We start from the raw sequence: 144,179 nt of genomic DNA on the forward strand, positions 1-144,179 counted from the left end.
CCTCCACTAACACCCTAACTACGGTCAATAAACAGATATACACAGAAACACACACAAAACTCTAAACCACCTGTCATGAAACAAATATAACAGAAACACACACACAAAACACTCCATGTCCACCTTGTCTCCTGTGATTAAACAGACATACACAGAAACACTCACACACAATCATCCACGACCACACTGTCTCCTGCCATTAAATAGATATAAATAGAAACACACACATACAATCCTCTACGACCATCCTGTCTCCTGCCATAATACAGATCTTCACAGAAACACACAAACACACTTACACACAAATGGTCCACCATCACACACTCTCCAGCAATTAAACAGGTATAAACAGAAACACACACACATCTCGACATCATCCCCCGTCTCCTGCCATTAAACTGACATACACAGAAACACACACACACAACCCTTCACCACCACATTGTTTTCTGCCATTAAACAGATATACACGGAAACACACACACACGCACACACAACCCTTGACACCCAACTTGTTACCTGCCATGAAACAGACATACACAGAAACACACACACACAACCCTCCATCACTGCCCTGACTCCCACCATTAAACAGGGATATGCAGAAACACATACACACCAACCTGCACCAATACCTGTCTCCTGTTATTAAACAGATATAGACAGAAACACAAGCACACACCCTTCCACTACCACCCTGTCTCCTGCCATTAAGCAGATATATGCAGAAACACACACACACAACCCTACACCATCACGCTGTCTCCTGCCATTAAACAAATATATGCAGAAACACACACACACAATCCTCCACCATCACGCTGTCACCTTCCATTAAACTGACATACACAGAAACACACAACACAACCCTCCACCACCACATTGTTTTCTGCCATTAAGCAGATATACACAGAAACACACACACACAACCCTCCACTAACACCCTACCACCTGTCAATAAACAGATATACACAGAAACACACACAAAACTAAACCACCTCCGTCTCCGTCCATTAAACATATATACACAGAAACACGCACACACAAGCCTCCATGAACTGCCTGCTGCCATAACACAGATATACACAGAATCCCCCCCCCCACACACACACACACTCCAGCGATTAAGCAGTTATAAATAGAAACACACACACATCTTGACACCATCACCCTATCCCCTGCCATTAAATAGACATACACACACACGCACACACACACACACACAACCCTCCAGCACCACATTGTTTTCTGCGATTAAAGAGATACACACACACTCACACATACACACACAAGCCCCGACACCTAATTTGTTTCCTGTCATTAAGCAGATATACACAGAAACTCACACACACAACCCTCCACGACCACCCTGTCTCCTGCAATTAAGCAGATACAAAAGAAATACGCACACAAAACACCAGCACCACCCTGTCTCCGGCCATTAGACAGTTATACAAAGAAACACACACTCGCCATTCTCTACCAACACGCTGTCTCCTGCTATTAAACAGAAATTTACAGAAAGATACAGACAACCCACCACCACCACTCTGTCTCCTGTCATTAAACAGATATAGACAGGAACACAAACACATACAACCCATAATCCCCACACTGTTCCCTGTCTTTAAACAGATATGCAATGAAACTCACGCACACACATACCCAACCCTCCATCACCAACCTGTCTCCTGCAATTAAACAGATAGACACAGAAACACGCACATATTCCCTCCACCACCAACATGTCTCCTGCCATTAAACAAATATATGCAGAAACACACACAGACACAACCTTCCACCATCACGCTGTCACCTTCCATTAAACAGACATACACAGAAACACACACACAACCATCCATCACCACGCTGTCTCCTACCATTAAACAGATATACGCAGAAACACCGTACAACCTTCCACGAACACCCTGCCTACTGCCCTTAAACAGATATACACAGAAACGCTCATACATACACAACCCTCCACTACCACCCTGTTTCCTGCCAGTAAGTACACAGACACAGAAACACAGACACTCTACATTCCACTACCACACTGTCCCTTGCCATTAAATTGATTTACGCCAAAACACACACACACCAGCCTCCTCAACCACCGTGTCCTACAATTAAACTGATATATACAGAAACACACGCACACATATTTACAGTACCACCCTGTCTCCTGTCATTAAACAGTTATAGACAGAAACACACACACATCTCTCCTCCACCACACTATCGCCTGTCTTTAAGCAGTTAGACACAGAAACACGCACACACTATCCTTCACCACCACCCTGTCTCCAGCCCTTAAGTAGATGTATACAGAAACAGACGCACACAACAATCCACGAACACCCTGTCTCCTGCTATTAAACAAGTACACAGAGAAATACGCACACAACCCTCCATCACCACCCTGCCTCCTGCCATTAAACAGGTACATACAGTAATCCTCAATCACCAGTCTCTCCTGCCATGAATCAGATATACACATAAACACACACACACTCACACCTCCTCAATCACACAGTCTCCGGTGATTAAACAGATATAAACAGAAACACACACATCTCGACACCAACACCCTGACTCCTGCCATTAAACAGACATACACAGAAACACACACACAACCCTCCACCACCACATTGTTGTCTGCCATTAAACAGACACACACACACACACACACACACACACACACACACACACACACACACACACACACACACACACACACACACACACACCTTCAACAGGAATTTGTTTCCTGTCATTAAGCAAATAAACAGATATTTACAGAAACATATATACAACCCTCCACCACCATCCGGTATCCTGTCATTAAACAGGTATACACAGAAACTCGCACACCCATTCCTCCAACACCACCCTGTCTCCTGTCTTTAAACAAAAATGCACTGAAACACACACACACACATCCCTCCACCATCACCGTGTTTCCTGCCTTTAATCAGATATACTCAGGAACACACACTCAAGACGCTACACCACCACCAATCTGTCGCCAGCCCTTAAATAGATATTAACAGAAAGACACACTCACACAACCCTCCAAGACCACCCTGTCTCTTGCCATTGAGCAGATATACACAGAAATGCACACACACATTACCCTCGACCACCACCCTGTCTCCTGCCATTAAACAGATATACACAGAAACACACATACAACCTTCCACGAACATCCTGCCTACGCACAAACCTCCAACACCACCTTGTCCTCTTGCCATTGAGCAGGTATATGCAGAAATACACACACACAACCATCGGCCACCAGCCTTTCTCCTGCTATTATACAGATATACACAGAAACACACACACACCATCCTCCTCCACCACCCTGTCTCCTACAAATAAACAGATATAGACAGAAACATACACGCATATCTTCAGCACCCTGTCTCAAGTCATTAATCAGTTACACACAGAAACGCACACAACCCTCCAACACCATCCTGTTCTCCTGCCGTTGAGCAGATATAAACAGAAATACGTGCACACAACCCTCGACCTCTACCCTGTCTACTGCCCTTAAACAGATATACACCGAAACACAGACACATAACAGAACCCTCCACCACCACCCTGTCTCCTGCCATTAAACAGATATACACAGAAACACACACACAACCCTCCACGAACACCAGTCTGTTTCCTGTCATTAGGCAGATATATATACAGAAAACGCACACAACCCTGCATCACCACCCTATCACCTACCGTTAAACAGACTGGCACAGAGAAAAGAAAACACACAGACAACCCTCCACTAACACTCTGTCTCCCGCCATTACACAGATATACACAGAAACACACACACCCAACCCTCCACCACCACCCTGTTCTCGTGCCAATGAGTAGATATACACAGAAATACACACACAAAACCGTCGACCACCAGCCTGTCTCCTGCCATTAAACATATATACACAGAAATACACACACACACACAACCCTCCATCATCACGCTGTCTCCTTCAATTAAATAGATATACACAGAAACACACACACAACACTCCACCAAAACCCTGTTTCCTGCCAGTAATCAGATATACACTGAAACATATAACACAACCCTCCACCACCACGTTGTCTCCCGCTATTAAGCAGATACACACAGAAACACACACACACATACACACACACACACACACACCGTACGGTCAATAAACAGACATACACACAAGCACACAAAAAACTCGAAACCACCTTCCTGTCTCCTGCTATGAAACAAATATAACATAAACACACACACAAAACACTCCATGACCACCTTGTCTCCTGTGATTAAACAGACATACACAGAAACACTCACACACAATCATCCACGACCACACTGTCTCCTGCCATTAAACAGATATAAACAGAAACACACACATACAACCCTCACGACCACCCTGTCTCCTGCCATTACACAGATCTACACAGAAACACACACACACTCACACACACAATAGTCCACCATCAACACTCTACTGCAATTAAACAGGTATAAACAGAAACGCACACGCATCTCGACACCATCCCCCTGTCTCCTCCCATTAAACAGACAGACACAGAAACACACACACACACAGAGCCATCCTGTTTGCTGCCATTAATCATATATATACACACACACTCGCACACAGCTCCCAAATCACACACTCTACGGTGATTAAACAGATATAAACAGAAACACACACTTCTCGATACCAACACCCTGTCTCCTGCCATTAAACAGACATACGCAGAAATACAGACGCAACCCTCCACCACCACATTATTTTCTGCCATTAAACAGACACACACACACACACACACACACACACACACACACACACACCTTCAACAGCAATCTGTTTCCTGTGATTATGCTGTTAAACAGATATTTACAGAAACATATATACAACCCTCCACCACCACCCGGTCTCCTGTCATTAAACAGATATACACAAAAACACGCACACACATTCCTCCAACACCACTCTGTCTCCTTCATTTAAACATAAATACACACAAACGCACAGACCCACCACCCTCCTCCACCACCCTGTCTCCTACAATTAAACAGATATATACAGAAACATAAACGCATATCTTCAGCACCACCCTGTCTCCTGCCATTAAACATACATGCACAGAAACACACACGCACACACGCGCACACACAACCATTGACCACCAATTTGTTTCATGTCATGAAGCAGATATACACAGAAACACACATACAACCCTCCACGACCATCCTGTCTACATTCATTACACAGTTATATACAGAAACACACACTCACCAACCTCCAAAACCACGCTGTCTCTTGCAATTAAACGGATATTTAGAGAAACATCCAGGCAATCCTTCACACACTGTCTCCTGTCATTAAACAGATATACACAGAAACACACACACTCACACGTGCGTGCGCACACACACACACACCTTCAACAGCAATTTGTTTCCTGTTATTATGCAGTTAAACAGATATTTACAGAAACATATATACAACCCTCCACCACCACCCTGTTTGCTTCCATAAATCAATTATACACAGAAAGACACAGACACAACTTTCCACTACCATCCTGTCTCCTGCAATTAAACAAATATACACAGAAACACACTCACACGACATTACACCACCAAGTTGTTTTCTGCCATCGATCAGATGTACACAGAAACACACACACAACGCTCCACTACCACCCTGTCGCCTGCAATTCAATAGATATATACAGAAACACAAACACACAACCTTCCATTGCCTCCCTGTCTCCTGTGATTCAATAGATATATAAATAAATACGCACACACAACCCTCAACTACCACCCTGTCTCCTACAATTCAACAGTTATGTACATAAACACACACACACTCAACCCTCCACTTCCACCCTATCACCCGCCATTAAAACGATGTATGCAGAAACACACACACACACAACCCTCCACCACCACCTTATTTCCTGCCATTAAGTAGATATACACACAAACACGCATTCTACACTCCATCACCACCCTGTCTCCTGCCACTAAACAGATATACACAGAAATACACTCACAAACAGAACCCTCCACCCCCACCCTGTTTGCTGCCATTAATCAAATATACATATAAACACACACACAACCCTCCACCACCACATACTTTCCGGCGATTAAACAGATATAAACAGAAACACAAACACATCTCAACACCATCACCCTGTCTCCTGCCATTAAACAGATATACGTAGAAATACACAAACACACAACTGTTAACCATCAAATTATTTTCTGCCATTAAACAGATGGACACAGAAATGCACACACAGACACAATACCCCCTGACCAACATCTTGTTGCCTGCCATTAAGCAGATATACACAGAAACACAAGCACAACCCTCAACCGCCACCATGTCTCCTGCCATGAAACAGATATAATCAGAAACAAATGCATACTACCCTCCACCACTACCCTGTCTCCTGCAATTAAACAGGTATACATAGAAACACGCACACACCACCCTCGAGCACCACCCTGTCTCCTGCCAGTAAACAGATATACACAGAAACACACATACAACCTTCCACGAACACCCTGCCTACTGACCTTAAACAGATATACACAGAAAACACATACATACACAACCCTCCACCGCCACCCTGACTCCTGCCAGTAAGCATAGTCACAGAAACAAATACACTCTACCATCCAACACCACTCTGTCTCCTGCCATTGAATAGATATACACAGAAACACACACACACTACCATGTCTCCTGCCACTAAGCACAAATACACAGAAACAACCCTCCACCACCAACTTGCCATCTGCCTGTAAACAGTTATACTCATAAACACACACAGCACCCTCCACCACCACTCTGTCTCTAGCCCTTAAATAGATAGACACAGAAACACACACGCACACAACCCACCACAACCACGCTGCCTCCTGACATTAAACAGATAGACACAGAAACCAACACACGCATCCCTCGACCACGACTCTGTTTCCTGCCGTTAATCAAATATACACAGAACCACACACGTACAACCCTCCACAACCACTCTGTCTCCAGCCCTTAAACAGATATACACAGAAACACACACACACACACACAACCCTACACGACCACCCTGCCTCCTGCCATTAAACAGGTATACAGAGAAACACATGCACAACCCTCCACCACTGCCCTGTTTCCTGAAATTAATCGAATATACACAGAAACACACACGCGCACAACCCTCCACCGCCATCAGTCTGTCTTCTGTCATTAAACAGATATATATACAGAAAAACACACACAACCCTGCACTACCACCCTGTCACCTACCATTAAACAGACTTACACAAAAACTAAAACACACACACAGACACCCCACCTACCAACACTCTGTCTCCTCGCATTAAACAGATATGCACAGACACACACACACACACACACACACACACACAAAAACCCTCCATCACCGCCCTGTCTCCTACCAGTAGGCACATAGACACGGAAACACAGACACTACCCTCCACCACCACCGTCTGCTACGAGTAAGCACATAGACACAGAAACTCAGACAACCTACTCTCCACCACCACCCTGTCCCCTGCCGTGAAACAAATATACGCAGACCCCCCCCCCCCCCCCCCCCCGACACACACAAACACACGCAAAACTCCATGAATACCTGCCTCCTGTCATTGGTCAGATATGCACAAACACACACACACACCACACTGTCTCGTGCCATAAGCCACATATGCACAGAAACACACTCACACACACACTCACTCAGTCAAATCTCCGTGACCACCCTGTCTCCTGTCATCAAACAGCTGTACACGGAAATACACATACAACCTTCCACGAAATTTACAGCTGGGGAACGGCAGTCACGATGCAATTAGGCAAGATTTCGGAAGCGTAGGATGGGGAAGGAACCTACAGGGGATGGACATATTAGGAATGTGGAGCTTATTCAAGGAAAACCTCCTGAGTGTCCGAGAAAAGTATGTACCTGTCAGCAGCAGGACCCTGTAGAGCGCGGGAGCCGTGGTTTACGAAGAATGTGGAATCTCTGGTCAAGCGGAAGAGGGAGGCTTATGTTAGGATGAGATGTGAAGACTCAGTTAGGGCGCTTGATCGTTATAAGGTCGCCAGAAAAGACCGAAAGAGAGCGCTCAGAAGAGCCAGGAGAAGACATGAGAAGTTGTTGGCGGATAGGATCAGGGTAAACCCTAAGGCTTTCTATAGGTATTTAAGGAATAAAAGAATGACAAGAGTAAGATTAGGTCCAATCAATGATATTAATGGGAAGTTGTGTGAGAAGTCAGAGGAAATAGGGAAAGCACTAAATGAATATTTTTCGACAGTATTCACTCTAGAAAACGACAGGGTTACCGAGGAGAATACTGAGATCCAGGCAACTAGACTAGGTGGGACTGAGGTTCACAAAGAATACGTGGTAGAAATCCTGCAGAGTGTGAAAGTAGATAAGTCCCCTGGACCGGATGAGGTTTATCCTAGGAATCTCTGGGAAGCCAAGGAGGAGATTGCGAGCTTTGGCATTGATCTTTAAATCGTTATTGTCTACAGGAATAGTGCTAGGAGACTGCAGGATAGCAAATGTGGTTCCCCGTTCAAGAATGGGAGTAGAGACAGCCCTGGTATTTGTAGACCAGGGAGCCTTTCTTCAGTAGTTTGTAAAGTGTTGGAAAAGGTTATAAGAGATAGGATTTATAATCACCTGGAAAATAATAATTTGATTACGGATCGTCCGCACAGTTTTGTGAAGGTTAGGTTGTGCCTCACAAACCATGTTGAGTTATTTGAGAAGGTGACCAAACAGGTCGATGACAGTAAACCGGTTGATGTGGTGTATATGGATTTCAGCAACGCGTTTGATAAGGTTCCCCACAGTAGGCTATTGTACAAAATGCGGAGGAATGGGACTGTGGAAGTTATAGCAGTTTGGATCAGTAATTGGCTTGCTGAAAGGAAACAGAGTGGTGGTTGATGGGAAATGTTCATCCTGGAGTCCAGGTACACGTGGTGTGCCGCAAGGGTCAGTGTTGTATAAACGACCTGGACCATTGAGTAGAAGGGTGGGCTAGTAAATTTGCAGAGGACACTAAGGTCAGTACAGTTGTGGATAGTGGCGAAAGATGTTGTAGGTTACAGAGAGGCATAGATAAGCTGCAGAGCTGGGCTGAGAGGTGGCAAATGGAGTTTAATGCAGACAAGTGTCAGGTGATTCACTTTGGTCGGAGTAACCGGAATGCAAAGTATTGGGGTAATGGTACGATTCTTGGTAGTGTAGATGAGCAGAGAGATCTCGGTGTGCAGGTACACAGATCCTTGAAAGTTGCCACCCAGCTTGACTGTATTGTTAAGTAGGCATACAGTGATTTAGCTTTTTTTTAAATATAGGGACAGAGTTCAGGAATCATTAGGTTATGCTACAGTTGTACAAAACTCTGGTGCGGCCGCACTTGGAGTATTGTGTACAGTTCTGGTCACCGCATGAAAAGAAGGATGTAGAAGCTTTGGAAAGGGTGCAGAGGAGATTTACTAGGATGTTGCCTGGTATGGAGGGAGGGTCTTCCGAGGAAAGTCTGAGGGACTTGAGGCTGTTTTCGTTGGAGAAAAGAAGGTTGAGTGGTGAATTAGAGAGACATATAAGGTAATCAGAGGGTTAGATAGGATGGACAGGGAAACCCTTTTTCCAAGTATGGTGACGGCTAGCACAAGGGGGCATAGCTTTAAATTGAGGGTTGACAGATATAGGACAGGTGTCAGAGGTAGTTTCTTTACTCAGAGAATAGTAAGGGTATGGAATGCTTTGCCTGTAACAGTAGTAGCTTCGCCAACTTTAAATACATTTAAATCGTCATTGGACAAGCATATGGATGTACATGGAATAGTATAGGTTAGATGGGGTTCAGATTGGTATGACAGGTCGGCGCAACATCGAGGGCTGAAGGGCCTGTACAGCGCTGTAATGATCTATGTTCTATGTTCTATGAACATCCTGCCTACTGACCTTATACAGATATACGCAGAAACGCACATGCATGCACAACCTTCCACCACCATCCTGTCTCCTACCAGTAAGCACATAGGCACAGAAACACAGACACTACACCCTCCATCACCACCCTGTCACCTGCCATTAAGCAGATATATACACAAACACACACATCCCTCGACCACCACCCTGTTTTCTACCGTTAATCAGATATACACAGAAACACACACGCACAACCCTCCGCCAGCACACTGTCTCCAGACTTTAAAACAGATATACACAGAAACATGCACACAACCTTCTGCCACCACCCTGTCTCTTGTCCTTAAACAGATATACACAGAAACACACATACATATAGAACGCTCCACAGCGAGCCTGTTTCCTGCAATTAATCAGACATACACAGAAACACACACGCAAAACCCTCCACCACCACCAGTCTGTCTCCTGCCATTAAGCAGATACATACAGAAAAACATACACATGCTTTCACCACCACGCTAACACCAACATTAAACAGACAAACACAAAAAACCACACACAGACAACCCTCCACCAACACTCTGTCTCCTGCTATTTAACAGATATACACAGAAACACACACACACGACCCTCCACCACCACCCTGTCTCCTACCAGTAAGCACTTAGACACACAGACATCTACCCTCCACCACCACCCTTTCTCCTGCCATTAAAAGGATATACACAGAAACACCCACACACACAACACTCCATGAATACACTGCTCCTGCCATTGGACAGATATACACAATAACATACACACACCAAACTGTCTCGTGCCATTCAGCACATACACACAGAAACACACACATATACTCACTCAAACCTCCTTCATCACCCTGTCTCCTGTCATCAAACAGTTATACACGGAAATACACACACAAAATTCCACGAACACACTGCCTACTGCCCTTAAGCAGGTATACACAAAAACGCACATACATACAAAACCCTCCACCACCACCCTGTCTCTGGCCATTAAATAGATATACACAGAAACACACACACACGCACAACATCCCATGAACAACGTGCCTCCTGCCATTAAGCAGATATATGCAGGAACACACACACCACCACCCTGTCTCCTGCCATTAAGCACATATACAGAGAAACACACGCACAAACCTCCACAACAACCCTGTCTCCTGCCATCAAACAGATATATACAGAAATAGACACACAATCCTCCACCACCACCCTGTTCTCGTGCCATTAAGCACATTTACACAGAAACACACACACACAAGTCTCTACCACCAGCCTGTCTCCAGCCCTTAAATAGATATACACAGAATCAGACACACTCCTCTACAACAACCCTATCTCCTGCCATTAAACAGATATACACAGAAACACACACACAACCCTCCACCACCACCCTGTTCTCCTTCCATTGAGCACATATACACAGAAATATACACACAACCTTCGACCATCCCAGTCTGTCTCCTGTCATTAAGCAGATATATACAGAAAACACACAGAACCCTGCACCACACCCTATCACCGACCAATCTCAATGGCAAGGGCCCTTCCAGGGTTTCCACACCAGCTTGACTGCTGTAAAGGTCGCCGGGCATTCCGCCTGGGTTCATCTTCATCATTCCAAGGTCATTAGATGAGCCCCTTCTGGGGTCCGGGGGGTGGGGGGGAGGGGGGGAGATTGTGGTGATGGTGATGATGGAGATGGAGACGATGGGGAAGTGGAAGACGAACCGGAATCAGTTGGAAACAAACCATGAATGCAACCAAAGCTGCATGTTCCGAATCATAATTCTTCTTCTGTTTGACATACCCTAATCCTTAAGTCAAAACGACCATTGTGATGAAAATCGAACTTAGTCTGTTATGTGGACTTGTCGCCGGCATTAGTGCTGAAGATGGGGCTGTTTGCCCGTGTGATCCTGAGCAATCAGAAACTTTGTCCCTTTTAAGCTGAAAAGATGTCCTTATGTGCCCGAGAAACTGATTCCTTTGATGCATGGAATGTTACCAAGAATGACTGCCGCAATGGTCAACTGCACCAAGAAGATCGGACAGTTCATTTACAGAACAAGTCTCAGTGGTCTTTACCTTGTCAAGGTGTTTTGTGCCAGTTTGATTTCAGTTGTCCTTTCGGTGTTCCTGGTCAGTGTTGCCTCGACTCAAGGAGGTCTAAATCTGCACGTCGCAGAAGAGAAAGGGGCAGATGTCGTCCTTCACTAACAATTTGCTTTTGCAAAGTATCATAAAATATTCAGCCAGAATGAAGTGGTCTGTTATGCCCTCACAACAACAAAGGACTCTTTCACCACTTTCCCCCTCCTGAACCCCAACTATGGAAGTATGGAATACCTGTTAGGCATTTATTGGGTATCATCTTTCCTTTGATTATTATTTATCCCCATATGCTAGCCTGTGGAATTCCTATAATAAGTCCGGGGAAGCCTATCCAATTTGTTACAACTGCACAGGATGGGGATGCACTTAGGTGAAGGTGACTATGTTTATTCCATGTGCTTTGGTCCAATGTACCAACTGCTACTGCTTCCCTGTGTCCCTGTGGCGCCTCACATCTCATACATTTGCCTACTGGAGGAGTGTGTCTCTGTTATTGTGGATATTCGGGCTCTTTGTGATGTTTAATGTCACATACCTTACTATAACACCCCTAATAACATCTCCATCTTCTCAATTGTGGGATGGAAGGAACCAGTCTGGGACAATAATCACATCTCTTACTGAAAGACCCACCACTTTTTATTGAACAGCTTTCACCCTAAGAGCCCAGTGTGACCATATTGTGGAGCTATGGACTACCCTTATTTTCAGGGTAGTCACAAAGACAGGCCTGCTTCATATTGGGAAGCCCCCTCCATCATCTAAACTAAACCCGGATATTATTTTTGTCAGCCAAGACAAAGCGACTGTCTTCATTATTCTTATTGAAATAGTTAATCCCTCTGCTGTCGCTGTAGGGGCAGTTTTCATAACGACTGTTCCCTGCCCAACTACCTGGGAATGGGGCTGGGGTTTCCCAACTAAACGTTCACTTTGACCTATATTCTGCGCGCATTAGAGAGGTGGTAAGGCTTTGGGTAACAGTAAAGCCCAGTTTGTGGCTTACACATTTCTCAGTACCTTTTCCTGAGGAGGATCTGCAGGAATTATTCGGCATCAAAACTAAACTATCTTATTTGTGGTCTAACCCGGTTGGGCAAGGAGACCGCTTGAACTTAGCAGGAGGTAAGGACATGCTCTTAGAATTACGTCTATCTCCTCAGCAAAACCGGTATGCCCTCGACTACCTGCACGGCAAAGAGGGTCGGGCTTGTTCCATAGTAAAGGGCAAGCGTATGATGGGGATTACTGACCTCATAGAGGACATTACCAAGCAGGTAGATAACATCTTCACCTTCGACAATCAAATGATAGAAGCCACTGCATGGCGAGATGATGTGGGCTGCTCTATCCACGATGTCCCCCGAGAGCAATATGGTGTGGGATGGTATAGCCCAGAGTGTTCCCTTGACCGTGACATGGTGTGGGCTGTTGTAGCCCGGAGTGTCCACCAGACAGTGACATGGTGTGAGCTGACATAGCCCAGAGTGCCCCCCTGACAGTGACGTGGTGTGGGCTGGTGTAAGCCGGAGTGTCACTGTGTCACTGACTTAAATGGAGTATCATTGAGTCATAGAGTGATCGAGATTGGGAACTGGCTCTTTGGCCCAAACTGGTCTGTGCTGCCCACTCAACTAATTCCAATTGCCCACATTTGAACCATATCGCTCTCAACCCTTCCCATCAATGTATTAATTCATTTTTACATGTTGCTATTGTACCAGCCTCAACCACTTTTCTGGCAACCCATTCCATTTCAAAAACATTCTCTGCATAATGAAGTTGCCCCTCAGGTCCTTCTTAAATCTTCCCCCTCTCATCTTAAAACTATGCCCTGTAGTTTTCAGTCCCTCATCTCTGGGAAAATGACTCTACGCATTCATCCTATCTATGGCCCGCATGATATTATGCATCTCCATAAAAACACCCCTCATTTTCCTACATTCCAAGGGATGATATCCGAACCTGGCCCACCCCTCCTTATAACGCTGGCCTATTCGTCCTGACAACATCCTTGGCAAACTTCTTTGCACTCTTTTCAGGTTAATACGTTGACCAGAACTGTACACAATACTCCAAGTGTGGCCTCACCAACGACTTACAGAATGGTAGCATAATGTCCCAACTCCGATATTCAATGCTTTTAACGATGAAGGCCAGCATGCTAAATGCCTTCATTATCGCCCTGTCTACCCGTGATGCCTCTTCCAGTGGAATATGGACTTGTGGTCCGAGGTCCCTCTTTTCCACAACACTCCTCAGAACCTAACCATTTACTGTATTAGCTCTATCTTTGTTTTACACCTCCGACTTATCTGTATTTAATTGCAGTTGCCAATCCTCAGCTCACTTCCCCATCAGATCAAGATCCCTCTATTATTTCTGATAATGTTCATCGCTATCAACGATACCTCCTAATTTTGTATCATCCATAAATGTAGTAACCTTCTTGGGAGTGCTTGGAGTATGTTGTGCAGTTTTGGGCCCCATATCACAGAGCAGATGCACTAGATTTGGAACTTGTGCAGAGGGGTTTCACGAGAATGGTCCCACGAATGAAAAGCTGGACAGATGAGGAAACTTTGAGGACTCTGGATCTTTACTCAATGGATTTTAGAAGGATGAGAGGAGATCTAATTGAAATATACCGAATACTGAATAGTCTGGACAGAATAGATGTTGTGAAGATGTTACCATTGGTAGAATAGACTAGGACCCGAGGGCATAGCCTTAGAGTAAATGGAACAGCTTTTAGAACGGAGATAAAGAGAAACCTCTTCAGCCAGAGAGCGGTGAATCCATGGAATTCAATGCCACAGAAGGCTGTGGAGGCCAGGTTAATGAGTATATATAAGACTGAAATGGACAGGTTCTTGATTGTCAAGGGGATCAAGGGTTATGGCGAGAAAGCAGAAGAATGGGGTTAAGAAACTTACTAGCCATGATTGAATGGTGGAGCAGACTCGATGGGCTGAATCTTTCAATTTCTGCTCCTATGTCTCATGGCCCTCGTCATGCCTTGCATATTCACATTCAGAACATCTATGTAACTATCAAATAACAAAGGTCTCAGCACCTGTGGGACACCATGAGTTATAAACCTCCAGTCTGAGAAACAATCTTCAACCATCACCCTCTGCTTCTTACCATCGAGCTAATTTTGAATCCAATTAGCTAGCTCTTTCTGGATCCCATGTCACCTAAACTCACTGACTACCCTGCACGTATGGGACCTTGTCAATAGTCTTACTAAAGTCCATAAACAGATCATCCATTGTCCTACCCTTATCTATTCTCGCGGTTATCTCTTTGAAACAATTTAAAAGATTTGTCAGACATGATTTCCCGCACACAAATCCATGCTGACGATTTATAATCAGATCTTGAATTTCCAAACGTTGGTTCATCTTGCCTCTCATTATCATCTCCAACAACTTGCCTAACACCGATGTTACGCTCACTGACTAGGAGCTCCCTGGCTTGTCTTTGCTACCTTTCTTAAACAATGGAACCACTCCAGTGGCAAACGATGAAGCAACAATCTGTGCAAGGGCCTCTGCAACTTCTTCCCTAGCCTCCCTTAACATCCAAGGATGGACATGTTCTTGCCCAGGGGATTTATTCACCTTATTGTGCTTTAAGGTAGCAAATACCTCCACTCTGGTAATATGTATGCGGGCCAAAACATTCCCACTTGTTTTCCTTATTTCCTTAGTATGCATCATTTGCTCCTGAGTAAACATCGAGGAGAAATATTCATTGAACAATTCCACCCACCTCCTGGTGTTTCCACACAAGGACAGCCATGCTCACCAGTAAGGGGACCTATTCTGTCCTGAGTCACGCTTCTACTCTTAATATGGCTAGAGAACCTCTTGGGATTATCTTTCACATTTTCTGAGAGATCCATGTCATGTCCTTCTTTTTGGGCTTCTGATTCCCCCTTAATGGTGCTTCTACACTTTGTGTAGTCATATAAAGATTGACTTAAGCCCGATATCTTAAACCCAATGTATGCCTTCTTTAATGTCCTTACCAGATCCTCAATATCCCTCGCCATCCAAAGATCAGGTTCCCCCTTAACCACCGTCTATCTAATGAAAATAATCCTAATTTGTTCAATCTCTCTTCATGGCTGGCACTCTACATACCAGGCAACATCCTGCTTAACCTCCTCTGCATTGTCTCCAAAGGATCAACATCGTTTTGCTAGTGTGGCGACCAGACTGTATGCAGTATTCCAAAAGTGGCTGAACTAAAGTCTCATACAAACTCTTATATTCAATACCCGGTCCAATGAAGGAAACCATGCCATACACCTTCTTCACCACTCTACTGATCTGCCTTGCCACCTTCAGGGAACAATGGACCTAGATGTCTCTGTACATCAATTTTCCCCAATACTTTTCTATTTACTGTATAGTTCGCTCTTGGATTGGATCATACAAAATGCATCTCCTCACATTTGTCCAGATTGAACTCCATCTGTCAATTCTCTGCCCATCTCCCCAATCTATCTATATTCTGCTGTATTCTCGGACAGTCCCCTTCACGATCTGCTTCTCCACTAATCTTAGTGTCACCTGCAAACTTGCTAATGAAACAAGTTACACTTTCCTCCAAATCATTTATGCATATCACAAAAAACAATGTCCCAGCAAGGGTCCCTGTGGGACACCACAGATCACAGATCTCCATTTTGAGAAACTCCCTTGTAAGATTACTCTGTCTCCTGTTGCCTAGCCAGTTCTCTATCCATCTAGCGAGAATACCCATGCAACTTTACCTTCTTCATCAGCTTACCATGGGGAAATTTATCGAACACCTTACGAAAGTCCATCTGTATGACATCTATATCCCTTCCCTCATCAATCAACTTTGTCACCTCTTCAAACAGTTTTATTAAGTTTGTAAGCCATTACCTTACCTGCAGAAAGCCATGCTACCTAGCACTGATAAGTCATTTTATTCCAAAATGGGTATATATCCTACCCCTCAGTATCATCTCCAGTAGCTTCCCTACCACTGACGTCAGGCTCACAGGTCTGTAATTTCCTGGATTATTCCTTAAACAAGGAGACACCGTTAGCAATTCCCCATTCCCCAGGGACCTCCCCCCATGTTCAAGAAAGCTGCAACAACATCTGTTAAAGCCTCAGCTATTTCCTCTCTCGCTTCCCACAGAAACGTTGGGTAGATTCCATCCAGACCTGGGGACTTATCCTTCTTGATGTCTTTTGGAAATCACAACACTTCCTCCCTCCTTAGGCAGACTTGACCAAGAGTAATCAAAGATCTATCCCGAACCTCAACATTTACGAAGCCCCTCTCCTTGGTGAATACTGATGCAAAGTACTCATTAAGAATCTCTCCCGATTGCTCTGCCTCCAAGCATGTCTTTCCTACTTTGTCCTTGAGTGGGCCCTTTCTCGAGCTACCCTCTTGCTCGTTATATATGACCAAAAAGCTTTAAGGTTTTCCATAATCCTGCTGGCTAAGGATATCTCATGACCCCTTTTCGCCCTCTTAATTTCTCACTTCAGATTGGTCCTACATTCACAATATTCATCCAAGGCTTCCTATATCTTCATTCACTTAGATATTATGTACACATTCTATTTCCTTTTAGCTAGTCTCACAATATCACTTGTCATCCATGGTTTCCTAACCTTGCCATTTCTATCCATAATCTTCACAGTAACATTTCTCTCTTGAACACTAATTAACCTCTCTTCAAAAGCCTTCCACATATAAAATGCGAATTTCCCTTCAAACATCTGTTCCCAATCCTCATTCCCCAGCTCTTGCCGAATTTTGCTATAGTTGGCCTTCCACCTGTTTAGCACTCGTCCTTTCGGACCACTCTCATCTTTCTTCATGACTATTATAAAACTAATGGAATTGTGATCATTATTTCCAAAGTAATCCCCCACTGTAACTTCCACTACCTGGGTGGGCTCAGTTCCCAACACCAGGTCTGGCATGGCCGCTTCCCGAGTTGAACTATTTCTACACTGCTCTAGAAAATGCTCCTGGATGTTCCATACAAATTCTGCTCCATCTCGACCTCTAACTCTAAGTGAATCCCAGTCAATGTTGGGAAAATTAAAATCTCCTATCACCACCATCCTGTTGCTCCCACATCTTTCTGTGGTCCATCTACATATTTGTACCTCGATCAGTGTTGGGAAGCCTGTAATACAATCCCAGCATTGTTACTGCAGCCTTTCTCTTTCTGAGCTCTGCACATATTGTCTCACTGCTCGAATCTTCCATGGTGCACTCCTTCAGCACAGCCGTGATACCTTCTTTGACCAATAACGCTTCTCCTCCACCACCTGTACCTTCCTCTCTACCCTGCCTGAAGCATTAATGTCCTGGGATGTTTAGTTGCCAATCACGCCATTCCCTCAACCAAGTGTCAGTAACATCAATAACATTATATTCCCAGGTACTATTCTAAGCCCTAAGTTCATCTGCCTTACCTATTATACTTCTTGCATTAAAACTACAAGTCCCTCTGTGTTCATCCTCCGCTTCCTGCCTCCTCTTCCCCTCAGTCATGCTGACTTCATTATCTAGTTACTTAGTCTTTAGTTACTACCTCCCTTCTGGTCACCAAACAGATTTGCTTCCCGATCCCTGCCACATTAGTTTAAACCCTTCCCAACAGCGTTAGCAAATGCACTCCATCGAACATTGGCTCCACAATATAGATATAGACTGTCTACCAGATGTAGACCGTCCAATTTGTAACAGTCCCACCTCCCCCAGAACCGGTCCCAATATCCCAAAAATCGGAACCCCTTCCTCCTGCACCATCTCTTAAGCCACACATTCTTCCTGATTATTCGATCATTCCTACGCTGACTAGCACTTGACACTGGTAGCAATCCTGAGATTAATACTTCTGTGGTCCTACTTTGTTAAGTTGGTTCCTAACTCCCTAATTTTTTCTTGTAGGACCTCATGCCGAGGGCACATTAATGTGGGGATAGATCATTCAGGCACATAAAGTATGCTTTGTTAGACTGATGAATGGACTCGGTAACTCCAAATAATGATGATCTTGTTCATGTTGATCATGTTTTTTTGAATGTCATGTGCATTGTAACCTGCACGCCTTACTCTGTCCAAGTTTATTTTTCACACTATGATCTGTGTGTCCTTGCTTACTGTCGTCTGCCTGTACTGCTCACAAATAAAGCTTTCACTGTACGTAGGCAAATGTGACAATAAATCTAATAAATTAATTATTTCTCGCCCTAACAAGTGTCTCTTTTAGAAATATGTGATAGTCGCTAACCCTCACGTTTCAGCGCAATCATCCCTCTTCGTATCCTAGCACGACATATTAAATACTCAGTTCCATCACTGTCTCCTCATGGAGTCATCATGTCATGGACTGGACTGCTCATACCTGCTTGAGTTTTGTCTGTGTTAATTAGATCGAGCCTTACAAAGGAGTCATACCTCTTCACAGTGCCCCAAATACTCTCTCATCAAGGCCCTACAAATACGGGAAGACGGCTTTACTTATGCACTTGAATCATATTACAATGCAGGGCAGCAGACTATATAAAATGCTAATACTTCCGGCCTTGGGTGTGCTATTTTTGGTGACTCATGATCAAGGACATTCAGGTCCTTTTGAAAAACAACACTTCTCAACCTTGTACTGTTTAATAATACAAAATGAGATGCATGCTGTGTACTTCTCACATCCAAATCATTGCTATGCCTTGCAAATTGTTGTGGTTCAAACACTGAAACTTGTGATATCCCATGAGTAAGTGCCTTCAGTCCATAAAGTGCAAGCAGCTCAGCATTGCTTCCACTGGCCAATTCTCGATCCATGTGGTATATTCATAACGCCCCGTCTGCAACTTATCAATGTGCTCTAAGTTCCTTTGCTCACATGTTAGCAATAATGTAACAAGTATTCTGCAAATTCAAATACACCACTCCCACTCTTTCTCTTTTGTGGATGCATCAACTAACACAAACTCCACAGGTTTCTCAAAGATGCTTTCCGGTTTCTAAGTCTAAGTTGACTGTACCAAGTCACATCATGATTTCCCAAGTGTCGAGTTATAAAATTTCCCTCATATAAGGTTCTAATATTTTTCTCAGACCTAACATCAAGGTACTCTTTTTTGTTTTACCTCCCACGCCGGTTTTAAATATTTAGGATAACAATAACTACTTTCCAGTCTGCAGGAACGAGAAATCCCAGAGTTTAAAGAAATTTGTAGGGTAATCAATACTTCTTTCTTGTCGTTACATCGTTTAAAAGACATTTAGATAAGTACATGAATACGAAAGGTTCCGACGGATATGTGGAACAATCCATCTTCCGCAACTACACTGGCCCCACCCCCCACCTTTTCCTCCGCTACATCGATGACTGTATCGGCGCTACCTCGTGCTCCCACGAGGAGGTTGAACAGTTCATCCACTACACTAACACCTTCCACCCCAACCTCAAATTCACCTGGACAGTCTCGGACTCCTCCCTCCCCTTCCTAGACCTTTCTGTTTCTATCTCAGGCGACCGAATCAACACGGACATCTACTACAAACCAACCGACTCCCACAGCGACCTGGACTACACCTCCTCCCATCCTGCCCCCTGTAAAAACGCCATCCCATTCTCCCAATTCCTTCGATTCCGCCGCATCTGCTCCCAGGAGGACCAGTTCCAAAGACGCAAATCCCAGATGGTCTCCTTCTTCAAGGACCGCAATTTCCCCCCCGACGTGGTCGACGATGCCCTCCACCGCATCTCTTCCACTTCCCGATCCTCCGCCCTTGAACCCCGCCCCTCCAACCGCCACCAGGACAGAACCCCACTGGTCCTCACCTACCACCCCACTAACCTCCATGTACAATGCATCATCCGCTGCCATTTCCGCCACCTCCAAACGGACCCCACCACCAAGGATATATTTCCCTCCCCTCCCCTATCAGCATTCCGTAAAGACCACTCCCTCCGTGACTCCCTCGTCAGATCCATATCCCCCACCAACCAAACCTCCACTCCCGGCACCTTCCCCTGCAACCGCAGGAGGTGCAAGACTTGCGCCCACACCTCCCCCCTCACCTCCCTCCAAGGCCCCAAAGGAAACTTCCATATCCGCCACAGATTCACCTGTACCTCCACACATATCATCTATTGCATCCTTTGCACCCGATGTGGCCTCCTCTATATTGGGGAGACAGGCCGCCTACTTGCGGAGCGTTTCAGAGAACACTTCTGGGACACCCGGACCAACCAACCCAACCACCTTGTAGCTCAACATTTCAATTCCCCCTCCCACTCCACCAAGGATATGCAGGTCTTTGGACTCCTCCATCGTCAGACCACAGCGAAACGACGGTTGGAGGAAGAACGCCTCATCTTCCGCCTAGGAACCCTCCAACCACAAGGGATGAACTCGGATTTCACCAGTTTCCTCATTTCCGCTCCCCCCAGCCTGTCTCAGTCCAATCCATCAAATTCAGTACCGCCTTCCTAACCTGCAATCTTCTTCCCGACCTCTCCGCCCCCACCCCAGTCTGACCTATCACCCTCACCTTGACCTCTTTCCACCTATCACATTTCCGACGCCCCTCCCCCAAGTCCCTCCTCCCTATCTTTTATCTTAGCCTGCTGGACCAACTTTCCTCATTCTTGAAGAAGGGCTAATGCCCGAAACGTCGATTCTCCTGTTCCTTCGATGCTGCCTGACCTGCTGCGCTTTTCCAGCAACACATTTCCATCTTGGACGGATATGGGCCAAGCGCGGGCAGGTGGGACGAAGTTAGTTTGGAATTGGGATAATTAACATGGACTGGTTGGACCGAAGCGTCTGTTTCTGTCCTGTCTGACTCTATAACTCATTCACTTGCTGTATTGCCACTTCCCTGAAAATTTGGATGGTACTCATTTGGTGCAGTAACTTGCCAACCTTCAATTCAATTAGTATTTGAGTAAGTTCACTTTATTAATTCTAATCATGTTCTTATTTTCACCAGTCAATCTGTCCCATATTATATGTAGAACATTTTCAGTACCTTCCATTATAGAGACAGCACGAAGGTATTACCCTCAGCAGCAGGCAGAGATGGATTCCGTCACTGTGTGAATACATTGGAACACTGCAATGGGAGATGATGGACGTGACACCCATTCCTGCTCAGAAAGTTCCCGAATCCAGACAGTTCAATAAAACTATCACTTCCTGGTCACTGACAGCATAGTCCTCTCCCTAGTGTGAGGTTACAGGTTATGCTGAAACTCATTTTAGAATCAAACTGAATTCAGACTTTGCACCTGGCATAGGTCCAGGTCGAGGTAAGAAAAAGATTGTGATCTGAATATGTGTAACGAGAAGAGTTGCCAGAAGAGAATTGTAACGGAAAGGTGTGGATGACGATTTATTCAGAAACAGTGCTGAGGCAGAAGTGAAGACTAGGTATATTGTGAAGGTGGGAGTGGACAGGTTTTGTGGTAGATGGAATATTGCGATATGAATCCATTCAGGATAAAATGGGGTAATCATGGTTATGAACACTTTCGTTTCTCCTCAGATGCTTGTAAGGCAGGGATATGAAATTCATGGCATAGAAATGGAGATTGTGATTGAAAGCGAAGACAATAGTTTGGAACTTTGCCAAATATACACTACAGAGAAAACGATAACATTCACAATGGGTTAGAGAATTAGTAAATGGGCAGAGATCGACTCACCAGGAACACCAACAATAGCGAGGATGGGATAGTAACCTGCTTGAAAAGTCATAATTACACAGCATCAATCGAGATGTTGTTGCTACACTGAAATCTCCTCCACCACAACAACTTCCAATATAAAAACTGCTTCTGGGCACGACTGCCCTGAACATACACAAGAAATACAGATTCCCCTGGATTTTACACTCACAGCTCTTATCAGTTAATTGTTTATCGTTTATACAATGCAATTCTATAATCTGTTTGTAAAGATGCAAACATATGATTGCACAATTTATATGCCTTTTCTTTTTGAGATTTTTTTTGGCCTTAGCGCAAAAGTAAGTGTTCTGTTTAAAATTGACCTGTTTATTGGGATTCAAGGGTCAGACACAGCACGTATTTTTCATGGGTTAAGAAACAGAAAGGATTCGAAGACAGTGGCTGTGGAGACTGATGAGGAGTAAAGTGACGTCCCCAATGTCTCCTTGACAGACAGAATAAAATAAAATGCAGTGAAAGAAACAGAATATATTCAGAAGAAGGAATTGCAAGTGACGATGTAAACAAAACAGCATCATTTCAAATGGAATGGCTGAACAGTGATGGTGTGTGTGCATCTGTGTGTCTGTGTGTGTGTGTGTGTCTGTGTGTGAGTATGTAGATAGATAAGATTGTTCATATGTGTGCAAAACATTCAGAATGAACGAGAGACATACTTAACAAAAATGATGCATGTGATGTACAAAATTTATAAAATACTAATATGTTATGTAATCTTCAGCTGAGATGTTATGTTCCCCTACTCTCAACGCACCGTCTGCCTCCTGCCTCCTTCTGGCATTACCTGATCTAATCTTTCATTCTTACCGGATGGATGTTATAAATTCCTGCTTCTGGTGTTCCAACTTGCTTCAGTTAATCCATTTTCTACCAGGAAACATATACTGGGTTCTGTCAACAGTTGGTGCCTGTCATATTGATGGAGATAAAGGTTCTGGCATCAAACCCAGGATTTCAACAGATTAATCTGTTGCACATACACTGTACAAAGGACCATAGCACAAAGGAATTATCAAACCAAATACGGAAGCACATCTACTTCCATCAATCATGTAGACTTCCCTATTTTTACCTCTCCACGTCTATATTCTCTCTCTCTGTCTCTATCTTTCCGTCTAGTTAATAAGTCCTCCAATCGTTCTTCGTGTCCCATTTCTCAAACCTCCCTCCTTCAGTTTACATCTATTTCTCACTTTTGGATGAGATGGCTTATAATTGAGTAATGTAACTAAAAAGACATGAGGGTGGCGTTGGCCAGAGTTAGTTGGAAGGGGAGGTGAGCACGGGAATATGGTGAAGCAGCAATGACAGGAGTTTCTGGAAATAATTCAGGAGCACGTCAGAAATTCATCCCAAGTAAGAAGAAAGATATTCAGCGGAAGACAAGTCAGCCGTGCGTGATAATGTACTCTGGGACAGCATAAAAGTAAAAGAAAATGCGCACAATGTGGTGAAGATTATTGGGAATTTAGACGATTACGAAGCCTATAAATTCCAGCATGGATAACTAAGAACAGCAAATGGGAGGAGAGGATGAAGTATGATATTACGCTTGTTAATCATGTAAAAGAACATTGAAAGAGATTTTTAGATATATAACAAGGAAGACAAGGAGTAAAGAGCAAACAGAGGAATGTTGGAAAATGAAGCTTGAATAGTTACGGGAAGCAATGGAATGGCAGAGGAATTGAATACATTGCAACAGTCTTCACGGTGGAAGACACCAGCAAAATGTCAGAACTTCAAGACAGTCAGAGGGTAGAGGTGAGTATAGTGACCACCAGTAAGGAGAAGGAGCTGGGGAACATGAAGTTGGATCAATCAGTGAGACCAGTTGGAGAACACCCCGTAGTTGTAAATAGATGCCGAAGGTGATTGTGGAGACATTGCTGGTGATTTTTCAGGAAATTTTGGAGTGAGGGAGGACTGGCAAATGTAAGGAGAGACAGACATAGAAGACAGGAAATTACCAATGGCCAGGCAAGTTCAAACTGTTGTATAAAAGGACTTAATGAATCCTTACGTTTATGAATAGATGCGTGGAGTATAAGAACAAGGAAGTTCTAAAGTATATTGGGCGTGGTGTGATTAAGCTACAGCATAACAATAGTGAAATTTACAATACTATTGTGAAAGTACGGTTAAAACAAAGGAAATCATTTCGAAGCAGACAGGAGCATTCGTGACAAAGAGACCGTTTCCTTGACCCTGTAGTGAGAATGTTGAGATAAGCTTGTCAGTAAACAGACTAAAATAAAATGTATAGAAAGCACAATAAAATCTGTTGCTGCGGATATAGCAATACATATGAAGTTGAAAAAGCACAGCAGGTCAGACAGCATCCATGGAACAGGAAAGTCAATGTTTCAGGCTGGTAGACTTCATCAGGATTGGTCCGGGGGAAGGGGAGCCGGGAAGAAAATAGAGGGAGAGGCGTGGAGCTGGGGGAAGGGTAGATAGGATGACGATAGGGGATGCAAGTAGGGGGATAATGTGATTGGTCAGTGGGAAGGGTGCAGCGGATATGCGAATAGAAAGATGGACAGCTTAGGTCAGGTAAGGGAAGGGGAACATGGAATAAGGCTGTGGGTGGAGAGTTCTGAAGCCAGTGAAGTCAATATTGAGACCAGTGAAAGGTAAGCACTCAAGCTGAAAGATCAGGTTCTGTTCCCTAGTTTCTATTTGGCCTCACTCTGACAGTGGAGGAGGCCAAGGATGGATCTGTCGCTGGATGAGCAAGGTTGGGGTGGGGGAGTGTGAGGGAGCAATTGAATGGCAACTGGAATGTAGGGTTGGTTAAAGCGTGCAGAGATCAGCTGCTCCATGAATATGTCCCTGAATCTCCCTTTGGTCTCCCTGATAGAGGGGAGACCACATCGGGAGTTGGAGGCGTGCTTGGTGGTGCAGGATCAGGCTCTGTATGGAGCACCAGTGCTCCAAACACAACAACCAACCCGACTTTCCAGTTAACTTCCATTTCAATTCCCCCTTCAACTCTTCCGGGGACATGCCCATCCTTAGCCTGTCCACTGTCAGAGGAACACCACCTGAGAGTCTACCTTTGAAGCTGATACCCAATGGCCTCAATATTGACTGCAGAAGCTTCAAAATCCCTCCACACGCAGCCTTATCCCCTGTCCCTTCTCCCTGACCAGACACACCTGTCCATCTTCTCACTCACATATCTGCTCCATCCTTCCCACTAACCAATCACAGTAACCTCATAACTACATGTATACACCACCATCATACCTACCCTTCACCCTTCCATATCCCATCACTCCGTTTCTGGGCTCCCCTCCCCCTCGCCAGTCCTGACGAAAGGTCCAATATCAAAATATTGCCTTTTTGCTCCTCTCGTTCTGTCTGGTCTGCTGTGTTTATCCAGCTCCAAGTTTATTAAATCTGGCCTCTCGCACCTGTAGTACTTACTCTCTCCAAGTTGTGGAACTATGTCGTCTACGTGTAAGAAGAAATACATTTGGACATTTGAAAAGATCGCTGACTCATTCCTCATTTCTTAACAACCCAACACACAGCTTCCAGATGAAGCAGCATTTCACTGGTAATCTTTCAATCCTGTCTCCTGTCATTGCTGCTCACAATTCAGTCTCCTTTAAATTGGGGAGACCAAGCAGAGACTGCATTGACGAACACTCCCACTCTGTCTGTCGGAAGAGCCCTGACCATCTCATTGTTTCCCATTTTAATAACCTACCTTGCTCTCATGCTAACATTTCAGTCCAGGGCAGCTGCAATGTTCCAATGAAGCACAACTCAGGCTCGAGTAACACCTCACATTTTACTTTGGTACGTTACAGCCTGTAGGAGTTTGTATTTAATTCCATAACTTCACAACATGACGTCATTATGGCTGTACTCAAATCTTCTTACATTCCTTCTCTTGGTCTCCCAATGAACTTGCCCTGTTTGTCAATCTTTTGTCTTGCACTCAATTAAGGAACCCAAATCCCCCCTTTACAATCTAATGTATACTCATTTCCATAACTATGTTAAAATAAAGACAGTTGTGGTAACTGGACCCAAAGTGCTCTCCGACTGACAATTCAGTCACTTGGCCGACCTCGTTTTCTGAGGGGAGGTCCAGTCTTGCACCCACCTGAGTAGCATAGAGCCCTCTACATCTTGAATTAGGAAACTTTCTTAGACATATTTGACAAATTCCACCCCGTATGGTCCTTTTACACTCTGGGTGACCTAGTCAATCCATGGGAAGTTAAAATCTCCATCCAATACTACTCTATTATTTTTATAGGTACCTGCAATCTCACTACGCATTTTTTCCTCTCGTACCCGCTGGCTATTTGGGGGTCTAGAACACCATCCCAGCAGACTGACCATCCCCTTTTTGTTTCTAACTTTTGACAATATTGCCTCATTTGAGTATCGCTTAACAATATCGTCTCTTGGCACTATTTTTATGTCCTCCCTAATCAAAGGGACAACTCCCCCTCCTCACTTACTTGTCTTTCTGTCATGCCTGTAGCTTTTGTATCCTGGAACTCTGAGCTACCAGTCCTGCCCTTCTCTCAGCCATGTTTCTGTTCTGGCTATAATATCCTAGTCCCCAGAGCTAATCCATGGTCTGAACTTGTCTGCCTTACCAGTCAGGCCTCATGAGTTGAAATGAATGCCCTTTAAAACCAGAAGTATTTTCCCTCCTATACAGTGTCCCAGATATCCTGGATAGGAAATTTGCTCTCGATGGCTGATGTATTTTCCCCTGACTAGTTGATGGCCCCTAGCTTATTTAGAGTCTCAACTTCCTGCCAAACTAGTTTAAATCCTGCCAGGTAACACTAGCAAATCTCCTCCCAGGGATACTGGTGTCCCTCTGCTTCCAATGCAAACCATCCCCCTGGTACAGGTCACCTCTACCCCAGAAGAGATCCCAATGACCTAAGAACTGGAAACCCTGCACCTTACACCAGCTCCTCAGCCACACATCCATCTGACCGATCTTTCTATTTCTATCCTCACTGGTGCGTGGACTGGGAGTCATCTGGAGATCATTAACGTCAATAACCATTTTATAAAAACTTCTTACCTAAATCCCTGTACTTATTTTACAGGGGCCTATCCCTTTGTCTACCTCGGTCACGTGGGCCGATGTGCACAATGACTTCTGGCTGTTCACCCTCCACCTTCAGAATGTTCAGTAACCGCCCAGAGACATCCTTGACCCTGGTACCTGGGAGGCAGCACACCGTCCTGGGGACCCTTCTGCAGCCACACAGTCTTCTGTCTGTCCCCCTCAAAACTGAGTCTCCCATAAGTATTGCGATTATTACAGAGGATCTGGGAAACATCGACTGGGAGGAACTCCCTGCAGTTGGGGCCATGTTAGGAAAGTGGAGTATTTTAAAGTGATGCAGTGAGAACGTAGGGCCAGTGTGCTCCTTGAAGAGTGAACAGTAAAGGCAGCAAGTCCAGGGAATACTGATCAAGTGATATCGTGAGTTTGATAAAGAAAATACAGTGCAATAAAATCAGGTGAAGCCCTTCACAAGTATATAGAGTGCAAGGGGATTGTGGAAAACGAGGGACAAACAATAGTCATGAAATATATTTGGCAGACACGATTGTGGAAAAGCCACAAGTATTTTATCAGCATCGTGAGAGTAAGAGGATTCCCAGCAAAGAGGGCGGCCTGTGAGTAACCAAAAGGACAATCTGTACATGGAGCCAGAAGAAGTAGGCGAGGTCTTCAATGAATACTTCTGTATTCACACAGGAAAAAGACATTGTAACCGGGGATTTCAGTTGGGATGCTGAGGTTCCAGAATATGTTAAGATCAATAAGGAGGAGGTATTAAATATTTTCACAGGCATAAAGGTGGAGAAATCCCCAGTACCCAATGAAATGTATCACAGGCTGTTGTGGGAGGTAAGGATTAGATTGCCGGGGCCCTGGTGGATATATTTAATACTTTGCTGGCCACAGGTGAAGTGCCGAATGACTGGAGGATCGCTAATGTGGTTCCTTTGTTCAAGAAGGGCAGCAGGAATAGGCCAGGTAATTACAGAGCAGATAGTCTGACAGCAGGGGGAGGGAAATTATTGGGAACAATTCTGAGGGACAGGTTGAATCAATAACTGGAAAGACAGGGATCGATTAGTGATAGTCAGCATGGATTTGGAAGAGGAAGATAATGTCTGATGAACTCAGCTGAGATTTCTTTGAAATTACGATTGAAGAGATTGATGAGGGCTGTGCAGATGTTGTGGTTTACATGGAGTTCATTAAGGCCTTTGACAATTTCCCACGTTGAAGGCTGGTCCAGAAGGAAAGAGTCCATGGCATCAAACGCAAGTTGGGAAATTAGATCTAAAATTGTTGTGAGGGTTGGTTTTGTGATTGAAAGCCTTTGCCCAGCGGGTGTATCACAGGGATCTGTGCAGTAACCATTGCTGTTCCTTATGGGCATTAGTCACTCCGATGTGAAGCAGAAGGTATCATTAGTAGGTTTGCAGATGACATGAAAGGTGAGGATGTTGAACACATTGAAGGGGATGGTCTCAGGCTACAGTCTGAACTTTGAGGCTGGGACAGAATTTCAAGAGAGTCATTTCAATTGACAAGGCAGACATGAACACAGCAGGCAATGAGGGAAAACGTATCAATTAAGCTGGATCTACTTTAATGTAAAAGGCCTAACAGGTTATACAGATGAACGCACGGCATGGATGGGAGCATGGGACAGGGATATCACAGGAATTACAGAAACACAGCTGAGAGTGCCGGGCAGGACAGGCAGCTCAATGTTCCCAGGACAGATGCTACAGGAAGGATAGAAGGGGAGGCAAGAGAGGAGGGGAATTGGAGTTTTTGATCAGTGAAAACATCACTGCAGCACTGAGAGAGTATATTCCTGGGGATCGCCCAGTGAAGCTGTATTAGTGGAACTGAGAAATTATACTGAATGATCAGTTTGATATGACTGTACTACAGTCAGCGGGAAATTGCTGGAGATCTCAAATATCTGTAATAATGATAGGGCTGTAATAGTCGGGGATTTTAACTTTCTAAACCTAGACTGGTATTGCCAGAGTGTTCACAGCTTGGATAGAAGAAATTTGTTCAGTGTGTTCAAGAAAACTGTCTCAGGCAGTATGTAACTGGTCCGAATAGTGAAGGTTTCTATCCCAGGGTAGGGGAAATCCATTACTAAATGGCAGAAATATGAGGTGAGAGAAGAAATACTTAAAAGTGACCAGAGGAGAACATTTCCACATAGAGAATGGTGCATGTATGGAATGAGCGTCTGGGGAAGGGGTAGAGAAAAGTAAGGTTACAACATGGAAAAGACATTTGGGCAGATACATGGAGAAGAGAAGGTTTGAAGGGATATGGACCAAACACATGCAAATGCGACTCGTTCATGAACAGTAGTCAGCATGGACTAGTTGCATGGAAGGATAATAAATGCAGTACATTTCAAGTATGGGGAGGGACAATAGGGAAGGTTGAGGCTACAGGGACAGGCACTGTTGTAGGAGTTACAAATTATTGAAGACACTGGTCCACGAGACATGGAATATGTACAGTGTTGGAGGGAGAACACAGAATAGAAAGATCCCAGGCAGCTTTCCCACCCACTCATGGGAAGCCTGCTTTCCCCTCTGTTGTCCTGATGCTCACGAAGACGTCACAGGCATGGATTGATAACTGTGACACTCCTGATACTGTCTCAGAACAACAAACTTTTCAGTAGACGTGGTGATTGAGCCTGGGGTGTGTCTGTACACTGCTCCCCCTCCAACACTGTTAGCTGATGTTTGGAGCCCTCTCGCTGCTCTGTGCACTGTGAGTGATCTTACCTCAGTGCAGGGTTTGTTTAAGGCTCCAGATCTCCCTGCCCTTTATCTCTCTGCCTGATCAACCATCTTCAACGTGGTGATGGATGGGACACCCAGCAGCTGGGAAATCTATTGAGTCAGGAACTTCCTGAGTACCTACAGGAGACAGAGAAATAGACGGAATGGGAAATTAGACTGATGCAGTGAGGGTTACACATGGAGTATAGTACTGTGTCCCACGGAGATCTGGAAAATCCCAGTCTCCATCCCTGGCCTGTGCAGAATTCTGTTGGCTCAGAATCTGGAGTAGCTGTAAGAGTGAGAGACACTGACAGAGGTAACAATGAGATCCACACAGTGAGGGATACTACATGGAGAGAGACTGAGTGATGTCACCAGACTGCAGGAAGGTATCAGGAACAAACAATCATGAAGGAAAACAGGTTTAGCTTCATGATACACTGGTATCAGTGTTCAGGGATAAATAGCCTGTGAGCAGACAAAGTAATGGCCTAGTGATATTGTTGCCAGAGCATGTATCCCAAACCTCAGCTAATGTTCAGGAGAGGCAGGTTTGAACCACCTTATCTGAAATGGTGGAATTTGAAATAAATTATTTTAAAAATAGTAATTGACCATCTATAAATACCATTACTGATGTACAATAATCCAAACACTTGTCATTCAGAGAAGGACATCTGCCCACCCTCAGATGGTCTGCACGACATAGCCACAGCAAAGTGTTTGCCTCCCAATTGCCCTCTGAAATGGCCGAGCAAGCTACTCAGCTCAAGGGCACCTAGGGATGGGCAAGAAAGGCTGGTCAGCCAGAGACACCCACATCCCATACCTGATTTAATAAATAATCCATTAGGATGGGGTCCCACTGGAACTGAGCTGGGACCAGTGTCCAGGCCAATTATGTAGGTAGGTTTATGGACAGGGCTTTAAACTGAAAGAGGGTTCAGGTGAAAGGAGCTTTCCAAATCCAAATAGAAAAGATGACGCATGTGAACAGCATGGGGATGTGGTCGAAGACAAGCAGAAAGGTACAGGAAGGGACAGATTTTAACTAAAACTGTGTATCAGTGAATCGATTTGTGACAGGAAATTGTGGGAAAGAGAAAATTATCTTTTTTTTTGGAATGGACAAAGTCTGTGCAGCAAGGTAGACTGATTTGTGATAAAGAGATAAAAGAGATTTAGACACCATGGAGACATGGTTACAGGACGAACAACAGTTGGAAGGCCATACAGAGAAAGCATTTGGCATCAGATCATGAAGTAGAGTCAGTCTGAATCTAAATTCTGGCTACTACTTGCGAAGGACACAAGCGGCAGAACAGTTTTCGGCCACTTAACAACATTTCATTACTCATCATTTGCATGAAAGAGGAACTCATTGGAATTTTAATAAAGGCATTGTGATAATTTAGTGAAACTTGAGTATTCATATAATCTTGGCAATCATACTGGCAAGAGTGATATTCGAAGAAGAGATTGTGGAATTGTTTTCAGTGTTTCTTTGAATAACACATTATGCAACTGGCTAGAGACGTCACTATCTCAGTGCGACCCTTGTGTCATGAAACTTAGTGAGTAATGCCACCTGGGGAGATCCTCTGGGAAATTGTGTAAAGTGCAGTTTAAAGAAATACAAAGTTTTAAAGTGAATCACAGAAAGGACAAGCTACATCTGGAAACAAAAACAGCCAATTACATGAGTTTGAGAGGAGACCTGACCAAGGTAAACAGGCTAAACAGACTGAAATATGTGTCTGTAAATGAACAGTGGAAAACATTTGAAGGAACAGTGTAAAACACTCAACAAAAGGACGTTCCATTGAAATAGAAAATCCTCAGCAAGAAATTCCCACCCATCCCTCACTCAGGACAAAATGGATCATATCAGATTATGAGGCTTAGACAATTACCACAAAGTACTTAATATCCTGAAATGAGAGAGAGTTTAAGCAGTAAGTTTTAAAGGGATTGCAAATGGTCTGCTAGCAGGGAGGAGGGCAATGGGAAGGGGAATCATTGTCAGGGTTTAATGACACAATAGGAACAGGGAGAGGTGAACATGCTGGAGGTGGTGAGAGTGTGGTCCGGGCCTGAACAGTCTGACAAAGCCAGCTGCAAAGGTAGGGAGGGACGTATGTATTTTTATTTATTCATTCATGGGATGAGGGTGATTGGACCAGCATTCTTTGCCCCCTCTGCGAATTACCCAGAGGGTAGCTCAGAGTCAGACATGCTGCTGTGGGTCTGGAATCACATGTCAGCCAGACCAGGTTGGAATGTCAGATGTCCTTCCCTAAAAGGAGCTAAGTCAACCAGTTGAGTTCTTCCTACTGATCAACAATGCTTTTATGGAGGCCGCACCAATGTCCTGTACAGCCACAACATGACATCCCAACTCCTACTCTCAATGCTTTGCCCTATGAAGATAACCATCCCAAACAACTGCTTCACCAGCCTGTCTACCAGTATCGCCACTCTCAAGAAACTGTCTACCTGCATTCCTGGGTCTCTGATTGACAACACTACCCAGTGCCCGAACATTAACTGTACAATCCCGCCCTGGTTTGTTTCACCAAAATGTAACACTTCACATTTATCTAATTAAACTTCATCTGCTATTCTTCAGGCCACTATCCCAGCAGTACTGTTCATCCTGTTGTTTCATAGATAATCTTCTTCACTGTCCACATCACCAGCAATTTCGGTGTCACCCAAAAGACTTACTTACCAGGAAACCAATATTCCCATCCAAACCATTTATCCAAATGACAAACAACAGGGGACCCACTACAACGCTGGTCACATGCCTACAGTCAGAAACACAACATGTCTCCCTTCACCCTCTGTCTCCTACCATCAACCCCAATTTTGTAACCAGTTTCCTCGCTCCTCCTGAATTCCGTATCCTTTTACAATGGTCGAGGCTTATTACCCAGTTTACCACACGGAACGTAGAACACTGAACAGTACAGTACAAAACCCTTCGGCCATGATGCCATGCCAACCTTTTATCCGTGTGTAAGATCAAACTAACCTACATACCCTTCATTTTACTGCCATCCATGTGCCTATCCAAGAGTCTATTAAATGTCCCTCATGTATCTGACTCTCCTACCACCACTGGCAGTGCATTCCAACCATGCAACACTCGTTGTAAAGAACCTTTCTCTGAAATTTCTCCTTACCCATCCACCAATCACCTTAAAATTATTTATGCCCAATGACAATAGCCATTTATGCCATGGTATAAAGAAGTCTCTCACTATTCACTCTATGTTTCACATCATCTTGATCACCTCTACCAAGTCGTCCCTCACCCTTCTTCACTTCAATGACAAAAGGCTTACCTCCCTGAACCTTTCTTCGTAAGACATGCTCTCCAGTACAGACAATATTCTGGTGAATCTCCAATTTACCCTCCATAAAGCTTTCACACCCTTCCTGTAATGAGGGGATCAGAACTGAACACAATATTCCAAGTGGGGTCTAACCATGGCTCTGTAGAGCTGCAGCATAACCTCACACCTGAAAACCCAATCCCCCTGCAATTGAAAGGCAACACAACATATTCCTTCTCAACAACCCTATCAGCTTGGATGGCAACTTTGAGGGATAGATGGATGTGGAACCCAAGATCTCTCTGTTCCACAACACTACCAAGCATTCTGCCTTTAACCCTGTATTCTGCATTCAAGTTAGACTTTCCAAAATGAATCATTTCACACATTTCCAAATTAAACTCCATCTGCCACTTCTCAGTCCAGCTCCGCATTCTGGCAATATCCTGCTGCAACCTACAACAGACCTCCACACTATCCACCACTCCACCAACCTCCATGTCATTGGCAAAACTACTAACCCATTCTTCCACAACCACATTCAAGTAGTTTATAAAAAGAATCATAAAGAGCAGAGTTCCTGCAACCGATCCCTGCAGAACCCACTGGCCACCGAGCTCCATGCTGAATGCTTCCCATCTATCATCACACTCGGTCTTCTATGAGGCAGGATTCCATATCCAGACAGACAGGTTTCCTGTATCCCATGCCTCTGTATTTTCTGAATGAGCCATAAATGTGTTTTGTCAGATTCTCGAAGGATTCAATAAGATTTGTGAGGCATGACCTGTCCCTTTCAAAGCCATGCTGACTATCTCTAATCAAACTATGGTTTTCTACGGAGTCATAAAGCCGCTCTCCCAGAGTCCTCTCCAATGAATTGCATACCACAGACATAAGAAAGTGGAGGTCTGTAATTCCCAGGATTAGCCATATTCCCTTTCTTGAACAAGGGAGCAACATGTGCCGCCCTCCAATCATCTGGTACGACTCTGGTGGACAGTGTGGGTGCAAAGTTGAAAAGTGTGGTGCTGGAAAAACACAGCAGGCCAGGCAGCATCCGAGGAGTTGGAGAATCGACGTTTCGGACATAAGCTCTTCTTCAAGCCCTTTCTCCTAGTGTGGGTCCAAAGGTCATCGCCAAAGGCAATCCCTTCCCTCGCAGTAACTTTGAGCATATCTGGTCTTGTCCAATAGACTTATCTGTCTTTAAGTTTTACACAATCCTCAGCATATCCTCCTTCTCAACATCAACCTGTTCACATATATCAGTCCTTTTCACGCTTCCTCACAAATGACAAAGTCCCTCTTAGTAGTGAATACTGAAGCAAAGTATTCATTAAGGTCCTCCCCTACCTCATGTGACTCCAGACACATGTTCCCTCCACTATGCCTGACCGGCCCTAACCTCACGCTGACCATCCTCTTGTTCCTCACATAAGTGGACAATGCCTTAAGGTTTTCCTTAATCCTTCCCCAAAAAAGATTTTTCATGTCCCATTCTAGCTGTCCTAAGTCCATTCTTCAGTTCCTTCCTGGATACCTTCAGAGAGTCCGCAGAGTGTGGAAACATGCCATTTGGCCCAACAACTCCATACGGACCGTCTGAAGAACATCCCGCCCAAAACCATTCCCCCACCCTATTATTCTCCATTTACCCTGACTAATGCGTCAATCCTGCACATCCCTGAATACTATGGGTAATTTACCATGGCTGATTCACCTAATCTGCACATCTTTGGGTGGAAACTGGAGCACTTGGAGGAACCCTACGCAGACACGGGGAGAACGTGTAAACTCCACACAGACAGTCGCCCGGGACTGGAATCGAAATCGGTTCCCTGCTGCGATAAGGCAGCCGTCCTAACCATTGAGCCATCATATAACCCTATAGAGGTCTAACGATCCTAGCGTCCTCAACCTTACGTAAGCGTCTTTCTACCTCTTGACTAGATGTTCTACATCCCTTTGAACCTTGTTAAATGCTTCACTAAAGTCCACGTGGACAATGTTCACTGCTCTGCCTTCATCTATCTCTTGGCCACCTCCTCGAAGAGTCAATCCAGTTTGTGAAACACGGTTTCACACTCACAAAGCCATGCTGACTATCTCTAATCAGCCCTTGCCTTTCCAAATATATGTAGCTCCTTTCTCTCAGAATCTCCTCCAACAACTACCCCATCACTGGGTTCACGGGGCTGTAATTTCCTGGCTTTTCCCTGCAATCCTTTCCTGATGGAACAGCATTAGCCGCCCTCCAGTCTTTCGGCACATCACTGCGTCTGTTGATAATATAAATTAAAATATCTCTGTTAGGAATACTACAATCTCTTCCCTAGCTTCCAACAATATTTTCAGATCGACCTCATGAGCTACTAAGAATAGATCTACCTTTACTTATTTTAATATTCCAGCACTTTCTCTTCTCTGTTGAGGATTCTTTCCAAGACATCACTATTTATTTCCCCAAGTTCCCGAGCTTCCATGTCTTTCTCCACAGTAAATACTGACAAGACTATTTTTTCGTTTCATATCTCACCAACCTACTCTGGTTCCACACATAGGCGACCTTATTGATATTTAAGGGGCCCTATTCTCTACCAAGTTACTCTTTAACCCTTATTGAAACTTGCACAAAGGCTTCTGAAAATTCAAATAAACCATATTCTCCGTACCAACACCATCTCCCCCCCACCCCCCCAACATCCTTATCTATTCTGCCATTTATATTCACACCAACAAATAAATCCAACAGGCTCAAAAACAAATTCTCTTTTTTAAAATGTGTTTCTAAGGGTCCAGTTTTTTATTGATATGTTGTTTCTTACTCATTTCAGCATGCTCCTGACTTACTGTCAGGCTAACAGTATTTGTTTTTAGACTGGAAACATAAAGGGTTGTGGGAGTTCTTGTTTATCAATCTGAAAAAAGTAGCTTACAGGGTCATCAAGTAATAGAGAAGGCAAATCAAATGCTGCCATTTATTACAAAGGGAATGGAGTCTAAATATAGGGAGGTCTTACTAAAACGATGCAAGGTACAAGTCAGACTACACCTAGAATATTATGAACAGTGTGTGTGCCCGATGGAAAGATATTCTTGTATCAGACGCAGGCCAGAGAAGGTTCACTCGACTCATGTTGAAAATGGAGGGATTATATAATTAGAGGTAGTGTAGATTGAGAATGAACCCATTGAAGTTGAGAAAAATTAGAGAGAAACTGAATGAAACATGCAAGATTCTGAAGTGCTTTGAGCGCTTAAATGCTGGGAAGGTAGAAAAAAGAACAGTGCAGCAATAGGCCCTTTGGCCCACCTTGATATCATTCTCAACTCACCCCATCTGTATGTACATGGTCCATGTCCCTCTATTCTCTGGCCGTTCATGTTTCTGTCTAAATGTCACTTCAAAACTTTACACACATTTCTGTTTCTATGACCTCGCTTGGCAAATTCCACTCTTTTCCAACCCCAACCTCACTATCAAACCGGAAGACAAGGGAGGTGCGGTAGTAGTTTGGCACACCAACCTTTAGACCGCTGAGGCTAAACACCAGCTCGCAGACACCTCCTCCTACTGGCCCCTTGACCATGACCCCACCTCCCACCACCAAACCATCATCTCCCAGACCATCCATAACCTCATCACCTCAGGGGATCTCCCATCCACCGCCTCCAACCTCATAGTCCCACAACCCCGCACCGCCCGTTTCTACCTCCTGCCCAAACCTGACTGCCCTGGACGACCCATTGTCTCCGCCTGCTCCTGCCGCATCGAACTCATCTCTGCATTCCTCGACACGGTCCTGTGCCCCTTAGTCCAAGAACTCCCCACCTACGTTCGGGACACCACACACGCCCTCTACCTCCTCCAGGATTTTCGCTTCCCCAGTCCCCAACGCCTTATCTTCACCATGGACATCCAGTCCCTGTACACCTCCATCCCCCATCACGAAGGCCTCAAAGCCCTCCGCTTCTTCCTTTCCCGCCGTACCAACCAGTGCCCTTCCACTGACACCCTCCTTCGACTGACTGAACTGGACCTCACCCTGAACAACTTCTCTTTCCAATCCTCCCACATCCTCCAAACCAAAGGAGTAGCCATGGGCACGCGCATGGACTCAGGCTATGCCTACCTCTTCGTAGGATATATGGAACAGTCCATCTTCCGCAGCTACACTGGCACCACCCCCCACCTTTTCCTCCGCTATATCAATGACTGTATCGGCGCTGCCTTGTGCTCCCACGAGGGGGTTGAACAGTTCATCCACTTTACCAGCACCTTCACCTGGACCGTCTCAGACTCCTCCCTCCCCTTCCTGGACCTTTCCATTTCTATCTCGGGCGACCGAATCAACACGGACATTTACTATAAACCGACCGACTCCTACACCTACCCAGACTACACCTCCTCCCAACCTGCCCCCCGTAAAAACGCCATCCCATATTCCCAATTCCTTTGTCTCCGCTGCATCTGCTCCCAGGAGGACCAGTTCCAATACCGTACAACCCAGATGGCCTCCTTCTTCAAAGACCGCAATTTCCGCCAATCGAGATCGACAATGACCTCCACCGCATCTCCTCGACTTCCCGCTCTTCCGCCCTTGAGCCACACCCCTCCAATTGCCACCAGGACAGAACCCCACTGGCCCTCACCTACTACCCCACCAACCTCCATATACATCGTATCATCCGCCGTCATTTCCGCCACCTCCAAATGGACCCCACCACCAGGGATATATTTCTCTCCCCTCCGCTATCAGTGTTCCGAAAAGACCACTCCCTCTGTGACTCCCTCGTCAGGTCCACACCCCCCATCAACCCAACCTCCACTCCCGGCACCTTCCCCTGCAACCGCAAGAAATGCAAAACTTGCGCCCACACCTCCCCCCTTACTACCCTCCAAGGCCCCAAAGGATCCTTCCATATCCGCCACAAATTCACCTGCACCTCCTCACACATCATTCATTGCATACGCTGCACCCGATATGGCCTCCTCAATATTGGGGAGACAGGCCGCCTACTTGCGGAACATTTCAGAGAACACCTCTGGGACACCCGGACCAACCAACCCAACCACCCCGTGACACAACACTTCAACTCCCCCTCCCACTCCACCAAGGACATGCAGGTCCTTCGACTCCTCCATCGCCAGACCATAGCAACACGATGGTTGGAGGAAGAGCACCTCATCTTCCGCCTAGGAACCCTCCAACCACAAGAGATGAACTCAGATTTCTCCAGTTTCCTCATTTCCCCTCCCTCCACCTTGTCTCAGTCAAATCCGTCGAACTCAGCACCACCTTCCTAACCTGCAATCTTCTTCCTGACCTCTCCGCTCCCACCCACACTCCGGTCTATCACCCTCACCTTGACCTCCTTCCAACTATCGCATTTCCAACGCCCCTCCCCCAAGTCCCTCCTCCCTACCTTTTATCTTAGCCTGCTTGGCACATTCTCCTCATTCCTGAAGAAGGGCTCATGCCCGAAACGTCGATTCTCCTGCTCCTTGGATGCTGCCTGACCTGCTGCGCTTTTCCAGCAACACATTTTCAGCTCTGATCTCCAGCATCTGCAGTCCTCACTTTCTCCTCGAAAACTTCCACTCTCTGTAAAGAAAAAAAAACTTGCCTCACGCACCTCATTTAAACTTTCTCTTTCTCACCTTAAACCTCTGCGCTCTAGTATTTGAAACTTACACATTGGAAAAGAGATTCTGACTATCCTCATTATCTGTCCCTGTCCTAACGTTATATCCCTGTACCTGGTCACCTGTCAGCCTCTGATAATCTCACAATGCATTCCAACTTTGTTTAATTTCCTCTTAACACCTAACACACCCTTAAAAACATAAAACAGGTAACATGCTGATAAACCCCTTTTGTACCCTCTCCAAAGCCTCCCCATCCTCCCTATTGTGTGGAGATGACAACTGCTCCCAGTGCTCCAAATGTGGTCAAACAGAAATTTTGTACAATTCCATCATCAGATGCAACCCACTATACCCAACGTTGTAACCGATGAAGGCCAGTGTTCCATTTGCCTTCTTTCCCATCTGAAACACTTCTGTTGCCATTTTCAGGGAGTTACTGACTTGCACCAAGATCCTTCTGTATATCAATGTCCCTCAGTATCCTAACTTTCCTCTTGACTTTGACATCATCTCACACTTGTCCAGATTAAACTCAATTTGCCATTTCTCTGCACATCTTTCCAACTGATCTGTAACCTCCTGCAACCTTGGATCGCCTTATTAATCCCAACTCCACCAATTTTCATTTCATCTGCAATAATTATATTTGTCATCCCTTTCATTTCAATTGTGAGAGAATCTGTAACCAGAGGGCAGAAAGCCCCAGCAAGGGCTCACCCATATAAGATGGAAATGAGGAGGAATGTCTTCACTCAGAGGATAGTAACTCTGTGGGAATTCCTGACTGCAGGGGGCTGCCGAGGCTGCGCCCTTAAGAATATTTACAGCAGAGATGGTCAGATTTTAATTAAACAGAGAAACAAGAGTTTTGTAGAAAAGGCAGGTAAATAGAGTAGAGGATCATCAGATCAACCATGATCTGACTGAAGGGCAGAGCATACGCAATGGGCCAAATGGCCTAATTCCGCTCCTACATCTCGTGGTCTGAACTCAAACTCAGTATGTCTTGCATAACATTATGGGTCTCTGCTCAGAAAACCCCTTTATAATGGCATTATTGGATATTTATTATTACACAGCATTTGATCTACACAAGACAATTTTGTTGATGGTTCCTTGATATGATATTATAGAAAACCATCTCATATACAATCCAGGAATCCATCCATTACAGCCCTGATACTCATTAGTTATCCAGTTGCAATGGAGACCACTGTCATACACAGTCACTGTACTGCCTTTGCTACAAGTACATTCAGTGTCCTGACTGTAACCACATTTACATTACCATCACTGGTTGGTGCATATAAAAGAATTCCTGCTAATGATTGCTGCTGCTTGCTTATTCTCAGCTCCACTCAACTAGACTCCAACTTTTGATCGTCAGATCCACGTAATGTCTCATTAATGCATTAACCTCATCCTTTCTTCACAACTTGTTGATGTTTTGCCTCGTCTACCTCTTGCGACTAGATTGGGTGGGGATATCTGGTCGGCATGGATGAGTTGGACTGAAGGATCTGTTTCCATGCTGTACATCTCATTGATTTTATGACTCAACCCCACAACGCTTCAATATTCCCTTCCCAGCGATGGTGATTCTGCAGCTACATCTCCGGAATGACAGTTCCATCATATCTGTTCACTGTCATTCTATCTGCCTTATGGCGAATACAGGGAGTCATTCCTCAGTAGTGGGGGGGGGGGGGGGGGGGGGGTGGTTGAACAGATGGGTAAAGGTTACAGAGATAGGCTTACATGGGATCGAGGCTGTTAGAGTTAAATAGAGTTACATCTGGTCAAGAATGTCAGTGGGACAAACGAGTTTGGAGATTGAAGCAATTCACAGAGATAGTGGGAGCTGGATTAGATTCTAGAGATAGGGATGGATGTAGAGAGAGGCAGGCAGTCCGAAAGGCAGAGACAGTGGGTGTTTCATGGAGAAGTGCATTGTATATACTATCAGAGATATGGAACGTTGTAGTGACGGAAGACATTTACAGTTATAAGGATGCTTCCAGGTTCTGAAGGCTACACAGATAGGAAGGAAATGAAGGATGCCAGGTTACTGGGTTAGGGAGAGTTACACAAATGGGGAAGATTGCACAAACTGAAAGAGGTTCCTGTGGTCAGGAGGGTTGAGGGGTGGGGGGGAGTGGGAGGTTTAAATAGGTTAAGATCGAAGAATTAGAGAAGGATAAGGAGGTTAAAGGTGGATGTATGGATTGGGTGAGCTGACATTGAAAGTGAGTCTTATGGGAACTGTAGAGTCACAAAGATTGGGGTTTGTACTAAGATCGGGAAATCGTCAGGGATTCCAAGGGATTACCCAACAAGTGAAGATTAAAGGGGCTGCATAGATTGGGATGTTGTCAGGACTGGAAGAGGTTACACAGAAAGGGAGGGCTTTAAGGGCTGTAGATGTTTATGGAGATAGTGGCAGGGCTGAAGCAGTTTGCAGTGACATAAAAACTTTTAGGACAGTACTAAGATACACTTAGTACTTACGTTAGTGCAATAATGGGAAGCTTAATAGGACTGGAGGAGCGAAGAAAGATACAGACAGCAGTGGTGGCTGCAGATGTTAACGGATTATAGAGAGAGTTCCAGGTTAGAGAGAGTGTGGGCTTCAGATTATGGCAGCCATTGTACGAAGTGGAATAGCCTTGGAAAATGGCGAGTTTGCAACTATAGAAGGTGCTGAAGGAACTGGAAGTGGTAAAAAAATGTAGGGATGGTTGTGGAAGCAGTTGGTGGTTAGAGATAGGGAGCATTGCAGAAACTGCAGGGGATCATACAGACAGGGGATTTCTAAGAGCAGGGGAAAGTTACAGAAATCGACAAAGTACAGTGTCTGAAGAGGGTTCAGCAACCAGGAGGTTTCAAGGTGCAGGACAAAGTTACAAAGACTGGGACAGCTCTAGGGATTGGAGGAGCAAAGATAGGGAGGGCTTTCAACCCTGTAGGATAGTATGTTACAGAGATGGGGAGAATTTCACAACTAAAGGGAGTTAGAAAGATCAGGAGGATTTGAGGTTATTGCAGCAGCTTTAACTGTATAGTTTCTCCAGAGGTATGGAGGGTTGTGGAGACTTGAACAGGTGACATAGAGGGGGAGGGTTTAAGAATAAGGAGGACATTTCAGACAAACTGAAGGATGTAGGGATGGAACATGGTGAGTGTCACAGTGGCAATTACAGCAGCTCATGAATATAACAAATAACTCGTGTAGTGATAAGGGGAGCACATTAAAGGTATAAAGATTTGTAATGTCTGAAGGAGATTATATGCACAGCAAGGGGATTAGGGACTACTAGAGTTTACAGAGACTGAGTCTGGTTGAGAGGGGAAGAGTTTATTGGCATCATTAGGATTGTAGAGACTAAATCCCATGATAGGGACGGTAGAACTGGATGGTATCCACAGCCATGGAGAATGTTAACAGGTGGAGGAGGTTCCTAAGGTCAGGATTCCTTGGGAGATTTCACATATAGTTAGATTCTCTGGTAGGAGCCTGACATAGTTACAAAGACAGGGAGGCAGTTCAGGTCTGGAAGTGATTACACAGATCTGGACAGCTCCATGGACAGAATAATTTTTCACAGATAAGGAAGGGTTGGAGGAGTTGGCGAAGTTTACCCAGATAGGGACGGATGGAGAGGTTAAAGGCAAATGCATTTAAATGGCGGGTGGTATTGGTAGAAGGAGCTTACAGGGATAGACAGGACTGTCAGGGTTTACAGGAATGAAGGAATTTAGTATCTACAGGAGAAGTTTAGGGATTAGGGTGTTAGGGGTTAGAGAAACTGACAGAGACAGAGAGCATTGTGTGGACTGGAGGAGATTCCAAACAGAGGAAGAATTATCGGGACTGGAGGATATTACAAAGATCACAAATACAGCATGTGCCAGGATTAATGCCTTGGACCTCCTGTGCTGTCTCAGTGAGGACCGTACAGCAGAGGGGAAAGCAGGACCCTCACAAGATGGTGGGATTGTAGCCTTGAATGTAGCTGTTCCTTGCCCAGCATTGTGTCTAATACCTCTATCTGTCAGCCATGTTTCTGTTATGCTGGTATTTTCCAGTCCACAGAGCCAATCCATGCTCTGAGCTCATCTGCCTTACCAGTCAGGTCTCGTGCGTTGCCAGTCAGCCAACCTTCCCCCCACCCTCAACCAAGGGATGCTGATTTCCCTCTGGTTCAAGTCCAACCCGCGCCCCCCATTGACAGGTCACCTCTACCACAGAAGAGATCCCAATGATCCAAGAACTGCCCCCGACATCTGCTTCTCAGCCACACATCCATCTGGCCTATCTTTCTATGTCTATCCTCACTGGCACATGGCACAGGGAGTAATCTGGAGATCACTACCTTTGAGGTCCTGCTTTTCAACTTTTTACCTAACGCCCGATACTCATTGCACAGGACCCCATCACTTTGTCTACCTCTGTTATGTGGACCGATGTGCACAATGACCTCTGGCTGTTCGCCTCCCCCTTCAGAATGTTCAGTAACCGGGTAGAGACATCCTTGACCCTGGTACCTGGGAGGCAGCACACAATCCTGGGGTCTCTTCTGCAGCCACACAGTCTCCTGTCTGTCCCGCTCACAACTGAGTCTCCAATAATGAGACAGGAAGTGGCAAACAGAGACTGGCTGGAACTATCTGCAGTTACGGCTATATGTGGAAAGTGGAATATGTTAAAGTGAAACAGTGAGAATCCATGGCCAGTTTGTTAATAAAGTGGGAATGACAAAGGCAGCAAGTCCAGTGAATACTGATCAAGTGATATTGTGAGTTTGATAAAGAACATACAGTGCAATAAAATCAGGTGAAGTCATTCACAAGTATAGAGAGGGCAAGGGGTCCTTAAAAAATAAGGGGCAAGCAATGGCCATGAAATATCCTTGGTAGACAGTATTAAGGAAAAGCTAGCAGATATTTTGTGTCTATAGTCAGAGGAGTCCCAGCTAAAGACTGCATCCTGCTGGAAACCAAAGGGACAATCTGTGTATGGAGCCAAAGGAAGTAGGTGATGTCTTCAATGAATACTTCCCATCTGTGTTCACACAGGAGAAAGGATTGTAGCAGGGGATTTCTGTTGATATGGTGAGGTTCGAGAATATGTTAAAATCAATAAGGAGGAGGTATTAAATGTTTTCACAGGGAATTTCACTGGAGAAATTCCCAGTGCCCAATGAAATGTATCCCAGGCTGTTATGCGAGGAAAGGGAGGAGATTTCTAGGGCCCTGGCGTATATATTTAATACTTTGCTGGCCACAGGTGAAGTGCTGAATGAGTGGAGGATCGCTAATGTGGTTCCTTTGTTCAAGAAGGGCAGCAGGGATCGGCTAGGTAATTACAGAGCAGATAGTCTGGCAGCAATGGGAGGGAAATTATTGGAAACAATTCTGAGGGACAGAATGAATCAATAATTGGAAAGGCAGGAAACAATTAGGGATAGTCAGCACGGATTTGGTAAAGGAAGATTCTGTCTGATAAATTCAGCTGAGTTTTCTTTGAAATCATGAATAACAATATTGAAGATGGCTCTGCAGATGATGTGGATTCATTGGAGTTCACTATGGCCTTTGACAAGGTCCCACATGGAAGGCTGGTCCAACAGACCAATGGGATCCAAGGCAAGTTGGTAAATTGGATTCACAATTGGTGGAGTGTTGATTTTGTGTTTGAAATTCTTTCATCAGTGGGTATACCACAGGGATCTGTGCAGGTGCCATTGCTGTTTGTATGTACATGAATACCTTGGATGTGAAAGCAGAAGGGGTCATTATCCAGTGTGCAGATGACATGAAAAGTGAATGTGTTGCCCACAGTGAAGGGGATAGTTTCAGGCTACTATCTGAAGGTTGAGGCTGGGACAGAATTTCAAGAGAGTCATTTAAATAGACAAGGCAGGCAAGAGCACAGCAGGCAATGAGAGAAAACTGATCAATTAAACAACTTTATTTCAACATAACAGGCCTAACAGGAAAGGCAAATGAACTTGGTGCATGCACGGGTACATGGGACTGAGACACCATAGATATTACAGAAATACAGCTGAGGGAGGGACAGGATTGATAGCTCTATGTTCCAGGGTACAGATTCTACAGGATGGAGAGAACAGGAGTGAGAGAGGAGGAGGATTGGAGTTTTTGATCAGTGAAACATCACTGCAGCACTTAGCGAGGATATTCCTGGGGATCGCCCAGTGATGCTGTAATGGTGGAAATGAGAAATGAGAATTGGTCATCACTTTGATATGACTGCACTACAGGCCGTCAATAGTCAGCGGGAAAAGGAGTAGCAAATATGTCGGGAGATCTCAGATATCTGTAAGAATGATAGCGTTGTAATGGTCGGGGTTTTTAACTTTCTAAACTTAGACTTGGACTGCCAGAGTGTTCAGAGCTTGGATGGGAGGGATTTGTTAGGCATGTTCAACAAAACTGTCCCAGTCAGAATGTCAATGGTCGGACTGCAGGAAGGGGTATAACCTGACCTTCGCTTGGGAAACAAGGGAGGGAAAGGGACTGAGGTGTTCATGGGGAAACACATCGGCAAATTCACAACAGTCGTATTAGTTTGAAAATAGCAATGGAAAAGAACATGGTTGGATCACAAGTTATTGATCAAAACTGGCCCTGCCTGAATCCAGAAGGTACTAGTCAAGAGCAATTAACAATTGATTGTGGAGTCTATTTGCAAGTAAAGGGACGTCAGGCAGATGGGAAGCTTTCAAACTTGAGATAAAATGAGAGTTCAGGCCAGCATATTCCTGTTAGTGTGAAGGACAATGCTGATACAAGTAAGAAACACTGAATGACTGGAGATGTTGAGGTTGACATCAAGAGAAATGGAGCACATGACACATATAGCCAGCTGGGTTAAAGGAATCCATTGAAGAACATTGCGGGTGGAGGAATACATTTAAGTGGGAATTCAGGAGGGCCCAAAGGGAACCACAGAAAGCTCTGGCAGATCAAACTGAGGAAAATATAAGTATATTAAGAACAGAAGATTAAATACGGACAGAATATGGTTCCTTAATGATCAATGGGGCCAACCAAGTGTGGAACCAGAGGAGATGGCTGAGATCCTAAATGAAAATTTCACGTTTCAACTTACTGTAAAGAAAGACTGGCAAAGTCAGGGAAATAAACAGTGATGTCTTCAAAAGAGTCCACATTACAGAACAGGAGGTACTGGAGGTTTTAAAATGCATAAAAGGTAGACGAATCCCTGGGAACCAATCAGGTACATCCCTGGATAATGTGGGAAGCTCAGGAAGAAATTGTGGTGTCCCGGAAAGAGTTTTTTTCTATCACTGACAGCCACGGGTGATGAGCTGGAAGCCTGGAGTGTGGCTGATGTTGTGCCAATATTTAGGAAAGTCTGCAGGGGAAAGCCAGGGACATAAACACCAATTATCTTGATGTCAGTGGTGCGTAAGTTGTTGGGAGTGATTCTGCTGAACAGGAGTTACATGCATTTACAAAGCAAGGATTAATTGGGGATAGTCAGCACAGCTTTGGAGTATTACATAGAATTCTGATCATCCTGATTTAGGAAGCATTATCTGAAATTGTAATTGGAGCAAAGATTGACGAAGATGTTACTGATGCTGGAGAGTTGGCAGAATCCGAGAATCTGGATAAGCTGGAAAGCAACATGAGGTAACGAGATTGCTTTGGCCGATAAGGTTAAGGAGAATGCAAAGAGTTTTCCATAGCATACAAGGACAAAAAAACAAATGGAGAGACAATGGGGCCACTCAAAGATCAGTGAGGCCATCCATATGTGGAACCACAGGAGATGGGCGCGACCCTAAATGAATACTTCATGTCAGAACGCACTGTGGAAAAAGACTAAGAAACAAAGGGAAAGAAATAATGATGTCTTGAAAATAGTTCCCATTACAGAACAGGTAGCGCTGGAGGTCTTAGAACACAAAGATAGAGAAAGCCCCAGGTCCTGAACAAGTGTATCCCAGAACATTGTGGCAAAGTAGTGGCAGGGACAGGAACAGAGATGTTTCTATCATTGTCCTTCGTATTCCATTGGGCGTAGGTGGCTGAGGGGTAATCGTATAAAGGTTTAGAAAACCTTGAGGGATACAGGTAAGTTGATTAGCCAACATCTTTACCTCAGGGTAGTGGAGTCCATAACTAGATGGGATTGAAGTGCATAAGGAGGACGTGTTAGCAATTCTGCAAACTGTAAAGATAGCTAAGTCCCCTGGGCTGGATAGGATTTATCCTCGTATTCTTTGCGAAGCCAGGAAGGAGATTGCTAAGTCATTGGCTTTGATCTTTATGTTGTCATTGTCTACAGGAATAGTGCCAGAAGGCTGGAGGATAGCAAATGTTCCTTTGTCCAAGAAGGGAAGCAGAGAAAACCCTGGTAACTATACGAGCTGTGAGCCTTACTTTGATTCTGGATGAAGTGTTGGAAAGGCTTATAAGAAATAGGATTTATAACCATCTGGAGATGAATAAGTTGATAAGGGATAGTCAACACGGTCGAGCATCGCAAACCGCTGAGATCTTTGAGAAGGTGACCAATGAGGTGGATCAGGGTAAAGCAGTTGATGTAGTGTTTTGGATGACAGTAAGGCTTGTTTGTTAAGTTTGTTAAGGCTCCCCATGGTAAGCTATTGCAGACAATACAGAGGCATGGGATTGTGGGTAATTTCACAGTTGGGATCAGAAATTGGCTCAATGAAAGAAGACAGAGAGTAGTGGTTGATGGGAAATATACATCCTGGAATTCAGTTCCTAGTGGGGTAACGCCACGATGTGTTTTGGATCCACTGTTGCTTGTCATTGAAGGATGAGTGAAGTTGCGGATTACATTAAGGTTGGTAGAGTTGTGCATAGTGATGCAGGATGTTGTAGGTAACAGAGAGGCAGAGATAAACTGCAGAGCTAAACTGAGAGTTCTCAAATGGAGTTTAATATGGAAAAGTGTGAGGTGATTCACTTTGGAAGGAGTAACAAGAACACAGAGTACTGGGCTAATGGTAAGATTCTTGATAGTGTCGGTGAACAGAGAGATCTATGTGTCTATGTACATTGATCCCTGAAAATTGTCACTCAGGTTGATAAGTTTGTTCAGAAGGCATTCGGTGTGTTAGCTTTTATTGGTAGATGGATTGAGTTTCGGATCAATGAGATCATGCTGCAGCTGTACAAAACTGGAGTATTGGTTACAGTTCAGGTCACTACATTTCAGCAAGGATGTGTAAGCTTTGGAAAGGGTTCAGAGGAGATTTACTAGGATGTCACTTGGTCTGGAGGGAAGGTCTTACAAGGAAAGGCTGAGGGACTTGAAGCTGTTTTCGTTCGAGAGAAAACATTTGAGGCAAATTAATTGAGGCATATAGGATAAGCACAGGGTGAGATGGGTTGAGAGGCTTTTTCCTCGGAAGGCAATGCCTTGCATGAGGAGAGATAGCTTTAAATTGAGGGGAGATAATTGTAGGACAGATGTCCAAGGTAGCTTCTTAACTCAGAGAGTAGTAGGGGGCGTGGAACGCACTGTCTGCAACAGTAGTAGACTCACCAACTTTAAGGGTACTTAAATGGTCGTTGTATAGGCATATGGACGATAATGGAATAGTGTTGGTTAGATGGGCTTCAGATTGGTTCCAGAAGTTGGCACAACATTGAGGGCCGAAGGGCCTGTAGTGCGCTTACATGTTCTATGGCCTAGAGGGCATAAATATGAGGTGAGAGAGGAAAGACTTTAAAGCAATTGGAGAACATTTTTAACACAGAGAATGGTGCAGGTGTGGAATGAGCTTCCAGGGGAAGTGGTGGAGAGAAGTCGAATAACAATATGTAAAAGACATTTGGGTAGGCACATGGAGAGGAGAAGGTTTGAAGGGATATGGTTTAAATGTAGAGAAACGTGTATCATTCAGGGACTCTTGTTAGCATGGAGTGGTTGGATCGAAAGAACTGTTTCCGTGCTGCATGCCTCTGTCTCCAGTTATTGGAGGAGGAGACTACCGAGATAAAGCATGTTGTAGACACTGAAGCAAGTTACAGAGATAGGGATGGTTGGCTGGAATGCAGTATGTTTCAAATATGTGGCGAGACTATCGGGAAGGGAGGAGGTTACAGAGATAGGAAATGTTATAGGAATTAAAAATTATTAAAGACACTGGACCACAAGACATGGCACAGATACAGTGTTGCAGAGTACTGAGTCTTAGTACAACTGAACTTATTGTAGGGGTGGTGATTGAGCCTGGGGTGTGTCTGTACTGTGCTACCCCTCCAGCACTGTATCAATGTCATGTCTTGTTCACAGATGTTTGGAGCCCTCTCATAGTTCTTTGCTCTATGCACTGTGAGCGATCTTACCTCACTACAGGATTTATTGAAGGCTCCAGATCTCTTTTCCCTTTGTCTGTCTCTGGCTGACTAACTGTGTTCAATGTGGTGATGGACGATCCACCCCGCAGCTAGCAAGACTATTGAGTCAGAACGTTCCTGAATACATACAGGAGACAGAGGAATAGACACAATGGGAAATTATACTGATGTAGTGAGGGTTACACAGGGAGAATGGCATTGGGCCCCACAGAGATCTGGAAAATGGAGCGATATTAAGAAAGAGCACCAGATTGCTGGAAGATGTCAGGATCACACAATTGTGTCGGAAGAATGGGTTTAGCTTCATGATGCACTGGTATCAGTGCTCAGGGATGAGCACCCAGTGAGCAGGTGAAGTGATGGCCTAGTGATATTATTGCTACAGAATGTATCCAAAACCTCAGCTAATGTTCAGGGGAGGCAGGTTTGAATCCCACCATCTGAAATTGCGACATTTGAAATCAATAGTTTCAAAAATAATAATAATCCATAAATAAGTATGAGCCCATTGCTGTTGGACAAAAAACCCAAACAGTTGTCCTTTCGAGAAGGACATCTGCCCATCCTCACGTGGTCTGCACGACATCCCCAGAGCAAAGTGTTTGCCTCTCAATGACCCTCTGAAATGGCCGAGCACGTTACTCAGTTCAAGGGCAGCTAGGGATGGGCAAGAAATGCTGGTCAGCCAGGGACACCAACATCCCATAACTGATTTAATAAATAATCCATTAGGATGGTCCCACGGGAATATGCTGGGAGCAGTGTACTGGCCAATCATGTCGGTAGGTTTATGGACATGGCTTTCAACTGACAGAGAGGATGCAGGGACAGGGTACAGGTGAAAGGAGCTTTCCAAATCCAAAGAGAAAAGGTGAAGCATCAGAACAGCATGGGGATGTGACTGAACTCAAGCAGAAAGGAACAGGATGGGACAAAGTTTAACTAAAACTGTACATCAGTGAATAGATTTGTGACAGAAAATTGTAGGAAAGAGTAAGTTATGTTTTTTTAATGGATAATGTCGCTGTAATAAGGTAGATGATTTAAGACTCAGAGATAAAAGAGATTTAGACACCAGAGAGACATGCTTCCAGGGCGAACAAAAGTATTCAATGGATCACAACCTTGTGGAAACTCAGGCAAAATGGGTTACACTAACAATAATGGTTAACAAAAAATTACAGAGAAAGCATTTGACCTCAGATCATGAAGTAGAATCTGCCTGAATGTAAATTCTGGCTACTACTTGCCAAGGACTCAAGCAGCAGAACAGTTTTTGCCACCGAACAGCATTCCATTGTTCATCCCTGCAGTACACAGGAGCTCATTGGAATTTTTGATAAAGGCATAATGATAATTCAGTGAAACTTCAAAATTCGTATAATCTGGGACAATCACCCTGACAAGAGTGATATTGCAAGAGGAGTTTGGAGAATTTTTTTCAATATTTCTTTGAATAAAACATTGTACAACTGGGTCGGGATGTAACTATCTCAGACCCACCGTTGCGCGATGAAACCTAGTGAATGCTTAATTTCACCTGGAGAGATCCTCCGGCAAATTGTGATAAAGTGCAGATTTAAGGAATATAACATCTTAAAGTGAATCACAGAAAGGATAAGCTGCATCTAAAAACAAAAATAGCCAATTACATGAGTTTGAGAGGATAACTGACCAAGATAAACAGGCTAAACAGTCTGAAATATGTGTCTGTAAATGAATAATGGAAATCATTTGAAGGAAAAGTGTAAAACACTGAACAAAAGGACATTCCATTGAAACAGACAAAACCTCAGCAAGAAATCCCCACTGGTCCCTCACTCAGGACAAAATGGATCATATTTGATTATGAGGCTGAGAAGGTCACCAAAACTACTTAAAATCCTGAACTGACAGAGTGTTTTAGGAGTAAGTATTAAAGGGATTGCAAAGGGTCTGCTAGCAGGAGGAGGACAGTGGGACGGGAAATCATTGTCACGGTTTATTGGCACAATAGGAACAGAGAGAGGTGAAGATGCTGGAGGTGGTGAGAATGTTACAGAGAGTGGTCAGGGCCTAAACAAAGCCAGTACGGTACGTTGCAGCTGGAGGGGTTTGCAGAGGTAGGGATGGACATAAGCATTTTATTTATTCATTCATGGAATGTGGGTGTCACTGCCTGGACCAGCATACATTGCCCCAATGGTAATTATCCAGAGGGTAGCTCAGAGTCAGACACACTGCTGTGGGTCTGGAGTTACATGTTAGCCAGACCAGGTTAGAATGTCACATGTCCTTCCCTAAAGGATGTAAGTGAACCAGATGAGTTCTTCCTACTGATCAACAATGCTTTTATGGTGGCTGCACCAATGTCTTGTACAGCCACACCATGACATCCCAACACCTACTCTCAATGCTCTACCCAATGAAGGTAACCATCCCAAACGTCAGCTTCACCAGCCTGTCTACCTGTGACACCACTTTCAAAGAAATGTGTACCTGCATCCCTGGGTCTCTGACTGACAACATTACCCAGGGTCCGAGCATTAACTGTACAGGTCCCACCCTGTTTTCTTCACCACAAAAGAACACTTCACCTTTATCTAATTAAACTCCATCTGCTATTCTTTATCCCTCTATCCCAACAGTACTGTTCATCCTGTTGTATCGCAGATAACCTTCTTCACTGTCCACTTTACCACCAATGTCAGTGTCACCCAAAAAAAGCTTACTTACCACAAAACCAATACTCCCATCCAAACCATTTATCCAAATGTCAAAAAACAGTGGACCCTCTACACCGCTGGTCACATGCCTCCAGTCAGAAAAACAACATGTCTCCCATCACCCTCTATCTCCTACCATCCAGCCAATTTTATATCCAGTTGACTAGCTCCTCCAGAATGTCATATCCTTTTACATTGATCTGAGCTTATTACCCAGTTTACCACATGGAAAGTAGAACACAGAACTGTACAGCACAAGACCCTTCGGCCATGATGCCATGCCAATCTTTTATCCGAATGTAAGATCAAACTCACCTACATATCCTTCATTTTACTGCCATTGATGTGCCTATCCAGAAGTATATTAAATGTTCCAAATGCATCTAATTTTACTGCCACTGCTGGCAGTGAATTCCACTCACCCACCACTCTAAATGTAACAAACCTACCTCTGAAATCTCCCCTTAACCACTGGCTAATCACCTTAACATTAGACCCCCTAGTTATGTCAAGGTAAAAAATGTCTCTCAATATTCACTCTCTCTGTGCCGCTCATCATCTTGTTCACCTCTACCAAGTCACCCCTCTCCCTTCTTCACTCCAATGAGAAAAGCCTTAGCTCCCTCAACCTCTCTTCAGAAGACATGCCCTCCAGTACAGGCAGCATCCTGGTAAATCTCCTCTTTACCCTCTCTGACCTTCCACATCCTTGCTGTAATGAGGGGACTAGAACTGAACACAATATTCCAAGAGTGGTCTAACAAGAGCTCTATAGAGCTGCAGCATAACCTCACAGCTTTAAAACTCAATCCCCACACGAATGAAATCCCACACAATATATTCTTTCTTAACAAGGCTCTCAGCTTGGGTGACAACGTTGAGGGATCGAGGGACTTGGAACCCAAGATCCCTCTGTTCCTCCACACTGCCCAAGGATCATACCTTTAACCCTGCATTCTGCTTTACAAATTCAACCTTCCAAAATGAATGACTTCACACTTTTCCAGATTGAACTCCATCTGCTACTTCTCAGCCCAGCTCTACATCCTGTCATTGTCTGTTGCAACCTATAACAGCCCTCCACACTATCAACCACTCCACCAACCCTCGTTTCATTGGCAAACTTTCTAACCCACTCTTCCACTCACACATCCAAGTCATTCCTAAACACACAAAGAGATCAGCCCCGGTAACCTCTCCCTGCAGAAAGCCACTCGTCACTGAGCTCCAGGGTGAATGCTTTCCATCTATCATCACCATCTGTCTTCTGTGGGCGAGTAATCCTGTATCCAGACAGACAGGTTCCCCTGTATCCCATGCCTCCGTACTTTCTGAATGAGCCATAAAAGTGTTTTGTCACATTCTCAATAGGTTCAATAAGATTTGTGAGGCATGATCTGCCCCTTACAAAACCATACTATCTCTAATCAAACGATGGTTTTCTACGGAGTCATAAATCCGCTCTCTCAGAGTCCTCTCCAATCATCTGCACACCACGGACAGAAGACTGACAGGTCTGTAATTCCCAGGATTATCCCTATTCCCTTTCCTGAACAAGGGAATAACATTTGCCAACCTCGAATCATCTCGTACGACTCCAGTAGACAGTGAAGATGCAAAGATCATCGCTAAGTGTGCAGCAATCTCGCCGCTCGCTTCCTGTAGTAACTTTGGGTTCATCCAGTCTGGTTCAGTGACTTATCTATCCTTGTGTTTTACAAAATTCTCAGCACATCCTCCTTCTTAACATCCACCTGTTCACATATATCAGCCTGTTTCACGCTGTCCTCACAAATAACAAGGTCCCTCTCAGCAGTGAATACTGAGGCATAGTATTCATTAAGGACCTCCCCTACCTCCTGTGACTCCAGGCACAAGTTCCCTCCACTATCCCTACCCTCACTCTTGTCATCCTCGTCTTCCTCCCATAATTGGAGAATGCCTTACGGTTTTCCTTAATCCTTCCCAACAAAGCTTTTTCATGCCCTCTTCTAGTTGTCCTACGTCCATTCCTCAGTTCCTTCCTGGTATCTCCAGGGATTCACTACAGTGTGGAAACGGGCCATTTGGTCGAACACCTCCATATCAACCCTCCAAACAGTGCAGCACCTAGAACCATCCCACCAACCTAATTCTCTCCATTTGCCCTGACTAATGCGCCGAACCTACACATCCGTGAACTCTATGGGTAATGTAGTATGGTTGTGTCACCTAACATGTACATCCTTGGGCTGTGGGGGGAAAATAGAGCACGTGGAGGAAACCAACGCAGAAACAGGGAGAATGTGCAAACTCCACACAGACTGTCGCCTGAGGCTGGAATCGAAATAGAGTCCGTGGTGCTATGAGGTCACAGTGCTAACCACTGAGCCATCGTGCTGCTCCATGTTACCCTCTAGAAACCTGTCTGATTCTTGCATCCTCAACCTTAAATAAGCTTCCTTCTTCCTCATGGCTAGATGTTCTACATCCCTTTGAACCTTGTTAAATGCTTCGCTAAAGTCCACGTGGACAATGTTCACTGCTCTGCCTTCATCTCTCTCTTGGCCACCTCCTCGAAGAGTCAATCCGGTTTGTGAAACAAGGTCTCCCACTCACAAAGTCATGCTGACCGTCTTGAATCAGCCCTTGCCTTTCCAAATATACATAGCTCCTTTCTTTCAGAATCTCCTCCAACAACTTCCCCAACACTGGGCTCACGGGGCTGTAATTTCCTGGCTTTTCCATCATATCTGTTCACTATCATTCCACCTGCCTTATGGCGACTGCAGGGAGTCATTCCTCAGTAGTGGGTGTTTGAATGGATGTGGAGAGGTTACAGCGACAGGGAGGCCTACAGGGGCTCAAGAATGTTAGAATTAAACAGATTTACATCTGGACAAGAATGTCAGTGGGCCAAAGATGTTTGGGAATTGGAGGAATTTACAATGATAGAGGGAGCTGGGATAGATTCTGGAGATGGGGTAGGGATGAATGTAGGGAGAGGCAGGCAGATTGAGAGGCACAGACAGGGGATGTTTCGGGAGAAGAGTATTGTATATACTAACAGAGTTATGGAAGGTTGTCGTGACTGAAGACGTTTACAGATATAAGAAGGCTTCAAGATTCTGGAGGCTACAGAGATAGGAAGGCAATGGAGAATGCAGGTTACTGGGTTGGAGACAGTTATACAGATAGGGAAGGTTGCACAAACTGAAAGAGGGTCCTGTGCCCGGGAGGGGTTTGGAGTTGGGAACTAAGGTGAAATTTTAAAAGATTAACATCGAAGAATTGGAGAACGATAAGGAGATTACAAATTTGTCCATAGCTAAGGAAGGGTTGTAGGAGCTGGAGAAGATTACATAGGTAGGGACCGATGGAGAGGTTAAAGACACATACATTGACAGGGAGGGTGGTATTGGTAGGAGGAGCTTACAGGGATAAACAGGACAGTCGGGGTTTACAGGGATGAAGGAATTTAGTATCTACTGGAGAAGTTTAGGAATTAGGTTGTTAGGGATTGGAGAACCTGATAAAGACAGAGACAGAGAGAATGGTGTGGACGAGAGGAGATTCCAAACAGAGGAAGGATTATTGGGACTGGAGGATATTACAGAGATCACGAATACAGCATGGGCCAGGATTGATGCCTGTGATCCCCTGTACTGTCTCAGAGAGGACCAGCACAGCAGAGGTGAAAGCAGGACCCTCACAAGCTGGTGGGAATGAAGCCTAGAATATTGCTGCTCCTTGCCCAGCACTATACCTGTGTCCTGTCTTCCAGGTCTGAATACAGAAGGCCACTAACTCCTCCATGTGCTGTTTACTGTGAGTGATCTTACCAGCTGCAGGATTTACTGAAGGCTGCAGATCTCCCTCTCCATCTCGCTCTGGCTGACGAAGCGTCTTCAATGAGGTGATGGATGAGACAGGAGTTAGGAATATCCTGATTAACTGCATGAGACAGAGAAATAGACAGAATGGGAAATTAGATTGATGCAATGAGGATAACTCGTGCAGAGTGGCACAGAGTTCAGCAGAGATCTGGAAAATCCCAGTCTCCATCCCTGGCCTGTGCTGCTGCGGTTCTCTGGTTTGGAGAATTCTGTTGATTCAGGATCTCAGACCAGCAGTAAGAGGGAGAAACACTGACAGAGGCAGCAAATTGACCTACACATCGAGGGATACTACATGGAGAGATACTGGGTGATACTACCAGAGTGCAGGAAGGTATCAGGATCACACAATCGTGTCAGAAGACGTGGTTCTGATGCAGTGGGAACTGCTCCCAGTCCTCAGGAAGGAGTCAGCCATTATATTGGGATAGGCTCCACTGGAACTGTGCCCTTGTCAATCAAATTGCTTTAAAATGACACAGATGAGGAGGGACAGGGCTTAGGATAAAGGAAATTCCCTAATCCAAAGAGAAAGCTTGAAATATTGGAAAAACATGGAGATGTGGCTAAAGACAAACAGGAAGAAACAGGAAGGGACTGAGTTTAACTGAAATTAGGTTTGTGACAGGAAATTGTGGTAAAAATTACTGTTTCTTAATTTGTGATGTCTATCTACTCGCCATCACGGAGACATGGTCACAGGGTTAACACAAAGATGGTCATCAATATTCACAGCCACACAACATTGTGAAAAACCTGAACCAGAAGGGCACCAATATCCTGGGGGGTAGGTTTGCCAGCACTCTTCGGGGGGGTGTTTAAACTAATTTGGCAGGGGGATGGGATACAGACTTGTAGTCCAGCAAGTAGGCTAGCTGTTTGTCAGGATGTCCAAGAATGTAGGGAGGCTGTGAAGAAGGTAGCACTGACAGGGAATACTTGCGGACACAGAGATGGGTTCAAGTGCGTATACTTCAACGCAAGGAGTATCAGAAATAAGGTGGGTGAACTTAAGGAGTGGATCGGTACCTGGGACTACGATGTTGCGGCCATCACGGAAAGGTGATTAGAAGAGGGACAGGAATGGTTGTTGGAGGTTCCTGGTTACAGATGTTTCAGTAAGATTAGGGAGGGTGGTAAAAAAAGGAGGGGGTGGCTTTGCTAATTAGAAATGGTATAACGGCTGCAGAAAGTCAGTTCGAGGGGGATCTGCCTTTGGAGGTAGTATGGGCTGAAGTCAGAAATAGGAAAGGAGCAGTCACCTTGTTGAGTATTTACTATAGGCCCCCCAATAGCAGCAGAGATGTGGAGAAACAGATTGGGAAACAGATTTTGAAAAGATGCAGAAGCCACAGGGTAGTAGTCATGGGCGATTTCAACTTCCCAAATATTGATTGGAAGCTCTTTAGATCAAGTAGATTGGATGGGGTGGTGTTTGCGCAGTGTGTCCAGGAAGCTTTTCTAACTCAGTATGTAGATTGTCCGAACAGAGGGGAGGCCATATTGGATTTGGTACTCGATAATGAACCGGAACAAGTGATGGGCTTGTTCGTGGGTGAACATTTTGGTGATGGTGACCACAATTCTGTGACTTTCACGTTGGTTAGGGAGAGAGATAGGTGCGTGCAACAGGGTAGGTTTTACAATTTAGGGAAGGGTAATTACGATGCTGTAAGACAGGATCTGAGGAGCGTAAGTTGGGAGCATAGGCTGTCAGGGAAGGATGTCGTGGAAATGTGGAACTTTTTCAAGGAACAGATACGACGTGTCCTTGATATGTATGTACCTGTCAAGCAGGAAATAAATGGTCGTGAGATGGAACCTTGGTTGACGAGGGAGGTTGAATGTCTTATAAAGAGGAAGTAGGAGGCTTACATAAGGTTGAGGAAACAGGGTTCAGACAGAGCAATGGAGGGATACAGGATAGCCAGAAGGGACCTGAAGAAAGGGTTAGGAGAGCTAAGAGAGGGCATGAAATACCTTTGGCGGATAAGATCAAGTATAACTCAAGGCATTTTATGCGTATGTGAGAAGCATGAGAATGACGAGAACGAGGGTGGGTCCGATCAAGGACAGTAGTGGGAGACGGTGTGTTGAGTCGGAAGAGATAGGAGAGGTCTTGATTGAGAACTTTTCTTCAGTATTTACGAACGAGAGTGACCGTATTGTTGAAGAGGAGAGTGTGAAACGGACTGATAAGCTAGAGGAGATACTTGTTAGGAAGGAAGATGTGTTGGACATTTTGAACAACTTGAGGATAGACAAGTCCCCCGAGCCTGACGGGATATATTCTAGGATTATGTGGGAAGCAAGAGAGGAAATTTCAGTACCGTTGGCAATGATCTTTTCGTCTTCACTGTCAACGGGGGTGGTACCAGGGGACTGGAGAGTGGCGAATGTTGTGCCCCTGTTCAAAAAAGGGAATAAGGATAACCCCGGGAATTACAGCCCAGTTAGTCTTACTTCTGTGGTAGGCAAAGTAATGGAAAGGGTACTGAGGGATAGGATTTATGAGTATCTGGAAAGACACTGCTTGATTCTGGACAGCCAGCACGAATTTGTGAAGGGTAGGTCTTGCCTTACAAGTCTTATTGAATTCTTTGAGGAGGTGACCAAGCATGTGGATGAAGGTAGAGCAGTGGATGTAGAATACATGGATTTTAGTCAGGCGTTTGATCAGGTTCCCCGTGGTAGGCTTATGCGGAAATTCAGGAGGCATGGGATAGATGAAAATTTGGCCAATTGGATAGAAAACTGGCTAACCGATCGAAGTCAGAGAGTGGTGGTGGATGGCAAATATTCAGCCTGGAGCCCAGTTACAAGTGGAGTTCCGCAGGGATCAGTTCTGGGTCCTCTGCTGTTTGTAATTTTTATTAATGACTTGGATGAGGGAGTCGAAGGGTGGATCAGTAAATTTGCAGATGATACGAAGATTGGTGCAGTTATGGATAGTGAGGAGGGCTGTTGTCGGCTGCAAAGAGATATGATGCAGAGCTGGGCTGAGGAGTGGCAGATGGAGTTCAACCCTGCCAAGTGTGAGGTTGTCCATTTTGGAAAGACAAATAAGAATGCGGAATACAGGGTTAACGGTAGGGTTCTTAGTGAGGTGGAGGAACAGAGGGATCTTGGGGTGTATGTTCATAGATCTTTGAAAGTTGCCACTCAGGTGGATAGAGCTTGTAAGAAGGCCTATGGTGTATTAGCGTTCATTAGCAGAGAGATTGAATTCAAGAGTCATGAAGTGATGTTGCAACTGTACAGGACTTTGGTTAGCCCACATTTGGAGTACTGTGTGCAGTTCTGGTCACCTCACTTTAGGAAAGATGTGGAAGCTTTGGAGAGGGTGCACAGAAGATTTACCAGGATGTTGCCTGGAATGGAGAATAGGTCGTACGAGGATAGGTTGAGAGTGCTAGGCCTTTTCTCGTTGGAACGGCGAAGGATGAAGGGTGACTTGATAGAGGTTTATAAGATGATCAGATGAATAGATAGAGTAGACAGTCAGAAACTTTTTCCCCGGGTGCAACAGAGTTTTACAAAGGGACATAAATTTAAGGTGAAGGGTGGAAGGTATAGGGGAGATGTCAGGGGTGGGTTCTTTACCCAGAGAGTGGCGGGGGCATGGAATGCACTGCCTGTGGGAGTGGTAGAGTCAGAATCCTTGGTGACCTTTATGCGGCAATTGGATAGGTACATGGATGGGTGCTTAAGCTAGGTCAAATGTTCGGCACAACATCGTGGGCCGAAGGGCCTGTTCTGTGCTGTATTGTTCTATGTTCTATGTTCTAAAACCAGACAGAATGGGAAGCAGGATGGGGGAGTCCCACAGTTTGGGATAACAATTGGGATTACCAGGAAAATATGTGGCCTCAGATTATCAAACAACAGGAAACCAAATTCTGAGTAATAAGAGTCAGAACTCAAAACTGGAATGATAGTGTTAAGGCCCTTTCACAGCATTCCATTGTTAGACACTGCATTAACAGGGAATAATTGGAATTTGTAATAAAGGAACTGGGATAATTGTGAGGGAATTCAATCTTCCTATCTCACTATCTCATTGGTGATGGGTCACAGCTGAGGCTGACTCTCTCCCACTCTCAGGGGGAGTCTGTAGGTGGCTGTACAGACTCTGTTACACTTGGGGCAGAAGGTGGCCGTGGGAAGGGGGTGGGTGGGGCGTTGGTGTGACAGCAAGCTTCTTGTGCTGTTTCCTCCTGGGTTCCCATTTTCACCACAGTAAGTCTCAAGGTGCTCGACACCTACCCAATGCTCCTCGCCTACTTTAGAAGATCTTGGCCAAGTAATTCCCAGGATTTACCAGATTTGATTAAGAGATGAAAAAAACGATCAATTCTAAAGTACCCAATGTTTAGAAATGTGGACGCATTTGTTAAAGAGATCGCTAAGGAGTCTCCGAGCAGGAGTGCAGTAGGAAGAGGACACATTGTCAGCGTTTAATCAGGTGATAGTAACAGGGAGAATTAAAGGTGCTGGAGGTGGTGAGAGTGTTGCTGAGAGTGCCCAGGGCCTAAACAGTGTTACAAAACCAGTACGAATTGCTACAGCTGTTTGCTGAGATAGGGAGGGTCATGCACTTCATTGATTCATTCATGACCTGAGAATGTCACCGGTTCGACCAGCATACATTGCCCCACTGCTAATTGCCCAGAGGCAGCTCAGAGTCAGCCATGTTTCTGTGAGTCTGGAGTCACATGTGAGCCAGATCAGGTATGAATGTCAGATGTCCCTCCCTAAAGGACATATGTGAACAAGTTGCACTTTTCCAGATAATTAACAATGCTTATATGCTGGCATCACTAATGTCCTGTACGAATACAACATGACATCCCAACTCCTGCTCTCAATGCTCTCCCCAATGAAGGTAACCTCCTCAAACGCCTGCATCAACAGCCCGTCTACCTGTGACGCCACTTTCAAAGAACTGTCTACCTGCATCCCTGGGTCACTGATCGACAACACTACTCAGGGCCAGAACATTAACTATACAAGTCCAACCTGGTCTGCTTTACCAGAATGCAACATCGTGCATTTCTCCACCTGCTATTCCTAACATCATTGGCCCAGCAGTACTGTTGATCCCATTGTACACTTAGATAACCCTCTCTGCTGTCCACTATTCCATCAATTTCAGTGTCACTCACAAACTTGATAACCATGATTCCTCTTTTCTCATCCAAACCATTTATATAAATGATGCACAACAGTGACCCAGCACCGAACCCCATGGCACACCGTTGGTCATAGGCCTGCAGTTTGAGCAGCAACCCTCTATGAACATGTTCTGTCTCCTACAGTCAATCTGTTTTGTATCCAGTTGGTGAGCGCTCCCTGGTTATGTGTGATCTCAACTTACTAACCAATCTGCCATGCAGAACCTTGTCAAATACCTTGGTAAAGTTCATGTGGACATCGTGTACTGCTCTGCTTTGATCTGTCACTTGTCTACTTCCATTGTCCTTTCTCTCAGAATTTCCTCCATCGACTTACCCACCTCCGCCATCAGTCTCATGGGTCTGTCGTGGCTGTCGATGATAAAAATATCTCTGCGATGAGCCTTGTAATTTCCTCCCTAGCTTCTCACAAGACGCTGGGATACATCTGATCATATCCCTTGGTTTAATGAACTTTTTTTTGCATTTTAAGACATCCAACACCTCCTATTCTCCAATGTGAACTTTGTTCAAGACATCACTATGTATTTTCCAAAATTCTCGAGCTTCCATACCTTTCTCCATAATAAATCCTGAAACAAAATATTTGTTTCGGATCTTTCCCGTCAGCAGTGATTCCACACAGACAGCCTCATTGACCTTTCAGGGGCTCTATTCTCTCCGTCGTTATAATTTAGCCCTTGTTGAAACTTGTCAAAATGCTTCTGAAAGTTAAAATATCCCCCTACCGCTACTTGCCTCCCCCACCCTTATCTATTCTGCCATTCATGGTCACATCAATCCAACGGCGTTAAAAATATTCCCCTTTTGTAAAATCACGTGTTGCCCAATGTTTCTGAGAGTCTATTTATTGTTTATTGCTGTATCCTTTACAATACTCTCCAGCATGTTCCCGACTTACTGTCAGGCTAACACTGTTTGGTTTCAGACTGACTGCACAAAGGGTTTTGGGAATCCTTGTGAATCAATCTGAAACAGGTAGCTTACAGGGTCAGCAGGTCATAGAGAAGGCAAATCAAATGCTGCCATTTATTACAAAGGGAATGGAGTCTAAAAATAGGGAGGTCTTGCTAAAACGATGCAAGGTACAAGTCAGACCACACCAAGATTATAATGAACAGTATGAGTGCCCTATGGAAAGACATTCTTGTGTTGGAGGCAGGCCAGGGAAGGTTCACTCGGCTGATCCTGGAGATGGCGGGATTTTCCAATGAGAAGAGGTGGAGTAGATTGACCTTGAACCCATTAGGGTTTTGAAGAATGGGAGAGAAATTGAATGAAACATCTAGGATTCTGAGGGGCTTTGACAGGGTGGATGCCGTGAAGTTAGAAACGAGAACAGTACAGCAGAGTAATAGGCCCTTCGGCCCACCATGGCTGTGCTGACCATGTTGCTTTCTGAACTAATATCATCTGCCTGCACATGGTCCATATCCCTCTATTCTCTGCCTGTTCATGTTTCTGTCTAAATGCCACTTCATAACTTTATTCTCACTGCCACCTCTCCCACCTCCTGAGCAGCTTCCACCCTCTCAGTACAGAAAACCAGCTTCATTCATCTCACTTAAAATTTCTCACTCTCACCTTAAACCGATGCGCCCTAGTATTTGATATTTCTACATTGGAAGAAGAATTCCAACTATCCACACTATTCACCTCTCTCCTAATGCTATATAACTGTACCAGGTCACCCCTCAGCCTCCGAGACTCACGCAAAATAATCTAACTATGTCCAAGCTCCTTATAGTGAACACATTCTGATCCAGGCAACATTCTGGTAACCCCCTGTTACACCCTGCCCAAAGTCTCCACATCCTTCCTGTCGTGTGGCGATGAGAACTACATGCAACATTCCAGACATGGCCGAATGAAGTTTCAATCAGTCACAACATGACATGCAAACGTCTGAACTCAATACTGTGACCAATGAAAGGAAGAATACCACACTCTTCCTTTACTACCACATCCTGCTGTGTTTTTATTTTAAGGGAGCTACGGATTTGCATCCAAGGTCATCTGTTTATCAATGTTTATCAATGTTTCCAATTAGTGTTGTTCCCGCTTCCATTTGACTTCATAAATGCATTACTTCACACTTGTCCCGATCAAATTCGGTTTGCCATTTCTGTGCCCAGAGTTCCAGTAGTTCCACTGCTGCAATCTTTAACAATCTTCTTCACTATCTTTAATTCACCTAACTTCCCCTAAACGTTACATGCCTTTCCAAATGTCATCTGCAAAATTCCTTATCAAACTGCTGACCTATTCATCTTAATCACAGAGATAAATTACAAACAGAAATCGCAGCACTGATCCTTGTGAAACTCCATTGGCTACAGACCTCCAATCCGAAATTCACTCCTCCACATTCCTCTGTTTACTATCACCAAGAAAATGTTGTATCCAACTTATCAACCACCATGGATTCCATGGATTGTGGTTTGATCTTCCAGGTCTCCCTTGCTATTTCTCACCTCCACCCAAAGTGACTCTAAATTTTGATTGCCAGATTAAACTGGCTCTCACTGATCCACTGACTGTATCCTTACCTAACAACTGGACCTTGATTGGCGATTTGCTGATGCTGCTGAAACCCTTCAATAATCACATCCTATGCATGGTTATTCGGCAGCCACGTCTCCATAATCATAGTTCGTATCATATCTGTTCACTACACGTAATGCTGTCATTCAATCTGCCTGTTGCAAATGCAGGGCGCGTTTTGCTGAAAGTGGGTCTTTGAGGGATGGAGAGAGATCACAAAGTTAGAGAGACGTTTGGGGGCTGGACAGGGTGAAGGATAGTTACAGGTGCTAGAGAAAGTTCGCAGGTAATAAGATTTATTGTTTGGAGGAAATTACAGAATAGAGCCGATTTGAATAGATTCCAGATAGGGATTTGTGTCGAATTGTGGCTCGTTATAGGGATTACGTTGAGCAGGGTGTAGAATCATTCACAGGATACGAGGATGTGGTACATTTAACAACAGGTAAGAGGGATAGGGATGATGGTATGGACTGGAGAATATTACAGGGATAGGGAAATTGGTATGGCCTCCAGAATATTAAACGGACAGTAAGGATGGTATGCACAGGAGAATGTTACAGGCATAGGGAGTAAGTTGTCGACTGTAGAATTTGACAGAGTTAGGGAGTGTTGTATGGACTAGACAATGTTCCAGGGATAGGGAGGGAGTTATGGACTGGAGAAAGTTAGAGGGAAAGCTGGTTTTAAGCACTGGAAGATATTTCAGTGAGCGTGAGTGTTGTGCATGTACGAAAATATGATAGGGATAGGGAGGTGTGTTGAGACTGGAGGAGGTTACAGTCATAGAAAGGGTTGAGAGAGACTTGAGTCGCTAATGAGCAAAGGATAGGCTGCAGCGTGTGTGGAGCTGTTTACAGGTAGAAAGGAGAATATAATGGCCTCAAAACAGTCACACCAATACATAGGTATATAGGAAATGAAGGATTTAAAGAGATTACACAGACCAGGAGTGTTGTACACAAAGAACAAAGAAAATTTACAGCCCAGGAACAGACCCTTTGCCCTTCAAGCCTGAGCCAGTCCAAATCTACTGTCTAACCTGTCGCCCAATTCCTAAGCATATGTATCCCTTTGCTCCCCACCTACTCATGCATCTATCCAGACACATCTTAAATGAATCTACCGTGCCTGCCTCTACCACCTCTGCTAGCAACGCATTCCTGAAAACCACCACCCTCTGTGTGAAGTACTTGCCGCGTGTCCACCCCTTAAACTTTCCACCTCTCACCTTGAAATCGTGACCTCTTGTTATTGAATCCTTCACCCTGGGAAAAAGCTTGTCTCTATCCACTGTGTCGACACCCTTCATGATTTTGTGATACACAGTGGAGGAGAACACACTGATAGGGATGGTTTTACAGACTAATTAATGTTACAAAATAATGGGGGTTGCAACGGTGAGAGCAGGTTTCAGCAAGTTGGAGGATATAGACCTGAAGAAGGTTACACACATAGCAATAGATTTAGGGTCTGGTGGGGGCTACACAGTAAAGGAGTTGGAGTGACTAGAGACATTTAGACAGATAGGGAGAGTACTTGTGGTCGGCAGAACTCACAAAAACAGGGAGGATTGTAGGGTGTGAAGGACATTACAGGAATGAGAAGTGATGTATCAACTTAATGGTGTACATAGGCAGGAAAGTTTGGAAGGTTTGGAGCAGCTCATCATGATAGAGAGGCGCATGGAGAAATGAGATGTTATACAATTCCGGAAGTTTGAATTTACTGCAAGCAGTCCGAGACCATGGCAGTGTTGTAAGGTCTGGTGGAGGTTGCACCGTTTGGGAGGATTACAGGGACTTGATGATGTTGTACATGGAAGTAGGGTTGTCAGGACTGAAGCTGGGAACAGAGATAGAGAGTACAGCAGGTGATTACAGAGATATATAGGGTAGTGGTCTCTGGTGGAGGTTCCATGTTGATGGCTGTTTTGTGGAACTGCAGGACCTTGCAGATATTGACAGATTTGAAGGGGCTGGAGTGGTATACAGAGGCATGGAGAAATGTAGTGACTGGAGAATACAGAGATGGTGAGGGCTGTAGGAGATGGAATAATTTGATTGGACTGGAGAAGCTGGAGGGGTTCATACACACAAGGAGGATTGTAGGAGTGTGAGGAGTTTACAGAGATAGGGAGGTTGGAGCATTCTCAGGACTTATTGGTTTGGAGCACTGTCCAGACTGAGGGAGGTTTCAGAATGAGGGAGGGGTAGAGCAAAAGGAAACAGTCGCAGAGAATAGAGGAACATAATCATGTCACTTCGGTGCTGTGTCACTGACGGTCATCAGGAGGACAGTTGTCATTAAAATGTACAGATCCTCAGGAAAATGGGCAGGGTGGATGCTGAAAGGATGCCCACTTCCCCTTATGGGAGAGAGACAAACAAGCAGAAATGTTTGACCAAAATGGAGAGTGTGGGCGTTATCATATTTCTCAGTGGCCCAAACCTACTTCCATACAGATCAAAGCAAGGCAATGCAATAACAAAGAGCAAGGTCGTTTGGGGCTGCAGGAGATACGAGACGAAGGCCAGGTTGGAAGGGCTGGACAGCGTGAGAGAGAAGGGAGTGTTCAACAGCTGGAAGGGTTTACAGGGTGTGGACACTGTCAGGACTGGAGAACATGACACGCTCACTCATGAGAGGGAGGTAACGATATGGTACAAGGTCAAACACAGCAGGAGGATCCCAAGCTCCATACCTGTTATTTACTCAAGGAACTGCTCTCACCCAGTCTGGTGCCACGGCCCACATACAAACACCATGAGGTTTCCCAGCTCCTGGTGCTCAGGGCCCAGTGCACTCACCCCCTTACGGGGTCGGTGAGGTTTTTACACAGTTATACATTCTCCTAGCCGACATAAACTGGTAAATACACACTCTCCCATGAAAAGACCATCTGCACTCAGATTCCCTGGTTACACAATCATCTGAGTGGCAGTCTGCAGAAAACAACAGAAAAAAACAAAATCCCATTGCATGGGTCAGGATTAAAGGTAAAAATTTCATTTTCTCAAAATGGAAACTTCCCAATCCTGCATCTCACGCAACTGCCACTTAAAAATATTAAAATAAAGAACATTCCAAATGAAGGCTTCCATGAGGTGAGCTCTGTCAGTTACATAGATCAGGAGGTTACCAGATGCACGGAGAGTGCTGTGTACCAGAGCCGCACCAGGTCAGTGTCAGGCACACAGGCAGAATGGGTAAATAGATTCACATCTTAACTCACATCTCCCAGCCTGGGAATCTAAAACTGTGCCCAGAAATTCTGGTAAAGATGTTCAGAATAAGGACATTACGATCAGTCCAATGGTTCAGTCAAAAAAGATCTGTGGTTCAAATTGTAACATTCTTCAGGTTCCACAACCCATTCTCGATCCCATCCTGCAGGTTCTATGAATCATGCTATCTCTAACCTCCTGCAGGATCCACGTCCCTTCTTACATTAGTACCACCCTCCAGGTTTGGCAGCCCGTCCTACCTCTATAACATGGACTGGACTCTACAAATCTTCCATCCTCTGCGGTGTTCCCCAGAAAGGCACTGGAACAAGTTGGATGTTATGGAGAAAGAGCGATATCAGGACTGGAGGGTTTTGCAGATATTAGGAACATTGCAGTGACTAAAAGAGGCTTCGGTAATTTTGAGGGTTGATGCTCATAAAGGAGGTCAGAGAGCTAAGGAGAATTGGAGGGACTTGAAGAAGTTTCACAGTTTGAGTGTTGTTGGGACTGGAGGAATTTACCAAATAGGGCGGGTTTAAAACTGGAGGATTCTGCAGAAAACCTTCATAGGTTAGAGTAGGACAGAAGATTAGCACAACATCGTGGGCTGAAGTGCCTGCACTCTGCTGTACTGTTCCATGTTCTAAATAGGGAGGGTTACAACGGCAGGAAGAGATTTAAGAAAGCTGGAGAGGATGGGATCTGAAGGAAGAGACACAAATAGGAAGGGTTGCTAGGATTGTCGGAGCCTACAGAGACAGCAATGGTCTGATCTGGAGCAGATGGCCCAGACTGGGAGGGTTGTGGGGACTGGAGGTGGTTTCGCAGGAAGGGAAGGCCATAAAGCCACAGGGTGCTACAAAAATGTGGAGAGCTAGAGGGCCTTCAGCGGTTTCATGGAGATGGGCAAGTTGGGAGGATGGATCACTTTACAGGGATAAGGATGTTGTTAGGTTGGGGAGATTTACACAGATAGGGAGTGCTTAGGGAACGGAGCAGATGACAGAGGTAAAGACGTTTGTACAGACTGGAAGAATATACAGACATATGGAGGGTAGTCGTGACAGTAGATGTTTATAGATACAGGAAGGCTGTGCAGGTTATATCAACATGGAGGATGTGGAATCGGACAGATTTTTCAGGAGATAACGAGCAATTTTGGTTGGAGACAGTTTCACAGATAAAGGAGCATTAGTAATCCCTTACAATTTGGTCAAAGTGGGAAAGGTTGTAGGGGAGGATGACGTTTACACAGAGAGGGTTGTAAGAGCTGGAGAAGGTTACAGAGATGGGTGGATAGATAGAGAGACTGGAGGAGCTTGTATTGACAGGGTGTGTGCTGGCGACGGTTGGATGTCACACAGATAGGGAATCTTATAGGAGCTGGATTGGGAGAGTCACAGGCATTGGAGCGGGTTCTACAGATCGGAATGCTGCAGGGACCTGAGAGGATTGTAGGGTCTTCACAGATTGATTGTGTCAATCAGTCTGGTGAGCTAGGTAAGGTAGATTCGGAAAGCTTAAATCCAATGTATACCATCTTCATTTTCCAGACCAGAACTTCAATATCCCTCATAAGTCACGAATCCCTAAACCTGCCAGCTTTTCCCTTCACTCTAACAGGGAAATGTTTGTCCTGGATTCTTAATATCACACTTTTAAAAGGCTCCCATTTGCAATCATTCATTTTCCTTCAAACAGACTCACCCAGTTGACGGCAGCATGATGTGGAGGAGCTGGTGGTGACTGGGACGGGCAAAGTTAAAAATCACACAACACCAGCTTCCAGTCCAGCAGGTTTATTCGGAGGCACTAGGTTTCAGAGCGCTGCTTCATCAGGTGGTTGTGGAGCACAATCATAAGGCACAGAATTTATAGCGGGAGAAAGTGAGGGCTGTAGATGCTGGAGATCAGAGCTGAAAATCTGTTGCTGGAAAAGTGCAGCAGGTCAGGCAGCATCCAGGGAACAGGAGAATCGACGTTTCGGGCATAAGCCTGATTCCTGAAGAAGGGCTTATGCCCGAAACGTCGATTCTCCTGTTCCTTGGATGCTGCCTGACCTGCTGCTCTTTTCTAGCAACACATTTTCAGCACAGAATTTATAGCAACAGGTTTGCAGTGTCATGGAATGTAATACCAAACAAATTTAGTTTAAGTTTTCATATTTTAGTATGATCACCTGCACTTTGAAAGCTGGTGCTGTGAGATAAACCTGTTGGACTATAACCGGGTTTTGTGTTATTTTTAGTTCACCCAATCGATGTCTGCTCGATCCTGCCTAATGGCCCCAAACCTGGCCCTACTCCAGTTTCATACCTTAATCTGTGGACCTGTCTGATCCTTTTCCATAACTATGTTAAAACTAAGACAGTTGTGGTCACTGGACCCAAAGTGCTCTCTGACTGACACTTCAGTCACTTGCCCGACCACGTTTTCTGAGGGGACGTTCAGTCTTGCACCCGCCTGAGTAGAGTTAGGCCTTGTTAAAGCTACAATTTGCTTTAGGAAACTTTCTTGGACACATTTGGCAAACTGCACTCCGACCGGGTCTTTTACTCTCTGGGTCGCTCAGTCAATACTGGGAAAATTAAATTCTCCAACCAATACTACTCTATTATTCCGACAAGTATCTCCAATCTCTCTATACATCAGTTCCTCGAGTACCTGCTGGCTATTTGGGGGTCTATAATACCATCCCAACAGAGTGACCACCCCTGTTTTGTTTCTAAATTCTAAGCATGTGGCCTCATTTGATGACTCTTTAAGAATATCCTCTCTAATCACTGTTGTTATGTCCTCCCTTATCAAAAGGACAACTCCCCTCCTCACTTACTTGTCCTTCTGTCACGCCTGTAGTTTCTTAATCCTGGAACACAGAGCTGCCAGTCCGGCCCTTCTCTCAGCCATGTTTCAGTTATGGCTATAATATCCCAGTCCCCAGAGCCAATCCATGCTCTGAGCTCATCTACCTCACCAGTCAAGCCTCATGCATTGAAATAAATGAAATTTAAACCTGAAGTCTTTTCCCTCCCTCGTCTGTGCCCCTGGACGTCCTGAGTAGGAAAGTTGCTCTCGATGGTGAATGTATTTTCCGCTGACTTTTCGATGTTCCCTCTCTTAGTCAGAGTCCCAACCTCCTGCCAACCCAGTTTAAACCTTCCAGGGTAACTTGAGCAAATCTCCCTGCAGTAATACTGGTGCCCCTCTGGTTCAAGTCTAACCCATCCACCCCAATTCCCCCCCCCCTTATACAGGTCACCTCTACCCCAGAAGAGATCCCAATGATTCAAGAACTGAAAACCCTGCCCCCGCCAACAGCTCCTCAGGCATACATCCACCCCCCGGCCTATCTTTCTATGTCTATCCACACTGGGGCATGTGGCACTAGGAGTAATCTAGAGATCACTGCCCTTGAGGTCGTGCTTTTTAACTTCTTACCTAACGCCTGATACTCATTTCATAGGATCCGATCCCATTGTGTTCATGAAGAGGGAGTAGTGAAGGCAGCAAGTCAAGCGAATACAGATCAAGCGATATCGTGAGTTTGATGAAGAAAACATAGTGCAATAAAACCAGGTGAAGCCATTCACAAGGATAGGGAGTGCAACGGGGTCCTTAGAAATGGCTGTGAAAAATCCTTGTCAGATACTATGAAGGAAAAGCCACAAGGTACTTTGTCAGAATAGTTAGAATAAAAGGGTAACTGAGGAAAGGGTGAGGCCGAATAGAAAGCAAAGAAACAATCTGTGCATGGAGCCAGAGGAAGTGGGTGAGGTCTTCAATGAATACTTCCCATCTGTATTCATGCAGGAGAAAGGCATTGTAGCCGGGGATTTCAGACGGGAAGGTGAGGTTCTATAACATGTTAAGACCAATAAGGAGGAGTTACTAAATATTTTCAAAGGCATAAAAAGGTGGAGAACTCCCCAGTGTCCAGTGAATGTATCCCAGGCTGCTATGGGAAGTAAGAGAGGAGATTGATGGGCCCTGGTGGATATGTTTAATGCTTTGCTGGCAACAGGTGAAGTGTCGAATGACTGGAGGATCGCTAATGTGGTTCATTTGTTCAAGAAGGGCAGCAGGGATAGGCCAGGTAATTATAGAGCAGATAGTCTGACAGCAGGAGGGAGGGAAATTATTGGATACCACCCTGAGGATGAATCGATACTTGCAATTGCAAGGATCAACTCGGATTAGTCATCACGGATTTGATAAAGGAAGATACTGTCGGAGGAATTCAGTTTAGTTTTTTTAAAATGGTGTCTAAAAATACCGAAGGGGGCCGTGCAGATGATGTGGGTTACATGGAGTCATTAAGGCCTTTGACAAGTTCCCACATGGAAGGCTGGTCCAAAACGAAAGAGCCCATGGGATCCAAGACAAGTTGGTAATTTGGATACAAAATTGGTGGATAATCTTTTTCGTGTTTTAAATTGTTTCATCAGCGGGTGTACCACAGGGATCTGTGCAGGAACGATCGCTGGTTATTCTGTGGAATAATGACTCTGAAGTGAAAGCAGAAGATATCTTTAGTCGGTTTGCAAATGACATGAAAGGTGAAGATGTTGTTCAGAGTGAGGGGGATGGTCTCAGGCTACAGTCTGATGACGATCAGATGATAATCTGAGCAGAGTTTAGTTCTGATCAATGTGAGGTCATATCCTGTGGGAGGTACGATAAGCGAAGGACAGACATAATGAGTGTTCGGACCTTGTGGAGTGCTGAGGAACACAGGGACCTGAGTGGACAACCCAAAGATCCCTGAAGGTGTCAGCACAGGTGGACCGGGTGGGGAAGACACCTGAACTGGGAGCGGGAGGGACCCACATCCTGATGGGGTGAATTGCTGGAGCTGCTAGATAGGATATAATATAATCTGGCAGGGTGCTGTATCTTAAACAGTCGTAAGGTCAGAAAGAAGACTGAGGCTGGTACACAAGTTAAAGAGAGCCATTTCGAGAGATAAGGCAGGCAAGAATATAGCAGGGAATGGGGGAAAACTGATGATTAAACTGCATTTATTTCAATGCAAGGAGCCTGACAGCTAAGGAAGGTGAAATTAGGGCATGGATTGGAACATGAAACTGGGATATTAGTTATTGCAGAAACACAGCTGAGGGAGGAGCAGGACTGGCAGCTCATTGTTTCAAGGTAGAGACACCACAGGAAGCATTGAATATGAGGCAAGAGAGGACGCGTGGTGATGTGTTTTGATTGCATGACTCATTCCAGCAGTACTTAGAGAGGATATTTCTGTGGGATCAACCATTGAAGCTATGTTAGTGGAACTGAGAAATAAGAATGGGTCATCACTTCGATTTGATTGTCCTACTAATCCCTAATAACTAATCCCTATCCCCTGAGGAACAAATATGTCGGGAAATCTCAAATGTCAATCATAATAATAGGGCTGTTATGGTAGGGGTTTTTTAACTTTCCACCTTAAAACAGGACTGCCAGTGTCCAGCGTTTGCAAGGGAGGAATTTGGTAATTGATTTCCAGAAAACTTGCAATCAATATATAAATGGCCTGAAAACAGAATTGGGCAAAACCTGACCTCCCTTTGGGAAACAAGGTCGGGAAAGGGACTGAGGTGTTAGTGGGAAAGCATTTTGCCAAAGTGACCACAGTTCTAGTAGTTTGGAAACAGCTATGGAAGAGTACAAGCCTGGTCCACAAGTTCAAATTATAAAATGGGGCTAGCCCAATCTTGATCGCATTAACCAGGACCTTTCAAAATGTGATTGCAGAGTCTATTTACAGGGAAAGGGAAGTCTGGCAAGTGAGAATATTTTAAAAGTGAGTTAAATTGAGCGATCAGCGCCAGCATGTTCCTGTTTGTGTGCAGGTCAATGCTGACAGCATTCGGAAACACTGGCTGTCTATTGAGGGTCTGGTCAAGGAAAAGGGGGCACATGTCAGGTATAGCCAGCTGGATCAAGGGAATCCCGGAGGATCACAGGGACTGTAGGATGGACATCAGGAATGTAGAAAGGGGACATGAAATCACCTCGGCAAAGAAGGATGAGTAAAATCCAAAACTGATTTTAGATAATATAGAAACAATAAGAGTAAACGATTAACTCGGGACAAAGTAGGGGCCCTTAAAGATCAATGAAGCCGTCGATGTGCATGACTTTTGGATATGGCTAAGATCCTAAACAACTTGTTCATTCTAGGACTAACTGTGCACCAAGACTGGGGAACTCAGATTACTACGTTTCAACACAATTGGAGTACTCTGTGCAATTCTAGTCTCCCTGCTGTCAGAAGGATGTTGTGAACTTGAAAGGGTTTAGAAAAGATTAATAAGATGTTTCCAGGGTTGTTACTGAAGAGGTTGGGGCTATTTTCCCTGGAGCATCGGAGACTGAGGGGTGAACCTACAGACATTTATATAAACATGTTTATATACATATACACCTTCACCTAACACTATGGGCAATTTAGCATGGCCAATTCACCTAACCTGCACATTTTAGACTTGGGAGGAAACTGGAACACCCGGAGGAAACCCACACAGATACGGAGAGAATGTGCAAACTCCACACAGACAGTTGGCTGAGGCAAGAATTGAAGCCAGGTCTACTGGTACTCTGAGGCAGCAGTGCTAACCACTGTGCCATCGTGCCAGCCCAAGCAGGGGAGTGGAGAAAATCCTGGTAGTTATAGACTTGTGAGCCTTACTTTGATTCTGGGTAAACTGTTGGAAAGGCTTGTAGGGGATAGGATTTATAATCATCTGGAGATGAGTGAGTTGATTAGGGATAGTCAAAATGGTTTTGTGAGGGGCAGGTCGTGCTCTCACAAACCTTATTGAGTTCTTTAAGAAGGTGAACAAAGAGATAGATGAGAATAAAGCAGTTGATGTGGTGAACATGTATTTCAGTAAGGCGTTTGTTAAGGTTTCCCATGGTAGGCTATTGCCAATAATACGGAGGCATGGGATTGTGGGTGATTTGGCAGTTTGGATCAGAAATTGGTGCACTGAAAGAAGGCAGAGGGTAGTGGTTGATGGGAAATATCGATCCTGGAGTTCTGTTACTGGTGGGTACTTCCAGGATGTGTTTTGGATACACTGTTGCTGTCAATTATATAAATGGCCTGAATGAGGGCATTGAAGGATGGGTTAGTAAATTTGCGGAAGATATCAAGGTCGGTAGAGTTGTGGATAGTGACGAAGGGTGTTGTAGGTTACAGAAAGGCTTAGATAAGCTGCACAGCTGGACTGAAAGTTTGCAAATGGAAAGGTGTGAGGCGATTCACTCTGGAGGGAGTAACAGGAACACAGGGTTCTGAGATAATGGTAAGATTGTTGGTAGTGTAGATGAACAGAGAGATCTCTATGTCCATGTACAGAGATCATTAAAAGTTTCCACTCAGGTTTATGGGTTTTTTAAGAAGGCATTCAGTGTGTGAGCTTGTCTTGGTAGAGGGATTGAGTTTCTGAACCATTAGATCATGCTGCAGCTGTACAAACTTCTGAGTGTGGCCACATTTGTTCACACTGCATTACCGGATGGATGTGTAAGTTTAGAAATGATTCAGAGGAGATTTACTAGGAAGTTACCTGGTATGGAGGGAAGGTCTTATGAGGAAAGGCTGAGGGACTTTAAGGTGTTTTTGTTCAAAAGAATGTGTTTGAGGTCAATTAATTGAGACATATAAGATAATCAGCAGGTGAGAGGAGTTGGACAGTGAGAGCCTTTTCTCTTGGATGGCGATGCCTACCACAAGGGGAGATAGCTTTACATTGAGGTAGATATTAACATGAATAAATAGATATGGGACAGATGCCAGAGGTAGGTTTTTTTACTCAGATTAGTCGTGGCATGGAATGCATTGCCTGCAACAGTGGTAGCCTCGCCAACTTTAAGGTCATTTAAACGGTCATTGGATAGACATATGGACAAGAGTTGGAATAGTGTTGGTTACTTGGGCTTCAGATTGGTTCCACACGTTGGTGCAAAATCGAAAGCCGAAGGGTCTGTAATGCGCTGTCATGTTCTGTGTTCCAGTGAGCAAAAATATGAGAAGGGAGAGGAAAGACTTAAAAGCGATTTTAGGAGAAAAGTTTCCACACAGAGGATGGTGCAGTTATGGAATAAACTTTCAGGGAAAGTGGTAGAGAAATGTTCAATTTGGGGGGAGGAGAAGTTTGAAGGGATACGGGTCAAATGCAGGGAAACGCGACTCATTCATGGACTCTGGTCAGCATGGACTAGTTTGGTTGAAGGAAAGGTTTCCGTGCTGCATGGCTCGGTCTCCAGTTATTGGAGGAGGAGACTACCGAGATAAGGAATGTTGTGGACACTGAAGCAATTTACAGCGATAGTGACGGTAGTCTGGAATTCAGTACATTTCAAATATGTGGAGGGACAATCGGGCTAGGAGGTTACAGAGATAGGAACTGTTATAGGAGTTACAAATTATTGAAGACACTGGTGAATAAGCCATGCCATAGATACAGTGTTGCAGATTAGTGAGTCTTAGTACAACAGAACTTACAGCAGGAGTAGTGATTGAGCGTGTGGTATGTGTGAACTGTGCTCCCCATCTAGCACTGTATCTGTGTCATGTCCTGTTAGCCGATATTTGGAGCGCTCTCATTGCTCTCTGCTCTGTGCACTGTGAGTGATCTTACCTCACTGCAGGATTTATTGAAGGCTCCAGGTCTCCCTACCCTTTGTCTCTCTGGCTGACCAACCATCTTCAATGTGGTGATGGACGAGACACCCAGCAGCTGGGAAGTCTACTGAGTCAGGACCTTCCTGAGTACCTACAGGAGACAGAGAGATAGACAGAATGGGAAATTACACTGATACATTGACGATTAAAAATGGCACTGTGTACCACCACAGAGACTTGGAGAATCCCAGTCTCCATCCCTGGAGTGGAGAATTCTGTTGGCTCAGGATCTGGTGTAGCTTCAATAGAGAGAGAGCGAGAGAGAGAGCGAGAGAGAGAGAGCGAGAGAGAGAGCGAGAGAGAGAGAGCGAGCGAGAGCGAGAGCGAGAGAGCGAGCGAGAGCGAGAGAGCGAGCGAGAGCGAGAGCGAGAGAGAAAGTAAGTGAGAGAGAGAGAAAGAAAGAGAGAGCGAGAGAGAGCAAGCGAGAGAGAGCAAGCGAGAGAGAGAGAGCGAGAGCGAGAGAGAGAGCGAGAGCGAGAGCGAGAGCGAGAGCGAGAGCGAGAGCGAGAGCGAGAGCGAGAGAGAGCGAGAGAGAGCGAGAGAGAGCGAGCGAGAGAGAGCGAGAGAGAGCGAGAGAGAGCGAGAGAGAGCGAGAGAGAGCGAGAGAGAGAGCGAGAGAGAGCGAGAGAGAGCGAGAGCGAGAGCGAAAGTAAGTGAGAGAGAGAGAAAGAAAGAGAGAGAGCGCGCGAGAGAGAGAGAGAGAGAGCGAGAGAGAGAGCGAGAGAGAGAGAGAGAGAAAGAGAGAGAGAGAAAGAGCGAAATACTAAGTGATATCACCAGAGTACTGGAAGATATCAGGATCACATAATTGTGTTGGAAGAACAGGTTTCGCTTCATCATGCACTGGTATAACCGGTCAGGAATGAGCAACCTGTGAGCAGGCGAAGTGATGGCTGAGTGGTATTATTGCTAGAGCATGTATCCCAAACCTCAGCTAATGTTCAAGGAGGACGGTTGGAATCCCACCATCTGAAATGGTGGAATTTGAAATCAATAATTTTAAAAATAGTAATTAACAAACCACAAATAAGTATGAGACCATTGCTGATGTACAAAAAACCCAAACACTTGTCCTTTCGAGAAAGACATCTGCCCATCGTCACGTGGTCTGCACGACATCCCCACAGCAAAGTGTTTGCCTCTCAAAGACCCTCTGAAATGGCCGAGCAAGTTACTCAGTTCAAGGGCAGCTAGGGCTGGGCAAGAAAGGCTGGTCAGCCAGAGACACCCACATCCCATGCCTGATTTAATAAATAATCCATTAGGATGGTCCCACTGGAAATGTACTGGGACCAGTGTCCTGGCCGATTATGTCGGTAGGTTTATGGACATGGCTGAAAATGTGTTGCTGGAGAAGCGCAGCAGGTCAGGCAGCATCCAGGGAACAGGAGAATCAATGTTTCAGGAATAAGCCCTTCTTCAGGAATCTTATGCCCGAAACGTCGATTCTCCTGTTCCCTGGATGCTGCCTGACCTGCTGCGCTTCTCCAGCAACACATTTTCAGCTCTGATCTCCAGCATCTGCAGACCTCACTTTCTCCTTATGGACAGGGCTTTCAACTGACAGAGAGGATGCAGGGACAGGCTTCAGGTGAAAGGAGCTTTCTAAATCCAGAGAGAAAACGTGGAGCAGTGGAACAGTATGGGAATGTGGCTGAAGACAAACAGAACGGAACAGGATAGGGCAGAGTTTAACTAAAATTGTACATCAGCGAATAGATTTGTGACAGAAAATTGTGGGAAAGAGTAAGTTGTGTTTTTTTCTGAATGGACAATGTCGCTGTAATAAGGAAGATGGATTTGTGACACAGAGATAAAAGAGATTTAGACAGCTGGGAGACATGAATACAGGATGAACAAAAATACTCAGTGATTCGCAATCTTGTGCAAACTCAGGCAAAACGGACAACACTAACAATAATGGATAACAAAGGCATTACAGAGAAAGCATTTGGCCTCAGATCATGAAGTAGATTCAGTCTGAATGTAAATTCTGGCTACTACTTGCCAAGGACACAAGTAACAGAACAGTTTTAGCAACCGAACAGCTTTTAATTGCTCATCACTTCATTACACAGGAACTCATTGACATTTTTTTAAAAAGGGCATTGTGATAATTTTGCAAAACTTCAATACTTGTATAATCGGGGACAATCACACGGACAACATTGATATTGGAAGAGGATTTCGGACAATTTTTTTTTCAGTGTTTCTTTGAAAACCACATTGTGCAACTGTTAAGGGACATAACTATTGCAGAGGGACCGTGTAATGAAACTTAGTGAATGAGTAATGTCACCTGCAGAGATCCTTCGGGAAATTGTGATAAAGAGCAGTTTAAAGAAATATAAAGTTTTAAAGTGAATCACAGAAAGGACAAGCTACAACTAGAAACAAAAAATAGCCAATTACATGAGTTTGAGAGGAGAACTGACCAAGGTAAACAGGCTAAACAGACTGAAATATGTGGCTGGAAACGAACAGTGGAGAACATTTGAAGGAACAGTGTAAATCACAACAGAAGGTCATTCGATTGAAACAGTAAAAACCTCAGCAAGAAATTCCCACTGATCCCTTACTCAGGACAAAAGGAATCATACAAGGTCATGAGGCTGAGAAGATCACCAAAAAGTACTTAAAATCCTGAAATGAGAGTGTGTTTTAGGAGTAAATGTTAATGCATTGCAATGGGTCTGCTCGCAGGAGGAGGGCTGTGGGAAGGGGAGCCACGGTCAGGGTTCATTGACACGATAGGAACAGGGAGAGGTGAAGGTGCTGGAGGTGGTCAGAGTGTTACAGAGAGAGTGGTCAGGGTGTCACAAAGCCAGGACGGATTGCTACCGCTGGAGGCGTTTGCAGAGGTAGGGAGGGACATAGGTATTTTTATTTATTCATTCATGGGATGTGGGTGTCACTGCCTGGAACAACGTTCTTTGACGCCTCTGCTAATTACCCAGAGGGTAGCTCAGAGTCAGCCATATTGCTGTGGGTCTGGAGTCATATGTCGGCCAGACCAGGTTTGAATATTTGATGTCCTTCCCTCAAGGAGGTTAGTGAACTAGATGAGTTCTTCCTACTGATCAACAATGTTTTAATGGTGGCCCCACCAATGTCTTCTACAGCCACAACATGACATCCCAACTCTTACTCTTAATGCCATCCCCAATGAAGGTAACCACCCCAAACGCCTGCTTCACCAGCCTGTCTACCTGTGACACCACATTCAAAGAACTGTGTACCTGGGTCACTGGGTCACTGACTGACAACACGACCCAGGGCCCGAACATTAACGGTACAAGTCCCACCCTGGTTTGTTTCACCAAAATGGAACACCTCACATTTATTTAATTAAACTCCGTCTGCTATTCTTCAGCTCACTATCCCAGCAGGACTGTTCATCCTGTTGTATCACAGATAACCTTCTTCACTGTCCACTTTACCACCAATGTCAGCGTCACCAAAAAACCTTACTTACCAGGAAACCAATATTCCCATCCAATCCATTTATCCAAATAACAAACAACAGGGGACCCACTACACCGCTGGTCACATTCCTCCAGTCAGAAAAACAACATGTATCCCATCACCCTGTGTCTCCTTCCATCAGGCCAATTTTGTATCCAGTTCCCTCGTTCCTCCTGAATGCCATATCCTTTTTGCAATGAACTGAGCTTATTACCCAGTTTCCCAGACAGAAGATAGAACACAGAACAGTCCAGCCCAAGACCCTTCGGCCATGATTTCATGCCAACCTGTTATCCAACTGTAAGATCAAACTAACCGACATACCCTTCATTTTACTATTATCCATCTGTCTATCCAAGAGTCTATTAAATGTTTCGAAAGTATCTAATTTTACTATCACCATTGGCAGTGCATTCCAACCACCTACCATTCTCTATGCTCTTATCCATCCTCCAATCACCTTAAAATTATGCCGCCTTGTAATAGCCATTTATTCCGTAGGAGGAAATGTCTCTGACTATTCACTCACTCTGTGCCCCGCATCACCTTGTTCACGGAACAGGAGAATCGACATTTCGGGCATAAGACCTTCTTCAGGATTCCTGAAGAAGGGCTTATGCCCGAAACGTCGATTCTCCTGTTCCCTGGATGCTGCCTGACCTGCTGCGCTGTTCCAGCAACACATTTTCAGCTCTGATCTCCAGCATCTGCAGACCTCACTTTCTCCATCACCTTGTTCACCTCTACCAGTTCACCTTACCCCCTTCTTCACTCCCATGAGAAAAGCCTTAGCTCCCTCAAACTTTCTTAGTAAGAACTGCCCTCCATTCCAGGCAGCATTCTGGTACATCTCCTGTGTACACTCTCTAAAACTTGCACATCCTTTCTGTAAACAGGGGACCAGAACTGAACACAATATTCCAAGTGTGGTCTCACCAGGACCCTATAAAGATGCAGTAAAACCTTACGGCTCTTAAAATCAATCCCCTTCTAAGGAAAGCCAACACAACATATGCCTTTTTAACAACCCTACCAACGTGCGTGGCGATTTTGGGGGATCTATGGACACGGACCCCATGGTCTCTCTGTTCCTCCGCACTGCCAAGTATTCTGCCTTTCACCCTGTATTCTGTATTCAAATTCGACCTTCCAGAATGAATCACTTCACACTTTTCCAGATTGGACTCCATCTGCCACTTCCAGCCCAGCTCTGCGTCCTGTCAATGTCCCATTGCAACCTACAACAGCCCTCCACATTCCCCACCACTCTACCAACCTTCACGTGATTGGCAAACTTACTAACCCACTCTACAACATTCACATCCAAGTCATTTACAAAAATCACAAAGAGCAGAGTCCCAGAGCCGATTGTTACAGAACACCACTGGTCACTGAGCTCCAGGCTCAATACTGTCCATCTACTGCCACCCTCTGTCTTCTCTGGGCCATCCAATCCTGTATCCAGACAGACAGATTTCCCTGTATCCCAATCATCCTTTTTTGAATGATCCATCAACGTATTCTGTCATATCCTCAAAGAATTCAATAAGATTTGTGAGGCATGACTTGACCCCTCACAAACCCATGCTGACTGTCACTAATTTAACTATGGTTTTCCAAGTAGTCATAAATCCTGTCTTTAGGGTCCTCGTCAATAATCTGCACACCACAGACATTAGACCAAATCTGTAATCCCCAGAATTCTACCTCCGTAACATGGCCTGGACTCTACAAATCTTCTCTCCTCTGCCATGTTCACCAGAAGGGCACTGGAGGGTGGCACCCGTTACAGAGATAGGGAGGGATATCAGGACAGGACGATTTTGCAGACATTAGGAGGGTTGCAGTACCAAAGGGAGGCTTCAGTAGTTGTGAGGTTTCATGGTGATGAAGGCATTTGAGGAGGGAGGGAGGGAGGATTGTAGGGAAATGAGAGGTTTCACAGTTTAGTTGCTTTGTTAGGACTGTAAGAGATTCCTGAGCTGGGGAGGGTGTAAGCACTGGTGGATATTACATAAACATGTGGTTTTAGTTGCAATGCATGAAGAGGATGCAGAAAACTGGAGAGTATGGAGTCTGAACAAGGTTACACAAATGGGAAGAGTTGGCAGGAGTGCAGGTGTTTACAGAGACAGCAATGGTCTGATCTGGAGCAGAGGACCCAGAGTGGGAGGGACGTGGGGACTGGAGGTGGTTTGACAGGGAGGGAGGACCATAGGCCTCTAGGAGGTTACAGAAATGTGGAGAGCTGTAGGGCTGACGGGTTCATGGAGTTGGGAATGTTGGGAGGGATAGAGAAGTTTACAGGGCTAAGGATGTTTGTAGGACAGGGCTGGATTACACAGACAGTGACTGTTTCAGGGAACTGACCAGATTACAGAGATAAAGAGGTTTGCATCATCTGGCGGAACAAACAGAGATATGGAGGGTTATCGTGACTGAAGATGTTTACAGATATAGGGAGGCTTAGGTTCTAGGGGTTATTTAAACATGGAGGCTGTGGAATCTGGATTGGTTTTTGAGAGATTGGGGTAGCAAGTTTGGTTGGAGACAGTTTCACAGATAAGAGAGCATTGCACAAACAGGAGGAAGTTCCTGCGGTAGGGGAGGTTCGAGTGGAGAGTGATGTTTAAACAGATAGGGGTAAGAGCTGGAGAAGGTTATGGAGATGGGTAAATGGATGGAGATACAGGAGGAGCTCACATTGACAGGGTGGGTGATAGTGTTTCAAGGTGGAGATGCTACAGGAAGGATCGAAGGGGAGGCAAGAGAGGACGTGTGGTGGTGGGGTTTTCATTGCATGAATCATTTCATCAGTACCTAGAGAGGATATTCCTGTAGGATCACCCAGTGACGCTATGTTAGTGGAACTGAGAAATAAGAATGGGTCATCACTCTGACACGATTGTCCTACTGACCACGAATACTCCGTGGCAGACTGAGGAACAAACATATCAGGAGATCTCAAATATCAATCATATTAATAGGGCTGTTATGGTTGGGGTTTTTAAACTTTCCAAACCTAGACTGGGACTGCCAGTGTTCAGTGTTTGCAAGGGAGGAATTTGGTAATTGTGTTCCAGAAAACTCCCAATCAATATGTAAATGGCCTGAAAAGAGAAAGGGGCAAAACCTGACCTCCCCTTGGGAAACAAGGTAGGAAAAGGGACTGAGGTGTGAGTGGGAAAGCATTTTGCCAAAGTGACTCAAGTCTATTAGTTTGAAAATAGCCATGGAAAAGGACAGGGCTGGTCCACAGGTTCAAGTTATAAAATGGGGCCAGACTAATCTTGATAATATTAGCCAGGAACTCTCAAAAGGTGATTGGGAGTCTATTTGCAGGGAAAGGGAAGTCTGGCAAGTGAGAATATTTTAAAACTGAGATAAATTGAGCGATCACCACCAGCATGTTCCTGTTTATGTGCAGGCCAATGCTGACAGCACTAGAAAACATTGGCTGTCTCTTGAGGATCTGGTCAAGGAAAAGGGGGCTCATGTCAGGTATAGCCCGCTGGATCAAGGGAATCCCTAAGGATCACAGGGACTTCAGGAATATACTTTGGGTAGAAATCAGGAATGCAGAAAGGGTACATGAAATAGTCTCAGCAGAGAATGATAAGGAGAATCCAAAAGTGATTGTATAAATATATTAAGAGTAAAAGAGTAACTCGAGACAAAATAGTGTCCCTTAAAGATCAAGGAGACTATTGGTGTGTGGAACCGCAGGATATGGCTAAGACCTTAAACACATTTTTTACTCCAGAACTTATTGTGGACAAAGACTGGGGAACTCAGGGAACAAGAGTAATACGTTAGACCACATTTGGAGTTCTCTGCAATTCCAGTATCCCCGCTATAGGAAGGATGTTGTGAAAGTTGAAAATGTTCAGAAAAGATTAACAAGATGTTGCCAGGATTGTTGCTGAATAAGCTGGGGTTATTTTCCCTGGAGCATCGGAGACTGAGTGGTGATCTGACAGAGGTTTATATAAACATGAGGGGTATGGATTGGGTAAACAGTCAAGGTCTTTTCCCAAGAGTTGGAGAGTCTAAATCTAGAGGACATAGGTTTAAGGTTGAAGGGGAAAGGTTTAAATGGCACTGAAGGGACAGCTCTTTTATGCACACGCTGATGTATGTATGGAATGAGCTGAGAGAGAAAGTAGCAGATACTGATACTATGACAACATTTAAAATGTATCTGGATGGGTATATGAATAATAAGGGTTTAGAGGTACATGGGCCAAATGCTGGTAAATGGGATGGATTTATTTAGATCTTCTGGTCAGCATTGATGAGTTGGACCAAAGGGTCTGTTTCCATGCTGCCCATCTCTAAAAAGAGTGCATGTTATAGAAGAGGTGGTGCTGGAGATTTTACAGGAATGGAAAGCCCCAGGACCTGATTAAGTGTATCACAGGACATTGTGGGATGGTAGGGAAGAAATTGTGGAGCAGCGAGCAAAGCGATTTGTACCATTGATAGCCATGTGTGATGTGCTGGACAGACTGGAGGGTAGTATAGTGGGCAGTGAAGGAGGGTTTTTGAGATTACAAAGGGATCTTGATGAAATGGGTGAATGGGCTGAAAAACTGTAGATGGTATTCAATCTGAATAAATGCGAGGTAGTGCACTTGGTAAAACAAACAAGGGTAGAGCTTATACAATTAATGTTCGGGCCTCAGTTAGTGTTTTAGTGCAGAGGGACCTCCGGGTTCAGGTACATAAATCGTGAAGCTTGCATCACAGGATGGATAAGCCAGTGCTTCGCACGCCTGACTATTGCTCAGTCCATTGAGTGGAGGATTTGGGACGTCATGCTGAGATTGTGCAGACATTTTTGAGGCCTCTTCTGCAATACTCTGTCCAGTTCTGGTCGCCCAGTTATAGGGAGGATATTATAAAGCTGCAGGATGTTCAGCAGAGATTTACCAGGACATTGTTGGACATGATTGGCTTGAGTTCTGAAAAATAGCTGGATAGGCTGAGTCTTTTTTCACTGGAGCCTGGAGTTTGAGATGTGATGTTATAAAAGTTTATTTTAAAAAATGAGATATAGATCGATTGAATGGTAGTTGCCTTTTCCGTAGGATGGGGGAGTCTCAAGAGGAGGGACCACATTTTTAAGGTTAGAAGAGAGAGATGTTAAAAAAAAAGACATGGGGTGTTTTGGTTGTGGAATGATCTTCCTGAGGAATGGTGGACGTGGTTACAATTACAAAGTTGAAAAGACAGAGATAGTAAACAAATATTTTGCATCAGTTTTTGCTGGGGAAAATGATATGGAAGATATAGAATGTAGGGAAATAGATGGTGAAACCTTGCAAAATGTCCATATTACAGAGGAGCAGGTGCTGGATGTCTTGAAATGCATAAAGGTGGATAAATTCCCAGGACCTGATCAGGTGTACCCTCGAACTCTGTGGGAAGTTAGAGAAGTGATTGCTGGGCCTCTTGCTGAGATATTTGTATCATCGATAGTCACAGTTGAGGTGTCGGAAGACTGGAAGAAGTATCAAAGAGGATTGAAGAGGGCTGACCGGTAGATGTGATCTATATGGACTTCAGTAAGGCATTCGACAAGGTTCCCCATGGGAGACTGATTAACAAGATTCTATCTCATGGAATACAGGGAGAACTAGCTATTTGGATACAGAACTGGCTCAAAGGTAGAAGACAGAGGGTGGTGTTGGAGGTTTGCTTATCAGACTGGAGGTCTGTTTCCAGTGGAGTGCCACAAGGATTGGGCCTAAGAATGGTGAATAGCGAAGGGTAAGGGAGTCCAAAACTCGAGAGTACAAACGGGACGTGAGAGAGCAAAGATTTAAAGAGGGAGCTGAGGGGCAACATTATCCACAGAGGATGGTGCACAGACAGAACAGACTGCCAGGGGAACATGGGAGAAACAAGAACAATTACAGCATGGAAAAGACATTTGGGCAGGTACATGGAGGGGAGAAGGTTTGAAGAGCTAAGGGCCAAACGCAGGCAAATGAGACTCATTCATTATAGGAAACATGGAGAGCATTGATGAGTTGTACCACAGGTTCTGTTTCTGTGCTGTATCACTCTGTATCCAGTTAAAGAGGATTACAGTACCGAAATAAAGCATGTTGTAGACGCTGAAGCAATTTATAGCGATAAGGAGGGTAGTCTGGAATGCAGTACATTTCAAATATGTGGAGGACTATCGGGAAGGGAGGTAGTTACAGGGACAGGAACTGTTATAGGAGTTAAAAATTACTGAAGACACTGTTGCACAAGCCATGCCATAGGCACAGAGTTGCAGAGTAGTGAGTCTTAGCACAGTGATGGAGGGAGGACACAGAACAGAAAGATCCCAGGCAGCATTCCCAACCTCTCGTCAGAGGCCTGCTTGCCCCTCTGTTGTCCTGATGCTCACTAAGACAGCACAGGCCTGGATTGATAACTATGCACTCCCCATGCTGTCTCAGTGCAACATAAAATAAAGTAGAGGTGGTGATTGAGTCTGGGGTGTGTCTGTACTGTACTGCGCTCCCCCTCCAGCACTGTATCTATGTCATGTCCTGTTAGCGATGTTTGGAGCCCTCTCATTACTCCCTGCTCTGTGCACTGTGAGTGATCTTACCTCACTGCAGGATTTATTGAAGACTCCACATCGCCCTTCCGTTTGCCTCTCGGGCTGACCAATCATCTTCAATGAGGTGTTGGACGAGACCCCCAGAACTTCCTAAATACCTACAGGAGACAGAGAGATAGACAGAATAGAAAATTAGACTGATGCAGTGAGGGTTACACATGGAGAATGGAAATGAACCCCACAGCTATCTGGAAAGTCCCACTCCATCCCTGGGTTGTGCTGTTGCATTTCTCTGGAGTGGAGAATTCTGTTGCTCAGGATCTGGAGTAACTGGAAGAGCGGGAGGCGCTGACAGAGGCAGCAATTCGACCCACACAGTGAGGGATACCACATGGACAGAGACTGAGTGATATCACCAGAGTGCTGCAAGACTTCAGGATCACACAGTCATGTTGGAAGAATGGGTTTAGCTTCATGATGCTCTAGTATCAGTGCTCAGGGATGAGCAACCAGTGAGCAGGTGAAGTCATGGCCAAGTGGTATTATTGCTAGAACATGTATCCAAAACCTCAGCTAATGTTCAGGGGAAGAGGGTTTGAATCCCACCATCAGAAATGGTGGAGTTTGAAATTAATAATTTTAAAAATAGTAATTAACAATCCATAAATAAATACGAAACCATTGCTGATGTGCAAAAAAACCAAATACTTGTCCTTTAGATAAGGACATCTCCTCACGTGGTCTACACGATGTACTCACAGCAAAGTGTTTGCCTCTCAATTACCCTCTGAAATGGCCGAGCAAGTTACTTAGCTCGAAGGCAGCTAGGGCTGGAAAAGAAAGGCTGGTCAGCCAGAGGCACCCACATCCCATACCCGATTTAATAAATAGTCCATTAGGATGGTCCCACTGGAACTGTACTGGAACCAGTGTCCTGGCCAATCATGTCGGTAGGTTTATGGGACAGGGCTTTAAACTGACACAGAGGATGCTGGGACAGGGTTCAGGTGAAACGAGCTTTCCAAATGCAAAGAGAAAAGGTGAAGTGTGGGAGCAGCGTGGGAATATGACTGAAGACAAGCAGAAAGGAACAGGATGGGACAGAGTTTAACTACACCAGGGAATGTACATCAGGGAATAGGGCTGTGACAGGAAATTATGGAAAATAGTAAATTATGTTTTTTTTGGAATGGATAATGTCTCTTCAATAAGGTAGATTCATTTGTGACACAGAGATAAAAGGGATTTAGACACCAGAGAGACATGCGTACAGGGCGAACAAAAGGTGGGCATAAATATTCAATGGTTCACCACCTTGTGCAAACTCAGGCAAAATGGGCAACGCTAACAATAATGGATAACAAAGGCATTACAGAGAAATCATTTGGCCTCAGATCATGAAGTAGAGTCAGTCTGAATGTAAATTCTGGCTACTACTTTCCAAGGACACAAGCAGCAGAACCGTTTTAGGCCAGCGAACTGCATTCCATTGCTCATCACTGCATTACACAGGAACTCACTGGGATTTTTTAACAAAGGCATTGTGATAATTTTGGAAAACTTCAATATTTCCATAATCTGGGACAGTCACACTGACAATAGTGATATTGGAAGAGGAGTTCAGAAAAAGTTTTTGTCGGTTTTTTTTTGAATAACAAATTGTGCAACTGGCTAGGGACATAGCTATCTCAGAGTGACCGATGTGTGATGAAACTTAGTGGATGAGTAATGTCACCTGGAGAGATCCTCAGGGAAATGGTGATAAAGTGCAGTTTAAAGAAATATAAAGTTTTAAAGTGAACCACAGAAAGGACAAGCTACAACTAGAAACAAAAACAGCCAATTACACGGGTTTGAGATGAGACCTGACCAAGGTAAAGAGGCGAAACAGACTGAAATATGGGCCTGTAAATGAACAGTTTGAAGGAAGAGTAAATCACTCAACAAAAGAACATTCCATCGAAACAGAAAATCTCAGCAAGAAATTCCCTCCGGCCCCTCACTCAGGACAAAATGGATCATATTAGATTATGAGGCTTAGAAGATCACCAAAAAGTACTTAAAATCCTGAAGCGAGAAAATGTTTTTGGAGTAAGTGTTAAAGGGATTGCAAAGGGTCTGCTCGCAGGAGTTGGGCAGTGGGAAGGGGAATCAGTGTAAGGGTTTAATGTCACAAAAGGAACAGGGAGAGGTGAAGGTGCTGGAGGTGGTGAGAGTGTTACAGAGAGTGGACAGGATCTGAACGGTGTTACAAAGCTAGTACGGATTGCTGCAGCCGGAGGTGTTTGCAGAGATAGGGAGGGATACATGTATTTTTATTTATTCATTCATGAGATGTGGGTGTCACTGCTAATTACACAGAGGACAGCTCAGAGTCAGTCATACTGCAATGGGTCTGGAGTCACATATTAGCCAGGCCAGGTTAGAATGTCAGATTTTCTACACAAAAGGAGGTCAGTGAACCAGATGAGTTCTTCCCACTGATCAACAATGCTTTTATGGTGGCCTCACCAATGTCTTGTACAGATACAATATGTCGTCCCAACTCCTACTCTTAATGCTCTGCCCAGTGAAGGAAACCATCCCAAACGCCTTCTTCACCAGCCTGTCTGTGACACCACTTTTAAAGAACTGTTTACCTGGGTCACTGGGTCACTTACTGACAACACGACCCAGGGCTCTAACATTAACTGTACAAGTCCCACCCTGGTTTGTTTCACCAAAATGGAACACTTCACCTTTATCTAATTAAACTCCATCAGCTATTCTTCAGCCCACTATCCCAGCAGTACTGTTCATCCTGTTGTATCATAGATAACCTTCATCACTGTCCAGTTTACCACCAATTTCAGTGTCACCCAAAAAACTTAACTTACTTAACAATATTCCCATCCAAACCATTTATCCAAATAACAAACAACAGGGGACCCACCCCACTGCTGGTCACATGTCGCCAGTCAGAAAGACAATATGTCTCCCATCACCCTCAGTCTCCTACCATCTAGCCCAATTTTCTGTCCAGTTGACTACCTCCTCCTGAACGTCATAACCTTTTACACTGATCTGAGCTTATTACCCAGCTTTCCATACGACACGTAGAACACAGAACAGTACGGAACAAGACCCTTCGGTCATGATGAAATGCCAATCTTTTATCCGACCGTAAGATTAAAAAAAAGTGGCAGATAGAGTTTAATTCAGATAAATGCGAGCTGCGGCATTTTGGGAAAGTAAATTTTAGCAAGACTTACACACTTAATGGTAAGGTCCTAGGGAGTGTTGCTGAACCATGCGACCTTGGGGTTCAGGTTCATACCACCTTGAAAGTGGAGTCGCAGGTAGATAGGATAGTGAAGAAGGTGTTTGGTATGCTTTCGTTTATTGGTCTGAGTATTGAGTACAGGAGTTGGGAGGTCATGCTGCAACTGTACAGCACATTGGTTAGGCCACTGTTGTAATATTGCGTGCAATTCTGGTCTCCTTACTTTTGGAAAGATGTTGGGAAACTTGAAAGCGTTCAGAAAAGATTTACAAGTATGTTGCCAGGGTTGGAGGAGTTGAGCTATAGGGAGGGGCTGAACTGGCTGGGGCGTTTTTCATTGGAGTGTCGGAGGCTGAGGGGTGACCTTACAGAGGTTTACAAAATTATGAAGGGCATGGATAGGGTAAATAGACAAAGTATTTTCCCTGTGGTTGGGAAGTCCATAGGTTTAGGATAAGAGGGGAAAGACATAAAAGAGACCAAAGGGGCAACTTTTTCCACACAGTGTGTGGTACGTGTATGGAATGAGCTGCCAGAAGAAGTGGTGAAGGCTGGTACAATTGCAACATTTAAGAGGTATATGAATATGAAAGGTTTGGAGGGATATGGACCAGGTGCTGGCAGGTGGGATTTGATTGGTTTGGGATATCTGGTCGGCTTGGACGGGTTGGACTGAAGTGTCTGTTTCCATGCTGTACACCTCTATGACTCGAACTTCCGTTCCCTTCATTTTTTTTATCATCCATGTGCCTATCCAGAAGTATATTAAATGTCCCGAATGCATCTAATTTTACTGCCACCGCTGGCAGTGCATTCCACATACACCACTCTATATGTAATGAACCTACCTCTGAGATCTCCCCTTAACCATCTGCTAATCACCGGAAAATTATAACCCCTTGTAATAGCTATTTATGTCAAGGTAAAAAAATCTCTCTATTCACTCTATCTATGACTTTCATCACCTTGTTCACCTCTGCCAAGTCACCCCTCATCCTTCTTCACTTCAACGAGAAAAGCCTTAGCTCCCTCAACCTTTCTTCATAAGACATGCTCTCCAGTACAGGCAGCATCCTGGTAAATCTCCTCTTTACCCTCTCTAAAACTTACACATCCTTCCTGTAATGAAGGGACCAGAACTGAACACAATATTCCAACTGAGGTCTAACCAGGGCTCTATAGAGCTGCAACATAACCTCTCGGCTTTAAAACTCAATCCCCAAACTAATGAAATCCCATACAATATATTCCTTCTTAACAAGCCGATTAGCTTGGGTGGCAACTTTGAGGGAACTATGGATCTGTTCCTCCACACTGCCAAGGATCCTACCATTAACCAGGAATTCTGCATTCAAATTCAATCTTCTAAAATTAACGACTTCACACTTTTCCAGATTGAACTCCATCTGCTACTTCTCAGCGTCTTGTCAATGCCCCATTGCAACCTACAACAGCCCCACACACTATCAACCACTCCACCAACCTTTGTGTCATTGGGAAACTTACGAACCGACTCTTCCATTCACATATTCAACTTATTCATAAAATCACAAAGAGCAGAGGTCCTGTAACCACTCCCTGCAGAAAACCACTGGTCACTGAGCTCCAGGATGAATGGTTTTCTATCTATCATCGCCCTCTGTCTTCTGTGGGCCAGTAATCCCGTATCCAGACAGACAGGTTTCCCTGTATCCCATGCCTCCATATTTTCTGAATGAGCCATAAAGGTGTTTCATCACATTCTAAAAAGATTCAATAAGACTTGTAAGGCATGACCTGCCCCTGACAAAACCATGCTGACTATCTCCAATCAAACTATGGTTTCCCAAAGAATAATAAATCCTATCTCTCAGAGTCCTCTCCAATAATCTGCACACCACAGACATAAGACTGACAGGTGTGCAATTCCCAGGATTATCCCTATTCCCTTTCCTGAACAAGGGAATCATAGTTTCCTGCCTCCAATCATCTGGTCCGACTCCAGTGGACATTGAGGGTGCAAAGGTCATCACCCAGGTGTGCAGCAATCCATTCCCTCGCTTCGTGTAGTAACTTTGGACACATCCAGTCTGGCTCAGTGACTTATATTTTACAAAATTCTCAGTACATTCTCCTTCTTAACATCCACCTGTTCACGTACATCAGCCTGTTTCACACGGCCCTCACAAACGACAAGACCCTTCTCAGCCGTGAATACTGAGACATAGTATTCATTAAGGACCTCCCCTACCTCCTGTGACTCCAGGCACAAGTTCCTTCCACTACCCCAGATTGGCCTTATCCTCACTCATGCCTTGCTCTTGTTCCTCCCATAAGTGGAGAATACCTTATGGTTTTCCTTAATCCTTCCCAACAATGCTTTTTCACATTCCCTTCTAGTTGCCCTAAGTCCATTCCACGGTTCCTTCCTGGTATCTTGAGAGAATCCCTACTGTGTGGAAATGGGCCATTTTGCCCAACACCTCCATACCAACCTTCCAAACAGTATCCAACCCAGCCCCATTCCCCACCCTATTACTCTCCATTTGCCCTGACTAATGCACCACACCTGCACATCCGTGAACACTATGGTTAATTTAGCATGGCTGAGCCACATAATCTGCACATTTTTGGGCTGTGGGGGGAAACCAGAGCACCTGGAGGAAAACCACGCAGACACTGGAAGAATGTGCAAACACCCCACAGACAGTCGCCTGAGGCTGTAATCGAAATGGAGTCCATGGTGCTATGAGGTAGCAGTGCTAACCACTGAGACACCTTGCCACCCAATGCAACTCTCTGGAGCCCTGTCTGATCCTTGCTTCCTCGAACTTAAGTAAACTTCCTCCTTCCTCTTGACTCGATGCTAAAGTCCATGTGGACAACGTTGACTGCTCTGCCTTCATCTATCTTTGGCCACCTCCTCGAAGAGTCAATCCGGTTTGTGCAACATAGTTTTCCACTCACAAAGCCCTGCTGACCATCTCGAATCAGCCCTTGCCTTTGTAAATTTAAGGAGCACCTTTCTCACAGAATCTCCTCCAACAACTTCCCTATCACTGGGGTCACTGAGCTGTAATTTCCTGGCTTTTCCCTGCAGCCCTTAAGTGATGGAACAGCATTAGCCGCCCTCCAGTCTTCCAACACCTCACTGTGTCTGTTGATAATATAAATATTTCTGTTAGAAACACTGCAATCTCTTCCCTCGCTTCTCACAATATTCTAGCACAGATCTAATGAGGATTGATCTACCTTGATTTGTTTTAAGATTCCAGCACTTTCTCTTCTCTGTTGAGGATTCTTTCCAAGACATCACTATTTATTTCCCCACGTTCCCGAGCTTCCATGTCTTTCGCCACAGTAAATTCTGACAACACTATTTTGTCTAATATCTGACTCATCTCCTCTGGTTCCACACATGGGTGACCTTATTTATCTTTAAGGGGGCCTATTCTCTACCAAGTGACTCTTTAGCCCTTATTGAAACTTGCGTAAAGGCTTCTGATAATTCAAATACACCATATCCCCCGTACCACCACACCCTCCTACACCATTACAATTCTGCCACTTATATTCACACCAACAAATTAAATGCAACAGGCTCAAAAACAAATTCTCTTTTAATCAATTGGCTTTCTAAGTGGCCAGTTATTGTGTATTGAAATATCCTTTCTAACAATGTCAGTATGCTCCCGATTTACTGTCAGGCTAACACTATTTGGTTTCAGACTGACAGCAGAAAGGGTTGTGGGAGATCTTGTTTATCAATCTGAAAAAGGTAGCTCACAGGGTCAGCAGGTAATAGAGATGGCAAATAAAATGCTGACATTTATTACAGAGGGAATGGAGTCTAAAATTAGGCAGGTCTAGCTAAAACTATGCAAGGTACAAGTCAGACCCACCTCGAATATCATGAACAGTGTGAGTGCCCGCAGGAAAGATATTTTTGAATTGGAGACAGGTCAGAGAAGGTTCACTCGGCTGATCCTGGGAATGGAGGAACTTTCTAATGAGAAGAGGTGGAGTAGGTTGAGGTTGAACCCATTGAAGTTTAGATAATGAGAGAGAAATGGAATGAAACATCCAAAATTCTGAGGGGGTCTGATCGGGCAGATGCTGGGAAGTTAGAAAATAGAACAGTAGAGCACAGCAACAGGCCCTTCGGCCCACCACGTCTATGCTGTCCAAGATACTATTCTAACTCATACCATCTGCCTGCACATGGTCCATATCCCTCTATTCTCTGCCTGTTCATGTTTCTGTCTAAATCCCACTTCAAAACTTTACTCACATTTCTGCTTCTACGACCTCCCTCTGTAACATCCACTCCACGTAAAAAAAAACTTGCTTCACACATCTCGTTTAAACTTCCTCTTTCTCACCTTAAACCTATGCACTCCAGTATTTGAAACTTACACATTGGAAAAGAGATACTGACTATCTACATTATTTATCCCTGTCCTAACGTTATATCCCTATACTTGGTCACCTGTCAGCCTCTGATACTCTCACGAAACTATCCAACTTTGTTTAATTTCCTCTTAAACCTAACACACCCTTAAAAACCCTAAAACACAGGTAACGTGCTGATAAATCCCTTTTGCACCCCTTCCAAAGCCTCCCCATCCTCCCTATTGTGTGGAGGTGAGAACTGCACACAATACTCCAAATGTGGCCAAACAAACGTCTTATAGAATCACAGCATCAGATGGAAACCACTATACCCAACATTGTGACTGATGAAGGCCAGTGCTCCATTTGCTTTCTTTCCCATCTGAAATACTTCTGTTGCCATTTTCTGGGAGTTACCGACTTGCACCAAGATCCTTCTGTATATCAATATCCCTCAGTATGCTAACGTTCTTATTGAATTTGACATCATCTCACGCTTGTCCAGATTGAACTCAATTTGCCATTTCTGTCTATCTCTCCAACTGTTCTGTAACCTCCTGCAGATGTTAATGAATCAGGGAAACAAGGGTTTTGTGGAAAAGGCAGGAAAGTAGAGTTGAACAGTATCAGATCAACCATGATCTAATTGAAGGACAGAGCATAGTCAATGGGCCAAATGGCTTCATTCCCCTCCTACATCTCATGATCTGAGCACAAATTCATTATATCTTGCATAATATTATGGGTCTCTGCTCACAAAACTCCTTTATAATGGAATTATTGGATATTTATTAGTACACAGCATTTGATCTACAAATATGATGATGTTATAGAAAACCACCTCACATACAATCCAGGATTCTATCCGTTACAGCACTGATACTCATTGCTGTATCAGTCGGCATGGAGTCCACTGTCACACACAGTTACTGTACTGCCCTTGCCATTAGTACATACAGTCCTGACTGTAACCATATTGACATTCCCATCACTGTCTGGTGCTTACAAAAGAATTCCTGCTAATGGTTGCTGCTGCTTGCTTATTCTCAGCTCCACTTTTGATATTCAGATCCACATGACTGTCTCATTAATACATTAACCTCATCCTTCCTTCACAAGTTGTTGGCTTTTTGCCTAGTCTGCCTATTGGGACTAGATTGGGTTGGGATATCTGCTCAGCATGAATGGATTGGACCGAAGGGTTGGTTACCATGCTGCACTCTATAACTCTATCCCAACAACCCTTCAGTATTCACCTCCCAGTCATGGTCATTCTGCAGCTAAATCTCCGGATGACAGTTCCATCATATCTGTTCACTGTCATTCCATCTGCCTTATGGCGAATACAGGGAGTCATTCCTCAGTAGTGGGGGGTTAAACAGATTGGTAGAGGTTACAGAGACAGGGAGGCTTCCAGGGACTCGAGGATCTTAGAGTTAAACAGAGTTACATCTGGTCAAGAATGTCAGCGGGACAAAGGGGTTTGGGGATTGGAGGAATTTACAGAGATAGAGGGAGCTGGATTAGATTCTGGAGATAGGGATAGGGATGGATGTAGGGAGAGGCAGACAGTCGGAGAGGCACAGACGGGGTGTGTTTCCGGGAGAAGTGTATTGTGAATACTAACAGACATATGGAAGATTGTAGTGACTGAAACGTTTACAGTTATAACAAGGCTTCTCGGTTCTGAAGGTTACAGAGATCGGAAGGCAATGGAGAATGCCAGTGTGCTGGGATGGAGACAGTTATACAGATGGGGAGGGTTGCACAAACTGAAGGAGGTTCCTGTGGTCGCGAGGGGTATGGTGTCGGGAATGAGGGTGAAATTTAACAAGATAAAGATCAAAGAATTGGAGAAGGATAAGGAGATTACAAATTTTTCACAGCAAAGGAAGGGTTGTAGGAGCTGGAGAAGATTACATAGATAGGGACCGATGGAGAGGTTAAAGACAAATACATTGACATGGAGGGTGGCATTGGTGGGAGGATCTTACAGGGATAGACAGGACTGTCAGGGTTTACCAGGATGAAGGAATTTAGTATCTACTGCAGAAGTTTAGGAATTAGGGTGTTAGGGATTGGAGAACCTGACAGAGACAGAGAGAATGGTGTGGACTAGAGGAGATTCCAGACAGAGGTAGGATTATCGGGACTGGAGGATATTACAGTGATCACGAACACAGAATGGGCCAGGATTGATGCCTGCGATCCCCTGTGCTGTCGCATCGAGGACCAGTACAGTAGAGGTGAAAGCAGGACCCTCACAAGATGGTGGGAATGAAGCCTAGAATGTTGCTGTTCCTTGCCCAGATCTGTGTCTAAGTCCTGTCTTCCAGGTCTTAATAAAGACATCTCCTCCTTCCACCCTGTGCTGTATACTGTGAGCGATCTTACCGGCTGCAGGATTTACTGAAGGCTCCAGATGTCCCTCTCCATCCCTCTCTGGCTGACCAACCAGCTTTAATGAGGTGATGGATGAGACAGGAGTTAGGAACATCCTGATTACCTGCATGAGACAGAAATAGACAGAATGGGAAATTAGACTGATGCAATGAGGATAACACATGCAGAGTTGCACAGAGTCCAGCAGCGATCTCGAAAATCCCAATCTCCATCCCTTGCCCGTGCTGCTGCATCTCTCTGGAGTGGAGAATTCTGTTGACTCAGGATCTCAGACCATCTGTAAGAGGGAGAAATGCTGACAGAGGCAGCAAATAGACTGACACAGCGAGGGATACCACATGGAGAGATACTGAGTGATATCACATTCTTAGACACTGCATTAACAGGGAATTGTTTGAATTTGTAACAAAGGCACTGGGATAATTGTGAGGGGATTCAACCTTCCTATCTCATCATCTCTTTGGCGGTGGGTCACAGACGAGGCTGACTCTCTCCCACTCCTGGGCGGTGCGGGTCCTGAGTTGACTGTACAGAACGATGTTACCTTTCACAGGTTCTGTTACACTTGGAGCAGAAGGTGGCCATGGGAAGGGGGAGTGGAGCGTTGGTGTGGCAGCACGTTCCTTGTGTTATTTTCTCTTGGATTCTCATTTTCCCCACTGAAAGTCTCGAGGTGCTCGACACCTTCCCAATGCTCATTCCCCACTTCGGACGGTCTTGGCCCAGGACTTAAAGGATTTGATTAAGAGATGAAAAAAAACCTATCAATTCTGAAGAAGCCAACGTTTAGAAGTGTGGACGCATTGGTTAAAGAGATCGCTAGGTAGTCTCCAAGCAGGAGTGCAGTAGGAAGAGGAAACGTCAGCATTTAATCAGATGGTCAGAACAGGGAGAATTGAAGGTGCTGGAGGTGGTGAGAGTGTTACAGAGAGGGGCAAAGGCCTGAACAATGTTACAAAGCCAGTACGAATTGCTGCAGCTAGAGCTGTTTGCAGAGGTAGGGATGGACATCTGTATTTTCATTGATTCATTCATGGCCTGAGGAAGTCACCGGATGGACCAGCATACATTGCCCTCCTGCTAATTGCCCAGAGGCAGCTCAGAGTCAGCCATATTGCTGTGGGACTGGAGTCACATGTGAGCCAGACCAGGTAAGAATGCCAGGTGTCCCTCTCTGAAGGACATACGTGAACAAGTTGATTTTTACCAGATAATCAACAATGCTTAAACAGTGGCCTCACTAATGTCCTGTACAGATACACCATGACATCCCAATTCCTACTCTCAATGCTCTGCCCAATGAAGGGTAACCATCTCAAACGCCTCCTTCACCAGCCTGTCTACCTGTGACGCTACTTTCAAAAAACTGTGTACCTGCGTCCCTGGGTCACTGACAACAGTATCCAGGGCCCGAACATTAATTGTACAAGTCCAGCCTGGTCTGCTTTATCACAATACAACATCTTGCATTTCTCCACCTGTTATTTCTAACCTCACTGGCCCAGCAGTATTGTTGCTCCCTTTGTACTCTTCGATAACCCTCTTCACTGTCCACATTATCACCAATTTCAGTCTCACTCACAAACTTGCTAACCATGGCTTCTGTATTATCATCCAAACTGTTTACATAAATGATGCACAACAGTGACACAGCACCGAACCCCACGGCACACTGTTAGTTACATGCCTGCAGTTTAAGCAGTAACCCTCTATGATCATGCTCCGTCTCCTACCGTCAATCCTGTTTTGTATCCAGTTGGTGAGCGCTCCCTGGCTATGTCTGATCTCAACTTACTAACCAGTCTGCCATGCAGAACCTTGCCAAAGGCCTTGATAAAGTTCATGTGGACATCGTGTACTGCTCTGCTTTGATCTCTCACTTGTCTACCTCCACACTCACATTTGAGGCATGATTTCCCGTGCACAAAGCCATGCTGACGATCGTAAATCTGTCCTTACCTTTCCAAAGGCATGATGATCATTCCCCTCAGAATCTCCTCCAACAACTTACCACCCCTGCATCAGTCTGCCTGGCCTGTAGTGGCTGTTGATGATGCAAATATCTCTGCAAGGGGCCCTGCAATTTTCTCCCTCGCTTCTCACAAGGCGCTGGGATACATCTGATCATGTCCCAAGGTTTTATCTAACTTATTGCATTTTAAGACATCCAGCACCTCCTGTTCTCCTGCACTCTTTTCAAGACATCCATATGTATTTTCCTAAGTTCCCGAGCTTCCATATCTTTCTCCGTAGTAAATCCAAACACAAAATATTTGTTCAGTATCCCACCCATCAGCAGTGATTCCACACAGACAGCCTCATTGACATTTCAGGGGCCCTATTCTCTCCCGAGATAATTTTTAGCCTTGGTTGGAACTTGTCAAAATGCTTCTAAAATTTCAAATATACCTCTACCGCAACTAGCCTCCCTCAACCTTATCTATTTTGCCATTTAAGGTCACACCAAAATATAGAATCCAACAGATTTAAATATATTCCCCTTTTATAAAATCATACATCTCCCATTGTTTCTACACATCCAGTTATCATTTATTGTCATATCCTTTATAACACATTCCAGCACGTTCCCGACTCACTGTCAGGCTAACACCGTTTGGTTTCAGACTGACTGCACAAAGGGTTTTGGGAATCCTTGTGAATCAATCTGAAACAGGTAGCTTACAGGATCAGCAGGTCATAGAGAAGGCAAATCAAATGCTGCCATTTATTACAAAGGGAATGGATTCTAAAAATAAGGAGGTCTTGCTAAAACGATGCAAGGTACATATCAGACCACACCTAGATGATAATGAACAGTATGTGATCTGTAAGGAAAGACATTCTTGTATTGGAGGCAGGCCAGGGAAGGTTCACTCGGCTGATCCTGGAGATGGCGGGATTTTCCAATGAGAAGAGGTGGAGTAGATTGCCCTTGAAACTATTGGGGTTTTGAAGAATGGGAGAGAAATTCAATGAAACGTCCAGGATTCGGAGGGGCTTTGACAGGTTAGATGTCGTTAAGTTAGAAAATCGAAAAGTACAGCAGAGTAATAGGCCCTTCGGCCCACCATGGCTGTGCTGACCATGATGCTATTCTAAACTAATCCCATCTGCCTGCACATGGGCGATATCCCTCTATTCTCTGCCTGTTCATGTTTCTGTCTAAATGCCCTTCAAATGTTTGCTCTCGTTGCCACCTCTCCCACCTCCTGAGCAGCTTCTACCCTCTTGATAAAGACAACTGGCCTCATTCATCTCACTTAAAACTTCTCACTCTCACCTTAAACCGAGGCGCCCTAGTATTTGACATTTCTACATTGGAAGGAGGATTCTGACTATCCACACTATTCACGCCTCTCCTAATGCTATATAACTGTACCCGGTCACACCTTAGTCTCCGATACTCACGCAAAACAATCCAACTGCGTCCAACCTCCTTACAGTAAACACATTCTCATCCAGGCAATATTCTGCCAACCCTCTGTTGCAACCTCCCCAAAACCTCCACATCCTTGTTGTGGTGTGTCGATGAGAACAACACGCAACCTTCCAAACATGGCCGAATGAAGTTTCATTCAGTCACAACATGACATGCAAACCTCTGTACTCAATACTGTGACCAATAAAGGTAAGCCTACCATACTCCTCCTTTACCACCACATCCTACTGTGTTGTTATATTTCGGGTGCTATGGATTTGGATCCAATGTCTCTCTGTTTATCAATGTTTCCAATTAGTCAATTAGTGCACTTCTCTCTTCCATTTGACTTCATAGATGCATCACTTCACACTTGTCCCGATGAAATTCAATTTGCCACATCTCTGCCCAACGTTCCAGCTGATCAACACACTGCTGCAACCTTGAACACTCTTCCTCACTATCCACAATTCCCCTAACTATCCCTAATCATTACATGCCTTTCCAAATGCCGTCTGCAAAATTACCAATCAAACTGCTGACCTTTCCATCTGAATCTCCGATATAAATTACACACAGACACAGCAGCACTGATCCTTGTGAAACACCATTGACCACAGACGTCCAATCAGAATTCACCACTCCACATGCCTCTGTCTACTATCACCAAGAAAATATTGTATCCAACTTACCAACGAGCATGGATTGTGATTTGATCTTCCAGATCCCCCTTGCTATTTGGAAGCTGTCCATTCAAAATGACTCTATATTTTGATTCCAGATTAAATTGGCTGTCTCACTAATGCACTGACTGCATCCTTTCTTCACAACAAAACAGGACCTTGTTTGGTTGTTTGCTGATCCTGCCTAATTCCCTACAACCCCTCAATAATCACATTGCGGTCATGGTCATGCTGCAGCCACACCTCCACAATAACAGTTCAATCATATCTGTTCCCTTCAGTTAATGCTGTCATTCCATCTGCCTTGTTGCAAATGCATGGCGCGTGTCACCGAGAGAGGGCCTTTGAGGGATGGATAGAGGTCACAGAGTGGGAGAGATGTTTGGGGACGCGACAATGTTGCAGGGTTAAACATAGTTACAGTTGCTACAGAGTGTCCACAGGAGAAAACATTTTATTGTTTGGAGGAAGTTAGAGAGATAAAGCGTCTTTGATTAGATTCCAGAGATAGGGATGTATGTAGGGTTGTGGCTCGTTACATGGGCTATGTTGAGCAGGGCGTAGAAACATTCACAGCATTCCAGGATGTGGCACATCTAACAACAGTTATGGGATCTGGAGAATATCACAGTGATAGGGAGGATGGTATGGACTGGAGAATATTACAGGGAAAGGGAGGGTATGGACTGGAGAATGTTGCAAGCACATGGAAGATGATATAAGCTGGAGAATGCTGCAGCAATAGAGAGGAGTATATGGACTGGAGGATGTTGCACGGACAGGGATGAAGTTGTAGACTGGCTACAGTTAGAAGGAGAGATAAATTTATGCACTGGAAGGTATGTCAGAGAGAGTGAGTGGTGTGCATGCTGCAAGATACGACAGGGGTAGGGAAGCTTGTAGAGACTAGAGGAGAGAGTGATAGAGAGTCTTGTGAGAGACCAGATTCACTTATGAGCATAGGATGTGCTACAGTGAGCAAAGCCTTTTGCAGATATAAATGAGGATGCAATGGCCACAAAGCAGTCATACCTATAGATAGGTAAATAGGAACTGAAGGAAATGAAGAGATTACACAGGCTAGGAGTGTTGTATGCAGTGGAGGAGATTAACCTGAAAGGAAAGTTTTAGACACTCAACAATGTTAGGAAATAATGGGAGTTCCAATGGTGATAGCAGGTTTCAACAATTCGGAGGATATAGACCTGAAGGAGCTTTGACAGATAGCGATGGTACAGTAAAAAGAATTGTAGTGGCTTCTGTTTCATAAGCAATCCATAAGCACTTACAATAGCCTATTTGAAATGTGCATTATCTCTCGACCATTTATCAGACAGCGCTGCAAATATTTCACTGGCTCTGCCTACCAGCTTAGACTGAAATGGCATGACCCAGAAGACCTCGGGCCACTCTACCTGTCTATGCAATTTTTCAAATGAAATACAGAGTTCCTTGACAGTAGAGTCACAGGTAGTTAGGATAGCGAAGAAGGCGCTTGGTGTGCATTCATTTATTGGTCAGAGTATTGAGTACAGAAGTTGGGAGGTCATGTTGCGGCTGTACAAGACAGTGGTTAGGCTACTTTTGGAATGCTGCATGCAACTCTGCTCTACTTCCGATCGGATGGATTTTGTGAAACTTGAAAGGGATCAGAAAAGATTTACATCAATGTTGCCAGGGATGAGCTATAGGGAGAGTTTGAACAGGTGATGTTTGTTTTTCCTGGAGAGTTGGAGGCGGAGGGTGACCTCATAGAGGTTTATAAAATCAAGAGGGGCATGGAAAGGGTAAATAGACAAAGTCTTTCTCCTGGGGTGTGCGAGTCCAGAATTATAGGGTGAGGTTTAGGGTGAGAGTAGAAAATATAAAAGATAAAAAGGGGCAACTTTTTCACACAGAGGATAGTACGTGTTTGGAATGAGCTGCCAGAGGAAGTGGTGGAGGCAAGTACAACTGCAACCGTTAAAAGGCATCTGGATAGGTATATGAATAGGAAGGGTTTCGAGGGAGATGGGCCGGGTGCTAGCAGGTGGGACTGATCTGCAGAATGTGACCATGAATGGGTTATGGAACCTGGAGGATGTTATGATTTGAACCACAGGTAATGTTTGATTGGATCTTTCAGCCAATCTTACAGATGGTCCAATTGCAACACTTAAGAAGCATTTGGATGGATATATGAATAGAAAGGATTTGGAGGGATATAGACCAGGTACTGGCAGGTTGGACTAGATTGGTTGGAATATCCTGTCGACATGGCTCAGTTGGAATGAAGGGTCTGTTTCCATGCTGTACATCTCTATGACTGTAAGATCGGCTGAATTGTCCAATCAAAAACTACCTGTGGTTCAAATCATAATATCCTCCAGGTTCCACAAGCCATCCCCTGTCCCATCCTGCAGGTTCAATGAATCCCGGAACCTCTAACCTTCTGCAAGTCCCACGTCCCTTTCGAAATTTGTACCATCCTCCAGGTTCGGCAGCCCTTCATACCTTGTAACATGGCCCAGACTCTCCAACTCCTCCTTCCTTTGCAATGTTCCCCAGAAGGGCACTGGAGGATGGTGGGGGTTACAGAGATATGGAGCGACATCAGGATGGGAGGATTTTGCAGACATTAGGAATATATGGACTTGAGGAGGTTTCACAATTTATGAGTGTTGTAGGGACTGGAGGAACTTACAAAGATAGGGATAGTTTTAGTTTGGAGGATTCTGCAGAAAACATTTACGTGGTTAAAGGCAGAATTCCTAGCAGCGTGCAGGAACAAAGGGATCCTGTATCCCTCAGGTTACCACCCAAGGTGACAGGCTGTTAAGAAGGCGGATGGTGTGTTGGCTTTCATTAACAGGGGGATTGAGTTTAAGAGATGTGAGATTTTGCTGCAGCTGTACAGAACCCCAGTTAGACCACACTTCGAATACTGTGAACAGTTCTGTTCGCTTCATTATAGGGAGGACGTGGAAGCTTTAAAGACAGTGCAGAGGAGATTGCGCAGGATGCTGCCTGGACTGGATGGCATGCCCATAGAAGGTAGTTTGTGGAAGCTAGGGCTTTTCTGATCACAGCGAAGGAGGAAGAATGGTGACATGATAGAGGTGTACAAGGGAATGAGAGGCATAGATAGAGTGGATAACCAGAGACTACTTCCCATGGCGAAATGGCTATCACAAGGGGACATAAGTTTAAGGTAATTGGCGGAAGGTTTAGCTTAGATATCAGAGGGATATGGGCCAGGTGCTGGCAGGTAGGACCAGATTGGGTTGTGATATCCTGTCGGCATGGAAGGGACTGGTACGTTATTTACACAGAGTGTGGTGCGTGCTTGGAATGGACTGCCAGCCATGGTAGTAGATTCAGACACGTTACAGACATCTAAGCAACTCTTGGATAGGCACATTAATGATAGTAATGTGTAAGGTATGTAGGTTCGTTTCATCTTCAGAGTAGGATAATAGGTCAGCACAATATTGAGGGCTGAAGGGCTTGTACTGGAATGTGCTATTCCATGTTCTAATAGCAAGAGTTATGGTGGCAGCAAGAGGTTTCGGGAAGCGGGAGAGGATGCGATCTGAATGAAGTGACACAAACAGGAGGCAGATGACCAGACTGCAAGAATTGTGGGGACTGGAGGTGCTTTCACAGGGAGGGAGGAGCATAGAGCCACAGGAGGTTACAGAAATGAGGAGAGCTATCGGGCCTACAGGAGTTCATGGAGATGGGGAGGTTGGGAGGAATGGAGCAGTTTACAGGGATAAGGATGTTGGTAGGATGGGGTGTTTTACACAGACAGGAATGTTTCAGGTGAATGGAGCTGAGTACAGAGATAAAGTGGGTTGTACAGATTGGAAAAACAAATAGACGTATGGAGGGTAGTCGTGACTGAAGATGTTTATAGACACAGGAAGGCTTAGGTTCTGCAGGTTATTTAGATAAAGGGGGTGTGGAATCAGACAAATTCTCCAAGTGATAAAGACAGCAACTTTGATTGGAGACAGTTTCACAGATTAGGGAGCATTAGTAACCTCCTCCAGTTTGGTCAGAGTGGGAAGGGTTGTAGGGGAGCGTGATGTTTACACATGTAAGAACTGGAGAATATTATGGAAATGAGTAGATGGATGGAGACACTGGAGGAGCTTACATTGACAGGGTGGGTGCTGGCAATGAAAAGATATCACATAGATAGTGGGTCTTGTAGGAAATGTATTGAAAGAGTCACAGGCATTGGAATTACTTCTGCAGATTGGGAGTATTACAGGGACTGAGAGGATCGTAGGGTCTCCACAGATTGATCATGTCTTTAAGAATATGTAGATACGGAAATCTTAAACCCAACGCATGCAGTCTTCATTTCAAGACCAGAGCCTTATTATACCTCATCAGCCAAGGATCCCTAAACCTGCCAGCTTTTCCCTTTATCCCAATGGGGCATACGGGTCCTGGATTCTTGATACCACACTTTGAACAGCCTCCCATTTGCCAGTTGTTCCTTTTCCTTCAAACAGACTCACCCTCGATTGGAATCATAATATGGAGGTGCCGGTGTCGGACTGGGGGTGGACAAAGTTAAAAATCACCCAACACTCGGTTCCAGTCCAAAAGGTTTATTTGAAAGCCCGAGCTGTCAGAGCACTGCTTCTTCATCAGGTGGTTGTGGAGCACAATCCTAAGGTACAGAATTTATAGCAACATGATGGCAGTGTCATGGAATAGAATATCAAACAAATTTAGTTTAAGCCTTTCATCTGTTACAGTGATGACCAGCGCTTCCAAAGCGAGTTGGATTATAGCTGGGCATTGTGCAATTTTAAATTCACGGCATTGACGCTGGCCAGACCCTGCAGAATGCCCCCAAACCTGGCCCTGTTCCAGTTTTCCTCTTCAATCTGTGGACCTGCTGATCTTTTTCCATAACTATGTTAAAATGAAGACAGTTGTGGGCACTGGACCCGAAGTGCTCTCCGAATGACACTTAGTCACTTGCCCGACCTCGTTTTCTGAGGGGAGGTCCAGTGTTTCACCTGCCTGGGTAGAGTAGGGCCCTCTGCATATTGATTTAGGAACCTTCCTTGGACACATTTGAAAAATTGCCCTCCGTCCAGTTGTTTTTTATACTCGAGGTGGCCCAGTCAATACAGGGAATATTAAAATCTCCAGCCTGCACTCCTCTATTATTCCTATAGTTATCTGCAATCTCTCTACACATCTGCTCCTCTGGTATCTGTTGGGTCTACAACAGTCTACAATACAGTCCCAACAAAGTGACCACCCCTCTCTTTTTTCTAACTTCTAACCATGTGGAATTTTAAATGAATATATGTTTTAAAAATTGGTATTAACAATCCATAAATAAGTATTGATAAAAATCCAAACACTTGACCTTCAGAGAAAGACAACAGTTCACTCTCATGTGGTCTGCACGACATACCCACAGCAAAGTGTTTGCCTCTCAATTACCCTGTGAAATGGGCGAGCCAGCTGCTTAGCTCAAGGGCAGCAAGGGATGGGCAAGAAAGGCTAGTCAGCCACAGACACCCACATCCCATACCTGATTTTTAAAAAATTCCATTCAGATTGGTCCCAGCACAGTTCCAGTGGAACAATGTCCTGGCCAATTACGTTGGTAGATTTATGGACATGGTTTTAAACTGACAGAGAGGATGCAGGGACAGGCTTCAGGTGAAAGGAGCTCTCCAAATCCAAAGAGAAAACGTGAAGCATCAGAGCAGCATGGGAATGTGACCGAAGACAACAGAAAGGAACAGGATGGGACAAAGTTTAACTAAAACTGTAGATCAGCAAATCCATTTGTGACAGGAAATTGTGGGAATGAGTAAATTATGTTTTTTATTAATGGACAAAGTCTCTGCAATGGGGCAGATGGATTTGTGACACAGAGATAAAAGAGATTTAGACACCCGAGAGATGTGGTTACTGGGCGAACAAAAGGTGGAACATAAATATTCAATGTTTCACAGCCTTGTGCAAACTCAGGCAAAATGGGCAACGCTAACAATAATGGGTAAGAAAGACATTATAGAGAAAGTATTTGGTCTCAGATCATGAAGTAGAGTCAGTCTGAATGTAAATTCTGCCTACTACTTGCCAAGGACACAAGCAGCAGAACAGTTTTAGACCACCAAACAGCATTTCATGGCTCGTCACTGCAATAAATAGGAATTCATTGGAATTTTTAATACAGGCATGGTGAACATTTAGTGAAATGTCAATATTCGCAAAGTCTGGGACAATCACACTGACAACAGTGATATTGGAAGAGGAGTTCAGAGAATTTTTTTCAGTGTTTCTTAGAATAACACATTGTGCAACTGGCGAGGGACGTAACTGTCTCAGAGCGACTGTTGTGTGATAAAACATAGTGAATGAGTAATGTCACCTGGAGAGATCCTCTGGGAAATTGTGATAAAGTGCAGTTTAAAGAAATATAAAGTTTTAAAGTGAATCACAGAAAGGACAACTAGAAACAAAAATAGCCAATTACATGGGTTTGAGAGGAGAACTGACCAAGGTAAACAGGCTAAACAGACTGAAATATGTGTCTGGAAATGTACAGTGGAAAACATTTGAAGGAAGAGTGTAAAACACTCAACAAAAGGACATTCCACAGAAAGAGATTAAAACTCAGCAAGAAATCCCCACCAGTCCCTCACTCAGGACAAAATGGATCATATTAGATTATGAGGCTGAGAATATCAGCACAAAGTACTTAAAATCCTGAAGTGAGAGAGAGTTTTAGGAGTAAGTTTTAAAGGGATTGCAAAGGGTCTGCTCGCAGGAGGAGGGCAATGGGAAGGGGAATCATTGTCAGGGTTTATTGACACGATAGGAACAGGGAAAGATGAAGTTGCTGGAGGTAGTGAGAGAGTTACAGAGAGTGGTCAGGGCCTGAACAGTGTTACAAAGCCAGTACGAATTGCTGCAGCTGGAGGGGTTTGCAGAGGTAGGGAGAGACATATGTATTTTTATTTATTCATTCATGGGATGTGGGTGTCACTGCCTGAACCAGCATTCTTGACCCCACGCTAATTATCCAGAGATTGTTGGGGCCCTGGTGGATATATTTAATACTTTGCTGGCCACAGGTGAAGTGCTGAATGACTGGAGGATCGCTAATGTGGTTCCTTTGTTCAAGAAGGGCAGCACGGGTAGGCCAGGTAATTACAGAGCAGATAGTCTAACAGCAGGGGGAGGGATATTATTGGAAACAATTGTGAGGATGAATCAACACTTGCAAAGGTAAGGATCAACTCGGTTTAGTCATCACGGATTTGGCAGAGGAAGATACTGTCTGAGGAATTCAGTTCAGTTTTTTCGAAATGGTGCTTAAGTATATTGATGAGGGCTGTGCAGATGATGTGGTTTACATGGACTTGAATAAGTCCTTTGACAAGATACAAAATGGAAGGCTGGTCCAAAAGGACTGGGTTCCAAGGCAAGTTGGCAAATTGGATGCAAAATTGGTGGATAGAATACTTTCACCAGCAGGTGTACCACAGAGATCTGAGCAGGAACCATTGAACATTAATAACTCAGATGTGAAAGCAGAAGGTATCATTAGTCGGTTTGCAGATGACATGAAAGGTGAGGGTGTTGTTCACAGTGAGGGGGATGGTCTCCGTCTGCAGTCCGATGTCGATTGGATGATAATATGAGCAGAGTTTAGTTCTGATCGAAGTGAGGTAATACTCTGTGGGTGGTACGATAAACGAAAGACAGACATAATGAACGGTAGGTCCTTGCGGAGTACTGAGGAATACAGGGACCTTGGTGGACAAGTCCATGGATCCCTGAAGGTGGCAGCACAGGGAGACAGGGTGGAAAAGGCACCTCAACTGGGAGCGGGAGAAGGACCCATATCCTTATGGGGTGAATTGCTAGAGATGCTTGAGAGGATATAACCTAGTCTGGCAGGGTGTTGGACCTTAAACAGTCGTAAGGCCAGAAAGAAGATAGAGGCTGGTACACGAGTTAAAGACAGCAATTTCAGCAGACAAGGCAGGCAAGAACATAGCATGGAATGGGGGAAAACTGATGATTAAACTACATTTATTTCAATACAAGGGGCCAGACAGCTAAGGAAGATGAAGTCAGGGCATGGATTGGAACATGGGACTGGGATATTATAGTTATTACAGAAACACAGCTGAGGGAGGGGTAGGACTGGCAGTTCATTGATTCAAGGTAGAGATGCTACAGGAAGGGGAGGCAAGAGAGGACGTGTGGTGGTGGGTTTTGATTGCATGAATCATCACAGCAGTACTTAGAGAGGATATTCCTGTGGGATCGCCCAGTGAAGCTGTGTTAGTGGAACAGAGAAATAAGAATGGGTCATCACTTTGATACGACTGTACTGCTGACCCAGAATAATCTGTGGCAGACTGAGGAACAAATATGTCACGACATCTTAAATATCAACCATAATAATAGGGCTGTTATGGTAGGGGTTTTTAAACTTCCCAAACTGAGACTGGGAGTGCCAGTGTTCAGCGTTTGCAAGGGAGGAATTTGGTAATTGTGTTCCAGAAAACTCCCAATCAATATGTAAATGGCCTGAAAAGAGAAAAGGGCAAAACCTGACCTCCACTTGAGAATTAAGGTAGGGAAAGGGACTGAGATGTGAGTGGGAAAGCATTTTGCCAAAGTGCCCACAGTTCTAGTAGTTTGAAAACAGCTTTGGAAAAGGACAGGCCTGGTCCACAAGTGCAAGTTATAAAATGGAGCCTGACCAATCTTGATCGTATTAGCCAGGAACTTTCAAAATGTGATTGGGGAAGGGAATTATTTACAGGGAAAGGGAAGTTTGGCAAGTGAGAATATTTTAAAAGTGAGATAAACTGATCGATCAGCGCCAGCATTTTCCTGTTTGTGTGCAGCTCAATGCTGACAGCATTCAGAAACACTGGCTGTCTACTGAGGGTCTGGTCAAGGAAAAGGGGGCAACATGTCAGGTATAGCCAGCTGGATCAAGGGAATCCCTGAGGATATACAGGGGCTGTAGGAATACACTTTGAGTAGAAAACAGGAATGGAGAAAGGCTACATGAAATAGCATCAACAGAGAAGGAAAGGGGAATCCAAAAGCGATTGTATCAGTATATTAAGAGTGCACAAGTAACTCGGGACAAATAGTGTCCATTAAAGATCAATGAGGCCATCGATGTTTGGAACTGCAGGATATTTGCTGAGATCGTAAACTATTTTTTCACTCCAGAACTTACTGTGGAGAAAGACTGGGGAACTCAGGGAACAAGAGTAATACGTTAGACCACAATTGGAGTACTCTGCAATTCCAGTCTCTCTGCTACAGGAAGGATGTTGCGAAACTTGAAAGGGCTCAGAAAAGATTAACAAGATATTGCCCGGGTTGTTGCTGAATAAGCTGGGGTTACTGTCACTGGAGAATCGGAGACTGAGGGATGACCTTACAGAGGTTTATATAAACATGAGGGGCATGAATAGGGTAAGCATTCAAGGCCTTTTCCCAGAAGTTGGGGAGTCCAAAACTAGAGGGCATAAGTTTAAGGTTAGAGGTGAACGGTTTACAGAGGGACTGAAGGGACAGCTTCTTCACATACATGATGTGTGTATGGAAGGAGCTGAGAGAGAAAGTAATGGAGACTGATACAATTACAACATTTAAAATGTATCTGGATGGGCATCTGAATAGTAAGGGTGTAGACGTATATGGGCCAAATGCTGGAAAAGGAAATGGATTTATTTAGATCTTCTGGGAAGCCTGGACGAGTTGGGGACCGAAGGGTCTGTTTCTATGCTGCATATCACTATGACTTGAAAACAGCGCATGTTATAAAAGAGGTGGTGCTGGAGGTTTTAAACACAAAGCTATGGCAAGTTCCAGAACCTGATTAAGTGTATCATAGGACACTGTGGGATGCTAGGGAAGAAATGGTGTAGCCTCAAGCAAAGGTATATGTACTACTGACAGCCATGTGTGATGGGCTGGCAGGCTGGAGGGTGGCATCATGGACAGTGAAGGATGTTTTCTGAGATTACAAAGGGATCTTGATGAAGAGAGTGAATGGGCTGAAAAACTAGAGATGGAATTCAATACGAGGTAATGCATTTTGTAAAACAAACAAGGGTAGAGCTTATACAATTAATGTTAAGGCTTCGGTTAGTGTTTTAGAGCAGAGGGACCTCTGGGTTCAGCTACATAATTCTTGAAGCTTGCATCACAGGATGGATAAGACAGTGCTTTGCATGCCTGACTATTGCTCAGTCCATTGAGTGGAGGATTTGGGATGTCATGTTGAGATTGCACAGACATTTGTGAGGCCTGTTCTGCAATACTCTGTCCATTTCTGGTTGCCCAGTTAACAGGGAGGATATTATTAAGCTGCAGGGCATTCAGAAGAAATTTATCAGGATATTGCTGGGTATGGAAGGCTTGAGTTCTGAAAAATGGCTGGAGAGGCTGAGTCTTTTTTCACTGGAGCCTGGAGGTTCAGACATGATGCTATAAAGGTTTATGAAAAAATGAGGTATATAGATCAATTTAATGGTAGTTGCCTTTCCCTCAGGATGGGGGAGTCTCAAGAGGAGGGGCCACATTTTTAAGGTTAGAGGAGAGAGATGTTCAAAGAAAAAGATATGGGGCAATTTGCTACACAGAGGATGGTTTGAGTGTGGAATGGACTTCCTGAGAAAGGGGTTGATGTGGGTGCAATTACAACATTTAAAAGATATTTGGATAAACAGGTGAATAGGGAAGGGTTGGAGTGATGTGGGCCAGCAACAGGCAGCTGGGAAGAGTTTAGTTTTAGATTATGGTGGGTATCAGCTGAAGAGTCAGTTTCCATGCTGTATGGCTCTATGACAAGAATATGGTTTTATTCCATTATTGAAGAAAGGATCAGGGCTGGGTCCACTGATGTGCATCATCGACATAAACGATTTGGTTGAAAATAGAGGAGTGATTGTGCGAAAGTTTGTTGATGATCAAATGAATGGTGTCGTGGGCAGTAAATACGGTTATCAAAGGGGATCGTGACCAACTGGGCCAGTGGGCCAAGGAATGAAAGATGGAGTTTAATTCAGCTGTTGGAGTTTGTTAAGACAAACACAGTTAATGGAAGGGCTCTGGCCAGGGTTGAACAGAGAGAGAAAGACCAGGGTGTGCACGTTACATTGTTCCTCGGAAGTGGCATACCAGGTGGACAGGGTGGGGAAAGCGACATTTGGCACATTTGCCAACATTGGCCTGCACTTTATTACATACGTTGGAGATATTTGTAATATTGTCCTAAATATTTCCCTTGGGCAGAGGAGGCCACGGGGTGACCCTAAGAATGGTGAATAACCAAGGGTAGGTGAGTACAAAACTAGAGGGTATAAACGGAGGTGAGAGAGCAAGAATTTAAAGATGGAGCTGAGGGGGAACATTATCCACAGAGGATGGTGCACAGACGGAACGGACAGCCAAGGGCACATGGGAGAAACAAGAACAATTGCAGCATGGAAAAGGGGAGGTATATTGAGAGGAGAAGGATTGATGAGATAAGGGCCAAACGCAGGCAAATGAGACACGTTCAGTTTGGGTAACATGGGCAGCATTGAGGAGTTGGAGAAAGTGAGGTCTGCAGATGCTGGAGATCAGAGCTGAAAATGTGTTGCTGGAAAAGCGCAGCAGGTCAGGCAGCATCCAGGGAACAGGAGAATCGACGTTTCGGGCATACGCCCTTCCTCAGGAATGAGGAAAGATGGTCCAGCAGGCTAAGATAAAAGGTAGGGAGGAGGGACTTGTGGGAGGGGCGTCGGAAATGTGATAGGTGGAAAGAGGTCAAGGTGAGGGTGATAGGTCAGACTGGGGTGGGGTCGGAGAGGACAGGAAGAAGATTGCAGGTTAGGAAGGTGGTGCTGAGTTCGATGGATTTGACTGAGACAAGGTGGGGGGAGGGCAAATGAGGAAACTGGTGAAATCCGAGTTCATCCCTTGTGGTTGGAGGGTTCCTTGGCGGAAGATGAGGCGCTCTTCCTCCAACCGTCGTGTTGTTGTGGTCTGGCGATGGAGGAGTCCAAAGACCTGCATATCCTTGGTGGTGTGGGAGGGGGAGTTGAAGTGTTGAGCCACAGGGTGGTTGGGTTGGTTGGTCCGGGTGTCCCAGAGGTGTTCTCTGAAACGCTCCGCAAGTAGGCGGCCTGTCTCCCCAATATAGAGGAGGCCACATCGGGTGCAGAGGATGCAATAGATGATGTGTGTGGAGGTGCAGGTGAACCTGTGGCGGATATGGAAGTTTCCTTTGGGGCCTTGGAGGGAGGTGAGGGGGGGAGAAAAGCCTCAGCTCTCTCAACCTTTCTTCATAAGACATGCCCTCCAGACCCAGGTCGTATCCTGGTAAATCTCCTCTTTACCCTCTCTAAAGCTTCCACATCCATCCTGTAATGAAGGGATCAAAACTGAACACAATATTCTAATCGGGATCTAAACAGGGCTGTATAGAACTGCAGCATGACCTCATGGCTTTAAAACTCAATCCCCCAGCTAATGAAAGCCAATACAACATATTCTTTCTTAACAACACTACCAGCTTAGTGGCAAATTTGACGGATCTCTGTTCATGAAATCCAAGATCCATCTGTTCCTCCACACTATTCAGTATTCTGCCTTTACCCCTGTATTCTGCATTCAAGTCTCACCTTCCAAAATGCATCACTTCACACTTTTCCAGATTTGACTTCATCTGCCACTTCTCAGCCCAGCTCTACATCCTGTCAATGTCCCATTGCAACCTCCAGCAGACATCCAAACTATTCACACTCCACCAACCTTCGTGTCATTGGCAAACTTACTTACCCGCTCTTCCACTCACACATCCAAGTCATTCATAGAATCACAAAGAACAGAGATTTTTTGACATCTCCCTGCAGAAAACCACTGGTCACTGAGCTCCAGGCTGAATGATTTCAATCTGTCATCACCCTGTCTTCTATGGGCCAGGAATTCTGTATCCAGACATGCAGTTTCCCTGTATCCCATGCTCTGTACTTTCTCAATGAGCCATAAATGTGTTTTGTCACATTCTCAAAGGATTCAACAAGATTTGTGAGGCATGACCTGTCCCTTACAAAGTCATGTTGACTTTCTCTAATCAAACTATGGTTTTCTAAGGAATCATAAACCCTGTATCTCAGAGTCTCCAATAATCTGCACATCACAGACAGAAGACTGACAGGTCTGTGATTCCCAGGATTATCTCTATTCCCTTTCTTGAACAACGCATGGCTGATTCACATAACCTGCACATCTTTGGGCTGTGGGTGGAAACCGGAGCACCTGTCGGAAACCCACACAGACATGGAGAGAATGTGCAAACTCCACGCAGACAGTGGCCTGGGGCTGGATTTGAAATCGCGTCCCTAGTGCTGTGAGGCAGCAGTGCTAACCACTGAGCCACCGTGCTGCCCCATGTAACTCTCTAGAGCCCTGCTTCTGATCCTTGGTTCCTCAAACTTAAGCTAGCTTCCTTCTTCCTCTTGACTAGATGTTCTACATCCCTTGGAACCTTGTCAAATGCTTTGCTGAAGTTCATGTGGACAACGCTGACTGCTCTGCCTTCATCTATCTCTTGGTCAACTCCTCGAAGCGTCAATCCGGTTTGTGAAACACGGTTTCCCACTCACAAAGCCATGCTGACTATCTCTAATCAGCCCTTGCCTTTCCAAATGTACGTAGCTCCTTTCTCTCAGAATCGCCTCCAACAACTTCCCAGCACTGGCTCACGGGGCTGTGATTTCCTGGCTTTTCCCTGCAGACCTTAAGTGATGGAATAGCATTAGCCACCCTCCAGTCTTCCGGTAACTCATTGTGTCTGTTGATAATATAAATATCTCTGTTAGGGACACTGCAATCTCTTCCCTAGCTTCCCATGAATATTCAAGGATAGACCTAATAAGCGACTGAGGATTGATCTACCTTTATTTGTTTTAAGATTCCAGCACTTATTCTTCTCTGTTGAGGATTCTTTCCAAGACATCGCTATTTATTTCCCCAAGTTCCTGAGCTTCCATGTCTTTCTCCACAGTAAATTCTGACAACACGATTTTGTCTAATATCTCACCTACCTCCTGATAGTTAAGGTGCCCTATTCTCTACCAAGTTACTCTTTATCTCTTATTGAAACTTGTGTAAAGGTTTCTGAAAATTCAAATAAACCGTATCCTCGGTACAACCACTCCTACATCCGTATCTATTCTGCTATTTATATTCACACCAATAAAAATAAAATCCAACAGGCTCAAAAACACATTCTCTTTTTCTTAAAAGTGTTTCTAAGGGTCCAGTTCATTGACATATCCTTTCAAACATATTTCAGCTCCCGACTTACTATCAGGCTAACACTGTTTGGTTTCAGACTGGCAGCAGAAAGGGTTATGGGAGTTCGTGTTTATCAATATGGAAAAGGTAGCTTACAGTTTCAACAGGAAATAGATGTTTTGGAAATAAGGAGGGTCGTGGGGACTGAAGGACATTATGGAGAAAGGGAGTGATGTGGGGATTGTATGAGGTTATGCATGTAGAGAATGCAGTGGTGATTGAAGAACATTATGGAGATAGGGAGTGCTGTGGGGCCTGAAAGGGGCCAAAGAGATCTGCAGGGCTGTTGGGCCTGAAGGAGGTTGCAAAGATCAGGATTAGATTAGATTACTTACAGTGTGAAAACAGGCCCTTCGGCCCAACAAGTCCACACCAACACGCCGAAGCGCAACCCACCCATTCCCCTACATTTACCCCTTCACCTAACACTATGGGCAATTTAGCATGGCCAATTCACCTGACCTGCACATCTTTGGACTGTGGGAGGAAACCGGAGCACCCGGAGGAAACCCACGCAGACACGGGGAGAATGTGCAAACTCCATACAGTCAGTCGCCTGAGTTGGGAATTGAACCCGGGTCTCTGGCGCTGTGAAGCAGGAGGATCATGGGGATTGAAGGAGGTTGCTCTGAATGGGAAGTTCGTTGGGTCAGGATGAGATTATGGAGATAGGGAGGGTGGTGGGGCCTTTTGGAGGTTGTGGAGTTAGGGAGGTTTATGGGGAATGATTCAGGTTACATGGATAGGAAGAGTCGTGGGGACTGAAGGAGTTTATGGAGATGGGGAGGACTGTGGGGACTGAAGGAGGTTATATAGATTGTAAGTTTATAGAGAAGCACAGGAAAGAAGAGCAGGTATCGGCCATTTGACCAGAGTCGGTCCCACCATTCAATATGATCACTACTGATCATCTCACCCAGTACAGTATTCCTGCTTTCACACCTTACTCTGATATTATAGTGACTACTGGCATTTCGTGATACAGCGGGCTGTAGTAACTGGGACGGGGGTGGGGGGGGGGGGTGGGTGGGGGGTGTCTTACAGAGATAGGGAGGGTTGTGAAAGCTGGGACAGGTGACAGATACTGGATAGGTTTTAGGAATAGGAGGACTTTACAGGGATTTGGAGGAATGCAGGGATGGGACGTGATAACAATCACAGGGAGGATTTTGGGAGCTCGATCGAGACGGGTACAGCTGAGAACAGAAGTGAGTCAAACATTCAGGACAGGCAGGGACGAGGTAGGACTAATAAATTAAACTAATAAATTAAATTTATTTCAATGCAAGGGGCCTAACAGGGAAGGCAGATTAACTCAGGGCATGGTTAGGAACATGGGACTGGGTTATCATCGTAATTACAGAAACATGGCTCAGTGATGGGCAGGACTGGCAGCTTAATGGTCCAGGAGACAAATGCTACAGGAAGGATAGAAAGGGAGGCAAGAGAGGAGGGGGAGTGACATTTTTGATAAGGGATAGCATTACAGCTGTGCTGAGGGATAATATTCCCAGAAATACATCAAGGGAAGTTATTTGTGTGGAACTGAGAAATAAGAAAGGAAAGATCATCTTATTGGGATTGTATTATAGACCCCCCAATAGTCAGAGGGAAATTGAGAAACAAACTTGTAAGGAGATCTCAACCATCTGTAAGAATAATCGGGTAGGTATGGTAGGGGATTTTAACTTTCCAAACATTGACTGGGACTGCCATAGTGTAAAAGGTTTAGATGGAGAGGAATTTCTTAAGTGTGTACAAGACAATTTTCTTATTTAGTATGTGGATGGACCTACTAGAAAGGTGCAAAACTTGGACAACTCTTAGGAAATAAGGCAGGGCAGGTCAGTGAGGTGTCAGTGGGGGAGCACTTTGGGGCCAGCGACCATAATTCTATTTGTTTTTAAATAGTGATGAAAAAGGATAGACCAGATCTAAAAGTTCTAAATTGGAGAAAAGCCAATTTTGACGGTATTAGGCAAGAACTTTTGAAAGCTGATTGGAGACAGATGTTCGCAGCTAAAGGGACGGCTGGAAAATGGGAAGCCTTCAGAAATGAGATAACAAGAATCCAGAGAAAGTATATTCCTGTCAGGGTGAAAGGGAAGGCTGGTAAGTATTGGGAATTCTGGATGACTAAATAAATTGAGTGTTTGGTTCAGAAAAAGAAGGAAACATATGGCAGGTATAGACAGGATAGATCGAGTGAATCCTTAGAAGAGTATAAAGGAAGTAGGAGTATACTTAAGAAGGAAATCAGGAGGGCAAAACGCAGACATGAGATAGGTCTGACAAAGAGAATTAAGGAGAATGCAAAGGGTTTTTACAAATATATTAAGGAAAAAAGGGTAACTAGGGAGAGAATAGGGCCCCACAAAGATCAACAAGGCGGCCTTTGTGTGGAGCCGCAGAAAATGGGGGAGATACTAAATGAAAATTTTGCATCAGCATTTACTGTGGAAAAAGCATATGGAAGATATAGACTGTAGGGAAATAGATGGTGACATTGTGCAAAATGTCCAGATATACAGAGGAAGTAGACTGGATGTCTTGAAATGGTTAAAGGTGAATAAACCCCCAGGAACTGATCAGGTTTTCCCCAAGAACTCTGTGGGAAACTTGAAAAGTGATTGCTGGGCCTCTTGCTGAGGTATTTGTATCATCGATCGTCACAGGTGAGATGCCGGAAGACTGGAGGTTGGCAAATGTGGTGCCACTGTTTAAGAAGGGCGGTAAAGACAAGCCAGGGAACTATAGACCGGTGAGCCTGAACTCAGTGGTGGGCAAGTTGTTGGAGGGAATCCTGAGGGACAAGATGCACATGTATTTGGAAAGGCAAGGACTGATTAGTAATAGTCGACATGGCTTTGTGTGTGGGAAAACATGTCTCACAAACTTGATTGAGTTTTTTGAAGAAGTAACAAAGAAGATTGAGGAGGGCAGAATGATAGATGTGATCCATATGGACTTCAGTAAGGCGTTCGACAAGGTTCCCCATGGGAGACTGATCAGCAAGGTTAGAACTCATGGAATACAGGGAGAACTGACCATTTGGATACAGAACTGGCTCAAAGGTAAAAGACAGAGGGTGGTGGTGGAGGGTTGTTTTTCAGACTGGAGGCCTGTGAGCAGTGCAGTGCCACAAGGATCGGTGCTGGGCCCTCTACTTTTTGTCATTTACATAAATGATTTGGATGCGAGCATAAGAGGTATAGTTAGTAAGTTTACAGATGACACCAACATTGGAGGTGTAGTGGACAGCGAAGAGGATTAGAACAGGATCTGGACCAGATGGGCCAGTGGGCTAACTTGCAGATGGAGTTTAATTCAGATAAATGCGATGTGCTGCATTTTGGGAAAGCAAATCTTAGCAGGACTTATACACGTAATGGTAAGGTCCTAGGGAGTATTGCTGATCAAAGAGACCTTGGAGTGAAAGTTCATAGCTCCTTGAAAGTAGAGTCGCAGGAAGATAGGATAGTGAAGGCGGCATTTGGTATGCTTTCCTTTATTGGTCAGAGTATTCAGTACAGGAGATGGGAGGTCATGTTGCGGCTGTACAGGACATTGGTTTGGCCACTGTTGGAATATTTTATGCAATTCCGGTCTCCTTGCTATCGGAAGAATTGTTGTGAAACTTGAAAGGGTTCAGAAAAGATTTACAAGGATGTTGCCAGGATTGGAGGACTTGAGCTACAGGGGGAGGCCGAACAGGCTGGGGCGGTTTTCCTTGGAGTGTCAGAGGCTGAGGGGTGACCTTATCGAGGTTTACAAAATTATGAGGGGCATGGATAGGATAAATAGACAAAGTCTTTTCCCTGGGGTCGGGGAGTCCAGAACTCGAGGGCATAGGTTTAGTTTGAGAGAGGAAAGATATAAAAGAGACCTAAGTGGCAACGTTTTCACGCAGAGGGTGGTACGTGTATGGAACGAGCTGCCAGAGGATGTGGTGGAGGATGGTACAATTGCAACATTTAACAGGCATTTTGATGGGCAAATGAATGGAAAGGGATTGGAGGAATATGGGTTGGGTGCTGGCAGGTGGGACTAGATTGGGTTGGGATATCTGGTTGGCATGGACGGGTTGGACCGAAGGGTCTGTTTCCGTGCTGTACATCTCTATGACTCTATCACTCAGAGGTTATAGAAATAAACTGTGTGGTCGCGTCTGGAGGAGATTAAAGGTATAAAGGTTTGTAGTTACCGAAGGAAATGACATCAATCGGGACCAGCAGAGTTTACAGAGACTGAGTGCGTTTTAGAGACAGGAAGAGTTCATAGTCATCACTAGAAATGCAGGAACTAATTTATGAGAGAAGCAGAGTCACTCTGCTTTGTGCCCAGAGACAATGAGGAGTCTAACAGTTGGAGGAAGGTTACTGAGGTACAGAGCTTTGTGTTGTCGTGACAGGAAGGTTACAGAGATCATGAAGGTAGTAGGAGTTCAACAAAGTCACAAAGACAGGGAGGTTTTTCAGGTCTGGAAAGGACTACACCGACACGGATAGCTTAAGGACCTGAAGAGTTGTTTTTCTTCAGTTAAGGAGAGATGTGACAGAACCCGGGATTAAAGGCAAAGGCAGAAACTTGGAGAGTTTTACTGATATGAGGAGTTTACAGGGATAGGCAGGATTGTAGGGGCTGATAGAGATTGGGGAAGTGGTATTTATGAAACAGACAATGGAGTAACTGACAGACGTAGGGAGGGTTTTGTGGAACAGATGAATTTACAGACAAAATGGTGATAATGAAGCCTGAGAATTTTCTCATGCTCCTTGCCCAGCATTGTTCCTACATCATGCCCTCAGGGTCTGAATTAAAGTCCACTAACTCCTCCCTGTGCTGTTTACTGTGAGTGATCTTACCGGCTGCAGGATTTACTGAAGGCTCCAGATCTCACTTTCCATCTCTCTCTGGCTGACCAACTGTCTTCAATGTGGTGATGGATGAGACAGGAATTGGGAATTCTGCTGAGTCAGGGACATCAGGAATACCTACAGGAGACAGAGAAGAAGACAGAATGGGAAATTAGACTAATGCAATGAAGGTTACACATGGAGAATGGCACTGAGTCCCACAGAGATCTGGAAATTCCCAGTCTCCATCCATGGCCTGTGCAGTTGCTTCCCCCTGGACTGGAGAATGCTGTTGGCTCAGGATCTGGAATAGCTGGAAGAGCGAGAGACACTGATAAAGACAGCAATTAGACCCACACAATGAGGGATACCACATGGAGAGAGACAGTGATATCAGCAGTGTGCTGGAAGGTGTCAGGATCACACAATGGTATCATCAGAAGTGGTTCTGACCAGTGAGCACTGCTAGCAGTACTCAGGGAGGACTGAGCTATTTTATTGGGATAGGCTCCTCTGGTACCAGGATTATGCAGTGTGCTATAAATGGACACAGATGAGGAGGGGGACAGGTCTCAGGTGAATGGAAATTCCCAAGTCCAAAGAGAAAGTTTGAAATATTGGAACACCATGGAGATGTGAATGAAAACCAAAAGAAAGAAACAGTAAGGGACTGAGTTCAATTAAAATACGACATTGTCAAACAGGAAATTATTGGTTAAAGAAAAGTAAATGCTATTTCTGCCCCTCACAATTCCTCATACACCACAAGTGACATCACTTCCGCCCCTCACATCATCGCTGATGTCACACACTCAGTGACTTCCACGCCCTCCCCACTGCCGTGTTTGCCACCACTTCCGCCCCCACCAACGCCACTCACCTGCATTCTGCTGACACCCCACCCCAGGTCCCACTGTCACCATCCCTGCCCCCAGAACCCTGAGGGGAACACCGCCCCTGCTCATGACTCCATCCCCATTTCCCCTAACACCACACCCACTCCAGTTACAGGCTCCATCGCCTCCGCTCGCTCTACACCTACGCCTCGTCCCAGCTCCCAGTCCTGCCGAGTTTTCACCATTCCCCCTGACCTCCCCCTCACTGAGGACGAATGATCAGTCCTCAGCAAAGGACTCACCTTTATCCCCCTCCGTCCACACATCAATTAATTTAATACACGCCGTGACATCGAACACTTCTTCCACAACCTCCGCCTCAGAGCTTACTTTTACAATGAAGGCTCCCGCCTATTTTCTGAGGACCCCTTTGCCAGCCTCAAATACACTCCATCCACCTGGACACCCCGCGCTGGCCTATTACCTGCCTTCGATTTCTTCATTTCCAACTTCCACCGAGACATTAACCGCCTCAACCTATCTACCCCCTCCCCCACTCCAAGCTCTCACCCTCACAACGTGCAGCCCTCCACTTCCTCTGCTCCAATACCAACCTCACCATCAAACCAGCAGATAAAGGGGGTGCTGTGGTAGTCTGGTGCACTGACCTCTACACCGCTGAAGCCATGATGCCAACTCAAAGACACTTCCTCCTACCACCCCCTCTACCATGATCCACCTCCCATCATCAAACCATCATCTCCCAGAGCATACAGAACCTCATCACCTCAGGAGGAGATCTCCCACCCACAGCTTCCAACCTCATTGTCCAGGATCCCCCACTGCCCGGTTCTACCTCCTTCCCAAGATCCACAAGCCTGACCACCCTGGCCGACCCATTGTCTCAGCATGCTCCTACCCCACCGAACTCATGTCTGCCTACCTCGACATTGTCCTATCCCCCAGTCCAGGAACTACCCACATTCGTTCGAGACACCACTCACACCCTCCACTCCTCCAAGACTTCAGTTTCTCTGGCCCCCAACGCCTCATCTTCACAATAGATATCCAATCCCTCTACACCTCCATCCGCCATGACCAGGACCTTCTTCATCTCCCGACGTCCACAACAGTACCCTTCCACCGATACTCTCAATCGTTTGGCTGAACTTGTCCTCACCCTTAACAATTTTTCATTCAAATCCTCCCACTTCCTCCAGACCAAAGGGGTAGCCATGGGCACCCGTATGGGTCCAAGTTATGCCTGTCTCTTTGTTGGCTACATAGAACAGTCCATATTCCGTAGTTACAATGGCACCACTCCCCACGTCTTCCTCCGCTACATTGATGACTGCATTGGCGCCACCTCGTGCTCCCGTGAGGAGGTTGAGCAATTCATCAACTTCACCAACACATTCCACCCTGACCTTAAATTTACCTGGACCATCTCTGATACCTCCCTCTCCTTCCTGGACCTCTCCATCCCCATTAATGATAACCGACTTGACACTGACATTTTTTACAAACCTACCAACTCCCACAGCTACCTAGATTACACATGTTCCCACCCTACCGCCTGCAAAATTCCCAACCCCTATTCCCAATTCTTCCGCCTCCGCCGTATCTGCTCCCAGGAGGACCAGTTCCACCATAGAACACACCAGATGGCCTCCTTCTTTAGAGACCGTAATTTCCCTTCCCACGTGGTTAAAGATGCCCTCCAACGCATCTCGTACACATCCCGCACCTCCTCCCTCAGACCCCACCCCTCCAACCGTAACAAGGACAGAACACCCCTGGTGCTCACCTTCCACCCCACCAACCTTCGCATAAAACAAATCATCCGCCGATATTTCCGCCACCTCCAAACGGACCCCACCACCAGGGATATATTTCCCTCCCCACCCCTCTCCACTTTCCACAAATACCATTCCCTCCGTGACTACCTGGTCAGTTCCACGCCCCCAAAAAACCACCCTCCCTTCCTGGCACCTTCTCCTGCCACTGCAGGATTTGCAAAACCTGCGCCCACACCTCTCCCCTCACCACCATCCAAGGCCGCAAAGGAGCCTTCCACATCCAAAGTTTTACCTGCACATCCACCAATATCATTTATTGTATCCGTTGCTCCCGATGTGATCTCCTCTACATTGGGGAGACTGGACACCTCCTAGCGGAGCACTTTAGGGAACATCTCTGCTACACCCGCACCAATCAACCCCACCGCCCTGTGCCCCAACATTTCAACTCCCCCTCCCACTCTGCCGAGGACATGCAGCTCCTGTGCTTCCTCCACCACCACTTCCTCACCACCCAACGCCTGGAGGAAGAACGCCTCACCTTCCGGCTCGGAACACTTCAACCCCAGGGCATCAATGTGGTCTTCACCAGTTTCCTCATTTCCCCTTCCCCCATCTCACCCCACCTCCAGCCTTCCAGCTCAGCACCACACTCATGACCCATCTCCCTTCCCACCTATCCATTCCACCCTCCTCTCTGACCTATCACCCCCATCCCCACCCCCATTCACCCATTGTACTCTTTGCTACCTTCCTCCATCCTCCACTTTGACCTATCGCCTTCTTCCCCACCCCATTCACCTATTGTACGCTATGCTACTTTCTCCCCATCCCCACCCCCTCTCATTTATCTCCCCACTCTGCTGGCTCCCGGCATCTGTTCCTGATAAAGGAAACGTCAATTTTCCTGCTTCTGGGATGCTGCCTGACCTGCTGAGCTTTTCCAGCACCACTCTAATCTAGACTCTGGTTTCCAGCATGTGTAGTCCTTGTTTTTACCTTATTGGAGGAGCAGACTACCGAGGTAAGGCATGTTGTAGACACTGAAGCAAGTTACAGCGATAGGGCTGGTAGTCTGGAATGCAGTACATTTCAACTTTGTGGAGGGAGTATCGGGAAGGGAGGAGGTTACAGCGATAGGATCTGTTATAGGAATTAAATGTTATTGAAGACACTGGATCACAAGACATGCCATAGATACACTGTTGCAGAGTAGTGAGTTTTGTGTGTGTGTACTGTGCTCCCCCTCCAGGACTGTATCTATGTCATGTTGTGTTAACAGATGTTTGGGGCCCTCTCATTGTTCTTTGCTCTGTGTACTGTGGGTGACCTTACTTCACTACAGGATTTATTGAAGGATCCAGATCTCCTTTCCCTTTGTCTCTCTCTGGCAGACCAACTGCGTTCAATGTAGTGATGGACGATCCACCCAGCAGCTGGGAAGGCTATTGAGTCAGGACTTTCCTGAGTAATTACAGGAGACAGAGAAATAGACAGAATAGACAGATGCAGTGAGGGTTACACATGGAGAATGGCACTGAGTTCCACAGAGGTCTGGAAAATGGAGCGATATTAAGAAATAGTCCCAGATTGCTGAAAGATGTCAGTATCACACAATTGTGTCGGAAGAATGTGTTTAGCTTGATGATGCCCTAGTATCAGTGCTCAAGGATGAGCACCCAGTGAGCAGGTGAAGTGATGGCCTAGTGGTATTATTGCGAGAGAATGTATCCAAAACGTCAACTAATGTTCAGGGGAGGCAGGTTTGAATCCCACCATCTGAAAAGGAGACATTTGATATCAATAATTTTAAAAATAATAATTAATAATTCACAAATAAGTATGAAACAATTACTGATGTACAACAAATCCAAACACTTGTCCTTTCGAGAAGGACATCTGCCCATCCTCACGTGGTCTGCACAACATCCCCAGAGCAAAGTGTTTGCCTTTCAATTACCCTCTGAAATGGCCGAGCACGTTACTCAGTTCAAGGGCTTCCAGGACTGAGGAAGAAAGGCTGCTCAGCCAGAGACTCTCACATCCCATACCTGATTTAAAAATCTATTAAGATGGTCCCCCTGGAATTGTGCTGGGACCAGCGTCCTGGCCAATCATGTCGGTAGGTTTATGGACAGGGCATTAAACTGACAGAGGGGATGCAGGTGAAATGAGCTTTCCAAATCCAAATAGAAAAGGTGAAGCAATGGAAGAGCATGAGGATGTGGCTGAAGACAAGCAGAAAGGAACAGGAAGGGATAGAGGTTAACTAAAATTGTACATCAGCGAATAGATTTGTGACAGAAAATTGTGGTAGAGAGTATATAATGTTTTTTTTTGAATGGACAACGTTGCTGCAAAAAGGTCAATGGATTTGTGACACAGAGATAAAAGAGATTTAGACACCAGGGAGACATGGATACAGGGTGAACAGAAATATTCAGTGGTTCAGTCTTGTGCAAACTCAGGCAAAATGGGTAACACTAACAATAATGGGTATCAGAGGCATTACAGAGAAAGCATTTGGCCTCAGATCATGAAGTAGAGTCAGTCTGAATGTAAATTCTGGCTACTACTTGCCAAGGACACAAGCAGCAGAACAGTTTTAGCCTCCAAACAGCATTTCATTGCTCATCACTGCATTAAACAGGAACTCATTGGAATTTTTTAACAAAGGCATTGTGATAATTTTGGAAAACTTCAATATTTGTATAATCTGGGACAATCACACGGTCAACATTGATGTTGAAAGGAGTTCGGAGAATTTTTTTTTCAGTGTTTCTTTGAAAAACACATTGTGCAACTGGCTCGGGGCATAACTATCGCAGAGCGACCGTGTAATGAAACTTAGTGAATGAGTAATGTCACCTGCAGAGATCCTTCGGGAAATTGTGATAAAGTGCAGTTTAAAGAAATATAAAGTTTTAAAGAAAGGACAAGCTACAACTAGAAACAAAAATAGCCAATGACATGAGTTGAAGAGGAGAACTGGCCAAGGTAAACAGGCTAAACAGACTGAAATATGTGCCTGTAAATGGACAGTGGAAAACATTTGAAGGGACAATGCAAAATACTCAACAAAAAGACATTCGATTGAAACAGTAAAAACCTCAGCAAGAAATTCCCACTGATCCCTCACTCAGGACAAAAGGAATCAAACTAGATTATGATGCTGAGAAGATCACCAAAAAGTACTTAAAATCCTGAAGTGAGAGAATGTTTTAGGAGTAAATGTTAATGGATTGCAATGGGTCTGCTCGCAGGAGGAGGGCTGTAGGAAGGGAAGCCACGGTCAGGGTTCATTGACACAATAGGAACAGGGAGATGTGAAGATGCTGGAGGTGGTGAGAGTGTTACAGAGAGTGGTCAGGGTGTTACAAAGCCAGGACGGATTGCTGCAGCTGGAGGGGTTTGCAGAGGTAGGGAGGGACATAGGTATTTTTATATATTCATTCATGGGATGTGGGTGTCACTGCCTGGAACAACGTTCTTTGACACCACTGCTAATTACCCAGAGGGCAGCACAGAGTCAGCCATATTGCTGTGGGTCTGGAGTCACATGTCGGCCAGACCAGGTTAGAATATTTGATGTCCTTCCCGAAAGGAAGTTAGTGAACTAGATGAGTTCTTCCTACTGATCAACAATGTTTTTATGGTGGCCCCACCAATGTCTTTTACAGTCACAACATGACATCCCAACTCTTACCCTTAATGCTCTCCCTAATGAAGGTAACCATCCCAAACGCCTGCTTCACCAGCCTGTCTACCTGTGTCACCACATTCAAAGAACTGTGTACCTGGGTCACTGGGTCACTGACTGACAACATTACCTAGGGCCCGAACATTAACTGTACAAGTCCCACCCTGGTTTGTTTCACCAAAATGGAACACTTCACATTTATCTAATTAAACTCCATCTGCTATTCTTCAGCCCACTATCCCAGCAGTACTGTTACAACCTTCTTCACTGTCCACTTTACTACCAATTTCAGTGTCACCCAAAACAATTACTTACCAGGAAACCAATATTCCCCGCCAACCCATTTATCCAAATGACAAACACCAGTGGGCCCACTACACCGCTGGTCACATGCCTCCAGTCAGAAAAACAACATGTCTCCCATCACTCTCTGTCTACAACCATCAAGCAAATTTTGTATCCAGTTCACTAGCTCCTCCTGAATGCCATATCCTTTTTACACTGATCTGAGCTTATTACCCAGTTTACCAGACAGAACATAGAACACAGAACAGTTCAGCCCAAGACCCTTCGACCATGATGCTATGCCAACCTTTTATCCGACTGTAAGATCAAACTAACTTACATACCCTTCGGTTTACTATTATCCATGTGTCTGTCCAAGAGTCTATTAAATGTCCCAGATGTGTCTAATTTTACTACCACCATTGACAGTCCATCCAACCACCTACCATTCTCTATCCTCTGATCCATCCTCCATTCACCTTAAAATTACACCCCCTTGTAATAGCCATTTATGCCATAGGAGGAAAAGTCTCTGACTATTCACTCTCTCTGTGTCTCTCATCATCTTGTTCACCTCCACAAAGTCACCCCACCCCCTTCTTCACTTCAATTAAAAAAGCCTTAGCTCCCTTAACCTTTCTTCGTTAGAACTGCCCTCCATTCCAGGCAGCATCTTGGTAAATCTCCTGTGTACGCTCTCTAAAACTTGCACATCCTTCCTGTAAACAGGGGACCAGAACTGAACACAATATTCCAAGTGTGGTCTCACCATGACGCTATAAAGATGCAGTGAAACCTCACGGCTCTTACAGTCAATCCCCTTCTAAGAGGAGCCAATGCAACATATGCCTTTTTAACAACCCTACCAACGTGCGTGGCGATTTTGTGGGATCTATGGACACGGACCCCATGATCTCTCTGTTCCTCCACACTGCCAAGTATTCTGCCTTTTAACGCTGTATTCTATATTCCGGTACGACCTTCCAGAGTGAATCACTTCACACTTTTCCAGATTGGACTCCATCTGCCACTTCCAGCCCAGCTCTGCGTTCTGTCAATGTCCCATTGCAACCTACAACAGCCCTCCACATTACCCACCACTCCACCAACCTTCAGGTGATTGGCAAACTTACTAACCCACTCTCCAACATCCACATCCAAGTCATTTACAAAAATCACAAAGAGCAGAGTCCCAGAGCCGATTGTTACAGAACACCACTGGTCACTGAGCTCCAGGCTCAATACTGTCCATCTGGTGCCACCCTCTGTCTTCTCTGGGCCATCCGATCCTGTATCCAGACAGACAGATTTCCCTGTATCCCAATTTTCCTTCTTTTCTGAATGAGCCATCAACATATTCCGCCATATCCTCAAAGAATTCAATAAGGTTTGTGAGGCATGACCTGACCACTCACAAACCCATACTGACTGTGGCTAATTTAACTATGGTTTTCCAAGTAGTCATAAATCCTGTCTTTAGAGTCCTCGCAAATAATCTGCACACCACAGACATTCGACCAAATCTGTAATTCCAAGAATTCTATCTCTGTAACATGGCTCGGACTTTACAAATCTTCCCTCCTCTGCCATGTTCCCCAGAAGGGCACTGGACGGTGGTGGGGATTACAGAGATAGAGAAGGATATCAGGACAGGAGGATTTTGCAGACATTAGGAGGTTTGCAGGGCCAAAAGGAGGCTTCAGTAATTGTGAGGTTTCATGGTGATGAAGGCATTTGAGGAGGGAGGAAGGGAGGGAGGATTGTAGGGAAATGAGAGGTTTCACAGTTTAGGTGTTTTGTTAGGGCTGCAAGTGGTTCCTGAGTTGGGGAGGGTGTAAGCACTGGTGGATATTACATAAACATGTGGTTTTGGTTGCAATGCAGAAAGAGAATTCAGGAAGCTGGAGAGTATGGGGTCTGAACGAGGTTACACAAATCGGAAGAGTTGTCAGGAGTGGAGGTGATTACAGAGACAGCAATGGTATGATCTGGAGCAGACGACCCAGATTGGGAGGGTTGTGGGGACTGGAGGTGGTTTCACAGGGAGGGAGGACCATAGACCCACAGGAGGTTACAGAAATGTAGAGAGCTGTAGGGCTGACGGGCTCATGGAGATGGTAATGTTGGGAGGGATGGAGAAGTTTACAGGGATCACGATGTTTGTAGGCCAGGGCTGGATCACATACAGGGACTGTTTTAGGGTGCTGAGCAGATTACAGAGATAAAGTTATTTGTATCGACTGGAAGAACAAACAGAGATAGTCGTGACTGAAGATGTTTATAGACATAGGAAGGCTTAGGTTCTGGGAGTTATGGAGGCTGTGGAATCTGGATTACTTTTCAGAGACTGGGATAACAATTTTGGTCAGAAACAGTTTCACAGATAAGGGAGCATAGCACAAACAGGAAGAAGTTGTAGAGGAGGGTGACGTTTAAACAGATAGTGGTGTATGAGCTGGACAAGGTTATGAAGATGGGTAGATGGTGGAGACCCAGGAGGAGCTTACATTGACATGGGGGTGATAGTGACAGGAGAGTGTTAAATAGATAGTGGGTTTTGTAGGGACTGGATTGGGAGAGGCACAGGCATGGAGTGAGTTCGACAGATCAGGAATACTGCAGAGACCTGAGAGGATTACACTGATAGCGATGGTGGTCGGGTCTCCACAGACTGTTGGTGTTTAGGGACTGGAAGAGACTTGTAGATAGGGAGGGATGTAAGAGCTTATGGAGAGTGGAAGAGTTGGAGCAATTTGCAGAGGCAGGTTTCTCAGACAGGAGTAGGTTATAGATAGTGAGGGTTGTGTGGTCTGAGGAAGTCAAAAAGAGAAGGTTGTTCACGTCTGGAAGAGGTTACACTGACAGGGACATTTGAAGAGACTGAAGCAAAAATGCAAGGAGAAGGTTACACAGAGAGGGAGGTGAGTAGCGACTGAAGGTGAATACACAGACATGGAGGGTTGTATTGTTAGACGGAGCTGAGAGGGATAGGGACCGGTGTAGGGATTTACACAGATAGAGAAGGTTGTGTTTTTGGTGAAGGTTACAATGATACAAACAGTGTTAGCGAGTGTTTAGTGGACTACAGAGGAGCTCAGAGAGAATGTATTATGGGGAGTGGAGGAGATTACAGACACAGAGATGGCTGTCGGGTTGAAAAGAGCTTCTACAGATCCTCAGTGCTGTAATGCTGGAGGGACGTTATAACAGTGAGTGTTGCCAAGACTTCATTACTTCACTGATATAGAGCAGGTCTCAGCACGTAACAGTTAAACGGAAGTTGAGACAGTCCAGATGAGTTTTCAGAGATACAAATATTTATGGGAGTTTCAAGAGGGAACAATGATTGGGAGTGCTGTACCAAATGGTAATAGTTATAGGGAGGGTTCTGAAAGCAGGAAGAGGTGACAGACATATCGATCTTTGCAAGGACTGGAGAAGGTTACATCGCCAAGGAGTGTTTTAGAGTCTGGAGGAGACTACAGTGTTAAGGAGAATATTGGGGATAAGGCCAGGTGTAAGAGACGGGGATGGTTGACAGGGTTGGACAATATCCTGAATAGAATCGCCATCGTGTGCAACCAGGCCATTCGGCCCAATCAGTCCATTCCAAAACTCTGAAGAGCATCCTACCCAGACCCACCCCTCTACCTGTACATTAAACACTGCATTTCTCGTGGTGAATTTATTAAACCACATATTCCTGAATACCACAGTTAATTTATGATGGCCAATTCACTGATGGTGCAAATTTTGGACACACACACACACTCAGCAAGGGAGCGACACGCAAACACACACGGTGAGGGGGATACCCGCAGACACACAGCGAGGGAAGGACATGCACGCACACACACACACAGTAGGGGGATACACGCAGACACACAGCGAGGGAAGGACATGCACGCACACACACACACAGTAGGGGGATACACGCAGACACACAGCGAGGGAAGGACATGCATACACATACACACACACACAGCGAGGGGGATACACACAGACACACAGCGAGGGAAGGACATGCACACACACACACACAGAGGGGGATACACGCAGACACACAGTGAGGGAAGGACATGCATACACATACACACACACACAGCGAGGGGGATACACACAGACACACAGCGAGGGAAGGACATGCACACACACACACACAGAGGGGGATACACGCAGACACACAGCGAGGGAAGGACATGCACACACACACACACACAGTGAGGGGGATACCCGCAGACACACAGCGAGGGAAGGACATGCACGCACACACACACACACAGTAGGGGGATACACGCAGACACACAGCGAGGGAAGGACATGCATACACATACACACACACACACAAACACAGTGAGGGGGATACACGCAGACACACAGCGAGGGAAGGGCATGCACACACACACACAGTGAGGGAGATACCCGCAGACACACAGCGAGGGAAGGGCATGCACACACACACACAGTGAGGGGGATACACGCAGACACACAGCGAGGGAAGGGCATGCACACACAAACACAGTGAGGGGGATACACGCAGACTCACAGCGAGGGAAGGACATGCACACACACACACACACAGTTAGGGAGATACCCGCAGACACACAGCGAGGGAAGGGCATGCACACACACACAGTGAGGGGGATACATGCAGACACACAGCGAGGGAAGGACATGCACACACACACACACACAGTGAGGGGGATACCCGCAGACTCACAGCGAGGGACGGACACACACACACACACACACACACAGTGAGGGGGATACACGCAGACACACAGCGAGGAAAGGACACGTGTACACGAAGCGAGGGAAGGACACGCATACACGCAGCGAGGGTGGGACACGCACACACAGCGAAGGGGGGGAAATGCATCCGCACACACACACAGACAGAGCAAGGGAAGGACACGCACACACAGTGAGGGGAGGACATGCACAAAGACACACAGCGAGGGAGGGACACCGTCATACATAGCAAGGGAGGAACACACACACGCACAGGGAAGGAGGGACAAGCACACACATGGCGAGGGGGAGGAAATGTGCACAGAAATTGAGAGGGGATATGCACACACAGCGAGAGAAGACACGCACAGACACGGCAAGGGAGGGACACGCACACATAGCAAGGGGGGACATGCACTCACACAGCGGGGGAGAAGCACACACGCAGTGAGGGGATAAACACAAAGAGCAATGGAGGGACACACACACACACACACACACACACACACACAAAGAGCGAGGGAGAGACACGCGCGCTCAGAGCAAAAGGGACACACACACACAAAGCGAGGGTGGGACAAGCACACATACACACAGTTAAGGGGATACAAACAGACACACAGCGAGGCAGGGACACACACACACACACACACACACACAGCGTGAGAGGGACACTCACATACACTTCAAGAGGGACACACATACTCACAGCAAGAGGGGGACACACACAGCGAGGGAGGGACATGCGCACACAGAGAGAGAGGGACACGCACACACAGAGAGAGAGGGACACGCACACACAGAGAGAGAGGGACACGCACACACAGAGAGAGAGGGACACGCACACACACAGCGAGGGAGGGACACGCACACACACAGCGAGGGAGGGACACGGACACACAGCGAGGGAGGGGCACACACACACAGAGAGGGAGGGACACGCACACACACAGCGAGGGAGGGAAACGCACACACAGAGAGAGAGAGGGACACCGACACACAGCGAGGGAGAGGGACACACACACAGCGATGGAGGGACACACACACAACGATGGAGGGACACACACACACAGCGAGGGTGGGACACACACACACAGCGAGGGTGGGACACACACACACACACACAGCGAGGGTGGGGCACACACACACACACACAGCGAGGGTGGGGCACACACACACACACAGCGAGGGAGGGACACACACACACAAACAGCGAGGGAGGGAAGGACATGCACACACGTACACACACAGCGAGGGAGGGACACGCACACACAGCGAGAGAGGGACACACACACAGAGCAAGGGAAGGACATGCGCACACACACAGCGATGGAGGGTCATACACAAACACACACAGTGAGGGAGGGACACACACACACAGGGAAGTAGGGACAAGCACATACACGGTAAGGGGGAGGAAATGTGCACAGAAAGTGAGAGGGGGCACGCACACACAGTGAGAGGGGACATGCACTGACACGGCGAGGGAGGGACACACGTACACACAGCAAGGGGGTCATGCACTAACACAGCGAGGGGGATATACATAAACAGCAAGGGAGGGACACACACACAGCGAGGGTGTGACACGCACACACAGCAAGAAGGACACACACACACACACACACACACACAGCGAGGGAGGGACACGCACACACACTCTCAGAGCGTGGGAGGGACACGCAGGCACAGTGAGGAATTGACACGCATACATATATGCACACACACACAGCGAGGGAGGGACACTCACATACACTGCAAGAGGGACACGCGCACACACAGCGAGGGGGGAGACACATGCTCACAAAACGAGGGAGGGGCAAGTACACACACGCACACCAAGAGGGACACACACACACATACACAGAGCAAGGGGGGAAACTCACACAAACACAGCGATGGAAGGACACGCACATACACAGCAAGGGAGGGACAGACAGACAGACACACACACACACACACACAGAGCAAGGGAGGGACACGCACACACACAGCAAGGGGGGACGTACACACACAGCAAGGGAGAACACACACACACGCACAGCGAGGAAGGGACACACACACAGACACAGCGAGGGAAGGACATGCACGCGCACATACACAGAGTGTGAGGGACACACACACACAGTGAGGGAGGGGCACACACACACAGCGAGGGAAGGACACGCACACACAGCGAGGGAGGGACACGCACACACAGCGAGGGAGGGACACGCACACACAGCGAGGGAGGGACACGCACACACAGCGAGGGAGGGACACGCACACACAGCGAGGGAGGGACACGCTGAAACATGGAGCGAGGGAGGGAACATGGACACGCAGCGAGGGAGGGACACACACACACACACAGGGATGGAGGGGCAAGCACACACACGGCGAGGGGGAGGAAATGTGTACAGAAAGTGAGAGGGGCACGCACTGATACGGCGAGGGAGGGACACACGCACACACAGCAAGGGGGGGACATGCATTCACACAGCGAGGGGGATATACACAAAGAGCAAGGGAGGGACACACACACACACAGCGAGGGAGTGACACGCACATACAGCAAGAGGGGGACACACACACACAAGCGAGGGAGGGACACGCACACATACACACAGTTAAGGGGATACACGCAGACACACAGCGAGAGTGGGACACACCCACACACACAGCGAGCAAGGGACACACAAACAGCGAGGGAGTGAAATGTACACATACACAGTGAGAGAGTGACACACACACACACACACACACACACACACACACACAGAGTGAGGGAGGGAAGGACATGCACACACACAGAGCAAGTGAGGGACACACACACACAGCAAGGGAAGGACATGCACACAAACAGCGAGGGACGGGGACACACACACACACACACACAGCGATGGAGGGACACGCAAACACACACAGTGAGGGGATTACACACAGACACACAGCGAAGCAGGGACACACACACTGGGAGGGACGGGGACACACAAACGCAAAGCGAAGGAGGGACACGCACACATACACACAGTTAAGGGGATACACGCAGACACACAGCGAGAGTGGGACACACCCACACACACAGCGAGCAAGGGACACACAAACAGCGAGGGAGTGAAACGTACACACACAGTGAGAGAGTGACACACACACACACAGTGAGGGAGGGAAGGACACGCACACACACAGCGAGGGAGGGTCATACACAAACACACACAGCGAGGGATGGACACGCACACACAGAGTGAGGGACACGCACACACAGTGAGAGAGGGACACGCACACACAGTGAGGGACACGCACACACAGTGAGAGAGGGACACGCACACACACATACACAGCGAGGGTGGGGGACACACACACACACAGTGAGTGAGGGATACACAAACAGCGAGGGAGTGAAACGTACACACACAGTGAGGGAGGGACACACACACACACACACGTACACACACACACAGGGAAGGAGGAGCAAGCACACACACGGCGAGGGGGTGGAAATGTGCATAGAAAGTGAGAGGGGGCACGCACACACAGTGAGGGGACTCACACTGACACGGCAAGGGAGGGACACACGTACACACAGCAAGTGGGTCATGCACTAACACAGCGAGGGGCATATACACAAAGAGCAAAGGAGGGACACACACACACAAAGCGAGGGAGGGACACGCACACAGCAAGCGAAGGACACACAAACAGCGAGGGAGTGAAATGTGCACATACACAGCGAGGGAGTCTCACACACACACACACACACACACACACACACACAGTGAGGGAGGGAAGGACATGCACACACACAGAGCAAGTGAGGGACACACTCACACAGCAATGGAAGGACATGCACACACACAGTGAGGGAGCGTCATACACAAACACACACAGCGAGGGATGGACACGCATACACAGAGAGTGAGGGACACGCACACACAGCAAGGGAAGGACATGCACACACACAGCGAGGGACGGGGACACACACACAGCGATGAAGGGACACGCAAACACACACAGTGAGGGGATTACACACAGACACACAGCGAAGCAGGGACACACACACTGCGAGGGACGGGGACACACACACGTAAAGCGAAGGAGGGACACGCACACAAACACAGACACACACAGAACAAGAGAGGGATTCGCGCACACACAGCGAGGGGGAGACACATGCACACGCAGCGAGGGAGGGCCACGCACCCACGCGCACAGCAAGTGGGAGACACAGACACAGCAAGTAGGGGAAACTCACACATACACAGCGAGGTAGGGACACACACACACACACAGAGCGAGGGAGGGACTAACACACACACACCCAGAGCGAGGGAGGGACACACACACACACACACACACACACACACACACACACACAGACAGCGAGGGTGTGACCACACAAACAGATATAGTGAGGGGGACACGCACACACACACAGCGAGGGGGCCCGCACACTCACAGCGTGGGAGGGAGACACACTTACACACACACACAGAGGGAGGGAGGGATACGCACACACACAGCGAGAGAGAGAAACATACACACAATGTGATGGAGTGACACACACTCAAACAGCGAGTGAGGGACACGAAGTGAAGGGGAGACACACAAACACATACAGTGAGGATGTGACACGTACACACACACAGCGAGGGAGGGACACACACACACACACAGCGAGTGAGGGACTTGCTGACACACGCAGCGAGGGAGGGATGCGCGCACACACAGCGAAGGAGGGACATTCACACACACAGCGAGGGAGGGACACGCACACACACAGCGAGGGAGGGATACGCACACTCACAGGGAAGAAGGGACAAACAGACACACGGCGAGGGGGAGGGCATGTGCACAGAAATTGAGAGGGACACACGCACACAAAGCGAGAGAGGACATGCACAGGCACAGCGAGGGAGGGACACACGCTCACACAGCAAGGCGGGGCATGCACTCACATACCGAGCGGAGATGCGCACATACAGTGAGGGGGATATACACAGAGCAAGGGAGGGACACACATACACAGCAAGGGAATGACACGTGCACACACAGTGAGAGAGGGACATGCACACACAGCGAGGGAAGGACATGTACATACACAGCGAGGGAGGGACATGCACACACACACACACACAGAGCGAGGGAGGGACACACACATACACAGCAAGGGAAGGACACGCGCACATACACACAGAGAGGGAGGGAGAGGCATACACAGAGCGAGAGAGAGACACATACACACAACGCGAGGGAGGGACACGCACAAACACATACTGTGAGGGTGTGACACATACACACACGCACAGCGAGGGAGGGACACACACGCACAGCGAGGGAGGGACACACACGCACAGCGAGGGAGGGACACACACGCACAGCGAGGGAGGGACACACACGCACAGCGAGGGAGGGACACACACGCACAGCGAGGGAGGGACACACACGCACAGCGAGGGAGGGACACACACGCACAGCGAGGGAGGGACACACACACACAGCGAGGGAGGGACACACACACACAGCGAGGGAGGGACACACACACACAGCGAGGGAGGGACACACACACACAGCGAGGGAGGGACACACACACACAGCGAGGGAGGGACACACACACACAGCGAGGATGGGACACACACAGACAGCGAGGATGGGACACACACAGACAGCGAGGATGGGACACACACAGACAGCGAGGATGGGACACACACAGACAGCGAGGATGGGACACACACAGACAGCGAGGATGGGACACACACACAGCGAGGATGGGACACACACACAGTGAACGAGAGACACACAAACAGCGAGGGAGTGAAACGTACACACACAGTGAGGGAGACACACACACACACACAGAGACACAGCGAGGGAGGGAAGGACATGCACACACGTACACACACAGCGAGGGAGGGAAGGACATGCACACACGTACACACACAGCGAGGGATGGACACGCACACACAGTGAGTGAGGAACACGCACACACAGCGAGAGAAGGACACACGCACACAGCAAGGGAGGACACACACACACGCACACAGCAAGGGAGGGACACACACACGCACACAGCAAGGGAGGGACACACACACACAGCAAGGGTGACACACACACACACAGCAAGGGTGACACACACACACACAGCAAGGGTGACACACACACACACAGCAAGGGTGACACACACACACACAGCAAGGGTGACACACACACACACACACCCCGAGGGAGGGATACACACACAAAGCAAGGGAAAGACATGCACACACCAGCGAGGGAGGGTCATACACACACACAGGGAAGGAGGGACAAGCACACACACGGCAAGGGGAAGGGCATGTGCACCGAAATTGAGAGGGGGCACGCACACACACGGCGAGAGAGGGACACACACAGCGAGGGGAGATGCGCACACACAGTGAGGGGGATATACACAAAGAGCAAGGGAGGGACACACACACAGAGCGAGGGAGTGACGCGCACACACAGCAAGAGGGTCACACGCACACACAAAGCAAGGGACGGACATGCACATATACACACAGTTAAGGGGATAGACACAGACACACAGCGAGGCAGGGACACATACACACACACAACGTGAGGGGGACACACAGACCCACAGTGACGAAGGGACACTCACATACACTGCAAGAGGGACACACATACTCACAGCAAGAGGGGGACATGCACACACAGCGAGGGAGGGACACGCGAACGCGCGAGCACACAAACACAGGCACGCAGCGAGAGAGGGACACACAAATACATGGCAAGGGAGGAACACGCACACACACACAGAGCGAGGGAGAGACACACACATACACATAGCGAGGGGGCGACACATGCACACACAGCGAGGGAGGGCCACGCACACACACGCACAGCAAGAGGGACATACACACAGTTAAGGGGATACACGCAGACACACAGCGAGGGAGGGACACACAGACACACAGTGAGGGAGTGACACTCATATACACATCAAGAGGGACACATACTCACAGCAAGAGGGGGACACTCGCACACACACACAGAGCAAGGGAGAGAAGGACATGCACACACAGCGTGGGAGGGACTCGCACACACAGCAAGGGGGGACATGCACTCTCACGCACAGCAAGAGGGACACGCACACATACACACACACGGGAACTGACACACAGCGAGGGAGGAACACGCACACACAGCAAGGAGGGACACGCACGCACACAGCGAGGGAGGGACACGCACGCACACAGCGAGGGAGGGATACGCACGCACACAGCGAGGGAGGGACACGCACGCACACAGCGAGGGAGGGACACGCACGCACACAGCGAGGGAGGGACACGCACGCACACAGCGAGGGAGGGACACGCACGCACACAGCGAGGGAGGGACACGCACGCACACAGCGAGGGAGGGACACGCACGCACACAGCGAGGGAGGGACACGCACGCACACAGCGAGGGAGGGACACGCACGCACACAGCGAGGGAGGGACACGCACGCACACAGCGAGGGAGGGACACGCACGCACACAGCGAGGGAGGGACACGCACGCACACAGCGAGGGAGGGACACGCACGCACACAGCGAGGGAGGGACACGCACGCACACAGCGAGGGAGGGACACGCACGCACACAGCGAGGGAGGGACACGCACGCACACAGCGAGGGAGGGACACGCACGCACACAGCGAGGGAGGGACACGCACGCACACAGCGAGGGAGGGACACGCACGCACACAGCGAGGGAGGGACACGCACGCACACAGCGAGGGAGGGACACGCACACACACAGCGAGGGAGGGACACGCACACACACAGCGAGGGAGGGACACACACACACAGCGAGGGAGGGACACACACACACAGCGAGGGAGGGACACGCACACACACAGCGAGGGAGGGACACGCACACACACACACAGCGAGGGGACACACACACACACAGCGAGGGGGGACACGCAAACAGACAGCGAGGGAGGGACACGCACGCACACAGCGAGGGAGGGACACGCACGCACACAGCGAGGGAGGGACACGCACGCACACAGCGAGGGAGGGACACGCACGCACACAGCGAGGGAGGGACACGCACGCACACAGCGAGGGAGGGACACGCACGCACACAGCGAGGGAGGGACACGCACGCACACAGCGAGGGAGGGACACGCACGCACACAGCGAGGGAGGGACACGCACGCACACAGCGAGGGAGGGACACGCACGCACACAGCGAGGGAGGGACACGCACGCACACAGCGAGGGAGGGACACGCACGCACACAGCGAGGGAGGGACACGCACGCACACAGCGAGGGAGGGACACGCACGCACACAGCGAGGGAGGGACACGCACGCACACAGCGAGGGAGGGACACGCACGCACACAGCGAGGGAGGGACACGCACGCACACAGCGAGGGAGGGACACGCACACACACAGCGAGGGAGGGACACGCACACACACAGCGAGGGAGGGACACGCACACACACAGCGAGGGAGGGACACGCACACACACAGCGAGGGAGGGACACACACACACAGCGAGGGAGGGACACACACACACAGCGAGGGAGGGACACGCACACACACAGCGAGGGAGGAACACGGACACACACAGCGACGGAGGGACACGCACACACACACACAGCGAGGGGACACACACACACACAGCGAGGGGGGACACGCAAACAGACAGCGAGGGAGGGACACGCACGCACACAGCGAGGGAGGGACACGCACGCACACAGCGAGGGAGGGACACGCACGCACACAGCGAGGGAGGGACACGCACGCACACAGCGAGGGAGGGACACGCACACACACAGCGAGGGAGGGACACGCACACACACAGCGAGGGAGGGACACGCACACACACAGCGAGGGAGGGACACGCACACACACAGCGAGGGAGGGACACGCACACACACAGCGAGGGAGGGACACGCACACACACAGCGAGGGAGGGACACGCACACACACAGCGAGGGAGGGACACGCACACACACAGCGAGGGAGGGACACGGACACACACAGCGAGGGAGGGACACGGACACACACAGCGAGGGAGGGACACGGACACACACAGCGACGGAGGGACACGCACACACACACACAGCGAGGGGACACACACACACACACACACACACACACACAGCGAGGGGGGACACGCACACACATACACACAGCGAGGGTGAGACATGCACACACACACAGCGAGAGAGAGACACATACACACAAAGCGATGGAGTGACACACACACAAACAGCGAGTGAGGGACACGCAGTGAAGGGGGGACACACAAACCCATATTGTGACGGTGTGACACGTACACACACACAAAGAGGAAGGGACACGCGCACAAACACAGCGAGCGAGGGACACACACAGCGAGCGAGAGGCTTGCTGAGACACGCAGCGAGGTAGGGACATGCACACGCACAGTAAGGGAGGGACACGCTCATACACAGCGAGGGAAGGACATGCACACACACAGGGAGGGAGCGACATACACAAACACACACAGCGAGAGGGGAAATGCACAGACACAGCGAGGGAGGGACACACGCACACACAGTAAGAGGGTCATGCACTCACACAGCAAGGGAAGATGAGCACACACAGTGAGGGGGGTATACACAAAGAGCAAGGGAGGGACACACAAACACAAAGCGAGGGAGGGACACGCACGCATACACACAGTTAAGGGGATACACGCAGACACACAGTGATGGAAGGACACTCACATACACTGCAAGAGGGATACACATACACTGCAACAGGGACACACATACTCACAGCAAGAGGGGGACACACACACACAGCGAGGGAGGGACACGAACACACAGCCAGGAAGGGACATGCACACACAGTGAGGGAGGGACACGCACACACAGCGAGGGAGGGACACGCACACACAGCGAGGGAGGGACACGCACACACAGTGAGGGAGGGACACGCACAAACACAAACACACACACAGAGCAAGAGAGGGACATGCGCACACCCAACGAGGGGGAGACACATGCACACACAGCGAGGGAGGGCCAGGCGCACACACAGCGAGGGAGGGCCACGCGCACACACAGCGAGGGAGGGCCGCGCACAAACAGCGAGGGGGACACGCACACACACACACACCCACCCACTGCGAGGGAGGGCCACGCACGCACAGTGAGAGGGACACACACACTCACACACACACAAACACAGCGAGGCGACGGAGGGACACACACACACTCACAGCGAGGGAGGGACACACACACACTCACAGCGAGGGAGGGACACACACACACTCACAGCGAGGGAGGGACACACACACACTCACAGCGAGGGAGGGACACACACACACTCACAGCGAGGGAGGGACACACACACACTCACAGCGAGGGAGGGACACACACACACTCACAGCGAGGGAGGGACACACACACACTCACAGCGAGGGAGGGACACACACACACTCACAGCGAGGGAGGGACACACACACACTCACAGCGAGGGAGGGACACACACACACTCACAGCGAGGGAGGGACACACACACACTCACAGCGAGGGAGGGACACACACACACTCACAGCGAGGGAGGGACACACACACACTCACAGCGAGGGAGGGACACACACACACTCACAGCGAGGGAGGGACACACACACACTCACAGCGAGGGAGGGACACACACACACTCACAGCGAGGGAGGGACACACACACACTCACAGCGAGGGAGGGACACACACACACTCACAGCGAGGGAGGGACACACACACACTCACAGCGAGGGAGGGACACACACACTCACAGCGAGGGAGGGACGCACACTCACAGCGAGGGAGGGACACACACTCACAGCGAGGGAGGGACACGCACACTCACAGCGAGGGAGGGACACGCACACTCACAGCGAGGGAGGGACACGCACACTCACAGAGAGGGAGGGACACGCACACTCACAGAGAGGGAGGGACACGCACACTCACAGAGAGGGAGGGACACGCACACTCACAGAGAGGGAGGGACACGCACACTCACAGAGAGGGAGGGACACACACACTCACAGAGAGGGAGGGACACACACACTCACAGAGAGGGAGGGACACACACACTCACCGCGAGGGAGGGACACGCACACTCACCGCGAGGGAGGGACACGCACACTCACCGCGAGGGAGGGACACGCACACTCACAGCGAGGGAGGGACACGCACACTCACAGCGAGGGAGGGACACGCACACTCACAGCGAGGGAGGGACACGCACACTCACAGCGAGGGAGGGACACGCACACTCACAGCGAGGGAGGGACACGCACACTCACAGCGAGGGAGGGACACGCACACTCACAGAGAGGGAGGGACACGCACACTCACAGAGAGGGAGGGACACGCACACTCACAGCGAGGGAGGGACACGCACACTCACAGCGAGGGAGGGACACGCACACTCACAGCGAGGGAGGGACACGCACACTCACAGCGAGGGAGGGACACGCACACTCACAGCGAGGGAGGGACACGCACACTCACAGCGAGGGAGGGACACGCACACTCACAGCGAGGGAGGGACACGCACACTCACAGCGAGGGAGGGACACGCACACTCACAGCGAGGGAGGGACACGCACACTCACAGCGAGGGAGGGACACGCACACTCACAGCGAGGGAGGGACACGCACACTCACAGCGAGGGAGGGACACGCACACTCACAGCGAGGGAGGGACACGCACACTCACAGCGAGGGAGGGACACGCACACTCACAGCGAGGGAGGGACACGCACACTCACAGCGAGGGAGGGACACGCACACTCACAGAGAGGGAGGGACACGCACACTCACAGAGAGGGAGGGACACGCACACTCACAGAGAGGGAGGGACACGCACACTCACAGAGAGGGAGGGACACACACTCACCGCGAGGGAGGGACACGCACACTCACCGCGAGGGAGGGACACGCACACTCACAGAGAGGGAGGGACACACACACTCACAGCGAGGGAGGGACACACACACTCACAGCGAGGGAGGGACACACACACTCACAGCGAGGGAGGGACACACACACTCACAGCGATGGAGGGACACACACACTCACAGCGATGGAGGGACACACACACTCACAGCGAGGGAGGGACACACACACTCACAGCGAGGGAGGGACACACACACTCACAGCGAGGGAGGGACACACACACTCACAGCGAGGGAGGGACACACACACTCACAGCGAGGGAGGGACACACACACTCACAGCGAGGGAGGGACACACACACTCACAGCGAGGGAGGGACACACACACACACAGCGAGGGAGGGACACACAGACACACAGTGAGTGATTGATACGCATACACACACACATACAGAGCGAGGGGAGGACACACACACACTGCAAGAGGGGCACACACACTCACAGCTAGAGGGGCGCGCGCGCACACACACACACACACACAGCGAGGGTGGGACATGTGCTCAGAAAATGAGAGGGGACACACACACACACAAAGTGAGGGAGGGTGACACGCAGACATACGCACAAACACACACACACACACACACACACACAGTGAGGGAGGGACACACACAGAGTGAGGAGAGTTACACACACAGCGAGGGAAGGGGACACACACGCATACACACACACAAACACAGAACAAGGGAGGGACACGTGCACACACAGTGATATGTCTTCTCGGACGTGTAATCGTCCAGTCTCACTCCAGTCTGCTCCCTCACAGGGTCACCGTCTCTGTGACTCCCAGGTACAACTAGGCCTCGATCCTCAGTGCTGATTTATATTCTCCCAGGTGTGAGTCAGCCTCAAGCTCCTGCTCCAAGTTACTCCCTCACACGGTCACTCCCTCTGTGACTCGGTGCTGGTTTCGAGCCTCCTGCTCTGCTTTTGAAACAAATCCAGGTCCCAGTCGGCCTCAATCCTCGCTTTTGATGTATATTCTCCCGCTTTGTGGGGCACTCGCTCAGGTTCTCTCCCCTTGTGACTCCCAGGTAATGGGAGGCTTCAAGCCTCAGCTGAGATTTATAACATCCCATTCCGCACTGCTCTCTTACAGGATCACCGTTGTGCTGGAAGACAATGCGAAAGA

The 144,179-nt window shown here is 46.3% G+C and overlaps 1 long non-coding RNA gene across 1 annotated transcript; it reads right to left on the reverse strand.

Moving 5' to 3' along the window:
• Nucleotides 1-23,642: 23,642 nt before the first annotated feature.
• LOC148135155 (uncharacterized) lies at nucleotides 23,643-105,134 on the reverse strand. The gene is made up of 8 exons (XR_015755547.1): nucleotides 105,059-105,134; nucleotides 96,438-96,549; nucleotides 86,459-86,568; nucleotides 76,340-76,474; nucleotides 56,672-56,783; nucleotides 39,534-39,712; nucleotides 30,763-30,897; nucleotides 23,643-23,828 (listed from the first exon to the last, which is right to left on the reverse strand). It is a non-coding gene; the product is annotated as an uncharacterized LOC148135155 (long non-coding RNA).
• Nucleotides 105,135-144,179: the final 39,045 nt, after the last annotated feature.

Source organism: Chiloscyllium plagiosum, unplaced genomic scaffold, assembly GCF_037043375.1.
Source record: "Chiloscyllium plagiosum isolate Xiang-an unplaced genomic scaffold, Cpla_swu_hap1 HiC_scaffold_51, whole genome shotgun sequence".
Taxonomy (NCBI): Eukaryota; Metazoa; Chordata; class Chondrichthyes; order Orectolobiformes; family Hemiscylliidae; genus Chiloscyllium; species Chiloscyllium plagiosum.